The sequence below is a fragment of the Amblyomma americanum genome, chromosome 9 (genome assembly GCF_052857255.1).
Source record: "Amblyomma americanum isolate KBUSLIRL-KWMA chromosome 9, ASM5285725v1, whole genome shotgun sequence".
NCBI classification, from domain to species: Eukaryota; Metazoa; Arthropoda; class Arachnida; order Ixodida; family Ixodidae; genus Amblyomma; species Amblyomma americanum.
Window position 1 is genome coordinate 28,063,861 of NC_135505.1, and position 142,850 is coordinate 28,206,710.

At 48.5% G+C, this 142,850-nt stretch overlaps 6 protein-coding genes across 15 annotated transcripts; 3 read left to right on the top strand and 3 right to left on the bottom strand.

Moving 5' to 3' along the window:
* Positions 1-12,559: 12,559 nt before the first annotated feature.
* RIOK1 (RIO kinase 1) lies at positions 12,560-15,932 on the bottom strand. The gene has a single exon (XM_077638375.1). It carries the CDS (start codon positions 15,792-15,794, stop codon positions 14,229-14,231), a length of 1,566 nt encoding a protein of 521 aa, XP_077494501.1. The 5' UTR covers positions 15,795-15,932; the 3' UTR covers positions 12,560-14,228.
* Positions 15,933-24,741: 8,809 nt separating this feature from the next.
* LOC144105229 (uncharacterized) lies at positions 24,742-73,261 on the bottom strand. 2 transcript variants are annotated; one of them, XM_077638376.1, is made up of 12 exons: positions 72,996-73,261; positions 70,628-70,694; positions 69,280-69,425; positions 65,770-65,828; positions 62,538-62,643; positions 55,835-55,970; positions 47,423-47,577; positions 45,804-45,974; positions 38,771-38,837; positions 34,976-35,102; positions 29,416-29,576; positions 24,742-25,585 (listed from the first exon to the last, which is right to left on the bottom strand). In XM_077638376.1, the coding sequence occupies exons 1-12, from the start codon at positions 73,050-73,052 to the stop codon at positions 25,413-25,415; spliced, it is 1,425 nt and encodes a 474-aa protein (XP_077494502.1). In that variant the 5' UTR covers positions 73,053-73,261; the 3' UTR covers positions 24,742-25,412. The 2 variants fall into 2 exon arrangements, with proteins under 2 accessions (XP_077494502.1, XP_077494503.1); XM_077638377.1 differs by having other exon boundaries at positions 72,893-73,020.
* Positions 73,262-73,637: 376 nt separating this feature from the next.
* Positions 73,638-111,875, top strand: LOC144105337 (protein argonaute-2-like). 8 transcript variants are annotated; one of them, XM_077638475.1, is made up of 8 exons: positions 73,638-73,845; positions 75,627-75,826; positions 75,903-75,929; positions 76,879-76,941; positions 77,044-77,115; positions 108,219-108,446; positions 109,428-109,780; positions 111,625-111,819. In XM_077638475.1, exons 1-8 carry the CDS (start codon positions 73,760-73,762, stop codon positions 111,718-111,720), a joined length of 1,125 nt encoding a protein of 374 aa, XP_077494601.1. In that variant the 5' UTR covers positions 73,638-73,759; the 3' UTR covers positions 111,721-111,819. The 8 variants fall into 8 exon arrangements, with proteins under 8 accessions (XP_077494601.1, XP_077494602.1, XP_077494604.1 ...); XM_077638476.1 differs by lacking the exon at positions 111,625-111,819 and having other exon boundaries at positions 109,428-111,583; XM_077638478.1 differs by lacking the exon at positions 109,428-109,780 and having other exon boundaries at positions 73,640-73,845; positions 111,625-111,748.
* Positions 77,775-88,814, bottom strand: LOC144105336 (uncharacterized). 2 transcript variants are annotated; one of them, XM_077638473.1, is made up of 8 exons: positions 86,783-88,799; positions 84,800-84,999; positions 84,697-84,723; positions 83,685-83,747; positions 83,511-83,582; positions 83,242-83,316; positions 82,665-82,727; positions 77,775-82,155 (listed from the first exon to the last, which is right to left on the bottom strand). In XM_077638473.1, the coding sequence occupies exons 1-8, from the start codon at positions 87,013-87,015 to the stop codon at positions 80,807-80,809; spliced, it is 2,082 nt and encodes a 693-aa protein (XP_077494599.1). In that variant the 5' UTR covers positions 87,016-88,799; the 3' UTR covers positions 77,775-80,806. The 2 variants fall into 2 exon arrangements, with proteins under 2 accessions (XP_077494599.1, XP_077494600.1); XM_077638474.1 differs by having other exon boundaries at positions 82,070-82,155; positions 82,665-82,747; positions 86,783-88,814.
* Positions 94,573-102,256, top strand: LOC144105063 (protein argonaute-4-like). Its single transcript, XM_077638262.1, has 3 exons — positions 94,573-94,708; positions 94,751-95,250; positions 101,228-102,256. The coding sequence occupies exons 1-3, from the start codon at positions 94,573-94,575 to the stop codon at positions 102,254-102,256; spliced, it is 1,665 nt and encodes a 554-aa protein (XP_077494388.1).
* On the top strand, positions 102,611-103,114 carry LOC144105339 (protein argonaute-4-like). Its single transcript, XM_077638483.1, has one exon. It carries the CDS (start codon positions 102,611-102,613, stop codon positions 103,112-103,114), a length of 504 nt encoding a protein of 167 aa, XP_077494609.1.
* Positions 111,876-142,850: the final 30,975 nt, after the last annotated feature.

The window sequence follows — 142,850 nt, forward strand, 5'->3', positions numbered from 1 at the left end:
TGCCTCCCCCCCCCCCCCCCCCCCCTCGCAAGCAGTGGCAAAGGCGAAGGAGGAACTGGCTGATTGACCACTGTGACGGCCGAAGACACCTGGCTTTGTTAAGCGCGCCAAGAAAGCATGCGAGGCGCACACAACGAGCACGTGGCGCCGCTTGATCTTAGGCAGCATTCCCACTGCAGCAGAATGCGGACCACCTCGCATTCCGCGATAGGCCTTTTTTTTTTGGCATTCGCGATGGCACCGAAGCGTCGCGGTTCTCCGCCGTCTGACATTCCTGCGGCGAGCCAGTGGGTCAGTGGTCCCGCCAATTAGATGAAAAACAACTTTTCATCCTTCGAGAGGCGACATGCGGGTGCGGCAGGGAAGGGGAAAGCATCAAGCAATAAGGGCGAGAACTCCCCCCCGGGGAGAAGGTTTTTAGAATGTTTTCTGTATGTATTTCGTTTTTTTTTTTAGCCAAGCTCCGGACTCGAAGTTGGGTCCAACCTTCAGGGGCTGTGGCTACCTCCATTGGTTATCGAAGCTTAGGGCGGGCCTCGATATATGACCGCCCTATTTCTTTGTTTGCAAAAGATTTAAAATTGCATGTAAATTCATTGGAGGGCAGTCTTGTCTAGTCCTGTCTAGTTGAGCTAGAGGCTCCGTGCAGTGGCACGTAACCTCTCCCCACTAACCCGGGTGGAGGGGTGCTTGCCGGGAATGACGTATGAATGATGATGGGTTGATAGGTTATGTGAGACCTTGGGGAACGGCACTTCTTGTGCCACTCCCCCTTCCATCTGACAACGGCAATTGTACAGACCTAGACTCTAACCTCGGGTCGATGAGTAAGGTCTTGTTGAGTTTCTCTGTGTGAGATCTTTTGTTTTAAGTTACAGTTTGACTGTCTGTGTGACAACTTGTAACACAGTTTGCCCTTGTACATCCTGTAAATATATTTTCTCTTTGTCTTCATCATCTGGCTTCAATCATCGTCTGCTCCTTCAACACCGCCGAATTCACGTTTGGAGAGGTCTTCTGGCCCTCCGAAGAAACGCAAAGAACTATCTTTGAATTTACTTGCGGCAACTGCAAAAAGTCTCGACCTCAAAATTTTTACCTCACTGAATGACGACCTCAATCAACCTCAAACTCATGCGTGAGGTTGAGGTCTGATTTGCTGACCTCACTCACAAAATTTCGCACCGTCGCCGACCTCACCTCACGACACGAGGTTGACCTCATGAGGTTGCCCACCTCTGCGGCAGGCGCAATCGCATCCAAGTTTCCTGAACACCCATCTTATCTTTCTCAGCCAACAAAAAGCCGAAATTCTCCATTGCTTTGTGAACAACTAGACGAGTGCTTTATATCTCAATTTCTGAACACACTTGCTGTGTTGTTCCAAGCAGCCTGCAGCAGTGCATGCATTAATGTCTCGAAATCTAGATTATTCATTTAAATTATAGTCTACAACAGAATAAATACACGTGTCCCCAATAAAATTGTTCATGCGCAACTGTGAAGATAATTGAGTGTGTTTCGTTTTAATTATTGCTGCACTCCTTAAAACCTATAAGTAAAAAAACAAATTTTTTGCTAGGCAGAGCTTTTGTAGTACCACTTTTGTAGTTTTGCCACTAGGAGCTCATAGAGGAAACGTTCCAGAGTCAGTAAGCCAAATGACGTCGCTGAAGAAGGTCGGCACTAGTTTCGGCAGAGTTTATAGTGCTAACTATTTTGTGCAAGTGTCGTTTTCGCAGTGGCTAATTTCGAGAACAGCGTGCAGCCGCGACATTTGCTTTCTGCTTAGAAAAAGTTAACAGGAACTCTTGAAATGTTAGAAACGGCATACAAGGACGATGCTATGGGGAAAACTCAATAAAATCCTTAAAGCAACAATCAAGTCCGTAGAAACCTTCAGATTGCCTCGCGCAAACAGAGCTCGTCAGGTGGAATCAAACCTCAAAACAATGCTGATTAGTTTTTTCGATGTAAGAGAAGCCGTCCATTCAGGGTTTGTTCAACAGGGTCAAACAGTTAACCAGGCTTTCTACCTAGAAGTTTTGAAAAGATTGCGCAACAGTGTGTGGTGCAAATGGCCTGAGTTGTGGCAGTCGGGTGACTGGTTCTTCCATCAGGACAACCCCTGCTCACATAGCCCTGTCTGTACGACAATCCTTGACCAAAAATGGTATGACCCCTGTTTCTCATGCGCCATACTCACTCGACCTTGCCCTGTGTGATTTCTTATTTGTTTCCTAGAATGAAATGACACATGAAAGGAAAGCGCTTTGCTGATGTTGCTGAGGTAAAGAAAAAACGACGGAGATGCTGTCAGGGGTCACAAAACATGAATTTAAACAATGTTTTGAAAAATGTAATGAAAGATTAGATAAAGGTATTAGTGCAAGTAGAGAGTACTTTGAAGGGGATTGATGGTCTGTGCTTAAAATGTGAATAAATAAGTTCAAACAAAAGTAAGTTCGGTTTCGTTTGGGTAACGCCTCGTATGCACAATAACTTACAGTAACATCATTCTACATGTTTTCAGGCATCCCTACCCATTGGAAATCAAGTAGGTTAGGCTTGCACAGCAGCTATCTTCATGAGCTACCTTCAAGCCAATGTGGTGCCATCAACAGAAACTGAAATTTGTGTGCTATGGAAATTGTGCTGTGGCAGCAAGTTTTCCGACTTCCAATGAAACACTGTAGCAGCATTGTTGGCTGCAAAGCTGATTCACCCAAGCGAGGTAAATTCCTGCTTTCTTTGTCTGAACGTAGCAAACCGTTGCAATAAGGCATTGTGATGACCCCCATAATGCGCAGGTCCACACGGGACGGAGAGGCAAAGAGACACCGTATGGCTCAGTTTAAACAAACAGGTATATTCAATAATTACACATAATGAAGATTATACATCAGAGGCTGGGGCGTCCGAGCTTACGTGCCGACGACTTCATGGGGGCGATGGAGTGGCTCCGGAGTTGGGCTCGAGCGGTTGCTGGCAGAAGCTGCACGCCGACGGGCTTCGGCGCTGAAGGCCCTCTTGGCGAACGATGTCGTCCTGAGCGTGCTTGCAGTAGAATTTCAATAGTCGTCCGTTTCTTCGAGGATGGTTCACAAACCCTTCCTCCAGTGTCGCCCGGCCCGGAAGATGAACAGGAGGCGAGCTTGTAGATGATGACAGCAGAGCACAATTTTACACCATACATATACAGAGAGCCAAACTGGAAAAAGCAGAACTGAATCTACAAAAGAACAAACTTTGCACCACTTCACTCATCGACCGGGCAGGCCAGTGCCTAAGCAGCATCACATCACATGCCAAGCATGGAGCCCCAGCTCAGACTGAACTGCATCCGTTTACATGCGCTTTTAAGCACTTGATTAACAAAGGACTAAGGGCGGTCATTTCCAGTGGCCCGCCCAAAGCATCAATTCTCCAATCCAAAATAACATGCGAGATGGGGACCACCCCTTGGGCTGGGCTTAGCCTCGACCCCAGAGTCTGTTAACAATACAAACTAAATAAACAACAAAAACGCCACCACTCTCTCTCAAGTGAGAGTATACACAGGCTCTCTCTTCGGAGCTAATTCACTAGCGCCTGTCTTTCCACATTCTTGGCGAGTACTGCCTGTCCGCCATGACAGGTGTCCGTCGCGGCCCTTCTGGGAAGCTGTGGGTGCCTTCCCGGCGATAGCCCACGACAAAGGGGGGAGGGAAAGAATGTCGTCTTCGCGGTTTCGCATAGCGTCGGCTGTGGTACGGCGCGCTCTGGCCCGCTGACAGCTCCCCTGTCCTGGAATGCAACCGGAAATTGGGGAGGACAAAACCTGTTTCCCCGGGGCGGCGGCGGGACCGGTTTTTCCGGTCGTCACTCAAAGAGCATGGCTGGGCAATTGATGATGCCGCTGTCACGGTTCCCCGTCTACGCCGCGCCGTCGAACGTGGATCCTCGTATCACACACGGAATGTCACACTCGCTCACCCTCCAGAAGAATGTTCTCCGAACATTTGAGTCCACGCAGCTCCCCTTGTCTTTCTGAATCGCCTCGCACAGTGCGTCCGACAAAGCACTTTTCGCTGCACTCAACACCACTGCACAACACCATATGCCTCCGCTGTCAATACTGGCGTCTCCAGGGGCAGCACTGATCTTCTTTTACAGATAAACATGAAACTCAGCACCCAAGCCTCTCCTTTCTAGTCCAAACTGGACGAAAATAAATTTACCACAGTTACAAAGGAGCTCCCACTTCTAGCACGATCACGGCACAGACAAAAATATAGATAACGAAAGGAAGTAGGGCAGGTTCTGCATGCGCTCCGCATGCTCTCCTGTGCAGGTGTTACTTAATGACAGAAAGGTTTAACTACCAACTCCGATAACTTAACACATAAGCACATAGCAATGTTATGAGCTGCGGCATTACACAATTCTAACCAGTTCACAACTCCGCTCTGTTTACGCCATTAGTCCGACTTAGCTTTCCGATTTCGCAGCGGATATCGGCCTTCATGAGTCATACTAAATAAGTCTGTGCCCCTTTGTCTGCTTTGGGACTTGCGAGGGCTCGTGGCAGGAGCCTCTCCTGGCGTTATCTGCGCGGCAACCTCGCGCGCTTCTTCTTCTAGCAATGCATGAAGTAAATCCGGTGGCATTCCGGCCGTCACCTCGGGCGCCTGCCGAACAAATGCAGGAGAGGGCGTTTCTTGCGAACTATCTGCGCGCTCCGCTTCACTTCTGTCCCCATCAAAATCCGCGCTTTCCCTTTCCTCATTTCGTGAATACTGAACCGGTGCCGACTTGAGGCGATTTGCGTGTATCCTTATCAAACGCCGGTTCACGTCTCGGACTCTGAAGTTTACCGGAGAAAGCTTCTCGACAACCTCGCACGGTCCTCTCCACTTCGTCTGGAACTTACGAGCTAGCCCGATCTGCCTTTGGCAGTTTTCAATGTGCACGCTGTCCCCCACATCAAACGGCGCGTCTCTAGCACTGCGATCGTGCACCTCCTTCCTGCGCTTCGCCGCTTTCTTTAAGGACTCCTTTGCGATGTCCCTCGCCACTTGCAAGCGCGATTCTAGCTCAACCTTATAGTCGTCCAGTGAAGCGTATGGGACACGACGGGGGCCCTCTGGCACTTCACTAGGCTGGTCCGGGTCTCGGCCGTAGAGAAGAAAGAATGGCGATTCGCCCGTGCTCTCGTGTGCTGCGGAATTGTAGGCAAACATTGCATACGGGAGCCACAAGTCCCAGTCCCGCTGGTCGCGCGAAACAAAATGCGACAGGAACCCGGCCACGGTTTGGTTCAGTCGCTCCACCGCGCCGTTGCAAGCCGGATGGTACGGTGTTGTCTGCTTCTTAGCGATCTTAAGCAGCTCGCAAACTCTCCTCATTAGCTGCGACACGAAGTTCGTTCCCCGATCTGTCAAGAGTTGCCTCGGGGGTCCATGTCGGAGCACGATCTGTTCGACAAATGCTCTTGCAACCGTGTCTGCCTTCTGATCTGGGAGTGCTACCGCTTCCGCGTATTTTGAAAGGTGGTCGACAAATACTAAAATGTACTTGTTTCCGGAAGTGGTCGTGGGCAATGGGCCCATTATGTCCATACCTGTCCGCTCGAAGGGAGCCGAAACCTCAGGGAACGGCTGAATTGGAGCTGGTCTTCGTCCCTTGGGTGTTTTTCTTTCGAGACAGGAATGACACTTCGCACAGTAGTCTCTAACATCCTGTCGCATGCCACTCCAAAAGTACAAACGCTCCACACGCCTGCGTGTCTTCGCTACGCCAAAATGACCGGCGCATGGCGCATCGTGAAACGCGCGAAGAACCCTTTCTGTCCACGACCGAGGTATGACGACTCTCTCCCAAGCGGTTTTCTCTGGTCTCCCTTTCCTGGTTGGCCTCGTGCGCCGACACAGGGTGCCGTCTTTGTCAATGAAATAACCTAGCTGTTCGGGATGAGACGGTGCGCCCTCTAAGCTTTCGATTATTCGCTTCAGGTCAGGATCTTTGCACTGCTCTGTGCGTAATTCGGCGGGGTCGACTACGGGGACAAACTCTTCTATAGCTGCCACGGCAGCTGTGCGGCTGAGTGCATCAGCGTTCAGATGTGTCTTTCCTGACTTGTGCTCAACTTCAAAGCAGTATTCCTGCAGGTGTAGATTCCATCTAGCGAGTCGCGAGCTAGGGTCCCTGACACTCATCACCCATTTCAGAGGATGGCAGTCTGTGACTAGCTTGAATTTGCGGCCGTAAAGGTAGCATCTGAAGTGCTTTACTGCCCAGACAACGGCGAGGCACTCCCTTTCCGTAGCTCCGTACTTTTGCTCTGTGGGGCTCAACTGTCGGCTAGCAAAAGCAACGGGATGTTCTTTGCCCTCGATAACCTGAGATAGCACGGCACCAACTGCGAACTTTGACGCATCTGTGGCCATAACGAAGGGCAAACTAAAATCCGGGTGTCGTAACAGCGGTGCACTCATTAGCTTCCTTTTCAGGGCCCCAAAAGCATTCTCCGCGTTTTCGTCCCAGCGAAAGGCGACATTTTTGGCTGTTAAGGCGGTGAGCGGCTTAGCGAGCTTGGCGAACTCCTCTATGTGCCTTCGGTAGTAACCGATCAGGCCGAGAAACTGCCGGACCTGGCGGACGCTAGTCGGGGATGGAAAATCCGAGACACACCTTAGTTTCTCAGGGTCCGGTCGCACGCCGTCAGCTGAAACAACGTGCCCGAGGTATTTCACCTCGTTTTTGAGGAATTGGCACTTAGAGGGCTTCAGTTTGAGACCCGCTGCTCTTAGTCGCACCAAAACCTGCTCAATATCGCGCAAATGGTTATCAAAACTGCCACTGTATATGATAATGTCATCCATATACACGAAGCACAGCCTCCCCAGAAGACCTGCCAGGATAACATCAGCGGTTCTCTGCCAGACAGCTGGGCTGTTGGCCAGACCCATCGGCATTCTTTTCCATTCATAGTGCCCTGAGGGCGTGTTGAATGCCGTTTTCTCGGCATCTGCCGGATCCATTGCTATCTGCCAGAATCCCGCCGCCATGTCCACTACCGTGAAGTACCTGGCAGAGCCCAGCTGAGAAAGCGTCTCCTGTATATTGGGGATGGGGTATGGATCGATGCGAGTTACGGCATTTAGTTTGCGGTAGTCCACTACCAATCGATACGAGCCATCTGGCTTTTCCACCAATAGTGCTGGTGCTCCCCAGGGTGACTTTGAGTGTTCGACAATGCCGCGATCAATCAGGTCCTGCACCTGCCGCTCCATCTCCTCACGTTGGGAGTAAGGAATCCTGTACGCACGCTGGTAAACGGGCGATGAAGTGCCGGTTTCTATCCTGTGCTTTATAACGCCACAGCAGCCCAAATCCAGGTTGGACGCGGCGAATACCTCCGAGTAGTCGTTCAGCAAACCAGCCAGAGACTCCCTCTCCCTGGATTTTACGTGAGAAAGATCGAACGACACCTTTGGAGCAGCCGAAGGACTAGCATGCTCTACAGTTGCGAGTACCGTATCGGTGGGCTCACGTTGCTCTATCGCAGAGGTGAAGAAAGCCAATGTTTTGTTCTTGGGAAGGCTCAGTGGCTGCTGGCTACAGTTAACCACCCGTAGGGGCACTCTGTGGGCGTCATTAACTGTCACGAGGCACGCGGCTGCCTTCAGGCCATTGCTGAGAGAGTCGACCGGCTCAAGCACTCCCACGGCGCCGCTCTCTACATCTGAAGGCACAAACGCGTACAAAATGTGCTCCGACCAAGGAAGGACGACCGCCTCCTCGACCAGCCGGACGGCAACCCGCGAATATACCTTCTCCAATGATCCCACTGTTTGACGGGTGTCAATATCGGTAATGCGAATCTCAGCCCCTCTCCTGTTCAAAAACGGAACTTTTGAGCCGCCCGCATTAACCTCTTCCTCAGAGAATGAGACTACTACCTTCCCTTTTCTCAAAAAATCCTGCCCTAATATACCTGACACTCCGTTTGGCAGAGACACCGTGTCCGGGCATACGTAGCAGGGGTGCTCCAATGCAATTCCGCCGAGAGAGAAGTGTAACCGGTAGACCCCACTTCTGACACCAGTGTGATGACCCCCATAATGCGCAGGTCCACACGGGACGGAGAGGCAAAGAGACACCGTATGGCTCAGTTTAAACAAACAGGTATATTCAATAATTACACATGATGAAGATTATACATCAGAGGCTGGGGCGTCCGAGCTTACGTGCCGACGACTTCATGGGGGCGATGGAGTGGCTCCGGAGTTGGGCTCGAGCGGTTGCTGGCAGAAGCTGCACGCCGACGGGCTTCGGCGCTGAAGGCCCTCTTGGCGAACGATGTCGTCCTGAGCGTGCTTGCAGTAGAATTTCAATAGTCGTCCGTTTCTTCGAGGATGGTTCACAAACCCTTCCTCCAGTGTCGCCCGGCCCGGAAGATGAACAGGAGGCGAGCTTGTAGATGATGACAGCAGAGCACAATTTTACACCATACATATACAGAGAGCCAAACTGGAAAAAGCAGAACTGAATCTACAAAAGAACAAACTTTGCACCACTTCACTCATCGACCGGGCAGGCCAGTGCCTAAGCAGCATCACATCACATGCCAAGCATGGAGCCCCAGCTCAGACTGAACTGCATCCATTTACATGCGCTTTTAAGCACTTGATTAACAAAGGACTAAGGGCGGTCATTTCCAGTGGCCCGCCCAAAGCATCAATTCTCCAATCCAAAATAACATGCGAGATGGGGACCACCCCTTGGGCTGGGCTTAGCCTCGACCCCAGAGTCTGTTAACAATACAAACTAAATAAACAACAAAAACGCCACCACTCTCTCTCAAGTGAGAGTATACACAGGCTCTCTCTTCGGAGCTAATTCACTAGCGCCTGTCTTTCCACATTCTTGGCGAGTACTGCCTGTCCGCCATGACAGGTGTCCGTCGCGGCCCTTCTGGGAAGCTGTGGGTGCCTTCCCGGCGATAGCCCACGACAAAGGGGGGAGGGAAAGAATGTCGTCTTCGCGGTTTCGCATAGCGTCGGCTGTGGTACGGCGCGCTCTGGCCCGCTGACAGCTCCCCTGTCCTGGAATGCAACCGGAAATTGGGGAGGACAAAACCTGTTTCCCCGGGGCGGCGGCGGGACCGGTTTTTCCGGTCGTCACTCAAAGAGCATGGCTGGGCAATTGATGATGCCGCTGTCACGGTTCCCCGTCTACGCCGCGCCGTCGAACGTGGATCCTCGTATCACACACGGAATGTCACAGCATATACAGCCATGTCCGAAGGTCCATCTCTGCAATAATGCAGCAAACTCATGCTTCAGTACAGTGGCTTGCTGGTGGAGCGCGAATGACACTCCCATCAGAATCAAGTAGGTCTTTGCTCAGCATGCTTGCACAATGGCAGCCACTATGCCACTTTTTTTTTTTATTCGAGATGTTTGCCATTAGGCACGATGAGAAAGGGCCTTATCCTCACTTATCCTCATTTGACCAAACGTGATGGCACTCACACCATGGAGTCGCGTGGTGTTCTTCGGGTCCAGGGTTGCCGTTGGGAATTTTTCAAAAAGAGCCAGAACTGAGGCTAAAAGTAGCCAAAAGTAGCCACGCCACCTGGTCTTGGCGCCAAATTTGTAGCCAAGTAGAAAAGTACCATTATTATAAGCTACTTTTATTAATGAACAATAAATAATATCATTTTGAATCAACACAAGAACACAGAGTAAATAAAGAGCAAGGAAATTTGGTTCTCTTGCTTGGCCTTCAAGCATCAGGTACGTTGCAAATAAATAAAAGTTCAGTCCGCGTAGTTTATCTAGAGTAGATAGTGTTCATGCCGGAGTAATTTTGGCACATTCTATTCAACAACTCAGCAGGAACGTCAAACGATGATGCTGTTTTTTCTTGAAGTCGTAGCCCAAATTTGATTCGCAGAATCGCCATGAGCAAGTCCAGCTTCATTTTGTTACGGATCTCTGTTTTCGTCAAGTTCACGCAAGAGAACACGCGCTCTGCATCAGCGTTAGAAATTGGAAGGGTCAAAATTTTCAGTGCTCCTTGCGCCAGGTGTTGAAAAGGGCATTCGCCGCAAGGGTCCTTGTACGATGCCGCTGCGTGCCAGAAAGTCAAACATGATGCGCGATCAAGTGCACCGCTAACACTCTGCAGCTGGCGTATTTCAGACTCCAGTTCGATTGAGGAACATCCAAAAAAATGCAGCGGTAGCTTCATTATGCATTCACGGCTCTTAGCACTTTCTATGCCATCGGGATTTATGGCACACAGTCTTCGAAGTGCAGAGGAGGCATTTGGAAGTCGCTGCTGCAGTCCCATCGCCATTTGCCTCAAGAATTGGAAACAGCGCTCCCTCACGGCCCATTGGTCTTCAATAGGGACTAGTGAAATCTTCTCTCTGAAGATGTCACCTAGGTCCGCTACCTGTGGTTGCAGGAAAATCGACTTCATTTTTGCCAGGTCTAGCGACAGCAGACTTGCCGTTGTGTTGTGCCTCAAAACTGATGGATTCAAAATCCGCCTAAGAATTTCCAAATACAAATTTTCTAGCTCTTGGAAGACAACCAGTGGGTCAGTTGTGTTTGTTTGGAACATTTTGTTCACTCGCCTAACGTTACGGAGAACTGAGGCAAGAAACACGAGGTAAACATAATTTTTTCTGTCTCGATACATCTCTCGTAAAATGCGCACGTTGTAGCTGCGATCTTCTGCTTTCTCAAAAAACTCTTCGAGAGACTGGTACTGCGCCAAAATTCTTTCTATAGAGTCTGCAATAGCAAGCCATCTCGTCTGCGAAAGCGACAGAATCTTGGGCGGTGGATTTGCACTTTCATCTTCCACTGTCATACTGGCATACAGTCTCTTATAAGCATCTTGCCGGCAGCTGCTGTGTGCAAAGTAGTTGTAGGTTTCTCGCACTAAGTGCTCAACCGCAGAAGGAATCGCCTCCATCGACTTGGATGCCACAAGGTCCAGGCTGTGGCAAGAGCATTTGATCAGAATCAAGTCTTTGTTGTCCTCACTAAGACGACTGAACAGAGAATTGTGTTTGCCGCACATGGCATTTGCACCATCGGTGCAGAGTCCGAGACAGTTCTTGATCGATAGGCCGTGCTTGTCCAACGTCTTCAATACCGTGTCGTGAAGCGTTTCTGCCGTTCCATCAGACAGCTCTACGAGATCAAGAAGGGTGGTTGCAATCCTGTTTTCTTCTAAACTCAGAAACCGCACAACCATGCAAAGTTGCTTTGTCGTGGATACATCGGTTGATTCATCCACCATTAGAGAATAGCTGGAGCCGTTCAGTTGTTTGTCCATGTTTTCCGTGAAGTACGGGAAGAGAACATTCGTAATTATAGCCGTGCACTTCGTTCTGTGCAGATCAAAATCATTGAATTCGGAATGCAGAATCTCACCAAGTTCGTCGACAGCATTTATGGAAGTGTGCACTGCAGTGCACAAGGCGATCCTTAACTCTCGGCGAGCCTTTTCATAGTACGTTCGACTCGAAGACGCTAGAAGCTGCGGCAGTTTTTGTTGCGAACTTGGGATTACTGCGCACTCGCGGTGCTTTTTGGTTTCTGCGTGCTTCAACAGATCACTGTAGTGGGGTCGAATGTTGCAATTGCAGTACTTGCAGTGAGCAGTCGTTCCGCCGTCACATGACGAAATCCATCCTGTAACGCATGGTGATATGCATATTAGATACTAAGCGGCATGCGACTAAACGCCTAAAGAATAGTTTCCGTTTTGCTTACCGCTCAGTTTCTTGTCCTTTCTCCATTCTTCTCGAAACGTGCGCTTTGCTCTTGCGTCTTTTCCCATGGTAGACGCCGGTGTCGGCAAGCCGAAGGCACAAAAACAGAAGCTTTGTCGCCTTGGGGTACACAAGTGTTATTTCACCTGTACTGCTCGTTCCTCTCTGGTGTCATGCCGTGTACACGGCTGCACCTAAACGCATGGTTTCGGATGCATGACCCTAACGGAGAAAGTACTCTAGATTAGTGTTATTTTCTCCAGATGGAGCGCAGCGTCCTTGCGGCCTTTGCTTCGCCGTGCGCTAGAATTAGCGTTATTTTCTCCAGATGGCGCGCAACGTCCTCACGGGCTTTGCTTCGACGTGCGCCCATCACCCAGAGTCCGTGCGTCTGCGCACCCGCGTCTGCTAGTTGGTCTCTATGTGCGCACCGCCGGCGGAGAGAATATATGCGTACAGGACGCGCGCGCTATGGCGCGCGCGTGTCAAGGCGACCGGAACAGCCATGAGGAGAGCAAAGCTTTAAAAATAATTGTTCTTCTTTGTTCTTGCTTGCTATTGTATATGCAATTGCAAAAAAAAATGGCTAGTGAATGCGCCAAAATAGAAGTTCAAAGTAGCCAGAAAGTAGCCAAGGAGCCAACGTGAAATTTTCATCGCCAGACGGGGTCAAAAAGTAGCCAATTTGGCGCAAAGTAGCCACCAACGGCAACCCTGTTCGGGTCAAGCATCGGTCCATCCGTCAGGATGTACAAGTAGACGACGAAGGGCACTGAATGTGAGGGGATCAAGTTTAATCATGTACAGCCCTTCAAATGTGTGTGTACACGGGAAAATATTTCTCTAAGTGTTGCCTGCAAGCCTAAACCATCTAGACCATTATGAAAGAAACCACTTCAGAGGACCTTTGAAAAAATTACACCATTTCAGTTTGTTTCCCTGCAAGGATCCATTTTCGCATACAGTAACTCATGTTCCAGCATATGCTCAATATGTGTGGCTGACACTAATTATTCATTCAGAAATATGCGCAAAAATGAACTTCACACAACACTCTAAGATTTTATATACTTTTCTGTGCTAGAAAAAAAAATTGACATCTGGAGTGCCTGTGCCAAACATGGCACAGGCACATATGCACACAGTAATAACAGAATGATGCCCCTGCTGATGTTTTCAACGCCCTCACTGCAAAGCCAAGATGTTGCATTGTTACACAGCACAGCCGACTGCTGATGATTTGAGCTTGAAAATGTCTGAAAATTGGTTGAAGTTGTGCAGAGTATGAATTAGGAGGAGGTCAGTAATACACCTCAAATTAAAAGGACCAAAAATTAGGCTGAAAAAATTTGAAATTCAAATCAAGCGGGTTCAATTATTGAGTCCACTGCAATAAAGTAGTTCGTTCCATGCCAATTAAAACAAAACTAACTGAAATAAAAAGGTGACACAGTGCAGATGTTACATAGTGGGATGAACAAGCACACTTACAGGAAAAAAGTGTCCTAGTCTCCTAGCAAAACTATAATTGAAAAGACCAACATTTCAGAAATGCTCGGTTCTTCAGGGTTGACAGCGGGCAAATCAGTGTTAAGCTTTAAAGTGAAACTGAGGACCGATTGAATTTGGCCTACATAGACACCAAACCACGCTGTAATGACAGAGGCCACTTTCACTGAGACCGGCGCTTGTATATATGGGAAAAGGCTGAAAAATGAAATACAGGCATCGCCATCAACAGCTGAGTTTCCAAGTGCATGAACAGAGTTCTTTTATACACAGATTTCAGAGGTTAGGCTACTTTGCAATTCACTTCAAAACGGTGATTACAGAGTATTTTTCGGTGTAGACGTCACGAGTTAGAATCGTGTGGCGAGAAAATATTTAAACGCAATTTTCTCAACAATAAATGCGTCCCATGCTGCTGGCCAAACAGAAGTAAACAAACAAGGCGACAAAGAATCATTTTTAGCAAGAAAAATTGTATGAAACTGTTCTCAGTGTCCCGTTAAAATGTTGCTGCACCAGGTGCTAAGTCATAACATACATGCTCTTAACTTCAGGCATGATAAGAAACACTGTCCTTCAAAATATCACTGCTCAGTGGCATGAGCCAATGAAAATTACCTTCAATAACAAACAGCTGTGTGGTGCTCCTACCAATGTTTTCTCTTCTTGAGCTGCTGTCAATCACGGTTTGTCACTTAGGCATTTAAAACTACAGCACAATTCGACACACACTGCTCTTAAAAGGAGGCGCAAAACCACCTGCACAATAGTCACCGGCATCTGTAGCAAATTATTTCCGTTGTGGCCATACAAGAGCACATCTCACCAGAAGTCTCAAGTGCAAGTAAACAAAATCATTCATTAAGCACATTTTCCATAACGGCTCTACAAGATGCTCCACAAGCCTAGTGAGTGCACAAACAAGGTTTATATGAGGTTGTCACTTCTTGCGTGCTTTGCCCTGCTTTTCTTTTCGTTTCTTAACATGCTTGGGTATCTTGTCTTTCCGTTTCTCTTTTTTTGCCTCTCGAATTGCCTTTTTCCTCTCCTTCTTCTCCTCGAGTGATTCCCCCTTTGGCCTGGCTGCACTCACAAACCTTGACTCTTTTTCATCGCCGTCCTCCTCGTCCTCACTGTCACTTTCCGAACTCTCCGAGTCACCTGAACTAGCATCCAGAATTGCCGGCTTCTCAGCAGGACCCGAGAGGTCAGACTTCATGCCAGTGATAGTGTGATAAAGGATCTTCTTGTTCTGCTCCTGCACGCCAACGATATCTTTCTCAAAGTCGAGCACGTCGTCTAATCGATGCGGTATGTAGGCTTGCTTGAAAACTTCCTCTTCAACCTGTTTCGTGGCGTCTGCGTCACCTTGCTCTATGAGCATCTGCGCCCTCTCAAGGTAAGCATCCATGTTGTCTTCAGTGATGGTGGGGTCTGTGACGAAGTCGAACAACTGCCGGACACTCATCGTCTTCACGTCTCGCCTTCCGAAGAAATCTGTGATGTTGGTGCAATCTTTGCGGAGGAACTCGAGGGCATTCGGGTGGTCATGCTCCACCGACTGCGACACGTCGATGATGATGACCTTCCCTTCGTGGTAGAGCAAGTTGTACTCGCTCAAATCGGCGTGCACGAGGCGGCAGTCGCGGTACAGACGCCGCATCATGACGACGCAGTCCCTGTACAGCTCGCGCGCCTTGGATCCGCCCAGCGGGACGTCCTTGAGTTTGGGAGCCGGCCAGCCATCCTTGCCAACAAACTCCATGACAAGGACATGACTCCTCAGGACGATGGGCCTGGGACAGGGCAACCCCGCGGCGTGGATGCGGGAAAGGTTTCGCATCTCCTTCTCCGCCCAGGTCCGCACCATCTTGCGCGGGTTGCTGCTGCAGTAGCCACTGCGGAAGCGGAACTCGCCCGTCACATAACGGTCGCGGTCCTTGAACACAAGTATGGACGTCTTGTAGATCTTGATGGCCCGGTCGGGGGCGCCGCCGGCCGTGGCGTGGTACACGTTGGCCTCCTTGCCCGTGCTCACGCAACCGTTGATCTGCTCCACCAGGCCGCGGTTGAGGAGTTTGAAGAGAATGATGCGCGTCCTCGGATCGAGCACTTGCTCCGCCGTGGCCCTCTCCACTTTGTCGCGGACGCGCACGCGCTCGTTCTCCTGTCTGCGGTTCGCTTCGTTCAGCACGCTGAGCGCGCCTGGGGCCACAGCTGGGCCCGCGTAGGCGTCGAGGTTTATCCTGGAGCTGTACTTGCCGGAGAGAACTTTGCACTGCGACTGGAACGCGTTGGCGTTCGCCTGGACGTTGCCAGGGGCGCGAGACAGGTCGTCCCAATCGTAGCCGTCGTCACTCGGCTCGTCGTCGTCGTCGAATGAATCGTCACCGCTCGCGGGCTGCTCGGGGCTGCGGCGCGCGCGCGAGGAGACGCTGGGGCTCGGCGCTCGGTCGGTGTCTTCAACCGCATCGTCGAACTGTCCCTCCACCACGTCGGCAAACATACTTTTATAGCGATCCGTAACACAGTACTCAATTATGTATATAAAAAATCTGTCAGTTATTCGCTGGGCAGTAACCACATGGCTAGACACATGGCGCACACGATGCACTTACGTGCTTCACTTTTGGATTGGTCTAGATTGGTGTCGTCTACAAAACTTTCCTCCCAAGATACGCAAAAAGCAACGTAAGCATTATGCATTTCAAAATAATCAGCTGTTTCATTGCATATTTTTTAACGACGGTGTCATGAGCCCGATCAGGTTTTTTTTTGCAGTCATCAAGTCACGTCATGCTGACGCTAGGGGCAAACGCTATTTTATTTTTTTTTCTTTACGCGGTTACGCGGTGACATAGAGCTACTACCTGCTACTACTACGCGGTGACCACTGATCTCCACAGGTGGCTGGATGCCGCATTCTTGCTTTCCGAAGTGGACGCAAGTGAAGCCACCGGAAGTTTGGCGGCATGTCCCGGAAGTGCTGGGTCTGCTGTACATTTCAATGCAAAAAGTCGCGTCTTTCGCGCCTTCGTTCTCAGTTATTTGCGTTGTTCTCTTGTAATATCTGCTGTTATACAGTATTGTGCGTTTTTATCGCTGACACTTTCAAAAATTTCCTCGCCTCAACCGCTGGCTCGCTTGCGGTGAAACTGCACACAGAGCTTGCGTATTATGGTAACTTTTGTATCGTAGGAAGTTTGGCAACGGTACTTACGTAGTTGAGCCGTGCATGATGCGAAAACATAATCGTCTACGTAGAGATCAGCAACCAAAACCCGCAGACGACGCTTTTTCGCTGGATGGATGCATGGATGGATACGGCTGAACCCTTTACATCGGGCGGTGGCTCAAGCCACCTAGCCATGTCTTGTGAAATTTTACTCCTGTCTTGCTTTTAGCCACCAATCAGATAACCTTCGCTTGGTTACTTCTAACCTCTTAAAATCCACTTTCCCTTCACTATCCCTAAACCCCAATGCCTTGGGTAAGTCAGCCCCGCTGCCTTCCACTGTAGGGTGAAGCCCTTTACAGAAAAGTATCAAGTGTTCAGCTGTTTCCTCCTCCTCTCCGCACGCAATGCACAAAGTGTCTATCTCCTGGTACCTGACTCTATACGTCTTAGTCCGCAAAACTCCAGTCCTGGCCTCAAACAACAAAGAACTTCTCCTACAATTATCATAGATATTTTCTTTGACAATTTCCTGTTTAAAGGTCCGGTATGTTTCTAGTGCCGATTTCGTCAGCATTCCTGTTTTCCACAAAGCTCTCTCTGTTCCTTTAACCTTTTTCTTAACCGATAATTGCTGATTTGCCCCCTTACTGCTGTCCAGATATTTGCTTGTCAATTTTCTAGTTCGCTTTCTCCATTTCGTGTCAACATTCTTTATATACAGGTATCTGAAAACTTTCCTGGCCCACCGCTTTTCCTCCATCCTTCTCAATCGTTCCTCAAATGCTATCTTACTGCTAGCCTCTCTGCTCTCGAAAGACGTTCATCCCATATCACCCTGTACCCCCTGATTTAATTGGTGTATTGCCATGTGCTCCCAAAGCTAACCTCCCTACTCCCTGTTGCCTAATTTCCAGCCTTGCTTGAACATCTGGCCTCATACACAGGACCGCATTCCCGAAGGTCAGGCTAGGGACCATCACCCCTTTCCAGATCCCTCTTACCACCTCATTCCTATTGTAATTCCACAGTGCCCTATTTTTCATGACAGCTGCATTCCTACTAGCTTTATTCATTACATATTTTTCATGCTCTGTCAGATACTCAACACTGTTATTTATCCACACCCCAAGATACTTGTACTCATTCACTACATTTAGCACGAACTCCTGTATTCTATGCTCGCCGCCCTCTTCATTAAATATCATGACTGCAGATTTTTCCTTACTATACTTGAAGCCTAATCTATCTCCCTCTGTACTGCATATGTCTAACAACTTCTGCAGGTCTTCCTTGTTGTCAGCCATTATCACTATATCGTCCGCATATATTATTCCCGGTAATGTCAGTTTAATCAATTCCCCTTGCTTGAAAAAAGATAGGTTGAAGCCTAGTCCGCTCCCCTCTAGCTTGGCCTCCAAACCTTGCAGGTACAACATGAACAACAAAGGGGACAGAGGACATCCTTGTCTAAGCCCCCGCTGTATCTCTACAGGCCCTGATACATTTTTTTCCCCATTTTATGAGCACTCTGTTACCTCTATATATATCTTTTAAAAGATTAATTACTCGATTTTCCACATCCAATGTGCCCAATATGTCCCACAAATGCTCCTGAGTAACGTTGTCATAGGCTCCCCTAATATCCAGAAATGCTAGCAATAAGGGCCTATGTTCCTTTTCCGCAATTTCTATACACTGTGTCAATGAAAATAGATTGTCCTCCAACCTCCTTTGTTTCCGGAACCCATTCTGTAGTTCCCCTAACACCCCCTCGTTCTCCACCCAAGCCTGCAGTCTATCCTTTATAATTTGCATCACCACCCTGTAAACCACAGATGTCACTGTTATAGGGCGATAGTTACTTACGTCTGCTTTGTCCCCCTTTCCCTTATATATCATGTTCATTCTACTTAATCGCCATTCATCGGGGACTTTCTCATCCACTATCATTTTGTTCACTACCTGTATTAATGGCGGTAGTGGCGCCATCTGTTTGGGGTAGCGCAAAGCGTCACGACAAGGCAGTCGAGGAGAGCGTTGCAAGGAGCGCGGGCCGTTTGAATATGCCGTTCCTGTCGTTTCGTCTGCTTCTACTGAAGCGCTTACAACATTTTCGACTAATTAAGCGGAAAAATATCAGAACAAATGATTTAACGAGGCTTTACCTTTTAAAGAATATTATTTGCAATGCTCGCCTCGGCGGCCTTGTCGTGACGGTTTCCACTGCCCAAAACAGATGGGGCCACTGCCGCCCTTCAGCGAAAAAGAGTCGTCTGCGGGTTTTGGCTCGCCGATCTCTCGTAGACGCTTACGTTTTCGCATCATGTGCGCCTGAACTAAGTAAGTACCATTGTCAAACTTGCTACGAAACAAAAGTTACCATAATACGCAAGCTCTGTGTGCAGTTTCACCGCAAACGAGCCAGCGGTTGAGGCGGGGAAATTTTTGAAAGTGTCAGCGATAAAAATGCACAATACTGTATGAAGGAAACAAGCAACCTGAATGCGAGAAATGTGAGCATCGTTTGGGGAACCCTGTATTTTCAGAGAAACCGAAGAAAACAGGCATGCAGGTCTCACCATGCCGCGGCAAAGGGATACGTGCATTGAACACTATTTTCTGATCTGGTTCTTGTATTCCGAGCGTAATTAGGACAAGTAGTTGAATTACAATGAGTCTAGGTCATCTTTAAAAAAGGCAATGGCGCGGAAATCCTGACACCCGACTCGTTATACAGCTGCCGCTGTTTCAGTTTCGGTTTTCTGGCGGACGATGTCGCTTCTCATTAATTGCAGCTGAGGTTTATCGCTTTAGTGTGTCATTTACCTTCCAGAAGTGCTTTCAATCTAACTTTATAGCACAGCCACGTTTCATCTACACAGCACGAGAGAAACGGCTGACGAGAAAGACGAATGCAGCAGCGCATGTGACAAGCGCTGTAAGAAGTCAACTGCATTAAGCATCCCGAATAAAAGCCCATCCAGGCATAATTTGCTACAGTACGAAACAGTACTTGATACACTCCGTCGAAAAAGCAGTACCGATATACCTTTTGGACGCGCTAATGTGAACCACCAGAACACCGACGGCACCTCACCACATTGTGGCCTCGCCCCTGTTCGGTCCAAACATAATTCGGTAAAATTGCCACTGCAAAGTCGGCTGCCTAATGAAGGTTTCCATCTATTCTTTCTTAAATTTAATACTCACTGATGGTATAACTTGCACTTAGAGCGCGACGACGTTCATCACAACAAAGAACAGAGTTGACGACGCTAGGTCAACGGGACGACAGAGCTGAGCAGTCAAGGCTCCATACGTACTGTGTAGCGATGTTCTGTCGTCTGCTAGTGTCGTCCCATACTGATGCAATGGACCCTTATTTTTGGAACGTCTTTCCCGAGGACTTTGCTGTTCCCCTCATGCAGTTGACGTCGCAACAGGTAGGCATTGTCATGAAAAAAGACGAGAATGTCGAAAAGACAAGGTGCTAAGTGGAAAACGAAAACAAACAGAAAAACCGTGCTGAGGTCCGATTTCATGTACTGGCAAAGGCTGACTTTTGGGACATGCTGCCCAACTTCCGGTGGCTTCACATTCGGGTGCCCGATGCGGCATCCAGCCCCCTAGTGATCAGTGGCGGCGACTGCTGGCCATGGATGCTGCTGACACGCGCGTATAAGAAGCATTAGCTGAGCTGTGAGGGGCTAGCAAGGAGGGGTGCACACATGGAGATCCTTCCTCCATAGGTGCACGGGACGTGAGATTGCTTCCGACGCACAAAATACGCCTTAGCCACATGGCAGGTTTAAGAGGGCGTCAACCTTAGGCGTTTCTGGGGAAAGTGGTGCGTTCTTTGATTTTTGTGCTATTCCCATGATTGCAAAAAGGTGCCATTTTAGTCAGCCGTTCTGCTGGTGTGTGCTGCGACTGTTCTCGACTGCCACGTGTGAAGACGTGAACGGCCAAACCCATCCTTTTTTTAACAATCATAGCAATTCTTATTGCCTGTTATGTCGGTGAACTGATTGGTCTATTTGTACAAGAGTACAGGTTTTGCGGAGCATTGTCTTAGTACTTTTCCTTTTTGCTGTAAGGTTGTAAAATTTAGGTATTTAATCGGTGTGATTTGTAATCGTTGCAATAGCTTTTACAAGAGAGATATTATAGTTTTATTGCATTTGCGTTAATCGTAGCAAATTACACACATAGGCCAGCTTGCGTATTCGTTTTCTTTTTTAAAATGTAAAGCGAGCTTTCGGTGCAAATAGAAAAGTTAAGACACCTCATGGTCAAGAAGGTAAAACTGAAATCAGTAGTGGATACGCTAGTAGTGCCTCGAGGAGCCCAGGGGCCAAACAGCTCTAGCTGCGAGTACAATAGATGGCATGCCAACACACTTGTCTGTAAAGCCGAAGTTTGAGGGGCTTTACTTGTCTGCTCGTTTGTGAATGATGCATGCCTTTCACTTTAATGCCTAAAGACATACAGTAGAGCCCACTTATAAGAGCCGCAGTTATAACGAAAACTTGCTTATTAGAAACGAGTGTGAAGCAACCGTCAAAACATTTATTAGGGCTACGGCATTGCATCTCATACACAACGAACAACTATTAACGCATCACTCAGTTATAACGAACGAGTACGCGCCTTAAACTCGCCTCCGAAGATGAAAAACGTGCACTTCTTCCATACATTATTGACTGAAGATCCCTTCAAGAGTATACTGAAGAGACCTGTGATCCCTTCAAAAGTAGTGTCGGCCCCCAAAAAACAATAAAAACGGAAGCACTGACCTTGCACTAGTTCAATCAGTGCGGATGTGTTTGTCGGCGGGCCAAAGCATCATAAGTAAAAGCAGAAGCGTGGTTAGAGCGATAAAGGGGTTGCTTTGAAAGCGAAACTACTCTACGTGGCCGGTGATCAACAAATGATAGCAATTTGAAAAGTTTTAATAGTAGTCACGAAATGTGCCGTTGCCTGCCCTATTGTATCTTCGCCTTCTGCGCAGTGGCTGCATGCAGGCAGCGAAAAACGGCTCGAAACTAGAATCTGTCGTCCTTGTGAAGAGCGGCCTAGCAATGCACACCAAGCAATTGTAACCGAAATCAGACAGTATACACGATGGTTTTCGGCTAAAGTGCTAGTTCCGACCTGGCTTCTAGCGTCAAGCGTTTCTACTTCCATGCAAAGGTTGCTTCAAAAAGCGACCAGCTGCTGCAAGGCAATTTGAAGCCGAATGTTCTGCCCGAGCGGTTTACACAAGAGGGTGAAAACTGTATGTTCTGCACACATATGCACAGCAGTAGCTTCGTCACTGCATTCTTACAACTTTGTCAAGGATCTAAGGCAAGTATGCCGACCTATCACTACGTGCCTGAAAGCCTCAATCGCTACTCGTACTATCGCGCCCCCAAAAGCCACTCGCCCGCAGCAAGGATCTCAGCCAGGAGCGCATGACTGCGATGGACAGCTTAGAACTTCTTGACAGGGTCTGGTTTGAAGAAAAAGGCGTGCACAATGGACTTAATGCCATTTTTGGATGAGTAGGACAAGTCCACTTACTACGAACTTCGGATACAACAAACACAATTCCCTTGACCTTGAGGTTCATTATAAGTGGACTCGACTGTGTCTGGTCAAGCCGCAGCTGGCACTCCTTGCATTTACAATGTAACACGCAATTGCTCCCTGCAAGTCTTCGAAGCGTTCACAAGCTTATGCAGCCGATCATTAAGACAGCGCTGGGTCTGAATGATAATGTGCGGAAGAATTTTTACCATGTGGTGACGACCCTTCCTTTTCTCATGCTCCATTCCTCTCTTTCTTCCCCTGTATACATGTCACGTACACATACTCTCTCCAGTTGGGAATGCCAGCACATTTCTTCTAGGCACGGGGGGTTCACTATGCAGGAATAAGGAAGCAGTGGCCTAACATGTGGAATTTCCCATTCCACTCAAATGTGTAGAATGGCCGTTGCAAAACACAAGTTCCGGCTTCAATACCAAACAGTGTACAGGAACAGCCTGCAGAAGCTCTTCCTTTGTTACGCACACCCGGAATAATGAAGGCCGAGATCTGGCTTAAGCCTGGAACAAAGTGTGCAAGGAATGTTCCAGAATTGGCTTGTGGAATTACCAGATTCATCGATTCTAACATGCCCTCTATTGCAACCCACTCCAGTTTTTCATGGTCAGGAAAAAAAGTGCAATGCCTTCAACTGTGATGCGCACCAGATTTTCATGCTTCAATAATGAAATCAATCTTCTTGTTTGGAGCAACCAGCCTTTATTGCAACCGTTCTGATGTTACGATGAAGTAAACAGCTCCACCGCCCCTCTCTCCTTTCCTCGTCTGGCTGGAAAAATCACCTTCACTCATCTTTGGTCTCAACAGCCCAAAACATTGTATCCTTGGTGCTGTCCACAGCAGTAGAAATTCCGCACTTCTTGAATCCCTTGGTGACCATGGCAGAAGTGACTGTGTACAATGCACCCTTCACCGATCTTGTGAAGTCCTGCAGCAAGGCATGCTTCGTCCTGTTGCTTAGTGTGAATGTGAACACTATTCGTCGTCGCAACCAACACTTTCAGGTTGGCTCAAGTTCAGGTCGGAACCTTGCTGACGAGAAACTTCAGATGCTCGCGAGGCCTACGAGTGTCCACAACCATGGTAGACGATTTCGACGCACAAGAAGTACTAAGTTGCCATTTTGTGCTGCTGATGACAACAAAGTGCTGCTGACATTTTTGTGCTCGATTCTAATGCGCATGTCACTTTTGTATTAACTTTTCTGAAAAAAGGGGGTGCATGTTAGAGCTGAGTAAATATGGCAAGCAGGGTAGTCGATGAGGCTGGAATTTTGGCCGTTAGTCGTTGGCCAACACGAGTGATGCAGGCTGCAAATGCAGTGTTAGCAATGATGAAGGTTTCGCAAGCAGAGCAGCCCAACTCTCTGTACACAAAAACGCGCCTTACAATTTCAGCAGCGATATCCAAAACTTGCTCAGAGATAACTTATCACCACATGTGCCAGTGCTCGTCAAAGAAGGCTTCTGAACGAGGACAGATCTATACGGGCATAAAAGTTTACTTGGTTAGTGCGTAAAAGTGTGACAGTTATTATTCCGTGCCAAAAACCCCGCCTAGAAGCAGAGGTAACCCTGTCAATGGACTGTAAAGCAGTTCACCTTGCACTGGTACAGGCATTGTGAAGGGGAATGTACATGAGCCAGTCGCAGTGCAGGCCATCTGCAGTTGCTCTATTATTTGGGGACACGCCCTGCCACAAGCACAATAGGGTGTGCCAGCAGTGTTCATAACAACCATAAGCACATAACCAATCTGCATCTCCACCGGCTCACGTGTTCCCGTGCATGTTGCTTGTGCCTATAATTCACAGTTGTTGTTGACTTTGAAGGGAGCTTTGTAGTACAGCAAAATACCGGTGATATGATCACTATGGATACGAATTACAGGATTAGACTTGGCGAGATTCCCTGGCAGAGTGCATTGCATGATCCGAACAATCTCCTACGCTACTACAGTTGATACGAACGCACGAGCTGCGGCCACACCCTCCAGCACTATAGCGCTGCCCAAACGTTGCCCATGTCACGATCGCCAGTCACGTGGTACATACAGCAAGCAGCGGTGTGCGGCCGCACATGCCAACGTCACGAGTGAGTGGTGGTGCGCAACTGTAAATAGATCCCGTGACCGCATTTCCAGTGCTTTTGCATATGGATTTTGTTAGCTTCGTAGATACAATTTTTTTTTTGCGACCCCGCAAGGTTCAAGGTTGTATGGTACCCGCATAATAGAAAAGATATAGTACAACTTGAGCGTGTGCAAAGAAAAGCTGTGCAATTTATTTTTGGCAAATATAAAAGGCATGATTACCCATCTATGCTAACGAAGGAACACAACATACACACTTTAGAATCCCGAAGGAAGTTCAGTTGCCTCACCTTGTTTAATCAATGCCTACAAGGAAAAAACAAAAATGAAGTTGCCCATATGCGTCAAAACTCGTTGTACGAGGAGGACCAGACACACGCAGGAACACTCTTTGCACTCTTTGGCCCCGATTTCTGCCTGCACAAACACATTTAAAAATAGCTTCTTTCCCAGAACTGTGTCCGAATGGAATGCCTTACCCTCTCACATCTTTCTGTCTGGTTATTTTGCAATGGAGTTGGAGCGTCACCTCCTTATTTTACGAGTTTGTTCTTCAATTGTTATTTTGGTTTACTATGTTACGATGCCTGTCTATTTGCTCACACTTGATTGTTGTTTTTATTTGTTTATCTCTATCAATATTATCTGCACATGCTTGTCATTTCTTGTTTTGTAAAAATGTTCGAATCTGCCCCTCCTGCTAGGACCGTGCATGGTCTGCAGTATTTGAAATAAATAAATAAAAAATAACATAGAGATACTGTATTTGACAATAGAGATAGATTTAATGAAACGAAGGCAGAGAGGTCAGCCAGAAAGAATGATAATCTGGCCTGCTACTCTGCACTGGGGAAGGGGAGGACGAGAAGAAAGAGGGTTGTAATGGACGTGCACGCACATTTTATGGCATCACAACTGCGAGTCGAGGGCCATGCCACTCAAAAAACACAAAAATGCCCACTTTGCCCGGGCTGCTTGCCAACGCTGCGATGCCATAACTTCTGAACCAGACAGCAATGTATGTGTGCATGAAGATACTTCATATCCAGCAAAGTTCTTTTTGAGTATGATCTTTACTACCCGATGAATCCTTCATTGCCAGGTTTACCAGGGGAAGGCTTGACATAGCACTCCTCATCACAAGCATCAAGACATGCTAGTGGTTGCACATTCTTACAGATTCAGTCCTGCAACTTTTCTTGTGGAGAATCACTACAGGCGAGATGCCCAAAATTATTCCTTGCATGGATGTCGATGAGATAACTACAAAACAGGTGGATGTAAACATTTTAAACAACGGGCAGCCTGCAGAACCTCTTCAAGAAGGCTGTCTGGTCCAGGAACACGCAGCATTTGCTCCTGTGCGTCCCTGAAATTATCAAGCAGACCAACGTCACGTTCCAGGAGCTTGTTTTCCACCGCTGATATGAAGCCGCCTGCAGAGAAAATGCACAGAAATAAATGTTCTTACTGCAGCCATGAGTTATTTTCTAAACTAGAAGAAAAGATTAAAAACCACCATTCGATGCTGAACCCACATGATTTATTTTTCAAGCTATAAAAAAGGATTAAAAGCCACCAGTCGATGCTGAACCCACAACTTGCGCGTGTCGTATTAACTACTTCTACAAATGGACTAAGGTAGGTAGCATTTGTGGTGGTTACAAGACACCACAGCACTACCACCTTGGTCAGTCCTTCTTTTTTTCCCTCCAGTGACACCTGCAATAGCTTCCGAGTTTAGCATACACCATTTAAACCCGTGTAAGGGCCGCACTTTTTTCCAGAATTGAGGGCCTATTTTCGGGGTGCGGCCCATATACGCGATGCGCAAAAAAAAAATTAAGTAAAAACACACCCATCAGGGAATGAGCGGCATTTATTTCACGTTCAATCGTCACTCGCGGAGTCTTCCGACTGGGAGCTGGTGCTGTGCTCTAGTGCACGCTCATCCCACAAGAAGTCGCGCATCATGCCCACTGTCAACGCACAGCCATTGCTCCGCGCTTCCATCGCTCAGCAGAGCAGCTCTTCTTCCAGTTTGGGAAACTTGCACAGCTTGCCTCGGAAAGTGCGCTTTTTGCAGCCTGTGTTTCTCAATGCATCCTTTCGATTGCACCATCGTCGGACGCACTTCTTGGCTACGTCGAATTTCCAGCCCGCCGCACACTTGCCATGTCTGACAGCAAACTCCCAGCCATGTAGCTATTGAAGTGCTTGCCTATCGTGCTAAAGCTGCAACGCTCAGCAGCAGCACGCGAAAGCCATAGCTACGGTGAACGAACACGCTACCACAACTCCCGTGCCTTTGACAGCCACAAAAGGCTGGAGCTGATGACACTGATGCCGATATGAATAGTGGGAGCTTGCAGCATGAGAAAAAGTTGACAATGATGATGATGAGCCTTGGCCTCGGGCGCCATCTGTGGGCGGCGTCTGCAAGCTCCTGTGCGCATGCGTCATCTCCATGATCAGGCACATCGTTGGTTGCAGCCGGAGCTGATCGTGGAAACCACAGCCACGGCGCATGCATTTCGAAGGCTATTCCCGCATGGGTCATGGAAAGTTTGAATGCAGCCCTTACACGAATTTTTTTTTTTTTAATATTTCCTTCAGGAAAACAGGGTGCGGCCCATACACGGGTGCGGACCTTACACGCATTCATACGGTACTATCCAACCTAGTTATAAAGTAATACAATGCATCACTTTGTGATGAATATGGGATGATGCTGCTTTGAGTGTCCTAACCTCTGAGGTACTATTCAAGATAAGGCACCAATCTCCTCTGGTGCTCCCAGAAACCAGACCTTCTTTGCCCACCCTTGGAAAAGAATTGTTAATGCGTTTTAGACTTGTTCAAGCAATCGCTCATGATACCATTTGAGTGGAAAGAGTGGTTCTGCCTTCTAGCTACAGCAAATGATTTCACCATAACTTCAGGCTGAGTATAATAAAGCCGAAACCGGACATACTGAGCTTGGACATATCAAATTATTGTATATATCGAACTGTCCAAATATCACATTCAAAGGCATAGTGGTGTTGTTCGTTTTTATCGAACTTCCGTTCAGCCGACCATTCAATATATCAATCACACTGCCCACCATACCAGTGCGCAGTGCACAGGTTGCGAAGTGGTGAAGCCAGCCTGGTGACCGAAGGCTTGCGGCAGCTCTCACATGGCTTGCTTTGGTGCTGAAGGCAACGCAGAGATCAACTGTACCCTGCACTTACATTGTGCTGGTAACAAAGTTGGACCTCTCGTGATCAACAATGGCTTCTTTCAAAGCACTGTCTGCAGTGACTTTGATGTAATGTGGGCTAGGCTCAGTGACACCCAGCGAGCGGTGTGTTGCCAGCGTGACGGAGGGCAGCATGTCGTTGCAGGAAACATGCCACTAGCATGGGTGCACCGTATTCACGCTTCTGGGCTACAGATAAGCTTGTATGTTGCCATGTCTTATAGGTTGGACTATGAACAGATCGAATGCAATCCCCTGCTGAGTTCGATATATCTCGGATCGATTGTATTTACACAGCTCCGGAAGCAACAGTGCCATGACAGATTCTATTACACACCTGCAAGTAGATTGAAAGTTGTCAAACAAACGTGAACTTCAGGCCTTTTTTTTCCCATAGAAGGGTTCAAGGTTGATTACTAAGACTTAACACATAGGCGCCGACAGCTTGCTTCATGAACCAAAACTACTGCGGTCAAAAAACATTTCAGGCTAAAAAAAATGCGTAACTCGTGGCATCAGAGCTCTGACCACAAACATGACAACTGACACAATCAAAAGCAGAGTTGATGTACACGTGACAACCCTGAGAGAGTGCAAAACCGGGGTATTAGCAGACAGGCACAAACAATGAAAGAAGCAGCAAGGCACAAGTCATATAGGGGCCTAACTAGAGCTGGGGTGATTAATCTTTTCAGCCTTGGGGAACCCCAACAGATTTCAAATGTAGCCATGCAACCCCATGTGCCTCGGCTTCTGTCCTTTGCTGACGGACATGCAGGCAAAAAAACAGCACACAGACGCATTGCCCTTTAAGAAAAATCACCCAAATTCAACTGCAATAAAAGCTTGTTAATTCGAGCCCTGTTTGTTTGGAAATGCGGATAACTGGAACTGCCGGCTGGGTCCCGGCCAATGCTCGTGTAAGTCTATGGTGCTAAGCACTTGCTAATTCGGACGCTATGGGCCCTGCACCGGTTAATTCGAGCAGGCTCCCAAAAGGCGGCCATGTACACGTGTGACCGGCACAGCAAGAGATCGTAGTAATAGTCCTACTGAAAACCTGACTGCCATGCTGCAAAGTCACTTGCGCACCGCTGACGTGCGTGCAACGGCGGGCATGATGACCGAAGAACTGTCCGACCACTTAGTTTTGGTTTCACTTTTCTGAGCTTTGCGCCCACCCACAGTGACGGTGGCTCGACCAGCCAGCCTAACCCAGTTGAGCCATACGCTGATTGGTGCACCACTGGTGTTTCTACCCTTCCTTTCTTTTCTTTCTCGGCACTTTGATGCTGCTGAGGCATTTACTTCGCTTCTGTCTGCATGGCATTCTTCCAGCTCGCCGACGCTGCACGCTCATAAAGTGCCGTTAATTGTGCGGCCCTCACATGTGATGGTGCCGCTTATGATCGGTGTGACATGTCAGCTGAGGAGCTCCACCGTGCTGCACAGTGAAGGATGCTGGAGGCCCTTACGATTTTGGAGTGGTTCTGCTTCAATGCTTCCGACAGTATGACCGCATTAATTGGAAGGTGAAAAAATAGTCATTGCCACGGTGTTCTGATCTCAAAATCAGGCAACCATTGTCCAAGTCTTTGACCAAATAAGTTTATCGTGATGCAGGCATTTCTTGGCAGTTTTCTGGAGCCATTTGATAAATCGAGCATTTTTTCTGGTCCTCTGAAGTTGGAATTAATGAGCTTGTTATGTACTAATGACTGGCTGTCGAGCGAAACAGTCTGCTATGAACTGTTACAGCACGATTATTTCCAAGATATACAGTGGGGAAAAGAGAGGATTAGGGTTTAGTAATGTATGTTTGAGGGTGGCTGAGAAGACTAAACCCCCTCCCCCAGGAACTCAAAGTTACACGGAACCCACTTGGAAATCCCAGCAAGAGTGCACACTTTGTCTAGTCTTTACACTTTGTTCCAGTGATTCTGCATTCCCTTGTCAAGGCTTGCCACACAATTAGCTGCACACTGCTGCATTTGTGGCACGTCTTGGAAAACAAAGACGCACCAGCCTTGCCTGTCGTCTGGCCCAGTGCTTGTAAGAAGATGGCCTTGAGCAGCCAGGTTGCTGGGTCACCCTCCAGCCGCGGGGAGAAGTGGTACGGCAGCCAGTAGTCGCCACGTTCGTGCCACAGACGGCTCCCGCAAGTGGACACTGCCATGTCTCGGCTGCACAACCATCGAGGATTGGTTAAATGGACACTGAGGAAAAACTCGCGTTCGCCTGCATCAACTGACTGCTTCATTCTAATGACAAGGAGATTACCCTCAGCGAAAACGAAGCTTTTATAAGCTAAAAAAAGTTTGAAAAAGGAAATGAAAGGTGCCGCCAAAATTAATCCTTACATAACCCAAGCAGACTGCAGTGTGTGGAAGGCGATCCACATTTATTGAAGGAGGCCCAGTAGCCGCGGCTGGTGAGCCAGTGAAGCGGGCTGTTGACGCTGTTGACCAGGCCGGTTGCCAAATGTGTTCTGTTCTGCGTGAGCCAGGTCACGCTTCCAGCTTCATCTTCATCAGCGCCACTGGCAATGCCAGTGCCGCTACAGGCGCTCCCAACCCTGGTACAATGCGCGATAAAAGAAAAAATAAAAAAACTAGCTACAAGCTCCTTTATACTAGTGAAGCTCGGGTCAGGGTTCGTGAAGGTCATCGGGCGGGAGAAACGAGCTCGGGCAGTCGTATCTGGCTGCTTAACAAAGGGTGAGAGAGCCAAAAGACGAGGATGATGACGGAAGGAACAGCCGGGAAAAGTCATTGAGGAATTGGAGGCGAGCTAGGCGTGCTTCAGCCAGAAGGCCTACTGGTGGGGCCGGCAGTTGTGTTCAAGTTCACCGAGAAATGCCAATACAGAAAGTGTAGCGGCATGGGGATCTACGGGAGATGCGATGTGCGCTTGCCCAGTCGGTGCGGATGAAGGTACGGCGTGGGGAGCCACAACTATAGAAGTGAAGGCGATGCCTTGGCCACTGGCAACGATGAAACGACTGTGGACGACACTGGGCTTGAGGTCTGCTGCGTGGGGCATGGGCTGCCTTGTTAGGAAGAAGTCGAAGCAGGCGACGGGGGTACTGGCTATCCGTAAAAGCGAGCCCACTGTGGCGTTGGGACCGCTTGTTGGAAACGGAGGGCACAAGTCCGTGACGTAGTGGTCGTAAGTGGAAGGAAACAGAAGTGCTGAATCCATCAGCGGTGTTGGATGGGACACGCTCTAATGCGTAACAAGTATGCCACCACCTTCGGTGGTTGTCTCGTCTTCCGTGGAGGCACAGTCACTTGTGAATGCGCCATGTGGGCAGGCGGTTCGCGTGGCGCATGACATGCGACAAGGCTCTGGTGTGGCTTGCATGTGTGCCTCGGGACAGGAAAGACAGATGGGCTCACTGTGGTTGGGCATGCGGTAGTAGGCAAACATGGGATTAGAAGAGAGGTGGGGCCCGGGAAGAGAAAGTGCTCTTCTGGTGATGGTTCAAGGGCAGGCGCCACAGTTGGCAAGCACGGCTGGGCAGGAGGCGCTGTGGGACGGCAGCTCGCAGGTGGATGGCCATCCATAGGGGCCGGTGGAGCAAACTTGCGAGAGACCGGGGTGGGGAGCGGCTCCGGTGTAGTAGCTGGCAGAGGGAAAACCCAAGCAGCTATGAGGGGGGATTCGTCCAGTGGTCGTGAGCTGAGTGGCGGCGCAGCTTCTGAGCCCCGAACAGCAGCGCAGAGAGTGGGCGGGAGCTCCAAGCCAAAATGTGCCGTCAGGCCCTTTCGGTCGGTGCAAATGTCCGGTCCAGGAGGTGGCAACTGCAGCTTTGCCAGGAGACTGGGTGGGAGTTCGTGCCTGGCGTGCTGATAGCGCAGCAGCTGGCTGGACACGTGGTTGACGTGAAAGTGTGAGTGCAGCAGCACCAGCCACAAAACGGGGTCCCTGGCATAAAGCGCAGGCAGGCCAGGCAGCCGAGGAAGGAAGGAGCGCTCATAGGACTTGAGGAGCTCACCGGATGCGATGGTAGGCGCGTACATGGCGGCGAGAACAAGCTGCTGAAGACTGGGTGCGAACAACGGGCGTGCAGCAGCAACGCCACGTGGAGAGAGACAGGATAGGCAGGAGCGCAAAGCCGGTGGGGGCAGCGTTGCGTGTGTCGAACCTGTTGTCTGGAGTCGCCAGATGTGGAAGGTGATCCATATTTTGTAGTGAAAGCTACATTGGCCACAAGCTCGCAGTTTCGCCGTGCTCGCATTCCCACCATGGTCGCACTGCACCACATGACAATAACGAGACAAACCAAGCTATGCCTTAGCTTTCGCTACGTATATCCTGGCATAGCCGAGCTAAGCCACTGCCAATTTTTATTGAAGGAGGCCCGGTAGCCGCAGCTGGTGAGCCGGCGGAGCGGGCTGTCAATGCTGCTCGCCAGGCCGGTTGCCGAATGTGTTCTTTTATTTGCGCGAGCCAGGTCACGCTCCCAGCTTCATCTTCATCAGCACCGCTAGAAATGCGCCTAGTAGTGTTACCGCACTAAGAAAAAATGCTCCCGTACCACTCTCAGAGCTACTCCGCAGTGCAGTGCCAAGTTCGATCCTGTGCCATATTGGACAACACGCAATCCACTTCACTGCTGGTGCCACAGAAATGTTCAAGACATGTCTGGTATCTTCAGAGAGGCTCAGTAAGCAATGACTCTCCTAGGAAACGGTGAACACGAAAGTTACAGTTGGGCATCTGTAAACAGACCGGTTCAGCAGAGCAGTCGTCTCTGTCCGAATTAAAATCAAATGAATGGACGTCATCCTTGCACATAAAGATGTTGCTTACGTCTACAAAGTCCAGTGTCAATGTTGCGGAATCCTAAGAACACCACCGTGGCTGAGCAGGCTGGCGCAAAATGAGGGCACAGCCATAGATGCTCGCCCTGATTGCAGCACGGTGACATGTTTCGTGGAAAATTTAAAAATACTGCCTAATGCGGCTGATGAAAAATCCGAACCTCAAACTGCACTACAGTTCTTTTGCAACATACAGGATAGTGTTAGTGGATAGCATACCGTATAAACCGGAATATAAGTCGAGATTTTTTCTTAAAAACAGCGAGCGAAAGTCGCCCCTCGTCTTATAAAGCGGCCTTAGCAGAATGTGAGTCGCAGTCTGGCAACCCACGGAGCCTGTTCGCAAACAGATAGCCAAAGCCGTATCGACATCCAAACGCGAATGCTTTTTTTTTTTTTTTCATTCAGAGCCACTGGATTGTTGGTCTTCGCGTGCGCTGCTTTGTTTGACCTCGTGCGCAATTCCGCGTTAGCAATGAGTACCAGCGGCACGCGGAGGCAGTTCACAGCAGCTTTCAAGAAGAAAGTTATAGAGTTTGCTGAAGCGAACGGGAACATGGCCGCTGAGCGCATGTTCGGCGTTTCGGAGAAGAGCGTGCGGTATTGGCGCAGACAGAAAGATAAGTTGTTTGCGTGCAAGCCGAGCAAAATGTCCTTTTGCGGATGTCGTGCAGTGCATCCAGAACTTGAGGACGCACTTTGCGGACTTTGTGCGGCACCTTCGTGCGCGGTCACTACCCGTGACTGTGCATTCCATTCAATGCAAAGCTTTGGACCTTGCGCGGGAAGCTGGACTACGCCGAGAAGAGTTCAGCGCACCGAAGTCATGGGTGCGCCGTTTTATGAGGCGCAAGGGATTTTCTCTCCGTCGCCGCACATCCATATGCCAGAAGCTGCCAGAGGAGTTCACCGATAAGCTCGTCAGCTTCCAGTGGTATGTGATTCGGCTTCGAGAGGAGCACGAAAAAAATCCGTTTCGGCAATATTTGCTTCTTCTCAATTTTTTTTCTATTTTCTTCACTTCAAGGTAAGGGGGTCGACCTATATTCCCACTCGACCTATATACGGTTTATACGGTACTAAAGAAAGAGTTAATATTCTTATGTGCGTGAGATTTAATAAGGGGCTCAGCAGAAATGCACTGAAGCCGAGGTTAGCTGGATGCTGCTCTAGAAGGCTGGACAACAGACTTTTCCCCTTCCACCTTCCTTTCCTTTTCCTTTTCTTGGTGCACTAAACACTTTTCTTACACGAACTCACATCCCATAAACTGCTGTCGACAACTGTACAGCCAAACAGTATTATTTCAGACTCATTGGAACCGAGAAAAATCTACAAATGAAGCAGGCCTTTGAATTAACTGAGCACAGCAAAAGAAACAAGACCCAAGGAAAACATTTAGTCGTGGTAACATGCTACTCCAGGCTAGGGTCCCCACGCCTGCACCAGCCACTGGCTGTTCAACATACAGCGTAGGCAGCTGAGCTAGTTTGTGGCTTTGAACACTATGACTCATCTTTCCAGCACACGAAACACATGGACAGAAAGAGAGTAACATAAAAACCAGACTATAGGTCGACCCCCCAACTAAACAATTCTAAAAATGAAAAAAATCTTTTTCAATGGAAAAGGTACTGAAAGACACCCTTACCTTGAAACAAATGCGACTCAACAGGTTGCACAACGGTGACAGTATTTATTTTCATTTAAATGCTCCTCGCATGTACACCCGGCCAATTTTTTTAACAGTATCACGCGCCCATCTACCTACATGTTTGTTTCTGGCACACAGAAGTACGGCACCGTAGAGCAAAGCCCTTCCTCTTCATGAATCGCCCTTCATGAATCGCACCCTTGAGTTGCGCCCTCGTGAGTCTAGAGGCACGCGCGATCTCTACCGCATTAACGCGGATGCATTCGGCAGCCACAAGCAGCGATCTTGCACGCAGCGCAACCTTTCCTTCCAATTCTGGATACGCTGCGGTCCGCCCACGAAATGATGTTTTCTTCTGGTTGCTGCAAGTTGTAATACGCAGCTTCTGCCTCCTCCAGTACTGAATGCTCTTTTCGGATACTCCAAATTCGTGCTGTGCCGCCAGGTTGCCGTGAGCTTCCGCGTACGAAATCGCATTTTTCTTGAAGGCGACGGTGAATTGCCATTGGCTTCCGCTCATTTTGAAAGAAAATGTGAAAATGCAACTTTTTAACAAAAAAGCTTTGCAAGGACGGAAACGCAAAATGGCGGTACAACAACGTCGCCATGCCGCGCTGCTGCTAATGGTGGTGATGGAGGCTGTTGACTTCAGCCGCCCGTTGTTGCAAGACATCTGTAGTTTTTCCGCCAATGGTCGGTATATTAGACAGGAGTCGACTTTTCGTCATGGTTTTTTGAAAAAAAAGTTTGACCTATATTCCGGTTTTTTGGTAGGCTTTCACTCTGTTCGTGTTTTGTGTACTGGAAAGACGAGTCAGCGTTTTTCACAGTCTGTGCAAATGTTATGGCCCTCCCTCTTACAGCAGAAAAAAAAAAGCTTTAGCTCATTTCAAGGAACAGTGTATTTACTTTCTGATGGTTTGTGTTGTGTCCAGAAGGGTTGGCACAATATGTTGTCAATAAGAAGTGTCACACTCAGGCTTGTGAGAGATCAGGGGGCCTTCTGGGGTGTTGGGAGGTGGTGCAGTTATGGCCATCAGATTCTTTTTGTGCCGAGTTACTTTACTTGTGCTCGGCTTGCCCCATCAATGCTCCTTCCTACCTGTGACTGGCACCTAGTGTGATTCGGCAGAGCTGCCTCCAGGCTCCCACACTGTCCTTGTTGTCCGGGCAGTCCACAAAGTCCGCCAGGAGCCGCAGGCACTCCACCACACTGTCCTCCCCTTGCTCTGCGGATACCACACATTGGGAGCAAGGATGAGGAAACATGCTCACCCAGCTTGATTTCAAACATCCGGCTATATAAGCATCACATGCTACAACTCAGTGGGAGCCTCTGCGGTGCCTCAATGCCTTGACGCTGTTCAGAGGCATCCCAACATTGTCCTGCTGCAATATCAATCCAGAAGGTCGCCTTTTTTGTACTCTGCCCTGTGAAACTATCCAGCACTGCTGCCAGGAGTCAAATTGTTATTTCAGGTACAAATTGAAAAGCTCTGTGCCTGCAGCAGAGGTTACTGCAGTTTGTTATCAAAGATGGTGTCTCCCAATCGAGCAAGGAATACCACCACCCTAATATATCAATCGCATTAAGAACCAGCGCTAAAAACACACACAGAGGACGAGACGAGACACACGAAGGCGCTTCGTGTGTCTTGTCTCGTCCTCTGTGTGTGTTTTTAGCGCAGGTTCTTAATGCGATGGATCACAACCAACTCGCCCAATCCTCAGTTCTTCTAATATACCGAAACTCGAACTGAGACACCCTAACAACTTAAAAACTCAACAGGAGTAGATGTCTTTGACTACCACTTAGAACTTCTGTAAATCTCTATTTACGTTCATTGGTTCACTTCCTACTGTGGAATATGTGGAAGATAACTGCAAAATACCAGCTTCAAGAAATTTAAAAGTATACCTCAGATAGAGCGAAGCCCCAAGCATTTCTTATTCACTTTTAGTTAAACTTTTATGGCCGACAGTACCATCGAACTCAGGAAACCAATCGAAGGTCTGGTTTAAGGTTCATGGGGGTTTAATGTCCCACAGCGACTTAGGCTATGAGGGGCGTTGTAGTGAAGGGCTCCAGAAATTTCGACCACCTGGGGTTCTTTAACGCGCACTGACATCGCACAGCACACGGGCCTCTAGAATTTCGCCTCCATAAAAATTTAACCAGTGTGGCTGGGATTGAACCCATGTCTTTCGGGTCAGCAGCCGAATGCCATAATCACCGAGCCCCCGCAGTGGCTGAAATTGTAGGTGCGATACACTGAGACTTCAACGCAACAAACTAGAGAGACAATGCGCGTAGCAGACGACGCAATATCTCGGCTGAGCCAATGCGGTAAATGGGTTCTGGAGGCGCATTGTTACGATGCCTCCAAGCAGTTCTGCATACTGTGTTTTCGTTGTCTGTTCAATGCCTGCATATGTACATCCGTCTTCATAAGATTATGCAGCACAAATCTGGCAAAGAAATTGAAACTGTCATGCATCCAGGAGACGCAGCTTGAGATTTCACTTTTTTAACCTGTGCTTGCTCAGACTGGGGGCTCCATGTAAAGGCAGCAATGAGCTTACTGTATTTACAAGTATACAGCGTGTGAGGAGAGGGGGGGTTGACACCTTGCAGAGTATATATGCATTACAATTACAGCGCGATCTCAGTGTTCAAGCCAGCTAAAACCGAGGGTTCAGAAAAAGCGGAGACGACAAGCAAAACTACGGAAGCAACGCATACGCTGATTTTATCTAAAAAAAAAAAGGCAACAATTCAGAAATACATGCAATACAGTAGAACCTCGCTATAGTAAACTTAGTTACAGTAAAAACACGGATATGTAGTAAAGTGAAGCTGCGGTCCCATTTCGTCTTCCACAGATGACTGTACATTCTTTTTCGGTTATAGTATAATTTTTTTCAAAGAAACAGCTATAGTAAAGAGCGCCTGGACGTGGCGATGTACTTCCCGCGGATTGATGACACCGCGGCACGCGCGTAGCGTAGGATTGTAAGGAAGATAGATACCGAATGCTCCCATTAAGGTGGCTTCACCACCAAACTCAAGAGCCACGAGGAGAAGCCAACTGTTTGAAGACCTGGAGGCCGTGAGGCGAAGCGCGCGGCGCGCACGGAAAAAGTAAAGCTGGCTATGAGCGTAGAAAAAATGCGGCGCGGGTCGCCGAGAAAGGAAAGCGAGTAAAAGTGCAGTGAGGGGAAGAAAAGTGCGCGCGTTCGTAGCACGGCAGCGCGAAGCACAGCGAAGCAGCGGCAAGAAGCAGAGGCGCGGCGGAACTGCGTAGGCGGTTATGCTGCACTTGACTTTGTCCCACGCGTTTCTTAACTACTGCCTCTAAAATGACGCTGAGGCCACAGAACACAAAGCTCTGATCATTCAAAGCTTTGATTTCCACATGGAATCAAACTCACTTTATTTCTGTAGCCCCGTTGTATTCGTGTCAATGCGGTACTTCCACAAGAGATAAACGAAGTCGAAAGTGCGATAACATATGATAACTGAAAATAAATGATTATCACCTAAAAAGACGATAACACCAGGATGCAATGTATTTCCGAGTGTTTCTTTTATAAACCAACACTTCGTACTTAGTAACCAGCCAGAGAGCATAGTAAGAGCCAAGCCATCAACAACTAGTACTGATATAATAAAGACCCTGATATAGTAAATATTTTTGCTGGTCCGAGCTACTTTACTACAGGGAGGTTCTACTGTACATGGATCACCACATGATATTCTCTGATATTCTCATACAGCTGCTTAATAAATTATTACCAAATTTTTCTCTTATGATGTTTCAGTTTCCACAGCTCCGTAACGTCAAAGTTGCGTTTAGGTCAAGTGAAGCATGCAAAAGCTGCCCTATAATCGCTGCATCTTCATATGTTATCATTCCAGCTATTGAGGCAGGCTGAGGTTGTAGTTAATTAAAATAATAAAGCAGTGATTATATCGCAGTTTTTTCATGCCCCAAATGACCTATATGCAACTCTGATGCCATAGCCACCATATGGCTGTTGAAACCAAAACCGAAACAACATGAGAGGGAAATCTGATCATACATCACTTAGCTATCATAGGCGTATACTACATGGCAATCCATACATACTAAAGCATTATGCATCAGTACAAAGAAAACATGCACCCTAAACATAGGTGTCTATACTCCTTCAAGGCGCAGCAAAAGCAACATGCGTCCCGCCAAAACAAAAAGGGCGCTAAGCCACATATTCAGTATGCTTTGCGAACAAGCTCATTTCAAATCCTGCCAATCTATTTTACATTCATTGCTTCAGCTTTGTTCTAATTTTACAACCACAGTAGTGTTTGCTACTCCACAAAAACTGCATTTGCGCCTGCAACCAGTGACAGCGGGAGCTTGCTTGAGAAGCCTGTTTATCCAGGCATTGACAACAGTCTGCGTACCAAAAATACCTACTCCTCGACTGACTGTTCCCTCCATGACAAAAATGCTTCTCACTCCTAGACACGTCCTTCCCAAAATCAGAAATTTTGCTCATAAAGAACATAAATTCCTCCAGAGGCATTACCATGTGATGCGCCTGTTTGCATTATTAAGCTATGGTGACAAGTGCAGAATGATGACAGCACAGCAAAACGCTTCTCCTATGCTGACAATGAATTCTGCTACCTCAGCGTTTTTAAAAACATTACCACAGGCAGCAAAAGATGTTTTTTGCAGACCCTGTTCAATTAAACACTCGGGCCACTCTACTGTGACTGGGTGACAGCCTGCAAGGTGAACTGCAAGGGTATCTGTTCAGCAATACCGAATGCTTTCATCCTTTCCGAATGCACTCGTAGCTTTAGTTGAACACTCACTGCAGCAAAGAAAAGAAAGAAATCGACGCTCACCACTCCGTGCAATGAGCTGCACGTATTCCAGAACTTGAGGATTTGTCGGGTCGGCTTCGCATATTCTCTGGAAATCGAAATGGGGATATATACAAAAATCGCAAGAAAGGCAGCTTATGGTATAAATTACCATAACAGAAACCAGAAACATACCATAACATACCAGAAACAGACGGGAATGCGAAATTATCGAAGCTTTCGCTATGCACGTTGCTCCAGATAACCAATGCATCAGCTCCCCTTCGGTGATGCTAGGGAGAACCGAATTAAACTACCTCAGGAATAGCAATCTTCGGCTGTTGTAAAGGCACGTGTTGATACTTTATTATTATATATTTTTCCTTCATATCGCTCTTGTCAGCGTCGTGTGCTCTTCCCTCTTCTGTGTATGACTTGACGTTAATATGTGTATATAGGCATGCTCCTTCAGATAATAAACAGTTGTTAGAAAGCGCTTGTCTTGTGTGTTCGTCCCTTTCCGTATTTTGGTAGCGCTCACCAATACCTTCAAGAATACCAATACACCAACCGAGCCTCGAACTAAATCCACAACTGGAGTTGCTACATGGCCAAGTCAACTGTGATTCAGCTTGATCACGCTCGACTCCAAGCCGTAACTCCGGAACTGCAGCTGAGGCTTTCGATCCCAGTTGAGGGCTGTTGCCCTCATACTTAATTAGGGAACATTCAAATGCAAACTGAAACTGATTTGTACAGAAAGATATTCTATAAAAGCTACAAGAATTTCAATAAACTTTTTATTTTACTCCATGTGGCTTAATTTCCAGAACTGTGCTGACACGCCTGCTTTCAGAGAAGTGAATGAGCCTAGCACCCACATGCAAAGGTTGGTGGTATGGTGTTTCGCACGTGTTTGTGATGGAACCTGCCACAGCCATGTCGGAGACAGACAATTGTTAGTGCACTAGCACTCAAGCCCACATTCACGGAAAGAGCAGTTTTTCCTCCTGGTCCTCTGATGGGCAGGTGACCCAGTGTGTGTGTGTGGGCGTGTCTGGTCGCTGACGAGAATATAATCACTACGCTGTGGAAGAGTTGCATAGATTTAGCGTTTCAGACAGAATCTGTGATTCCCAATGTTTCAAGTGTGTCTAACTACTTTACTGATCACAAGACAGTCCTTGTAACCTTGTTGAGTGCAACTGACCGATATGCATGCATAGACTGACTGTAATAACCATTGTGTCATGTATCTACTATGTTTCATCCATGCCATGCAAATGCACACATCACACAGAATACACCTGATATGCCACTCGTATCACATAGCAATATCGTGCATCATCCTCATCAGCCTTACTACACCCGCTGCAGGGCAAAGGCCTCTCCCATGTCTCTCCAATTAACCCTCTCCTGTGCCAGCTGCAGCCAACCTATGCGTGCAAACTTTTTATTCTCATCCACCCACATTACGTACTGCCGCCCCCTGCTACACTTGCCTTCTCTTGGAATCCACTCCGTTATCCTTAAAGACCAGGGGTTATCTTGCCTTCAGATTACATGCCCTGCCCAAGCCCATTTCTTTCTCTTGATTTCGACCAGGATGTCATTAACCCGCGTTTGCTCTCTCACCCACTCTGCCCGCTTCCGGTCTCTTAAAGTTAAAACCAATGATTTTCCTTTCCATGGCTCGATGCGTTGTCCATAACAAAGCACAACTACCAGAAGCAATGCATAACCAAGATAAACAACACAATACAATGGGCACATTGTGCTACTGCACCTAATTCACATTTGTCCTTACTACAAAAATCGACCGTCATGCTTTTTTATCAGAAGTGTTTTTTGTTTACCTATACTCGCTCAATAACCAGTTTTGTTGCCATCATTTGTAGATTAAGAAGTTTACAAGCAAAGGGTGGACGCAGCTGGCAAAGGACAGGGTTAATTGGAGAGACATGGGAGAGGCCTTTGCCCTGCAGTGGGTGTAGTCAGGCTCACCAAATAAAATCTCTGCAGTGAAAAGATATGCATTTGCGGTAAATCTTGCTTAAAGGACAACAGACACCAAATTTTTGTTTGCTTCTTTTCTTTTAAATCATGCTTTAGACATTAAGTTTAGGCATATGTGAATAGTGGTTTTTTGGTTCGAAGTGAATAGTAATCTTCAAACAACTTTGAACTGAACTTTTTATATACTTCTGACACATAAGACAGGTTGAATCGCACAGTATGCATTTTTAAAATAATCTATTTGAACACATAAGGGCATTACATGAAAAAATGAGAGAGTGTATTGAAGATTTGCCATACTCATTGAAGCTGTGTCGACTTTCTGCAAAAATGCTCAGCGGAAATCGGGCGAACCAACGTACCGAATTTACACAATCGTAGGTCGACTCGAATGCAAGTTGACATCCCAACATCACATTACAGAAAAAACGAAAAGCTTGAAGGTCATTTAAGCTTGGCCTTTAATAAAAGAACACGATAGCACTATCCTGCGGCTTCGCTTATAGCCAGCCGCTATCAGCTTCCACGCATAGGTGTGCCCGTGGGCACATTCCAAAACGAAAATGTATTAGTCACTGGACAGCTTGTCCACACTTGCGCTGCCATTCTTATCGCTGCTGCAGTCCCACAACATGTTGTTCTAACGTCGTTGTTTAGCAAAATCCAGCAATTTGCGAACAGCCACATCACGACATTGCCTGGAACAGCCGAAAATTTTGCCTTGCTGCAGCTGCGGCACCTGTATCACCCGTTGCGAACAACAGAGCCGCGCAGCAAAAATGCAACCACGTTGTATCATGCCTGATATCTCATTTGTCTTGCCTTTATTTATGGTGCCATGCTTTGGTTTCGGTTGTAAGTTGACCCCCCCACTTTCGGATTTTTAAATTTTGAAAATAGGTCAACTTACAATCGTGCAAATACGGTACATGTGGTGCCGATGCATCTTTGGGATGTGTGAGAACTTTATGTGAGACCTCCAACTGCTGCTGCTCTGAATTGCAATTGCGCCATTGCGCAGCTGTTGCTTTTAAGTTTCAAGCGGTGACTCAATGACACTTGCCAGGCTTACGCATCATGCGCCCAGCACCACAACACTTCAGGTGTCAGAAAGCGGCACCTGTCTCCATGAAATTCGTGCTAGCTCCCCTTCATGCTTGCGCCGTCACAACTGTTTAGTGAATTCCAAGCAAGGAAGAGCTGCTTGGCTGCCGTGGCAGCTGCAGTCAGCTCAGACTCGTTCCATGGATGTGAAGGAAGCCACACGTCCTCCAATTGGAGAGATTTAGCATAGTGCGATCCACTTCACTGGGGAGCCAATGCACATGTGCAAGTCGCTGGCCAGCTGTTTGCATGCATGCCCCGTCATAACAGTGCGTACTGGCAGCACACGGAAGTGGATTGTGCTATTCCAAACCTCTGTATTGATGTGTGCTGCCGTGCCAGTTACAGCGTGTATGCACTGCGTGTAGCGCAGGCACAGACATGTGGCAGGTACTATCTGGGTGCTGCGCTTCCTCCTGCTCACGTCAGTTGCGCCGAGCACGCGCGGACCGGCTCTGGCATATGCACAGGCACGCATGCTGCAGTGCCAACCAGGAGGAGGTATGCTGGACCAAAACCACATGCAGATAGAGCTCCGAAACGTTTTTCACTCGAGAGAAATACTTCAAGACTTTGAAGAGCAAACATTCGGATTGAATCCAATATTGAACACTTTCCTGTTTGAGCGAATATTCGAAATTATTATATATTCGCACATGCTGAATTAATATACATGGATCACTGCGTGATGTTTGCCTATGACAGCTAAGCAATTTATAAATCAATTTCTTCTTGACGCTGTTTCGGTTTTGTCAACCGAAAGATGCTGTGGCATGCAGTTGACTTTTCGGTCACTTGAGGCAAGGAAAAAATGACAATACAACTGCTGATACGTCCTTTCTGTCATTCCACGTTTTGAAGCAGGCCGGTTAAAGTAGTATAGACACCTAATTTTGGCGGCATCCTTTCTTCGCTACAACGATGCAGAACGCACTACTACACATGAATCACCATGCCGTATTCACCTTCAACCACAAAATAATTTATAATCAAGTTTTTCTGTCATGCTCTTTTGGCTACCGTTTCAACAGCCGAACGATAATTGTGACATCAAAATGCACTTATATGTCACATGAGGCATGAGAAACTATAATATAATCACTGCATTTACACTCACTGTCATTCCAGCTCTTGAGGCAGGCTGATTTCAGCATTATAGTGAATTAAGATGATGAAACAGTGATTATATTGTAGCTTATTAATTTCTCGTGTGACCTATAACCACACTTTCACATCACAGTCATTGTATGGCCGTTGAAACGGAAACTAAAACAGCACGGGAAAGAAACTCAATTACAAATTATTTAGCAGCCGTAGGAGAATACCATGTGGTAACTCATGTACAGTTGAACCCCTCAATAACGAAAGCCCTCAAGAATGAAATTCTCGCGGCAACGAAAAATTCCGGCGCCCCGGCAAACTTCTATACAGTTCAATGCATTTGCCTCCTCTCAACAGGGAAGAGCTTTTAAAAAGCAGTCCCCCGCATTAATGAAAGTTTGAGGCAGTGATCTGCAGCACTTTTTTGGCACATCAGCCAGCTGGGAACCTAGAAGTGGCAAAACTGCAGCAGCACACTCATCCGACCAAGTCGGGGTCGTTCATTTCTGCCAACAAGCACCGGCACGGCCATCGCTGTTTACTTTCTGTCGGTTCGGTAATGATGACGATAGCAACCAGATTCTTTTTTGTTTCCTGAAAGCGGCTTTTTGCTAGCCCACCTGTTGGCAATTATGCACGCACGTGACGTTTCACGTGACGACACCGCCGGCCAACCGGGGAAGCATCTAGGCAGAACAACGAACCCTTCTTTTTCTTTTCGCTACCATGCCTCGTGCACGCCGAATTCGCCGTGACTTGCTTGTGTCCAGACCTTTTCTTGGCCTGTCGGAAATATGCTGCCTCCTGTTAAAAAGCGTAATTTTTTGACGCTGTAGGTAAAGTCTGCAATCATCGCTGAAGCTGAAAAACGCAGAAAGAAGTCTGACATTGTGAAGGAATTCAGTATCCCAAGCAGCTCACTTTCTACGATTCTGAGATCCAAGAACAGCAGGATGATGGCACTTCAGAACGGCGCACACGCGCAGAACAAGACTGTGGCAACACCGGTCTACGAAGATGTTGACAAAGACGTATTCCAGTGGTTCCTCGACAAGAGGACGAACAAGATGCCTTTGTCTGGAAGCGTTCTGTAGCAATAGGCGATGGACTTCACATGCATTCTGGGGCACAACAACCTTAAGGTGAGCGCCGGATGGGTAAGCCGATTTTCAAGCACGGCAGTGCATCGTCGCCAAGGTGTTGTCAGGGGAGTCTGGGAGCATCGACACTGAAGCAGCATCGTCCTGGATGCAGGAGAGTTACGAAAGCATAATGGACGAATATGAGCCCTCCGAAATTTATAATGCGGATGAAACTGGCTTTTTCTATGAAATGTTGCCATCGAAAACGCTCGACCTGAAGGGACAAAAATGCCATGGCGGCAAGACGAGCAAAATGCAGGTGACCATTCTTTTGTGCTCAAACATGGACGGATTTGACAAGCGTCCCCTCCTCGTGATTGGCCAGAGCAAGACGTCACGGTGCTTTAAAGGTAACCGAAGGCTTCCGGTCGAGTACACTGCCAACAAGAAAGCTTGGATGACGCGTGCAATATTCTCCAGCTAGCTGGAAGCCTTTGATGCAGACATGCGGAAGCAGGGCAGATCCGTCTGCCTTTTTTTGGATAACTGGAGTGCCCACCACATCAAAGACATTGTGCTGACGAGCGTCCGCTTGATTTTTTTCCTTCCGAACTGCACATCCGTTATTGAACCTCTTGATCAAGGGGTAATTAAGAGTGTCAAGTTTGCGTACTGGGGAAGACTCATCCGGCAGATGTTGTTAAACATCAAAATGAAGTGACCAATGGAAATTGATCTTTTCATGGCCCTACAGATGCCTGCCAGGGCAGAACCGGAAGCGAGTGTTCCTGCAAGCGGTGACGATCTGCAGCCACTAACCAAAGCATGGGACGTGCTTTGCAGTGTCGATGCAATGGTGCCAGACGCTGTTGAACTGGATGACTTTTTGTGTGTGTGGATGCCGACTTAATCGTACATGAGGAATTCAGTGACGATGCTATTATCGACAGTGTGCACAAAAGAAATGAGGAGAGTGACAACGAGGATGCTGAAAACCAAGCACAAGGAAAGCAAGTAAGCTCGCATAATGTGCTTGACACTTTTGATGTTATCCGGACTTTCCTCGGCGACCACGACGACAACAAAGCTATGCACAGCTTACCAAGCTGCGAAGCCCAAGTCGTGAAGCTCCTGCACAGCAATGTGAAGCAAAGCAAAATAAGCTACTTTTTTCATTAGGTTTTGGTTCTGGAAAGTAATGAGTGTGCTTATTTGTCCATTTCCGTGACAGCGAAATTCTCACGAGAACGAAGAAGTTTTCCTTCCCCGGCGGTTTCGTTATTACGGGGTTCGACTGTACAATAATGCCTTGCGCATTACTACAAAGAAGAAAACACGCATCCAAAAGCTAGATATGCTCCTTTAAGTGTTGTAGAGAGTTAAACTATGTAACAGTGGTTATACTGCTGGTCTTTTCGTGCCTCACATGACCTAAGGTCAACTACACATCACAGCCATCGCTCTGTTGATGAAACCGAAACAGCATGTGAGAAAAAATTTAATTATAAGTTATTTAGCAGTTGTAGGCGAACAGCACATGGTGATCCATGTATTCTAATGTCTAGTGCATCATTTTAAAGAAGAAAACAAGCAAATAAGATTAGGTGTTTATAGTCCTTTAACTGACGCCGCCCTTTTGATTCACAAGGGGCAGATGATAAACAGGACTTTCACCGACGCTGCCTGCAATAAATACTACCCTCGCAACAAGGGCACACATCGTCTGCAGCTAGTTCAAACAGCGTCCATAGAGCAAAGAAACAGCAGGGCACCTCGAGCAGCTCCAGCCTCCGAGAATCGGCCGATTCGTTTGGCGCATCCCTGCGCTCTTGTGACAAGGCCTGTGCGTAGAGGGCGGCGTGCAGGCAGTCATCCGACCGGCTGTCCAGGTAGCCCTCCACCATGTCCTCTGCTTCCTCCATGCGGTCGTACCGTAGCAGAAGCTGCACAAATTCCGACATGACTGCTTCTGAGCTGAAGAAATTTTTGTGGATTGAGTGACCATTTTGTTTAATGATTACTTGCCACAATCTTTAAGCTGTTTATATAAAAACCCACCCCTTGTGTAATGTCCCTGTGGTGGCAGCATTAGAACAAAAGATGGTGCGGTGACATGAATTAAATGCGACTGAAAGCAGACGTGGGTTGAACCACAAGTCACAACATAACTGCTGATGCCTAGAATGTGATGCCATCATCGCAGTATTTAAAAAATGACTGGAATAAACTGGGTGGCATTTTACCGATGCCAATTGGCTATCCAACTTTTCCTTGAGTTGCTACACGGACAGTGGCAGTGCACCACCACGACAAACGGCGGGGATAAAACAACAATGCACAGCAAGTTTTTGGTTCCAGTCTAAATGCACTTTGTGCTTGTGCTTTGCATCACTGGAAAGAGGCAAATGAAAACAAATCCTGCCCTGTATTAACAGCAGCCAAATGAAACACTGGCATAGGTGCCTCGTGCTCGCCATTTTGTTCAGTGTAGGAACGAGTGTCTGAACAAATACCTCCCGCATTTTCCTCCACTTGCCACCACACGTCTCATTTCACCTTGCTCAGAAGTCGAGAAAGCATTGCATACACAACAAACAACTTCTCTAGAGGACTTCCTTACCTGACTTCCCTCACTTACATGGGCCAATACGCATAAGATACTTGAGCATCCCTCAATATGCCAATACGCATACTTGAAGTTAAGTGGGTGGATGAGATCAAGAAGTTTGTGAAGATACGGGGACCGCAGCTGGCGAAGGACAGGGTTAATTGGAGAGATATGGGAGAGGCCTTTGGCCTGCAGTGAGTGTAGTCAGGCTGGTGATGGTGATGATGATGACTTGAGCATCCCTTGTAGGCATCCCGTTATAGCCCATCCTTAAAACAAAGTTTCAGAGAGAGAGATAAAGAGGAAAATGGAAGACAGAGATGCTAACCAGAAGGTTGTTCTTGTTGTCTACCGTGCACACGGGAAGAGGGATGAGGAGATTGCAAAGGGCAAGAGAGAAGGGTGCGAGGGACACCGTCACAACTGGTCCCTCAAGCCAGTCGCTCTCAGGAAGCTGAACACTGCCTTGTAAGCCTTGAGGGCAGTCGATTGCTGTGGCCACCAACCCCAGGATCTTATCCTCTGTTAAAAGGCGAGGATTGAGGTGTTCCAAGGCACAAAGCCACCGTGTGCGCCTTTCAGTTGAAAAGGCAGGGCACTCACACAGGAGATGTGCAATTGTCTCCTCGCAGCCACATCTATGGCTCGGTGTTGCATTTACAAACCGATACACGTTCCGGATTGGGATGACCGACAGCCACACTTGTGAAAACAAAGCTGCAACTTTCAGATTTGACTATAAGGGCGTGGCGTAGCCCAGCTCTCCACAGTGGAAGCTCTCACCTCGAGTGTCTTGGTGAGGAAGATGTCTGTCATCTCCTGGGAGGCACTCGTGGAAGACTCATTGTCCGGGGTGAACAGAGCCCGCCATTTGTCCAGGGCGCTGGCAACACTCGTCAGCTCCTGGTAGGACTCACCCGCCTCATGGGCATCCACATCTGGGAGGAAGAGTCATGTGGAGACATGCTCTTTGGTCACATGAATATCCTGAGCACCCACGCACAGTTGCCACTTCGGTTGCCACTAACGGTTGCAACTTCGCCAACGTCCTCATCACTCTGCACCAAGCTAAGTTGACTGCAGGACAAACACCTCTTCCATAAATTTTCAATTAGCCCTGTTAATGAGATTGGCAGATTAGCAGCAGTAACGATGACATTCAGCTGCAAATCCCACATAATCTCATCTCCCTGACTCTTTCCCTCCTCTTGGAATCCACCCTGCTAGCTTAAAAGACCATCGGTTATTGGTTTTTCACATAAGATGTTCTGGTCAAGTCCATTAAACATTCAAGGTTCAATCTCCCAATAGTAAACCATCTGGGTTCAGAAATTATTGCTGCTCTGCAGGCAAGATCACAGGCCTGAACACAGCACTGACGAACCAACATCAACATGCATCCCAGTGAAAATATATGCAACATGCAAACCATCTCAGTTTCATTTCAAACCACGGCCATCTAGTATCATGAGGTTTGGTGTCCCAAAATGTTGTGTTCAGTCTGCATGCAGTGAAAGCAGCTTGCAGCCAGGTGTGTTCCAACTGCAGATGTGCTCAGACAGCACGGATGATTGTCGCCACCAGGACACTCGTCAGAACTAAAGCATTATTTTCTCAGCACTTCTGAGATACACTTTGCACTGAACAGCAGTGCAAAATGCACCACCACAACAAAAGCACAATAAAGCATTATTGAAGACGCTGAAGGACACTATAGTGGTGGAGAACTGTCACAGTGGCTCAGTGGTTAGGGTGCTCAACTACTGAGTCGGAGTTACGTGGTTCCAACCAGCTGTGGCGGCGGCCCCCTTTGCATGGAGGCTTCCATTCCATGGAGGCGAGAACCGCAAAAGGCACCCATGTGCTGTGTGGGTGCTGTGTGATGTCAATGCAGGTTAAAGATCTGGTGGTCGAAATTATTCCTGATCCCTCAACTACAGAACCTCTTTCTTCCTTTCTTCTTTCAGTCCTTCCTTTATCCCTTCTCTTCCCTTACCACTTCTGTTCAGGTGCCCCCCCTCCCATTTGAGACAGATACTGCTCCATTTCCTTTCCCCAAAAACCAATTTTAACCTGCTTGATCCCAAGTTCCTGGGTTCCAACCCCACTGCACCTTTTGTTTGGATGGTGGGGAAACCAATGCTAAGGTGTCCATGTGCTGCTGTGCATTGCACATTAAAGATCCCCAGGTGGTCCAAATTATTCCAGAGCCCTCCCTCCCAGCTTCCTTCCTTCCCTTACAGCTGGTTGGTGTCCACTGAGATGTGACACAATTACTGCTCCATTTCCTTTCCTCAAAATCCATTTTTTTTCCACCCAAAGGAACAGACAAGTGCAATTTTAGAAGCCCACCACAAATACACTAGAAAAAAAAGCCCACAGGTCAGCCAAATGTGACTGACACTTTTAGACAATGACTCTCTTGATAAATTTCCCTGCTGGTAGCTCTGCTGCAAAGGATTTTTTCAATTCTGCACTGTCTAGCACATGCGCAGGTTTTTGTTTCCTTTTTGTATAAACTTCTTCCCCTTTTAATAAAGCTTTCAGTTGTTAGCCAGTGCTACATGCGTCACTTCACCTCTTTGCATTTCTTGAATTTGCCACTGCTTTCCAATCCAAAACGGATCAAATCCAACCAGACCAATTCTTCATGCTGCTAAACTTGTGGGACCACTGGGTAAGTTCAGCGTGCAACCGCCACAATCTACAGCGACTGTGCAAGAAACCATGAAATGAGACTGCAGACTATGGAACAATTGCCCACCGTGATTGTCATGGACATGCTGAATCAAGCGCACACAGTTTCACGTAATGCAGGTAACATGCACAAATATGACTTTGGATCTGCCTTCTGCATAAATTGCCAGAACACGCATGTCAGCAGTCAAACGTTTATGGAACGGCAACATAGGAGAGAAAAGCCTAATTTTGTTGCCATCTTTGCACATTCAACCTGGAATGGCCAGCCCGATTCTAAGTGTATGTATATTACAAAGTGCACCATTAAATCTCACGCACCGTGCCTTAAGGGTGAACAAATGAGATTTATTTGCCAAGGTTGTGCGATGGAAGGTGCACATTTCTGAAGTTACTACTCGAGCATATGGTGTACGGCACCAAGAAAGTGAACCATGTTTGCTTCATAGATGACGCCAACCTACAGTCAAAGTACCATGGCATCTGAAATGCAGAGCCTCCCATAAGGCTCTCGGTTCGAATCCCATCTCTACCAAAAGCCCAGGATGTTTCCTAATGGAAACAGATAGCCCGGCTCTCATTTTTTTCCCTAGCTGGCTGGACAAGTACAGTGGAGACAGAGCTGTGGAAACAGTATTGCACATGTGAAATCTGTCCAGTTGACAAGCATGATGATGATAATAATTTGAGTTGGCGAGCAAAGCCAGAAGTGAAGCACACAATGTAAAGAGAAGGTTTTTGGAGCAATCAGCAACAGCACTGGTACTCAAATGAAAGGAGTATTTTTTCTTCCCAGAGAAGAGGCTGTTTCTTGATCTTCATCACAAAAGCTGCAATCACTTGCAGACAGCCACCCTGCAAGGATGCAAACATTGCCTGTGTTTTGCTAGTGCATGTCAGTATTTAAAGCTTGCAATAAGTGCAAGGTCTAGTAAGTCACGGAGTTTTTCTCACGCAACGCGGCAGAGAGAAACACGTTTAGCCAGTTCAAAGTGTTAATACCAAAATTTTGGTTGCTCGTTGCCTCCTCTGGATCACCATGCATAACCATGAGCACCTAATAATAATTAATCACTGAATCTCTTCGTCCGTGCTGTTTCAGCTCTGGTTTCAACATCCAAAGATTGCTGTGACATCAACTTGGACTTCAGGTCGTGTGAGTCACACAAAAAATAACTGTGACGTATAACCTGTGGGGATTGAATGGGGAAGATAAGTAGGTTCTCCCCACTCAATCGCGGCTGACACGGTTCAAAGCCGCCCGGACCCCACCCCGTGATCGCGTACGCTACCGAGCGCTCGCCGACCACGGCGGGCCTTGCTCTGGGGATCAAAGGAACGACACATTGGCTGACACAAACAGGCATTTATTGCTACAGAAACAATAACGCCAGCTAGCAACAAGGTACGCTAATGAATCGAGGTCGTCCGCTTCACCAGCAAGGTTCCGAGCGAATGTTCGCCTGCGCTAGGGCAAGGGATATAAACTCCGAAGGCCGGACAGGACGAGTACGGGAGCCTGTCTCCCCGTTGCTTCTTCGCCCCGCCGGCGAAGAGCGGAGCCGCGAGCGACGCGTCCGCTCAGGCCGACGATCCCAGCCGAAGCCCCCCATGCCCCCTCTCCCGAGCGCGGGTTTTGGCAGTCTCGCGCGCAGCGATGCTGGCGCCCTCTCTTACCAGTTAAAGGGAATGCGCTCAGCCTCGAGGTGAGACTGCTGCTGCAAGGTGCCTCGCGGGAAAGCAAACTCAGGGGGCTGCAGGGCACGTCCCCACAAACCATTGCTTTACTGTTTCAATTCTCTCCAGCTTTTATATGTCAGCCTGCCCTGGAATGATTACAAAAGGACTAGCAGCAATTTCACTGCGGTTTTTCTTTTTCTGCTTTGCCTCATGTGACCTGCAGCCCAAGTTGACATCACAGCCTTTGTTTGGCTGTTCAAACTAGAACACCATAACAGAAGAAATACAATAATAAATTATTTACTATACCGTAACATTCCGTAACTCCAAACGACTCAAGTCTTTAAGCTCGACTGCAAACGGATACAGGAATGGGACAAGAATTTCGAGAAGTTGCTACAGGAAAGCAAAACTTCGAAGAAAGTTGAGTAAAGGCGCACCGGTGTTTATTGAATGCGTGGACGATGCGCTCTTCAAGTTCTTCGAGCCGGAAAGAACGGCAGGACGCTTTAAATCCATGTGCATTGCGCTTTATTTTTTTCTGGTGGGAAAATGTTGCTGCCATCTTGATGGCGCCGTTCCGGGGTACCACCCCCCACTTTGCCAGTAATTTCGATTTGAGGGGGGTGGGGGCGCTTGCTCGGAATTTTAACTTCGGTGCAGGCAAATTCCACGCAGGAATTTGTGTTCACTAATGTCACACAAATAATTACATAGAAAGAGCGCACAACCAAACTTTGCTGCCTGTACCCTTTTAAGCAGTACCAAACAATGAGCAGTCTAGCAAGGGCAAGCAACAGATTGAGAATAGTATAATAGCTCGATATCTGTGAAACAAAATTTCTGTAAAATTCATGCAATAAACTTAAGATTATCAAGATTGTGGCAACCCTTGAAGACTGCAGCCATGTCTACGAGGATTTCAGTTTACTATGCGGGTTAACGCCCCAAATGAAGTCAGGCTAAGAGGGACACTGTAGTGAAGGGCTCCGAAAATTTTGACCACCTGGGGTTCTTTAAGGGGTGACGAGAGTCTTGAAATGAGCAAAAAATGTGAAATTTTCGATTTTGCAATAATGGCATATTTGAGACCAATACACACTATAGTTTCTGCCTATAAAGTTCCAAGGTCTACATTCGACCTCCAATGACTAAAATATCTACATATTTAGCGACTACAAAGCCCGGAAATGGCGATTTTGAAGCAAAATGCGGCAGGACATCGCGCCCGCCGCTCCCCACAACTGTGTCCCTGATGGCTGCCATCTTGGTTTTGTTTGAAAGCCGGGCCCCTTACCCACTACCTGGTATTACCCTGTACAGTGAAATATTTTTGGAATGTACGCTTCCGCTATTTTTTGAAGCTGCTACAACGACCTACGAGCGGCTGGCACACGCACTTTAAATGCGATTTTCTCAGCTTCATGTTTTTTGGTTTGGTTTATGGAGCGTAACATCCCAAAGCGATTCAGGCTATGAGAGACACCGTAGTGAAGGGCTCCGAAAATTTCGACCACCTGGGGTTCTTTAACGTGCACTGACATCGCACAGTACACGTGCCTGTAGAATTTCGCCTCCATCGAAATTCGACTACCGCGGCCAGGATCGCACCTGGGTCTTTCAGGTCAGCAGCCGAGCGCCATGACGGCTTTTGTTGGTGCCGTGAGTGCAAGCTACCGTAAAAACCGGAATATAGGTCGAACTTTTTTTCAAAAAACCATGGTGAAAAGTCAACCCCCATCTTATATACCGGTCATTGGCGGAAAAAATACGGAAGTCTTGCAACAATGGGTGGCTGAAGTCAACAGCCTCCATCACCATCGCCATCAGCAGCAGTGCTGCCATTTTGCGTTTTAGTAGATGCAAAGCGGAAGCTAACGGCAATTTACCGTCGCCTTCAAGAAAAACACGTTTGAGTACGAGGAAGCTCACGTGAACCTGGCAGTACAGCGCGAATTTGGAGCATCCGAAAAGAGCATTCAGTACTGGCGGAGGCAGAAGCTGCGTATTACAACTTGCAGCAACCAGAAGAAAACATTTCGTGGCCAGACCGTAGTGTATCGAGAAAAGGAAGGAAACGTTGCGCTGCGAGCAAGATCGCTGCCTGTGACTGCCGAATGGATCCACGTGAAAGCGGCAGAGATCGCGCGTGCCTCTAGACTCACGAGGGCGCAATTCAAAGGCTCGCCATCCTGGTTGCAGCGATTCATGAAGAGGAGGGCTTTGCTCTACGGCGCCGTACTTGCCTGTGCCAGAAACAAACACGCGGGCCGATTGGTGCACGATATTGTTAAAAAATTTGCCGGGTGTACATACAAGCAGCATTTAAATGAAATTAAATACTGTCACCATTGTCCAACCTCTCGAGTCGCATTTGTTTCAAAGTAAGGATGTCTTTCGGTACTTTTCCCATTGAAAAAAGATCTTTTTCATTTTTAGAATTGCTTAGTTAGGGGGTCGACCTATATTCCGGTTCGACCTATAGTCCGGTTTTTACGGTATGTGGACAGCAGCGTGGTGACATTGGAGCCCTTGAGTGACGTCGATATAATTGAGGCTGCATGCTCCCAGCAGACGTTGCAGGGCTCACGTGCAGTCAGAACAGCCGACAGTGATGAGTCCGATGGCGGCAATGAGACTATGCCATCGCCAAGTGCAGATGAAGTAGCGTCGGCACTCGATGCTGCAGCACGCCACTTCTCTGTAAGTGAGAACTGTGACTTTGCGCAGGAGCTTTGAGCAAGCTGCAGATGTTGCTGATGGGATCTCAGCAGAAGAAACGCAAGCAAATGCACGCCGATACTTGATGGAAGGACCGCTGTTCCAATGACGGCAATGCCGCCACTTGGAATGGCAGTGCTTCCAAGGAATGTCGGTAGCCCATGGAAGCGCTGACGCCACTCATGCAGTTTCTCTTTGGCTCTGTTTGACACATTTGACTTGACTGCCAGCCACCTTTTACCTGTTTTTAATGTAGTGCTTCGTCAATTGGCATTTCTGCGCCAGAGCCGGTAAGAGTCGACACATGATCGTTCACGGCCACATTCAAGATGGCCGTCATTCTTTACGCTGAAGAAACGAACAACTGCGCTCTGGGCCACAAGTTCAATGTCTCAGAACGGGTGATGCACGTGTGGCGGCTGCAACGAGGCAAAATTTCTAGCTGTTCCACGCGGTGTGCTGTGGATGTTTCCGGAGTGGGGGATTTTGCCAGACAACGTTAGAATGAAGTGCTGTGGAACCACAGCTGCAATCACGATGGCAGCACTAACTTAGTTAAGATGATGGCGCGAGCTTGGATGAGTTGTTCAGTAACTAATACATTTCAGTTTTGAACTGCGCCCATGGGCATGACTTTTTTTCTTTCTTTTTTCCTGACACGCGATATGGGGGGATCAACTTACAATTGAGTTGACTTACAATCGTGTAAATATGGTAGCACATGTCAGCATAGTGAGCCAACAAGTAAAACACCACACTTGTAAGCACTACGCGCCACATCAGCTCAAGTTCTTTTTTTGTTTGTTTGTTGCATGTGTATGTTATCGCTAGCTGCCGCAAATTCCCGAACCATTGTGGCTTCTTGGTGCACCCAACAACAAGTGGCACAGGCCTGTCGGTGTTATCTACATTTACACAGAACAGAACAGTGACGCGCAGTTAGACGAGGGTGCCAGAGCAAAAGCAATGACCTTTCGGTGAAACTTTTCGTTCTGTTTGACTGCATCTGACACAGCAATCCCGTGTCGTCAGCATTAAACACAGCCACCAGATCATATTGCTAGAGAATTTCCCGCATTTCCATTTTGACCCAAGCATCTGATTCTCTTGCACTGGCTGACGTTGACTCCCCACTCCCGATTTTGCCACCACATATCTCTTTGGCTGCCTTGAGAGGCATTATTGCCAAGGCAGCCAAGCCTGCCCTGAACCTGCTCTTGTAATAATGAAAAGCCAGAACACAGCGCCATTTTTCACCCACAGATTGGACCGGCCGCCCTAAATACTCATCCTGTACAGCCACCAGCTGCTAGGATGGCAATCACAGCAAGCACAGGAAAGTCGTCTGTTTTGCTGCAGGGCCCCACTGGCCCTGCTAGATATTAACAACAAGAGCACGGCCTTGGGTGCATGCCTGTATGCAGCACCCTTTCACTATTTCCACTGGGCATTTGTTCCCCTCTTCGGGAAACCAAGAACAAAGCCCTTCAACATCAAAATTGTGGCAAGAGAGTGTTGTGGTGTACCAAACAAAGCAGCAATACCTTGCTCCTTTTCACCATTCGAGACAGTTCGCAATATACAGTCACCTTTTCTTTGAGCAAGAGGACCTTGCAATTCTCGCCACTAATCCGCCTGAGGTGCTAGCATGGCAATGCATACACCTTGGTGACTCAGTGGTGCGGGCAGACACAAAACGCCCGGCCAAGCCCACAATGCATTAATCCTAGTGGCTCTGCTTGACATCATGTTCAGCAGTTTCAGGATGGTGCGACAGGTGGTGCACTCGCCACAGTGATCATCATCATCACATTTCCGTGGACCCATGCGCTCTTTGCTGCCTACTCCACTCCACTACTCAAGTTTGTGGTACATTTCCAATCGAATCTTCAGGTCCACTTAGAGCCACTAACAAACTTTTGCTATCCACGCAGTGCAGAAAGTTTAGTTCATTTTGTTGAAGCTAAAACTACATGGGTTTCTACAAGCACGATGTCGGAGCAACTAAACAGTTGGTTGCGTCAAGGATTCTCTCACACTGAAGTATGCAACGTTGATGCTTAACTGCAGCTGTGTTAGCTTAGTCAAAGGCCATACCTATCACATTATCACAGCGGGACCGTGAGGCATGGGGTAGCCACTGGAGGTAGTCAAGCAGGCCCAAGTAGCCCCTGATGAAGGCATCTAGCTTGTCGTTGGGTCGAAGCATCTTTCGGTCAACTCTAAGGTGCTCCTGCATATTGGTGACACAAACAAGCAAACTGCCGCTAAGCAAGTAGCACTGTCACAACAAGGTGAACCTTCAAGTTGTTTAAAATCTGAAGCAATCCAAAATAATTACTGCCTTTTAAAATATATACAATCAAAGCACTGAACTTCTTGGTAGCGGAAGCTTTGCTTAACACTAATAGCTCTACATTGCTTTCTAACAGATCTACACTAAAAACTGAAGGGGAAACTTAAGCTCCGCCTTAAGGCTATGACGTGATAGCATTAATGCTAGGGGTGTACAAATGGCCAGCGACAATTGACCTTTTGCAAAAGCTCAGTATAGATTCAATGGGTGAAACAAAGCTCCAATGCACTCTTTCTATTTTTTTTTTTCATGCAGTAGCCTTGTGTGGAAAACTATTCGAAATATCCACTTCCCAATTACCATATTTATTCGAATCTAGGCCAATAGTTTTTTTTTTTCAAATACAGTGCCGCTTTCAAGCGAAAAGTTGTGATAGCCGCAGAGGCATCGTCGAACCATCAAGCCGGGTGGGACTTCGGCTTCGATGAGAAAAACGTCCATCGTTGGAGGGACAACGACAGCAGCTTTTTTTTTGCGTGCGGCGCAACGAGGATGGCATTTAGCGGAACACAGAAAGGCCATCACCACGAAGTGGAGACAGTTTTGGCCTACTTTTTTCGGACGCAGAGAGCAGCTGCCCTTCCAGTGACAACAGAAGTGCTCCAAGCGAAAGCTAGGGAAATTTTGAGGGAGCAAGGCCTAACGCCAAAGGATTTCAAAGCCAGCCGGTGCTGGCTTCAGAAATTCATGAAGCGCTGCAGCTTCAGCCTCTGACGTCGCACTTCAATCGCCCAGAAGCTGCCAAGCGATTTCGAAGAAAAGCTTATAGCTTTTGAGCGCTATGTGCTGCGAAAGAGAGAAACGGCAGGCTACAACCTCGGGCAAATCGGCAACGCCGACCAGACGACTGTGTATTTTGATATGCCAGTGGCGTACAATGTGAATGAAAAATGTGCCAAGGAGGTGAAGGTGCACTCTGCGGGCTACGAGAAGCAGCGCGCAACTGTGATGCTGTGCCGCACAGCTGATGGACATAAACACCCTCCTTATATGATACTTAAAAGGAAGACACTGCCTGCTTGAGAAACTTTCCCACGAAATGTCATTGTGCAGGCAAATGAGAACGGGTGGATGACGGGTGCGATGGTCGAAGAGTGGGTTAAGATTGTGAGGCGACGGCGTCCAGGAGCCCTTTTGACAAAGAACTCGCTCCTTGTCGTCGACTCTTACCGTGGCCACTTGACCGACAACATGAAGGCTGCGCTCGCCCAAGCGAACACATACCTCGCTGTCATACCGGGCAGTATGACGGGCCAGTTGCAGCCACTTGATGTCTGCATCAACAAACCTTTCAAGGATCGTCTGCAGAAATATTACACGGACTGGTTGAATGACGAAGACCGCATGCTAACGGCAACGGGCCGCATCAAACGTGCATCGCTATCGCAACTGGCGGGCTGGGTAGCTGCAGCGTGGGATGACATCCCAGGTACATTGATCATGCATGCCTTTAAAAAGTGCAGCGTATCTAATGCTCTTGACGGTACCGAAGATAGTGCGCTGTTTGAAGGTGGCAGTGACAAGGAACACAGCGACAAGTCTAGCAGCGACGACGACGTTGAATGAGCTCTGCACGTTCAGATTCAATAAATGCTGTTTGCATTTTGTGAACGCTGTCCTCGCTTTTTGTTTTTTGTTCGGCCTACATTCGAGGTAATATATTTTTTTTTGCGCTTAGAATCGGGGTCGGCCTAGATTCGAGTAAATACAGTATATTAAAGAAAAAATCACTATTCACTTCAAATTCACAGCTAACTAGGGGTGTGCAAATATTGAAATTTTCGAATACGAATATGAAGAGACAATGGCTTTGAATATCGAATCGAATATCTGTTCAGTACAAAAAAAAATTAAATTACAGCAAATTATAAACAAGCAAATGTTGTTGCCCTTATTTTTTCAAAATAGTGTATGGTCTTTGCAACTAAAATACACAAAACTAGACTGCCTCAGTAGCGTATAAAAAACATGATGTGTACAGAAATGTATACTACTTGAATAGACGGCATAACAGTATCCAAACTGTAATGAGGTCATGCAAAACAAAATCCGTAAAATGACAAGACTGGCAACAAAAAAAGAGCATGATGACTAGTAAAACCTCATTTATTCAGAGTTCAAGGGATCGGAAGAAATACCCAGTTCATCCGAAGGGCTCGACCATTGTCCCGCCTGCCGTAACGCCTCCTAAAGAGGTGAGCGGGTTACTACGCACCATGCAATAGGCAAAATTTTTACAGGATCACTTGCCCTATTGTGACATTTTGACACGCCCCTTCAGGAGGCTCCCGCGAAATTCCGAAAGTAGGCTTTTCCGCATAGCTTAGTTTACAAAAAGGGATGGCGGAGGCCACGCTCGGAAGGACGCATTCTTCGGATGTGGGCATTAAATATGTAACATATTACGGAAGGATTAAAAAAAGCGCGATTTAGCGTTGCGATTGTTCGAAGCTGGCTGTTGGTTATCTTGTTCGCAGCACGTGTGATATATGGGCAAGCCAACTTGCAGAATTTCGCACGAGTTCAAGAAAAAAAATTTCAACAAAACCACACTTTCTGGTGATGAAATGGGCCCTAGTTACAATACGAATCAACAGATGATGCCGTTCTATTACATACCGTATTTACACATACCGTATTTACACCCCCCCCCCCCCCCCAACATCACATTTCCGGAAAAAAAAACTTGGCGAAGTTGTTTAAGCTTGGCCTTTAATAATAGAAAGTGATAGCATTATCCTGTGGCCGGCGCTTATCGCCAGCCACTATCGGCTGCAGCGCGCGCAGGCATGCCCGTGGGCACATTCCAAAGCGAAAATGTATTAGTCACTCAACTACTTGTCCTCACTACAGCTGCCGTCGTGATCACTGCTGCGGTCACACAGCACGTCGTTCTAACGTTCTTCAGCCAAATCCTTCACTTCACAAACAGCCACATCACGACAGCGCATTGGAACAGCTGAAAATTTTGCCTCACTGCAGCTGTGGCACCTGTATCACCCGTTGCGAAAGTTGAACTTGTGGCTCGGCGTGCAGTTGTTCGTTTCTTCAGCGTAAAGAACGACAGCCGTCTTGAATGTAGCCGTGAGCAAGTGCCGGTCCCTTACTGGGCCCAGAGCACAAATGACGACTGAGGAAGCACTACTTTAAATACTTGTGAAACGCGGCTGGCAGTAGTCAAATGCGTCAGAGCCAAACAGAAACAACGCGCGAGAGGCGTCAGTTCTTTCGTCGGCTGTCGACACTCCTTGGCGCTGCTGCCGTTCCGAGTGGCAGTGCCACCGTGATTGGAACAGCGGCCTTTCCATCAACTATCGACGCTCCCTTGAGCGCTGAGTGCGCAGTTGAAGGTAAAAAAAAAGCTTGGAGGTCGCCTATTAAGATTAGAACGAGAATGCGTTATTGGGGTGCCGCTGCTTATCACCAGCCGCAATCTGCAGCCACAATCTGCAGCTGCAATCTGCAGCCATATTGGGGTAGCACCGGTTTGCTGCTTATTGACAGCGAAAGCCGTCATCGGCCGCTGAGCGCGGGAAGCGAATGCCGGTTCTGTGCATTAACCCATTCGCTTCCAAAGCCGGCGAACCGCCGGCCGTTTCGGGCAAGGCCAAACTGCAATAAGCCGGCGGTTCGCCGGCCGCTCCGAAAAAGAGCGTTTTTAAAAGGCCCAGATAGATGGCGCTTCTTTCTACACTGTTAGTACGTTGTTTCGTCTTTTTAACACCAGATGGACATAGTTGTCCAGTATTTCTGAGTTTTGGTTGTTTGAAAAAAAAAGAAGTTGGCGTCTCCTCTCTTTCTGTTGTCGTTTGCTGCGTGTCGAGCATGGCGTCGAGAAGGAAGAAAGCTCTCACGTGTGAGGAAATTCTCGAGCTGGTGTTCCAAAGTGATGATGAAAGTGACTGTGATGACGATCCAGAAGCTACCTCGGACCACAATAGTGGCGACGATGAGAGTGACGGTGAGAACAGCAGTGGTTGTGAAAGCGATGTGTGTGTACCTGAAGGCACTCCGCTCTCCTGCCCACCACCTTCCAAAAAGCCAAGAAATGAAGATTGGCAGTGGGAGGAAAAAGACCGTTCAGATAAGGTCTCCAAACTGCCTTTTACCGGTAGTCCTGGAGTCAAACGAGGGATCCAGCTCAAAGTAGGTGAGAGTCCTACTGCTTTGGGATTGTTCAACGCACTCCTTGGAGACGATTTTTGGGAGATGATTGCAAGGCACAGCAACGCTTATGCAAGGCAGAAACAGGCTTCTAAGCCGGACCCCACGTGGCATGAAACGACACCAGGAGAGATAAAAGTTTATTTCGCGCTGTGTGTGCTAATGAGCCAGGTACGAAAGAGCAGCATCCAGGCATATTGGTCACAAAGAAGTGTGATCTGCACACCATTTTTTGCGACAGTGATGCCCAGGCAACGTTTCTGGGCGCTCTCCCGATATTTACATCTCTGTGACAGCAACCTTGCAGCAACTGATGACAAGCTGGGGAAGCTACGACCAGTACTGGACTATATCATCAAGTCTATAGGAAGTGCCTACTCTCCAGAAGAAGGTCTCGCTGTGGACGAGAGTTTGATGAAATTTCGTGGTCGTCTCGCATACGTGCAATTCAACCCATCAAAACGAGCCCGTTTTGGTGTAAAGTTTTACAAGCTGTGCGAATCTGCTAGTGGCTACTGCCTGAACTTCTCTGTCTACACAGGAAAATGTGAGCAAACTACCGCTACCATTGGAATGTTGTGTAGCGAGGCCGTCGTCATCAACCTTGTCGGCGATCGTCTCACGGACGGTCACACAATCTATGTGGACAATTGGTATTCTTCACCACTCCTTTTCCTTCACATAAACCAAGCAGGATCAAACGCTGTGGGTACTGTTAGGGTGCACCGTAAGAACATGCCCAAGGAGCTAAAAAAGATGAAGCTAAAAAAAGGCGAGTGCAAGGCCTTCTTCTCGCACGGCATCATGGCTTTGACATGGCAGGACAAGAAGCCTGTCAATATGCTCTCTACGTGTCACAACACAGCCAGTGTGACTGACACCGGCAAGAAAAATCGCCAGAGTGGCCTGCCTGTTTTGAAGCCCCAGGTTGTGCAGGACTACAACCGTGGAATGGGAGGTGTGGATCGAGAAGATCAACAGCTCGCATCCTTTCCTATAATGCGAAGGTACGCAAAAGGATACAAAAAGATATTTTTTTACATCATGGATATCGCTGTTTACAACAGCTACATCCTATCGGCCAAGATCACAGGAAAGCGAGTGAGCTATACAGACTGGAAAGTCGACCTGGCGGAACAGCTCATCGAAGAGACTGTGCTACCGGGATACCGGCGACGAGGCAAATTGCCTGTTGGTGATTCACCGATGCGGTTAGAAGCTTGTGAGTGGGCTCACTTCCCTCGTCAAATCCCACCGAACGCAATCAAGCAAAATCCATCCAGGCAATGTCACGTCTGTAAAGCACACGGGAAGAAGAGCGAGAGCCGGTGGGAGTGCGAGAAATGTGGAGTGGCACTTCACATGCCCGTCTGCTTCAAGACCTTCCACACTCGCAAGGTACTCTGAGTGCAGTGCTTGCGGAAAACATTCCTGAACGAAATAAAACAAAAAATGTTCACGTGGGAGGCAATAGCCAGAGTTATGGAGGTTTCTTTACGATGCCATACACGGCAGTCTGTGGCGCCAAAATTTGCGCGGAACAGGTCGCGGGAACGGCCGTCGAAGCCGCGGAAGCGAATGGGTTAACATAGCAGCTGCTCAAGGCCAGCACGAAGAGGGATGCGACAGAGCTGTGCAGCAAAAATGCAACTACGCTGTAGCATGCCTGGTATGTCGTTTGTCTCGCCATTATTTACAGTGCCATGCTTTGGTTTCGGCTGTAAGTCAGCCCCCCAATTCGGATTTTCAAATCTTGAAAAATTTATTGACTTATAATTGTGTAAATACGGCAGCCATGAAGCCCCCACTTAACCCCTCTTGATGCTAATACTGGCCTCGCCATTCGAAAAGAGCTCAAACGATCCTTAGTGCTTCTGCCAGAATTACAATTCTGAAGTTGCTGTGCACGACAGCTTCATGCGGGCTGACTCGGTGGCATGCAGAATGGGGGCCACTTCGCTTTCCCACATCTCAACAGCACTCCCAGTACTGCTATCTCAATGACACTTGGCAAAGTTACGTTGTACGTGTAAATGATAGGCCAATCATGGCCGGCAATGTATTGCATGATGAAGCGGAGGTGCCTGAACTGTCTTAGGATTTCGCTACTCTTTCATTTTTACGCCATTTGTGCAGGCTTATCGAATCTCTGTCCTCGACAGAAATGACCGAATTGCAATCTTGGGACACCAATCTCCCTGTCAGGCTTGACTGAGGATTCGCCTTCAGTGTCCCTTTAATGAAGGGGCACCTGAACACCTGGCCAGCGGGTGGCCTCACCTGGAAGAAGGTGCGCAGGTGTGAGTGGCGCAGACGCTTGAGGCAGTAAACGATGTACTCCAGGGCCAGCTCCTTCTTGTCAGCCACCAGGAGGCACCGCGAGTGCCTGGGAGAGGAGAGGGGACTTAATGGAATGCCAAGGCTAAGTGGGCAAGCAGGTCATCGTAAAACTATTTTGGTATTTATGATACGATTCTTATTAAAATCACTCTGTGCGTGTTTTTTTATGTAGTGTCCAAATATGCACTTAGAGTTCGAACAGAACACGCAGAATGTGTGTTGGAAACAGTCTTGTGATTTTAACAGGGCTTTTCGTTACAGGCCATTAGCCAAAAAATGTTCAAAAATTCTTCGAAATATTGTATATACAGAATTGATCACCCGAGATACTCTTTGTGTGGTGATGCTGTTTGTACAGTTGCCTTGGTGACTGTACACTGGACAAAAAAATCTGTCAAGAGAAAGTACAGACCGGGTTGGCTAGTAATTTAGAAAAGCAGCTAATTAAATGTAAGTCAATGTAAAAGCCAGTAAGAACAGCAAACCCCCCCACCATGCAGTTCTACTCTTCCCGAATAAATTGATACCAAGCTCATTTCAATTGCTCAAGGTTAACCAGATAAAAAGCCCGTAAGGCAGAGACTAAAATCATGAAGAGAGATAAAGAGGATTTACAAGTCTGCGTGCACTAACTGAGTTGCGGGAAAGCACCTGTAGCTTTGGCTACATTGATGTGACGCTATCTTGAGACGTCTCAAACAAGCTTTCCAACAGTAGCAAAATGGTGACAATTAGACAGCGGTGTCGGAAATGCGATTGCGTGCTGTGGAACATCATTTCAAAGCTCATGATTCATTTTTGAGCTGCACGGCTTTTTAGGCATGAATTTTTTTCACGCTTTTAAATCGTTTTGAGCACGCGAAATTTAGCAGACATATAGTTTTAAGCATGTTTAGTATGGGAAAATTTTTACGAAAATTGACTTTTTCGCAACTCATTTTGTGATCTCAAGACTCACAAACTCCTTAAGGGGGGACGTGGCTTTGAACAAGTATTTTATTATTTCTTGTATTTTTATATGAAATTGCTTTAGCATATTAGAAATAACTTTATGATTACTCTCACAAAATTTCACTGTTAAAACTTGAGAAAATATTTTTCAATACATATTTTTCTTTTGAATCTTGTAAAAAAAGGCAGCAGAGTAAAAAAAAAAATGGGGCAGAAGGCTGGTTCAACATTCACTGCTTTCTTACTGGCGTGCTACAGGTCACGACATTTTAAGAATTTTCTTTCCAAAGCATAAATTTAGGTTCTGAATTTTCTAATGCAGTGTCCACTGACAGAACTAGTGAGAAGAAAATGTCATACAAGAAATTTAAAATTCATAGAGTTCAAAAACAAAGAATGTCTCAACCTGCCAAACGGTTTTAGGAGTACAAATCGGGTAAAAATAGATGAAACAGTCGCAAAAAATTCTGCTTTAAAAGGTGGGTATTTGGACACAAAACTGCCACAGAGAAAAATGCCCATTGTTCGAGAGTTCCTCCACAGTGCACAGCCGCTATGGTTCATGGAACAATTTTTTTTAGAGCATACTTTGAGCTTGATTTCAGGAATTAAACTTAGGAACAACCTAAATAGTGGGGCATAGAAGCGAATACAACCTAAAAAAAAAAAACGTTTTCTGGCCATTTTTTTAAATTTCAAAACTGTGTTCCCCCTTCACTGAGCAGTATACCAGCATAGCACTGCTCCTAAACTGACAATGAAGGCAAATTCAAGTGGCCTAAATAAATTTACTATTGTGCTCTAATGACAAAAAGACTAATTTCACTGAAAACAGAGCTTTTACAAGGTAGCAATAACAGGAAAATTAATATAAGCATAGCCAGCAGCACTCATTTTTGCAAGCGAACCGGAATGACACTCACCCAAACCATAGACCTGTGAGGCCTAGGCCACACACCCACCCACTTCTAGCCAGCAATCACAGACAATGGAGTATGCCATTGTCCAGGTCATGAGCTTAGATCGAGCGACAGGGAAATATCTTCCATTTTCCTCTCTAATACGTGAGCACTCATTTTTAACCGCCGTTATTATACATGCACATAATAAGTGGTACTTTCCATCCCTCACAGCACACTGCCTCAAAGGTGAGGGGGGGGGGTCTAGCTTAACCTACAAATACACAAGGTAGCTACAGGTGCTACATTACACGGCTGTGCATCAAACGCTGCGGCTCTAAGACTTCTGGGGATTAGGCTTCTTGAGCGATTGGCGTGGGCGCCCGCTGTTGCCGTTTGCTCGTTAGAGAGACCCCCGTGGGGTGTCCGCGAGCGGAATGCAGGCGGCCGCGGTGCTTGCCTCCTTTCCAAGGGTAGCCTTTTTGAAGAGCCACTGTAAATCACCCTCCCTTCCTTTCTTCCTGCTTCGGCCTCGCGTCCCCACTGGGTCACTCCCAGTGACAGCTGGGGGGCGGTGTTTCAGTGAGAGGCCATAAGCAGGAAATGAACAGGGAGATCGCCATCGACTCGGGCAGCAGAAAGGTGCGTAGATTTCGCTTCCCCAGTGACCCGGCCTTTGCCGGGGGACCAAGAGCGCAGGTGGTGTAACGTGCGGCCCTAGTATGTATGCTTGTCTCCAGGCCCAAACTTCTGGAGTCCTGTCGCCTGCCTGTGCGGTGCTGACGTGCTCCGGATTCTAGAGGGTCTGATTTGGCTCGTTCTCCATCACCGCCGGCCACTGCCGGTGACGACACGCGATGGGCCATCGACATGCGACCTGCGTCCTCAAGATGTGCTCTCCTCCCTCGTGTTGTGTCGCGCGCAATCTAACCCTCTGGTTGACTGTGCGGCATGCTATCGCCCTGGGATGTGCCGTCACGCACGTATGTAGTCTTTGCTTTGCGTGCGCGGCTCCGCGGGCCCGCTTTCGAGTGCTGCGGTTGGGCTATGGGTTGGACGGAGGCCTGGGGATCAGTGCAGTGTTGTGTAATGCAGCTTACCGTGTAATAAACATTTGTGCTCTCTAATAACTCCGCCTTCCTTTCTTCTGAGCAAGAGCGCAGGCGCGTCACGAACGCTGGCTGTGCCCTCAGCTTGCTCTGGCTCGAATCCACGATAAGTGGGCGAAGTGCCACCAGGTTATAAAATCCCACAGACTTTTGACCAAGGCTGCACATTAACTCCCATAACAGTGAATTACTGCACACTTGGCAGCAGACTACCTGATAAAGAAATTGGTCTTCTCAGGTGACGCCAGGTTTTCGTGCAACAGCATCCCCGCCTGCATGAAACACGCCACACTGAGAACTGTGCCCATCATTCACGAAACAGACGGACTCAATGAGGGGAAAAAAATTACCGAAGGCAGCCACAACTCAACCGGTTCACTCATGAGGGCGAAAGCCATATTACCTGCAGCACTGGTACAAGAACACACTTCCCTGCGACTGACATTTGCTGTTATTACTTTTTAGTGTGATAGTGTTAAAGCTCCTGCTGTGCAGAAAATCCAGCGGCAGCGGCGGCGGTGCCAGTGTCGTCAGCGTTGCAAGTGAAAAATCCCTGGAGAAGCAACCAGATGGGCCACCTAGGACACAGGACCCTGTGGCAACACCACAACCTGCCCACTGGATTGTGAGCAAACTGACCACAGTGGCAGGTGGCAGTTAAAGTAGTGATTGGTGACTCAGGAAGAGCAATCTGGGTCTGACAAGCCCAACCAGTGGCAGCACCTGCTATTGCAGGGCATCATAAACCATAAATAAAGGCGAGACAAATGAGATATCAGGCATGCTACCACGTGGTTTCATTTCTGCTGCATGGCTCCGTTGCATCGCTCTTGGTGCTGAGCACCTGCTATGTCAACGCGCAGAACCAGCAACCCCTCCTCATGCGCGACGGCCGATGGCGGCTGTTGAAAAAGAAGAAAACCAGCATCGCTCCCCCCCCCACACGTGGCTGCAGATTGCAGCTGCTGACAAGCGGCAGCGGCAGCTCGATAACGCATTCGCTTTCTGCTGCTCTTTCTTTTTACTTTCAACTGCGCACTCGGCGCTCAAGGGAGCGTCGATAGAAGACGGAAGGGCCGCTGTTCCAATCGCGGCGACACCACCATTCGGAAGGCAGCGTCATCGGGGGCTGTCGGTAGCTGACGGAAGAGCCGACACCGCTCACGCGTAATTTCTCTTTGGTTCTGATGCATTTGACTACTGCCGGCCTTGTTTCACAAATTTTTAAAGTAGTGCTTCGTCAGTCGACCTTTGTGCTCCGGGTCTGGTAAGCGACCGGCACTCGCTCACGGCTGCATTTAAGATGGCTGTCATTCTTTACACCAAAGAAACAAACAACTGCGCGCTGGTGCCCAAGTTCGACGTTCACAACAGGCGATACAGGTGTTGCAGCTGCAGCGAGGCAAAATTTTCAGCTATTCCATGCGATGTCGTGATGTGGCTGTTAGTGAAGTGCGGAATTTTGCTGCACGATGACGTTAGAACAACATGCTGTGGGACCGCAGCTGCGATCGCGACGGTAGCGCTAGTGAGGACAAGTCCAGTGAGTAATACATTTTCGTTTTGGAATGTGCCCACGGGCACGATCGCGCGCACTGCCGCTGATAGCGGCTGGCGATAAGCGGCGGCTGCAGGATAATGCTGTCGCGTTCTATTATTAAAGGCCAAGCTTAAACGACCGCCAAGTTGTTTTTTTTTTTCTGAGATGTGATATGAAGGGCCAACTTACAATCGAGTCGGCTTACAATCCTGTAAGTATGTTATGTAACATTATCCTGAGGCTCATTGCCAAAAATTACCGTGACAGCCAAGAAAACGACAAAACCAAGGTGGTTTGCAAGACGGTCTTGATATCGGGGAGTTTTCCAAGCTCACAACGTTCAATACCGCGCCAAAATTTGCTGCTCAATAGCAGAGTTACAAATTATTTTGAAACTGAAAGCTGACTGTGGAGAATTTTTAAGGCTGTAGCTATTTTAGTCGATAATTACGCCAACATTTCAAATGCTAGCCAGAAAGGACTTTGCAAGCTTTACTTTCAAGTTTCATACATTCAACCTCTTTAAACTCATCGATTTCAAAAACCTCTGCAACTGCCCTTTAAGACATCTAAAATAACGCCATTCTATTGCCTTCAAGATTCATTTGCGTCCGAATGTTGGCCTCGAGATCCTAGACTGCGCGGGTGCAGTGATGTCATCATTCCGCGGGAAGTACAGTCGCCCACTTACTTGTCGAGAGCATTTACACGGCACGTTCCGTTGTGCATGTACAACAATTACCGCTGCCTGGAGTGCCCGATAGAACTTTTAAAGACAGGAAGAGTTAAACACAATCAATGGGAATACACACGCACGTTAAGTTCAGGTTTCGAGCCCTGGGCCATTCATAAATGGTGTATTCCTCAGTACGCCGTTTCTTTATGGATGTTGTCGTTACTATAAATGGAAAAAAAAAAAAAAATTTGTCGTCTATGGAAGGCACAATAGGACCGCAGTTTCACTTTACTGCATCCGAGTTTACTGTAGCAAGGTTGTGCTGTGCTGAGTTCAAACCACGAAGAACCAAGCTTCACTGAAAGCCAAAAAAAGACTGAAAATAAGATACGGGTACCGCTGCCACGGGCCATTTTCACCTACAACATCAGGCCATTTTTAGTTGGTGGATCTGTGAGACTTAGTTTGTCTCACAAGTCGTTTGCAGCACTGTGAAAGGTAGAGCTGTCTCATTCGATCAGGGCCAAGAAGGACAACAAATAGTCTTTCAAATATTTCAGCAGTGTGGCGACTATTTTTGAAACCGTCAATTTAGTAATTGAAAAGCTAGTTTAGGATGGTGTTCTAAAAGTCCAGTGAGCATCTCATTCACTGGTTAAACTAGCAGAGGAAGTCCGCATGAACACAACACTGAGGAGGCCTGCTGTGTAGTGGTGCACCGCCATTTGTAAACATGCCGTCTGCCGAGTTGGCCGAGTCCCCTGCGCGCAGCAGCTGAACACTGGCGCTCTTTCCTTCCCAGTGATAAAGCCACCAGTTGCGGGGTGAAGGATGCGGGGGAGCAAGTTTTGCAGTGCATGCCATACTCATTGGTTCAGATTGCTGCAGTCTTCACAGCACTGCAAATGATTTGTGAGATGAAGTATATACTACACCACCACAAACGTCCAGTCAGAGATCGCAAAGCCTCAATGCACTCAATGTCCTCATCAATGCCGTGAGCTTCAGTGGCATGAAGAAATATTCCATTTTTAACTCCGGATTTCCCAGCTCTAAATACACCTTCCACTGTTGTCAAGAGAGTCACAAAAAGCCAAACAACCTAATTTTACTATTACACAATACAATTAATGCAAATAGCAGTTGCCTACCGGCCATGGCCTGAAGGCTGCTACAATACTCCACTCACACTTATAATCCATCCCGTTATCAGCTTTTTGTTTAGGTAACAAGGAAAGCTCCAACAGACTATTCCCTTGTCATGGAGAAACAATGTGTGGTGGTCACAAATTTTGGCGGAGCTTCACTGTGGACTTGAGTTGCAGCCGACTACAGCAACAAAAAATACAGGCAGTTGTCTTCAATCTATCTTCAAAAGAACAGAGCTTATAAGCGGTGTTCCTGTTCCCTAGTTTCCAAAAACGCCCAGTGCCAACTCAGAAACCCAGGATTCTATCAGCGGCTTTGCGACCGATAAGAGCAAAGAGGTTTGGTTCAACGAGCCCACCTTGTAGCAGAACTGGTCAGCTGGGTAGTGCCCTGCCAGGAGCACCTCGAGGGCTTCTGCAGCCGTCCGCCACCGGTACTGGCAGCAGAGGCGCTGCGTCAGCCGTGCCAGGAGGCATGCTCGCCGGTTGGTCATTCGCCGCTCCTCTGCATAGGACACATCGAAAAGGTCACCCTTAACTGCCTCACCACATGCTCCTGTCAACCAATTGCATGCACTTCCCTGGAACTTAAGCCTTGTAGGTGTTCAAACGTTTTTATTTGTGATAACTTGTTTCTTTCCCTTGGGTACTGATAGTACGCAAGATCACTACGGGATGTACCCATACAATCACAATGTAATCTACAATTGAGTTTGTTCTTTCATACTGTTTCAGTTTCGGTTTTATTAACTAAATGATGGCTATGACGTTAAGTGTCTAGGTCACATGAGGCACAGAAAGAATTGGAATATAATAGCTGATATGTCTGTTTAATTCACCGCGACACTGAAGCCAGCCTGCTTTAGGAGCGGGAATGATAAATGACATATCAGCAGTCATGGCCATTGTTCATTTGATGAAACTGAAACCGCATGAGAGAAGAAGCTTAGTTATAAATTATTTTGCAGTTGTAGGTGAATACCACATGGCAATCCACCTATTGTCTTGTGCATCTTTACAGAGAAGAAAACATACAGCTGAAATCGTGTGTCTATAGTTCTTTAATTAAACTCAAAGGAGGCCAATCTTTCCTTGAAACATGCAGAGTTAGAACTGAACGGAGCCTCTGTAATACACTTGATGTTGACGGGACCAAACCTTTTTCAGTTCTTGATCAATGAGACTCCACTGATGAATGAATCTGAACTGACAGAAGAAGCTGCACTACCCCACAAACCCTCCCCGCATTCATTTTTGTTGAACATGGCGGCATGGCACTGCAGGCGAAAAGTCAGCCACTATAGTACAGACTGGATCCATGACACTAGCGCAACCTCACCTGGCAAACATTGACCTTCTGAGGTCAAGTAGTAATTCTAACTTCTACCATCATGGCTACCCTTGCCCTCGTAAAGCTATAATGTGCAGACATCACCACCCTGCAGTGTTTAAAATCGTGGTGCTCAGAAGTAAGTAAATATCTTCAAACAGACTGCAGCACTTTCTGCAACAGTGGGTATTTAATTTCGAATCCCCTTCTGAGGAAACACGCTTTTAAAGAACGAATAGCTTGTTACACAGCTGTCAGCAAGCAGCTATAACAGCACCATGACAGCGCCATGGGGGCTAACACGACACACTTTGCCCTAACAGTAAAGCATGGACATAGTCATTGGAAAAATGCCTGTGCAGAAACACTCGACAAACCTTCTACTATGCCAGTGGAAGCCGACTGTTGCACAGATGGGGCTGTGAGACGCTCCAGGAGTTCCTTCTGCACAGGAACACAACAAATGGGCGGTGCAAACTTTCACAGAAGGCAGATTGGTGTGACTGGGCAAAGTAACAGCATGCTGCTCACGAAAAACAGTGAAACGCAAGATTAAACACACAAACTGCAAATGGAGACATCATATCCTTAAATCTATCCCCTTAGCCTTGCCGAACACTGTGAGAAACTTACCCATTGCTAAGAGACATGATTAGGGGTTGGACTTAATGGTTTAAAACGAAAAAGGTTAGTATTCCTGACCGGCATGTCACAACTAACTGGCTATTCAGAATATGACAACATTGAGAAAGTTCTGGAGCCAGGAACACAATGAGACAACAGTACCTTTGGAATTTAGTACTGTACAGCTATGAGTTTGGAGGCACTGATCTGCAAACTTAGACATGCTGTAGCAGATCGGGAGGCTTCACTCCTAGCCAAGCACTGTCGAATAGCACAGCATCACCTGCTAAGACTTACCGCCAGCTTAGTGCCATCGCTTGCTAAAGCAGGATTTTTCACTGCATCTAAGGGTACCAACAACTTCTGGATTGGTAACACGTCAATGCGAAGCCATGCATAATGCATCCACAAAGGTTAAGTGGCAGTTATGTGTTACGATGGTAAGACTTCCTTAAGCGTAAGATAATTGTGCGCTGATTACTGCTCTGTGAGCTGCTTGTGCTAATAACAAAAGGCCAAGATAAACCCACCACTTTCGGCTGCACAGGGAGATTGTTTACTTCACCGAAAAAAAAAACGAAAATTCATACACAGGAAATAATATTCATGAGAAAAAACTGCTGGTTGCTTTCTGAAAAAAAAAAAAACATTCAAAAAGTGTGCTGAATTTACAAAATAAAACTGAAAAGTCCAACCCCTAGACACATTTTATGGTTGCCATACACGTTTAAAATCTGGTTGGGAGTGGAATAGGTAAAAACAGTTTTAGCCCTGAAAGTTTCCCTGGTGCTTTACATTTATTTTTTACGTCAATGGGTGGCATATAACTTCAGCTACAACTATTACAGTAATCTCCTGACGCCCATTTCGTCGGTATGCTAGTAAGAAGAGCGTAATTCATTGCCAAGAAGTGACTATATATAAAAAATAAGCACTGAATTCAATCTCCCTAACTATGAAACAACTTTGCAGTAACTCCTATGCGATTCACTCTTGCCTCACCTATAGTGAAATCTCACAGCATTTTTCTTTTGCATTTTTGTTAACTTTTAGCTTTCATGTGCAGAGACATTGCCTCCTGTGTTACCTTGGCTTAAACTCACTTTTACACACGAAACTACTTGCCAAGCTTAGACTTCAGTGACGATAAGTTCATGCTAGCTTGAAAGATATGCTTCTGCAGTCGCTCCTGTCTACAGAAAGATGATTCTTTCATAACAGTTAACCGACATAAATAAATGTCCTTTCATACCACTGTTTAATAGGCTGCCTTGTAAACACACCTTTTTGAGCTTCTAGTTCTGAAGGCATGCTGTCCTAAAGTATTCAGTGCACCTATAACTCCCATTTTGCCCGCCAGACTTCAGAACACGCATATAAATGCTGCACAAATGAGGTCAAACCATGTTTCGTCGTTGCTTACCATACCATCTCAATGGCTAGCTATATGGTGACCACAGAAGTCCAATACGGAAAATAGTACAGCCCCTTATGAATCTTGGACTGTTTAGAAATTAACATGAGCAAATGTCAACAGCTGGTAAAAAAGTTTGCAGTAACTACAAACCACTAAGAATTCTGCTTCTTGCAACACACTGATTCTCTTGCTAACCGGTGTGAAAGTATATTAGATTTACAAAGAACAAAAATTAACTGGCCACTACTTTATAGCTAGAACAATTCAATGCGCAGCACATCCCTCAAAACACTGCAGCCTGGTTATTGTCAGATGTCGGTGCCCACACGGCACCTGCTCTTAACTGCAGATGGGATGCAACCTGTCGGATTTCCAAGCTTGTCTGGTGTTGGACGTAACAAACACGAGTGCATCAGAATGAGACGCTAGGTGTTAGTTTTGCTGGCTTCACTAAGTAAATACACTCTACCTATACGCTGCGTGCGATTACTAGTCACTGTCCAAAACTTAAACACCACAATCTTGTTTTTTTTTTTTTATTTCTAGTACTGCGCAACGACCGGTTTCGCACGTAGTACACATACATCGCAACATTACAAACGTGCGTAACCGTAGTGAAGTTCACTTCGTTAAAACTGGCCAAGAGGACGAATATCTGTGCTCACATGAGTTGCAATCAAAGGCAGGTTCGAGAATCAGCTTACCCACTGCTCAACGGAGTATTCACGATATGCCGCACTCTGCTTTGGTACCCGTGACATCTCTGTCAGTCGTACCGCGCCGCTTATACACAAACACTAAATCTCGGTTTCATCGGGCATTAGATGTTCAGGACCCGAAACAGCAAATATCGCCATTTTAATATAATTCACGAGAAGCGCTCTGACCCAAGCTAAAATCACGCTGCATTGTTGTCGTAGTAAGCACGCACACGCACATGAGTACAGACATGGCCCACGCACGTGTCTGTGGCTTTGGCTCTAATTGGTTTAGAGTGAGATTTGCAGCTATTTTTGTCAGTTTTTAATATATTCGAAGCTTCACTCTAATAATAATAAAAAATACAATATTACTTTGTGTAAACGTAATTTTTTTACATTGCATAACACTGCAACCAACCAGAACTATTACTACATCTACTCAGCGTTCAAATTCATCTCATTTCTATTTGCTCGCGCCGTACACAATTTAAGTCTTTGAAACAAGAAAAACAATTTTTATTGTTAATATTTTGTAGGAACTATTCGTCACCATTCTGCACTTGTAATGGTTTCGCTTTCGAAAGTAGGAATGGCACAAAATATGAGTGATGGTTACGATGGTTACGAAACCAACGAAACAGAGCGAGGGGATGACAGCACATGGATGGTTGGATGGATACGGCTACATACGGCTGAACCCTTTAAAGCCTAGACTCCATGTACTGATGCCGTAGCGCTGGGCCAGCGTGATTACCGTCCTCAGCGTCATGTCGCATATGTATTGTTGCGCGAAGTGGTGCAGCACATCCGGCAAGAGTGGAGAACATCTCTTCAGATTTCCTTCTGACCACAGGTATTTATGAATTCACTGACTATCGTATCCCTCTTTGCATAGCCGTTGGCGACCGTTGTGCCTTTGTTTTGACCGCCCTTGGTCGTTACCATTTGAAATTGCCGACGGAATAGAACTAGTTTTACCTGGCGCTGTTTACTGCAGTGGCTTTGGTTTTGCGAGATGAGTTTGATAAGTACGTTTAAGGACATTAAAGCAAAATTAAGGGAAGGTGCTGCAGTTTGAGATGGCCCAACAGCCGTTGCCTCTCATAAGCGTGGGACCGTTAGTTACCTTGCTTGCTTGTTCGCATGTGTGTGTGTGTGTGTCTGACTCACTGACTTTTCTCGCTGCCTTTAAAAGCTTATTCCCCGCAGATTCCGGTGCCCTCAGAGTGTATTTTAAATATGAATATTCTAACTTCTGTGCCTATAGCGTCGTCAGCGGAGTAATTGTAATGCTCAGTTTGGCTGTTTCTTTACGGAGTTCAGCGCGCTTGAATATTATTTCTTGCGTGTTCGTGCATGGTTTCTGCAGCAGTGATGCACGTCACATAAATTATCGAGCTGTTCAGACTAACACCACTAGTGTTGGACACCGCGCTGAAAGTCCATTGCACGCCGTGAGCCGCATATAGAAAGTCCGCCGGTCTTGTTTTTCTTACTTTTACCGGAGCTTTTCCTCGCGATATCCGCGCTCAACCACCCATGTACTCCGTGGAAGCGTTTCTCGAAACTATTGCCTACCGTAGTGCTGCCGCTCCAGCATTGTAAATTTCGCTCCACACTCCACCCCGGCTGTCCTCTACGCTGCTCGCTCGCGGGGCGCACGACTGACCTTGGAGGGCTCTGAACTCTCCGCATTATTCCCATCTCCTCACATATGTCTCTTATCTCGCGCCTTGTCCTTGACAGCTTTTGGGAAGCTCGCAAATAGTTTCGCCTAGTACGCCGGAAACGCTCGTTTCCGGCGGGTGGGTGAGGGGAAGGCGAAGGTCGCTTTCTTCTTGTCTGTGTCTTTTTTGGGACATTTCCCTTGCTTAAGCACTTTTTTCCCCTTCTTCTGGACCCATGCTATTTGCCTGCACCTTCAGTTTCTTGAAAGAGCAGTGTTTCCTGTTGATGTTCTGCTCACATCCCTTTCACACTTCCCATTTGATCACAGTGAAAGCAAAAGATGAAAAACTGTGCCTACTGGTTCATTTACCTGCTGTTCTTAATCCAGACTTCAAATTTGTGGGCAAGCAGCTGTCTGCCATAGCATAGCTACATTGGCACTTGTGTTTAATGGAGGAATTAGAAAAGAACGAATCATGGGTGGTGGTTAGTATGCAGTTACCTAGAGAAAAGTGTGAGTGGAATAATTGCTATGATCAGATAGAGCTTAAGTCTGCAGTGAAGCTCTGTCCCCATTTCTATCTGCTGCACAAAATTATGCCGCACCCAAAAAGCAGTTGGAACAAAGAACTAGTTATTGTTACCTAAACCAAAAGCAGATCACAAAAGAAAACATAAGCTCAAGAATTTTAAAGGTTCTGGCTTGTCGATCATAGCCAGACATTAAAAAGGTGATTTCATTCATCGTTTCGATTGGCCAGCATAGCAATAGACTAGCAGGCTGTGGCACATTGTTACAAACTGCTGTCTTATTTTGCTTGCATCCTGCCACAGTTGTTTTCACGCATATATGTTATATAATGTTCGTACCCCTTTGCTGTGTAAGGAGATGCTAATAAGCATTCCTGAAGTGAGGTATGCAAACCTTTAAAATGTATGAAATCATGTTATTTGGCTGTTTTTCAGATTCTCCATTTGGCTGAAATATGCCAATAGGCTTGAACTCCTGGAGACACCAAGGGAAAAGGTCTACAAAACATACAGGCTCTGCTCAAAGCACTTCACGAGGGATTGCTTCACTAGTGATGCCTGCACAAGGCTCACGCATGAAGCAGTCCCTTCCGTGAAGGTGCATGAGCCTCGTCTGAGAGCCTTGGTGCACCCGGGTAAGCAAAATTCCTCTCCCAGTAAATTCTTCCCAAGCTTGATCCCTCAGTATATCCTGTGGCTTTTTTGTTGCAGATTTCTATGAAGAAGGTGCGGCACAAGGTGAGGGCACTATTTTCAGAAAAACCCATCCTGTAAATGTAAGACCAAAGGGAACAATTGCATTCATAGAGGCTAACTGCAAACATCACTTCCCGGGCACAAAACTTTCCTGCTTCAATGTCATGTGGCCATTGTTTCAGTTGCATCAGACTGCAGTTGTGTACCATGTTGTAGCTTAAATTTCTCTTAACCATATTAACAATCAGATGCTGGATAGTGCACTCCAGCAGCAGTGAGGAAAATAATTTTTACAACTCAATGTTTAGTATTCTTGTCATTATTACTTACTGTTCGCTGCGGTGAATAGAGGGCAGACTGCGCGAATTCACTCCAAAATAGCACACAGGGTCAAGAAAGAACACACACACGCACAAACTGCCAGCAGCTTATTGTGACACACGAGGCGGTAATTATACATGAAGTGGCCGCATATTGTGCAAGCATGGAGGGTAAACATTTTACCGGTTTCTAAGGTAAAAATGGTTCTTTGAGGAGCAACCCGCCAGGATATTTAGCGATGCACATGTCACTTAGGCTATCTGATTTCTTCCTGAATGATTTCGGGAATAAGTTTGCAAGCATTAATAGTGGTGACATTGCACGCTTCATAGATAGGTTTGCAGTTTGATTTGTATTTCCTACAATGCACATCAAGTGAATTTATGGCCTCGTGGTTCACAGTAAAGTGTTCGTTTGTGTGTTTTCATTCTTCTTCCTGTGTGCTGCTGCGCTATTTTGTATGTCGCGGTATATTGATCGCACAAATTTTTCCTTTTTAATCGTAACTGCCTACAAACTCACAAAAACGATTTAAGCCCAATTTAAGATCACACTAACTCCCAGCAAGAGAAACCGTTCCAAATAGAACATCAAGGCCATACTGTGCACTGAGCAGAAGGTGCTGCTATGCAGAGCTTGATTGGCTATCTTTTTTTCCTTGTTCGCATAGGCATTGAATCCGCTTCACCACTACAGTCCACTGCTGCACCAGTGGAAGTCATGCTTGGTCACGGTAAGTCTTCCTGCAATCTTGCATAGGAAAACATTCCTAATGTCTCACTACACCAGTTGGTTTGTTTTCCTTGGGAGTAACTAAGTGGTACCTATATTTCAGACTACTTGCCGTTGCCATCAACACTTGGGCTAGGCACAATTGCTGGTGCAGATTCTGCTGTCCATGACACAGGTAGGTGCACTAAGTCAGGATCTGTTTTACATTACAGCTTGAAATGAAGAACTTTTCATTTGGTTCAGGCTAACCCTGTAATGCAGTATTACTTATGCTGAGGGCTCTGTCATAGCACAAAAAAATAAACATATGTAATTACTTTGCTGGCTGATTTCTTTAGATTGGGAGTGTCTAAGTGGTCGTTTAATTGCAGACGACCCACACTCTTCACGTGCCCCGCAGCTCACTGATGTGCAGACTACGCCAAGGGTGTGACATTCCCGTAGAGCCAATGGGGACGATTTTGAAATGCGACGGTGGCGGTGCCTGGGAGTTGGCGGTAAAGGCATAAATTGTTCAAAACTTTTTGAAACAAGCTCAGCCAAGCCAATCCAGAAAAATCCAATATGGCGGCGTTTGTTTACCCGGCTGGTTGCGGGCGGTTGCTCGCGCGTTCGTGGTGCTGGCGGCCGCTAGCTCGATGCAAGCTTCGTAAATACTGGTGACTTGCTGCTCCCGCGCTGCATTCCCGCTTGATTTCCTAAGTACTTACGACATCTGCTTACCCGCTTTTGCATTTCGATGTGTCTGTTGAGGCAGCATGGTGGCGAGCGGCGCGGCCAGCGCGGCTGATTAGCAGCTGCTTAGGGCGCTCGCTCGAGTACCAAAAACGTAAATAGTTTTCTCCAAAGAACAGTTTATTAAAGGAAACATCAGTAGTGACAATCGATGTACAAAAGTGATTTTAGGCATCTTGGGCATTGCAATATCAGTGACAATCGTTCTAAAAATCAAAATTAATAAATTCCATTATGGAAACCTAGAACACATGAGCGAGTGCACAGAGAATATATACAGGGTACAAAGAGGTAAGGTACTATCAAGGTAGGTCCGGTACATATAAGCATGTGCTACATTCATGTAGCATATGCTTTTGTGCAGGTTCAGATGAACAGCAGTGAAGTACAACATCCGAGATGTATTGAAATGTATCTGTCTGTGGCTATGCATACACACATACAGAGAAGGGCAGCGAAAAGTTTCAGCCTTTCATTCGTTGCATCAGACTAAGGACAACATAATATGCTGCAGTGCTATAACTTAGTAAACAGATGCCATGAAAAGAACTTAGGTAACCTTGGGCACGTTTAGCTCTTGGCAGATGAGTTACAGGCTTGCATGCTTTAGGACACAGCTCGTCTGCCATGCCCTATTTTGGTTTCTTTGTTTTGTAGATACCAAGGGGAGGAAGATGCAACCAGGGCAGGCCGAGAATTGTGTGGAGAAGCGACTTTATGAAAATTCTCTGAACAGTTGTGGCCGTGGCTGGTGACGAACAGTAATTGGAGGTCATTAATTCAGCTTGCGATGACACATTGGGGTGTAACAAAATATGCGTGCGTATAAATAACTCATCTGAGAAATGAAAATGCACAGGGTTCGTATTAGGCCAGTAATGTTTCTCTATGTGGCGTTATACTGCATCTACCACAATGTCCAGTTATTATATTACTGAATGGTAAATTGCAAGTGGTCCGTGTACTGTACAGTATCTGCAAACGCTTATGGACGCCACACAGTTCAGCGTAATGCGCCGGCCGCTGCTATTGTGCCCCTCATGACCCATGTGTTGCTCCAAAAGGTGAAACCCCAAACGCTACAACTTCCAGAAGGAAAAAAAAAAGCAACTACAAATAGCACCGCAGCATATTTCGAGCACGCTTGTATTGGACACCAGCAAACATGTCAAACATTTTTCATCTTATGCGTACACCCCTCTTAAATGTTACAGAGCCGAGCACCTGAGCCAGTCCGCGTTTGCTGCCTGTGGGTTCTGCTCTCTGTTTCATACATCAGGTGCAATGCTGTCAAAGCTAGCGCTCTTGTTTGCGCTGCCTGCATCCATGACCAAAAAGTAGTGCGTTCCTTGTGGTGAGCGAAACATGGTGGATGCTTTGCCTACAGGCTTACTACATGACGCATTTGTCATGAGCTTGATTAAATGCACTGTTATTGCTGACGACACGCTGTTGCTTTGTCAATCCTCAGACCACTCGGCCACAAAACAAGCACGGAATAACATACCTCCCTTCATTTTTCCTTGCTGATTACTTTCGTACATTTCACTGTGTTGTACCTTATGTATGAAATGAACTGTAGCTATCACCAATTTTCCCAGCAGCATAACAGAGGGCAAGCCATGACCAGAGGTTGCCAAGTTATATACCACAAGAACTCCTGGGTTCCGCAGAGCACTTTTTGGTTTTTGCGAGCACCTGAATCGATGTATGCTTCAACATTATGGTGTGCTTCACAAATTTACTTTTTGCACAAATGGCACTGTTACTGATCATAAGAACTATGGTTAGCATACAGCCAGTCATTAACTGAATTCTGGCATTCCTTGAAGGGCACTGAGCCTGTATACTTGTCACGCAGGAAGAAAGAGAAGCCAAAACAAAACGGTTTCCCTAGCACCTCTTGTAAGTTGTTAGCATTCAGCAATATTAATTTGAGAACCAATGGTCATAGCAATGCTCATACTAACAAGGCACACAAGGCTTCTAGAAGGCAAACTTGTACTTTGTAAAAGAAGTAACGCAGCAGGAGCAAAAGCAGTCAGTACAGTATATGTGCAATCGGAGCAGAATTACGGATAAACAGGTACATAAATACTTATATACATAAAAAATAAATAGTACAACAAAAAGTTAAAGAGAGAGCACATGTGTAGTAAGTAGGCAGCATTAAAAATCCAAATACAATAATATCCTAACACAGTGCCTCATGAATTTAGCCGGCTAATTTGCGCCTCTTTCTGGCGGGAGCACTCTGTTTTGTTTTTGACGTCATGCTCCTGTTTAAAAAGGAAAGGTGCCAATGCAGCCTTGTGCGGCAGAATAATTTAAGGAATTTAATTTTGCAGCCTAATGAACAGAAAACAGCTTGCTGGTTAGGCATCCTCTCAACAAGATTCCTGGACACATTGGACAAATGAGCACAGCAAGAGATTTCTTTTCTGAAGGCCGAATCCAATTTCTTTATATAATTTAGACATGCCTCAGAAGTTGCGGCAATTGACTGGAAAAGGTGCTCGGGAACACCATTCTCCTTGAGTAGTGCAAAGAATTGGTGTCGTCCATGGAGAGAGCCACCGTCTGCTGCAAGGAGTGTTCCCTCACATGTGCATTCTGTGGTTCTCTGGTCAAGAAAGCTCTTCACAAGAGTGCCAGCGACATGGTACACAACATTTTCGTATACTATGTCAGGGGCATCTTGTGAAGATGCCTGCAAGTCAGATGAACCTGAGCCTTGCTGCCTGCTGTGGCTTGTGCTTGGAGTGCTGCTTGGTGACAATACTGCAGAAACACTCTCCAAGTTCGTGAGGAACGCATGTGTTGTCACTTCGCAGTTTCCTTGCGAAAGTTTGAAAAGTTGGCCAATCCAAATATGTTTTACAGCAGCCACGAATTGGTACACATTAGGTGTCTCATTGCAGCCATGTTTTTGACGAACTATTGCAAAAAAATTTTCCAACGGATCCTGCTGCAACCGACGAGTGAAAAGATGAGTGTAATCGAAATCTGCCTTTAGATCTGTCCACAGCAGAAGTAAGGCTTTGATTGTAATCTGCCAACCTTTGATGGTGTGTGGTTGCTTGTCCAGAGGACCACCAAAATGCCATTGGGCGATCCAATCTATGCACGACTCAAGAAAGACATGATGTTCCGAGCCTTCTGTCATTGCGTACCGCAACTTGTCGTCCTTGTTTTTTCAGGGCCAAACTGTTCAGGCAGTCAAAAAGCTTATCCATCCTTTCCGTGAACTCTGCTGTAAATTTTGCATCAACAGGAAGCTCTTGAATGGCAATGAGAGTGAGGAGTGCCACAGATACGGATTCGCTGAACACTTGTGTGGCGTACTTCACTCTCATGTCAGCAAAGGGCATCCTGTAGATGTGTTGCTCTTTTAGTTTTTTTGCCAATCTGCTTTTGAGATGCTCAACTGGTGTTTTGGAGGCCCGATCAATGTGACGAGTTTTTTTGTAAAGGGTTTCGATGTGTGTCCAGTCAACAACCTCAGAGCCAATGGTGAGCTTATGTCGTCGCAAATTATTTCTTGTGCATTTGATTAGGTGTGGGGTGTCAAACATGAAGTATATTTTGCGGTTGTTGACAACAAAATATGGTTCATGGATAGAATGGATGAGCATTCTTGACAGACTCACATTGTTCGACCCTTGATCACAAATGACCGCTTTCACCAGAAGACCTTTGGTTTGAAGCTGCTGAATTAAATCTAATAGCAGCTTACGCATTGCAAGAACTGAAGTTGCATTGTGGGACGCTGCAAAGGCTACTGGCTGCATCCAACTTCTTGATATGCCAGACACCGCCATAACAAGGGCTATGTTTGCCACACGAGAAGTCCTAGTATTCCCATCATCTGTGAAGCCAATTACAATATCTTTTGATTGATCATACATCAAATTTTTTTTCAAGGATATTTCATCGAATAAAAGACAGCATGCTTTGTCTTGTAGTGGCCAATCTTTTGTAATTGATTCTATTGCATCCATGGCACCTGGAATGATACCAGGTGTCATTGGGATGTCTGCCAGCCAGCGCCTTAGCGTCCTCACATGTGGCAAATGGAGCATTTCTCTGAGGAAGCGATAAGCTTTTGGAGAGTGAAAGAACAAATTGAGAGCGAATTGTTTCATTTGTTTTGACCAGTGCTTTTTGGATTTCGGAAATGAGCAGAGCCTGATTTGAGCTTTAACCAATTCAAAAAGGTCTTGTGGCAAATGCGGTTCAAGCTTGTTGAGAGCCTCCTGCTGCGTTACTCGCCTTGTGTCGTGCCTTTTCCTAATCCGACTCAGTGCCTTTCGGTACCTGTCGCTTCGAGAATGCAACTTCTCGAAGCGCTTTTTGGTGCGAGGGGTGTACACAACTGCGCCCTTCCTCCGCCGACTCTTGGGCGTTCCTGATGCTGGTGTCATCACTGGCTGTCTGACACTCTCTTTGGCACCGCTGAGGCCACTAGGACCAGCTTCAGCTGCAAAAAACATATAAAAAAAGCATATTTATGTTTGCCTCAGAGCGAGACCTACATCTACATCCCTCACAAAATCAAGATTAGGGTGCAGTCACAGGGCTACAGGTTGCCAAACTTGCAGGGCAATGTTTTTGTGTGAAATGATGAATACAGTCGTGCCCCGTTAATATGATCCTCGCTGATAGGGACAGTTTTTTCTGGCGACCAACTTTACGCCTCGCTTAAATGGAAACTAGTTGCTCGTAATACAGACAGGGTAATAGTTAATGGATCTCATTGTTATCCATGTGTTTTGCCTGCTTAATATTCAGAGCAATTTTTCATGACAAGCTTGAGTTAAGCAAATGGAAAAAACCAGAAATATTTATGTGCAGTAAAGCGATACCTACACGCTGTTACGGGCCTGCCGATACCCATCATGAATATATCAAGGTTACCGATGCATACTTTTTCATTGAAGTGGAAGGTTGTAGTTTGCAATAAATTCTAATGTTTTCTTGAGTACTTACCATAATCAGGTGAGTCCCATGATGCTGATGCAATCACTCTGATGGGTGTGCTTTGGGCAGCACCTGTCAAATAAATAAACACACTGTGGGAGGCTTCAACCAAGTATTTTAATTCTCAGGTGCACATTTTTAGCCTGGCTACGCAGCGTGTATGTGAATGGTAAGCAACAGGCTAGTGAAGCAATTTCCACAACAAGTACCTGAGAAGGCTATCCAATGTTTTCATTGAGCTGAATGAAAAATTACCTGTAAATATAATTCTGTACAGATAACACAGGGGTCCACCACGTAAACAATGCATTCATACATATGCACACAGAAAAATATATGAAATACTAGTTGGTGAGCATAAAGTTAACACTTGTTTCTTCTCTTCTGAAACAAATGTCTGGCATCCGAAGTAGTGGTACAGTAAGATGTGCCGACGTGCACCTAATTATTGCACACCACGACATAATTGCACACTGCTGCTATTGCAGAGGGTTAATTTATTACGTGCAAATCTGCAGCAATAGTGCTGCAGTCCATTGTTGAATTTTCATAGATTATCACTGCACTATTAGTGCATTGCACCTACCTTCTTCGTCAGCTGGGGGAGGGGGCGTAGTCTGCACATCAGTGAGCTGCGGGGCACGTGAAGAGTGTGGGTCGTCTGCAATTAAACGACCACTTAGACACTCCCAATCTAAAGAAATCAGCCAGCAAAGTAATTACATGTTTATTTTTTTGTGCTATGACAGAGCCCTCAGCATAAGTAATACTGCATTACAGGGTTAGCCTGAACCAAATGAAAAGTTCTTCATTTCAAGCTGTAATGTAAAACAGATCCTGACTTAGTGCACCTACCTGTGTCATGGACAGCAGAATCTGCACCAGCAATTGTGCCTAGCCCAAGTGTTGATGGCAACGGCAAGTAGTCTGAAATATAGGTACCACTTAGTTACTCCCAAGGAAAACAAACTAACTGGTGTAGTGAGACATTAGGAATGTTTTCCTATGCAAGATTGCAGGAAGACTTACCGTGACCAAGCATGACTTCCACTGGTGCAGCAGTGGACTGTAGTGGTGAAGCGGATTCAATGCCTATGCGAACAAGGAAAAAAAGATAGCCAATCAAGCTCTGCATAGCAGCACCTTCTGCTCAGTGCACAGTATGGCCTTGATGTTCTATTTGGAACGGTTTCTCTTGCTGGGAGTTAGTGTGATCTTAAATTGGGCTTAAATCGTTTTTGTGAGTTTGTAGGCAGTTACGATTAAAAAGGAAAAATTTGTGCGATCAATATACCGCGACATACAAAATAGCGCAGCAGCACACAGGAAGAAGAATGAAAACACACAAACGAACACTTTACTGTGAACCACGAGGCCATAAATTCACTTGATGTGCATTGTAGGAAATACAAATCAAACTGCAAACCTATCTATGAAGCGTGCAATGTCACCACTATTAATGCTTGCAAACTTATTCCCGAAATCATTCAGGAAGAAATCAGATAGCCTAAGTGACATGTGCATCGCTAAATATCCTGGCGGGTTGCTCCTCAAAGAACCATTTTTACCTTAGAAACCGGTAAAATGTTTACCCTCCATGCTTGCACAATATGCGGCCACTTCATGTATAATTACCGCCTCGTGTGTCACAATAAGCTGCTGGCAGTTTGTGCGTGTGTGTGTTCTTTCTTGACCCTGTGTGCTATTTTGGAGTGAATTCGCGCAGTCTGCCCTCTATTCACCGCAGCGAACAGTAAGTAATAATGACAAGAATACTAAACATTGAGTTGTAAAAATTATTTTCCTCACTGCTGCTGGAGTGCACTATCCAGCATCTGATTGTTAATATGGTTAAGAGAAATTTAAGCTACAACATGGTACACAACTGCAGTCTGATGCAACTGAAACAATGGCCACATGACATTGAAGCAGGAAAGTTTTGTGCCCGGGAAGTGATGTTTGCAGTTAGCCTCTATGAATGCAATTGTTCCCTTTGGTCTTACATTTACAGGATGGGTTTTTCTGAAAATAGTGCCCTCACCTTGTGCCGCACCTTCTTCATAGAAATCTGCAACAAAAAAGCCACAGGATATACTGAGGGATCAAGCTTGGGAAGAATTTACTGGGAGAGGAATTTTGCTTACCCGGGTGCACCAAGGCTCTCAGACGAGGCTCATGCACCTTCACGGAAGGGACTGCTTCATGCGTGAGCCTTGTGCAGGCATCACTAGTGAAGCAATCCCTCGTGAAGTGCTTTGAGCAGAGCCTGTATGTTTTGTAGACCTTTTCCCTTGGTGTCTCCAGGAGTTCAAGCCTATTGGCATATTTCAGCCAAATGGAGAATCTGAAAAACAGCCAAATAACATGATTTCATACATTTTAAAGGTTTGCATACCTCACTTCAGGAATGCTTATTAGCATCTCCTTACACAGCAAAGGGGTACGAACATTATATAACATATATGCGTGAAAACAACTGTGGCAGGATGCAAGCAAAATAAGACAGCAGTTTGTAACAATGTGCCACAGCCTGCTAGTCTATTGCTATGCTGGCCAATCGAAACGATGAATGAAATCACCTTTTTAATGTCTGGCTATGATCGACAAGCCAGAACCTTTAAAATTCTTGAGCTTATGTTTTCTTTTGTGATCTGCTTTTGGTTTAGGTAACAATAACTAGTTCTTTGTTCCAACTGCTTTTTGGGTGCGGCATAATTTTGTGCAGCAGATAGAAATGGGGACAGAGCTTCACTGCAGACTTAAGCTCTATCTGATCATAGCAATTATTCCACTCACACTTTTCTCTAGGTAACTGCATACTAACCACCACCCATGATTCGTTCTTTTCTAATTCCTCCATTAAACACAAGTGCCAATGTAGCTATGCTATGGCAGACAGCTGCTTGCCCACAAATTTGAAGTCTGGATTAAGAACAGCAGGTAAATGAACCAGTAGGCACAGTTTTTCATCTTTTGCTTTCACTGTGATCAAATGGGAAGTGTGAAAGGGATGTGAGCAGAACATCAACAGGAAACACTGCTCTTTCAAGAAACTGAAGGTGCAGGCAAATAGCATGGGTCCAGAAGAAGGGGAAAAAAGTGCTTAAGCAAGGGAAATGTCCCAAAAAAGACACAGACAAGAAGAAAGCGACCTTCGCCTTCCCCTCACCCACCCGCCGGAAACGAGCGTTTCCGGCGTACTAGGCGAAACTATTTGCGAGCTTCCCAAAAGCTGTCAAGGACAAGGCGCGAGATAAGAGACATATGTGAGGAGATGGGAATAATGCGGAGAGTTCAGAGCCCTCCAAGGTCAGTCGTGCGCCCCGCGAGCGAGCAGCGTAGAGGACAGCCGGGGTGGAGTGTGGAGCGAAATTTACAATGCTGGAGCGGCAGCACTACGGTAGGCAATAGTTTCGAGAAACGCTTCCACGGAGTACATGGGTGGTTGAGCGCGGATATCGCGAGGAAAAGCTCCGGTAAAAGTAAGAAAAACAAGACCGGCGGACTTTCTATATGCGGCTCACGGCGTGCAATGGACTTTCAGCGCGGTGTCCAACACTAGTGGTGTTAGTCTGAACAGCTCGATAATTTATGTGACGTGCATCACTGCTGCAGAAACCATGCACGAACACGCAAGAAATAATATTCAAGCGCGCTGAACTCCGTAAAGAAACAGCCAAACTGAGCATTACAATTACTCCGCTGACGACGCTATAGGTACAGAAGTTAGAATATTCATATTTAAAATACACTCTGAGGGCACCGGAATCTGCGGGGAATAAGCTTTTAAAGGCAGCGAGAAAAGTCAGTGAGTCAGACACACACACACACACACATGCGAACAAGCAAGCAAGGTAACTAACGGTCCCACGCTTATGAGAGGCAACGGCTGTTGGGCCATCTCAAACTGCAGCACCTTCCCTTAATTTTGCTTTAATGTCCTTAAACGCACTTATCAAACTCATCTCGCAAAACCAAAGCCACTGCAGTAAACAGCGCCAGGTAAAACTAGTTCTATTCCGTCGGCAATTTCAAATGGTAACGACCAAGGGCGGTCAAAACAAAGGCACAACGGTCGCCAACGGCTATGCAAAGAGGGATACGATAGTCAGTGAATTCATAAATACCTGTGGTCAGAAGGAAATCTGAAGAGATGTTCTCCACTCCTGCCGGATGTGCTGCACCACTTCGCGCAACAATACATATGCGACATGACGCTGAGGACGGTAATCACGCTGGTCCAGTGCGCACGTCGCGTCGGCAGTCGCTCGCGTAGTTTCGGTATGCTTGCGCCGGTCGCTGTCGTCTGCTGCCACTGCGCTGCAGCGTTGCCCGCGGCGGCGCAGACGCGTTGTGTCATTTTCGCAATTTATTTCTTTGATATACTATTTTTAATGCTTACGACTGGTTATATTTTCATTCATAAGCATGTTTGTGTTGTCTACTATGGTCGAGAAATTTTACTTTTTATTAGGCTTGACTCCAGCCGCGTTTGCCGCCAGATACCAGGATCGCTGCAATCGTTCCGACCGTGGCGACACTTACGGCGCGGACGCGCAACTTGCAACTTGCAACATGCCACAGCACTGGCTGGGCTACGAAAAATTGGTTTTGAAGAAAGTAAACACGAAGTAATTGTCTCACTTCTCGGTGGAACAACCCGCTTTCAATCCAGCGTCCGTTCGAAAATAGAAGCGTTGGTACCGCCGTAGCGTTCTGCTACAATAAGGTGGTGGTTACAACCGTTACAACTTTATTGCCACAAAACGGAAGGGATTAGTTAGGGCTGGGGCCAAGGCGGATTTATAGTGGTGGCGAAGGCTGGGCCGAAAAGTGGTTTAGCGCGACTGCAGCACAACCAGAGGATGGGGGGGGGCAAAACACTCATATAAATAAATGATAAAACTACAAAATTGGAATGTAATCTGCCAATAGAAAAGAAAAAATATATTAGCACCTTGTTTTATGAAAGAGGTAAGTCATTTTATTAAAACCTGGCAAATTTTGTATTTTTGCAACACTCTTGACCTGCCCCCTATTCATGAGTGTGCGGTGCATTACAGCGCGTCTTTGCAGGCCTTGTTTCGATACCCGGCTAACCCGGCCACAGTAGCGGGAGCTCACGAAGCGATTTCTTATCGCCAGCTGTCTGCGATGGCGCGCCTGGTAAAGCGTATAAATTTAGCTCGCCGGTCTCAAAATGCTCCTTTTGCGAAGTTTTCGTCGTCCTTGCACGTCGCTTCTTTGTCACCGTTCGGTAAGATTTGCACCCCGCTGCACCGCTGCGGCAGTTTTCTCGGTTTTGTCGTTTCCTTCGGCGTGCGGCCAGTGCGAAGTCTTTTTCCGTCTTTGCACGCTTCGCGCTCTTCTTTTGAAGCGCTTAGCGCTTCATTTCAAGATGAGCTTGCGGCATGTGAAGAAACGATGCTCCGTGGTACACTGCGACAGCGTGGATAGTACCATTGGTGTCACGCTACACCGATTCCCGCTGGACTTTCACAGGTGTGTCGTCTGCTCTAGGTATGCGCGATAGCTTCGATATGGTTTCGCCGGGCTGTTCGCTCGTGTTTCATAGCTGTAACCCGTTCGTGCGTACTTGGCTTCATGTTTTCGGGGATATTTATGTACTACACTGCAGGGCACACACTTTCAGTGCTGAGGTGTGCGAACGTCCTTGCCCCGCGAATGTCCTTGCACTTCACTGTACGCTGTACTTCATGTGTACTTTTGTTGACGTAAAATTACTTCAAATTGATCCGGCTAACGACTAGAAGTACTCTGGAGATGGTACGATGGTACGCCGGCTCAATGTATGGTATTTGCACCTACGTTGAGCACGTTTGAGGGTGCTAAAGCTGGCTTTAACATTGCCTTGCAGATGTAAACGCACCTGCTATATTCTTTCAGCTGAAGAAATTAAATGTGAAGAATAATCCCAGTGTGCTCTATGGTCTGTGTTGATGCGCCTACTTATGTCATGTTATGTTTGCTTCAATTGAAGCTGTCGTAGCATTGTTTTCTATACTTTTCAATTTCCTACCTGACAACGTTCGTGGCACTTCAGGGCTTTTTCCTATCTGCACTGTGACTATTGAGATGATTAGCCAACTTAAACAATACTGCTTGTGCTGCCTGTGACATGTATTTTTTGTTTGTGTGCCAAGGGTGTGCTTTGTGACTGTATTTGTTTGGTTGCTGCAATAAACAATGAATATGAAACTATCAAAACCATACTTGCCGTACACTCTATTGCGAACTGTGCACTTGAGCCAGTGCTTTGTGCATCATACCTTGCATCATACCTTGCTGTACTCAAAAGCTCTCAAAAGTACTAGCACCAGTATTTGCACTACGAATCATGCATGCTTCGCCAGTGTCTGGAAGTGTTGCTGCCTTTCTATGCTGCCCCTCCTTTACCAGTCACTTTCATTGCGTTCCCAATTGCACATTAACAAGGCCATAACTAGCAGGAACTCGAGCACATTTGACTGGCAAAGGTTGGGGCGCGCTGAAAGGCAGCAACCTTCGAGAGATACGGGCTCGAAAACGCGGTTTCTACAGAAAGACCGCTTTATAATTCGCGCCAAAAGCATACGTATGCGTGACGTCATTCTACGTCACGTTTGCGTAGTTTGCCCCCCAAAATCCAGGGGGCGCTGGAGTGCTCATGAGTTACTCAGAAAAGCAATTGGAAGTAGCAGCCAAAAGAATCGAGAAAGTAATTTTTGAGGATAGTGAAACAGAATGGACTTATACCAAATTAACTCGATTACTGGAGCTGGAGCTAGCTAAGGTGCGAGTAAAGTTAAAAGGGAAAAGACGCAAACCCAAGAGTTGGTGGGATGAGGAGGTCAAGAGGGCAATAGAAAAGCGCAAGGAAGCATCCAGAGAACACAGATATTCCAAGAAGAGGGGGGAACCAAAACCCGAAGTAGACAGAAAATGGGATACCTTCATAAAGTGTAGAAGGGACGCATCCTATTTGATTAATGAAAAAATTAGAAGAAAGGGTGCCCAATGGATGTCAAAAGTAAATAAAAAGGATAGAAAAGCAGCCCAAAAATTCTGGAAACATCTAAATGCAATGAGTAATAAAACTAGGCTAGAACAAAGGTTTATTGTTACAGATGAGGGTATTCGACTAGAAAGGGATGAAGCAATAAAACACATAGGAACAAGGATGACGGAAAAATTTTCAGCAAAGCACGTGGTACATAGTTTATCGAAGGAGGATAGACCGGTTACAGCAATAGCTTCACTTGAGCAAGGAGAGTGGGAAAGGGCAGAGAAGAAGGTTCCTAGTGGCACATCAACAGGACCAGATGGGATCCCGATTATGTTGATAAAGAAGTTAGGACCAAAATCCAAGCAAACATTAATACAGGTAGTGAACAAAATGATAGTGGATGAGAAAGTCCCCGATGAATGGCGAATAAGTAGAATGAACATGATATATAAGGGAAAGGGGGACAAAGCAGACGTAAGTAACTATCGCCGCATAACAGTGACATCTGTGGTTTACAGGGTGGTGATGCAAATTATAAATGATAGACTGCAGGCTTGGGTGGAGAACGAGGGGGTGTTAGGGGAACTACAGAATGGGTTCCGGAAACAAAGGAGGTTGGAGGACAATCTATTTTCATTGACACAGTGTATAAAATTGCGGAAAAGGAACATAGGCCCTTATTGCTAGCATTTCTGGATATTAGGGGAGCCTATGACAACGTTACTCAGGAGCATTTGTGGGACATATTGGGCACATTGGATGTGGAAAATGGAGTAATTAATCTTTTAAAAGATATATATAGAGGTAACAGAGTGCTCATAAAATGGGGAAAAAATGTATCAGGGCCTGTAGAGATACAGCGGGGGCTTAGACAAGGATGTCCTCTGTCCCCTTTGTTGTTCATGTTGTACCTGCAAGGTTTGGAAGCCAAGCTAGAGGGGAGTGGACTAGGCTTCAACCTATCTTTTTTCAAGCAAGGGGAATTGATTAAACAGACATTACCGAGACTAATATACGCGGACGATATAGTGATAATGGCTGACAACAAGGAAGACCTGGAGAAGTTGTTAGACATATGCAGTACAGAGGGAGATAGATTAGGCTTCAAGTATAGTAAGGAAAAATCTGCAGTCATGATATTTAATGAAGAGGGCGGCGAGCATAGAATACAGGAGTTCGTGCTAAAAGTAGTGAATAAGTACAAGTATCTTGGGGTGTGGATAAATAACAGTGCTGAGTATCTGACAGAGCATGAAAAATATGTAATGAATAAAGCTAGTAGGAATGCAGCTGTCATGAAAAATAGGGCACTGTGGTGGTAAGAGGGATCTGGAAAGGGGTGATGGTCCCTAGCCTGACCTTCGGGAATGCGGTCCTGTGTATGAGGGCAGATGTTCAAGCAAGGCTGGAAATTAGGCAACGGGGAGTAGGGAGGTTAGCTTTGGGAGCACATGGCAATACACCAAATCAGGGGGTACAGGGGGATATGGGATGGGCGTCTTTCGAGAGCAGAGAGGCTAGCAGTAAGATAGCATTTGAGGAACGATTGAGAAGGATGGAGGAAAAGCGGTGGGCTAGGAAAGTTTTCAGATACCTGTATATAAAGAATGTTGACACGAAATGGAGAAAGCGAACTAGAAAATTGACAAGCAAATATCTGGACAGCAGTAAGGGGGCAAATCAGCAATTATCGGTTAAGAAAAAGGTTAAAGGATCAGAGAGAGCGTTGTGGAAAACAGGGATGCTGACGAAATCGGCACTGGAAACATACCGGACCTTTAAACAGGAAATTGTCAAAGAAAATATCTATGATAATTGTAGGGGAAGTTCTTTGCTGTTTGAGGCCAGGACTGGAGTTTTGCGGACTAAGACGTATAGAGTCAGGTACCAGGAGATAGACACTTTGTGCATTGCGTGCGGAGAGGAGGAGGAAACGGCTGAACACTTGATACTTTTCTGTAAAGGGCTTCACCCTACAGTGGAAGGCAGCGGGGCTGACTTACCCAAGGCATTGGGGTTTAGGGATAGTGAGGGGAAAGTGGATTTTAAGAGGTTAGAAGTAACCAAGCGAAGGTTATCTGATTGGTGGCTAAAAGCAAGACAGGAGTAAAATTTCACAAGACATGGCTAGGTGGCTTGAGCCACCGCCCGATGTAAAGGGTTCAGCCGTATCCATCCATCCATCCATCCAGCCGCCATTTTTTGGACCAATGGGCGTCTATGGAGCCTTCGCTACCAGTATACATCTACCTTGCTGGGGCGAGCCCAGGGTGGCCGCCAGCCGGGGGAGACCTCTTGAGCTCGCGTGATGAGGGCCAGCTGGGTTGTTTTTCTTGAACTAGCGAAGAGCCTGTCCCATTCATCCGTCGAGGGAGCTGGCAAGAGTGTCGTCGGAGCGGGTTTGCTAGCGCATTCCCGTAATATATGGTCTCGGCATGCGTCCCGTCACCACAGTGCGGCCATGCAGGGTCATTTTCACCGCTGGCGGTTAAAGATACCTCTTTCTCTCCCTCCTTTATCCCTTCCTTCACGGCGCGCTTCGGGTGTACACCGAGATATGTGAGACGGTTGCTGTGCAATTTCCTTTCCTCAAAAACCAAATAAAACAAGTAAGCCGACGGCGTCCATAGAGTTCATTGGCGTTGACAACTTTGCAAAGACCGTTCATTTTCACGAAAGGAGCCGCCGCGGTGGCTGAGTGGTTAAGGCGCTCGGCTGCTGTCCCGAAAGACGTGGGTTCGATCCCGGCAACGGCGGTCGAATTTCGATGGAGGCGAAATTCTAGAGGCCCGTGTGCTGTGCGATGTAAGTAAGTGCACGTTAAAGAACCCCAGGTGGTCTAAATCTCCGGAGCCCTTCACTACCACGTCTCTCATAGCCTGAGTCGCTTTGGGACGTTAAACCCCCATAAACCAAACCATTTTCACGAAAGGAAAAGCGCACAACGGGCTCCGTGGGTCAGTGGAGAGCTGAATCTCGCTTTCGCTTTGTATATCCTGGATTAGCTGGGCTAATCCAACCGGATGCGGTGGCTCAGTGGTTAGAGCGCTCGGCTACTAATCCGAAGTTCCCGGGTTCGAACCCAACCGCGGCGGTTGCGTTTTTATGGAGGCAAAACGCTAAGGCGCCCGTGTGCTGTGCGATGTCAGTGCACGTTAAAGATCCCCAGGTGGTCGAAATTATTCCGGAGCCCTCCACTACGGCACCTCTCTCTTCCTTTCTTCTTTCACTCCCTCCTTTATCCCTTCCCTTACGTCACGGTTCAGGTGTCCAACGATATATGAGACAGATACTGCGCCATTTCCTTCCCCCAAGAGCAATTAATATTGTTATTAATATTATTATTTTGCGAATACGAATGCGAATACGGTTTATTTTCATGTTTTTATTGGGGGAAGGAAATAATATTGGTTTTTTTGGGGGAAAGGAAATGGCGCAGTATCTGGCTCATATATCGTTGGACACCTGAACCGCGCCGTAAGGGAAGGGATGAAGGAGGGAGTGAAAGAAGAGAAATAGGTGCCGTAGCAGAGGGCTCCGGCATAATTTTGACCACCTGGGGATCTTTAACGTGCATTGACATCGCACAGCACACGGGCGCCTTAGCGTTTTACCTCCATAAAAACGCAGCCGCCGCGGTCGGGTTCGAACCAGTACCTGTTTTACATATCGGCGGACACCCGTACCGCGCCGTAAGGGAAGGGACAAAGGGGGTGGGGGGAGCGAAAGAAGAAAGGAAGAAGTGCCGTAGTGGAGGGCTCCGAAATAATTTCGACCACCTGGGGATGTTTACCGTGCACCGACATCGAACAGCACACGTGCGCTTTAGCGTTTCGCCTCCATCGAAACGCAGCCGCCGCGGTCGGGTTAGAACCTTGAAACACCGGGTCAGCAGCCGAGCGCCCTAACCACTGAGCCACCGCGGTGAGTGTATTGTCTTTTTATTCACGCGTTAAATGCTATTTTACTCCAAGCGAAATGGTGCACCGTCGAGCCCAAACATCCACTCTGGCAAACTGATGTTTCCTTGGGCTGTAGCGGTCGATTCTTCTAAGATCCCCAGGTGGTCGAAATTATTCCGGAGCCCTCCACTACGTCGCCTATTACTTCCTTTCCTCTTTCACTCCCTCCTTTATCCCTTTCCTTACGGCGCGGTTCAGGTGTCCAGGGGGGGCGCTGCGAGCATCCGAGGCGAGCGGACGTGTGTCACATGCGCTCCGCAGTTTTCGGGCCCTGGGACCCGGATAATTTGACTGGACTACCAACACTTTAGTTGGAATCGACGCAGCAAGTAACGAGAACCACGGGGACCCAAATTTTAAGCCGGTGGGCCCGATTTTTCGGATTTTATCGGACTTGGAATTTTCCGAGTGGCGGACCCTACGCTAAGCCTAACGAGGCCTAGCACGACTACGGGACCTCGCGGCCTCCTCGGTCTCGGCCCGAGGCGAGAAGACCCGGAATGATGTCCCGACCGAACATCCCCAACTACGACCGGCCCACGGTGGGAGGACCGACGAGATTTTCGGCAGAATCTCAGATGGAAGAAGACATCGCGACGACTCCCGTGCAGCAGCAGCGGCGATGGCGACGGGGAACCAAGCCCTCGAAAGCAGCACCCCAACGCAAATTTCACAAGTAAGAACCGACACCAACGCAGATTGGGAGATTGCCATGTCGAGACGGCAAAAAAGGCGCCAACAACGCGGCGAGCGGCAATTTTTGGCGGGAAATTCCGGAAATCCGGCGGGAAAACCCGGAAATCCCCCCGGGGAATCCCCGAAGCGAGAGGAAGCGCCACCTAGGCGGAGACTTCCGCCGCTGCCGAGAGAAGACCTCAAAATAGTCCTGCGACCGAGGGGACTCGCAGTCAAGGATCTGCAGACGCACCAAGTGGCGCGGGCGGTGGTCATGGCCACCGGGCACGGATGGAAGGTGGAAGACTTGATCCTCCGACTACGCAACGGCTCGAACATCATCATCGTGAGCACGAGTAACGAAGAAGCGGCCCAGAAGATCAGAAGCATAACGCAGTTGAACTTTGGAGGCAAGGACTAAGCCATTAGTGCCCACGTGGCGGCACCGGAAGGCACGCTGCGTGGCGTTATCTACGGCGTGGACCAAGGAACCTCGCCGGAAGAACTCAAGACCAACCTCAGAACCCGCACGCAAGGAGTAAAGATCCTGGCGGCCCGCATGCTGGGCAACTCTAGCACGGCCGTCATAACCTTCGACGGACCTACGCTCCCGAAGCAAGTATTGTATTACGGCGGGGAGATGTGGTGTTACCCGTACAGGCCCACGAGGCAAGTGTGCTACGCCTGCGGCCAACAGGGGCACCGAATGGACGTCTGCCCGTTCCTGGAATCCAGAACCTGCCGGCAATGCGGTTGCCGAAACCCGGAGGACATGCACCAGTGCACGCCAAAATGCCTGCTGTGTGGCGGAGACCACGCGGTGGGCACCAAGGACTGCAAACAACGCCTCAAGCCGGCGAGCGAGCTGAGATGGGGCCCCAAACAACAGCAGCGACGCGGACGCAGCCGCAGCCGCGGAAGACGGCCGCGATGGTTCCGGAACGAGAGCCAGGTCCGGAGCGAGTCGCGGAGCCGCAGCCGAAGCCGGAGCCGGGGACCACAAGGCCGGGACGAGTCCTTCCCGCCCCTCGGCAAGCCGGGCCAGAAGAAACAGCAAAAGAAGAGCGGCGGCACTAAGGTGAGCTGGAGAGACGGCCCTCCCAAATCGCTTTATGCTCCGCACTCAAACACAAACACACAAGACAACCAATTTAGGGAAGAGATTAAGAACCTTAAGCGCGAGCTCGAGCAGAGCCGTAGAGAGTCGAACGAGCTGAGAAGACAGCTCAATGAGCTCATTAGAGAGAAACAGGAGGTGAGAACAGGGCGCTCACCACGTAGAACACCAACCCCTCCCCCTATGGAGACGCACCAAAGCAACAATGAGGGAAACCTCGACAGCAAAATAGAAAATTTCATGGCTCAAATAATGGAGCAAATGAACCAAATGAAAAACGAAATTCAACAAACTCAACAAAAGTTTGCTCTACAGGAGCAAAGCTTTAGGAATTACGTAAAAAATCAAAACACCCAAAGAGTCAATGACGCTAGAGACAGAATATTTAACGAACGAAGGTTCGGCACAGAAACCCAGAGTACAACCAACTTTAACCAATCATGGCAGAACACAGACAACAGCAATTAGAAATTTGGCAGTGGAACTGCAGGGGGTACAAACGCAAGCAAGGCCTCCTCCAGCAATTTATCCACACCCAAGCAACCCCACCATATGTAATCATCCTGCAGGAAACTAACAACACCCCCGCACTAAGGGGCTATACATGTCAGGAAAACGGCCGTACGGCAACGCTCATAAGCAACAAAGCCAACAGCACCTTTATCGTAAACCTATACAGCCCGCCCAGCCAGACCAAAGGGGACTTTATCAGACTCTTTGCGGAGGCGAAAAAGAAGGCGGTACAAAACGCACTGGTAATTGCGGGCGATTTTAACGCTAAAAGCCCAAAATGGGGCTACCCCAAAGAGGACAAAAAGGGCGCGGCATATGCACGGCGGCAGAAAGCGTGGGCTGTGAACTTCTAACCGACGAAAATCAACCGACCAGACAGGGAAACAGCGTGAGTCCAGACACGTGTCCCGACCTAAGCTTCGTCAGGGGTGCCAAGAACGCAGAGTGGGAGAACCTGCTCGAGAACCTTGGCAGCGATCACTACATTCTAAGAATCAGCCTTACGGCGGCACAAGTCAGGAGGAAGATTGGCACGGCTCGCCTAACATATTGGGACGCCTTTAGAGCGCACTGCAAGCAGCTCGAAGGAGGAACCATCGAATCGGCGGAGAACTGGAGCCAACAACTAAGACAAATCCAGGACCTCTACACCAAAGAGGTATTTAGAACAGAACAGACACCCGAGGTGGACAAGCGGCTACTAAGGCTATGGGAGGCAAGACGCGGACTCACCAAGCGGTGGAAGAGACAAAAACTCAATAGAAAACTCAAAAAGAAAATTGCGGACATTACCAGGCAGGCGGAGGAGTACGCGAACCAGCTGGCAAGACAGGGATGGCAACAGTTTAGCAACTCGCTGAACGGCGCCCTCAGCACGGCTAGGACGTGGCAGATCCTCAAGGCCCTCTTGGATCCGAGCAAAAACAAATCGGAAAGCAGCAAAGCGATACAGCGGCTAACCCATCAATACCAAGGAACAGACGAGCAACTACTAGAGGAAGTCAAGGTCAAATGCTACGGCAAAGACCAAGTCGAAAGTTATAAAGAAGAATACCGCGGAGAAGACAGCCCCACGATGGACAGACCCATCACGAGAGAAGTGATGGAAGCGGTCGCGTCGGCAACAAAAAACACAGCGGCAGGAGCAGACAAGATCCGAAACTCCTTAATTCGCAACCTCAACGACGAGGCAATAGACCAACTGACCAAATATCTAAACACGCTATGGCAGGAAGGAAGAGTCCCGGCGGAATGGAAACACGCCGTCGTCGTGATGATCCCGAAACCAGGCAAGAAACTACAGATAGAGAACCTCAGGCCGATATCACTCACGTCGTGCCTGGGGAAGCTCTATGAGAAAATAATAACCAGAAGAATCCAAAATCATCTAGAAAAGGAGCACCTGTACCCGGACAGCATGTTTGGGTTCAGAGCCAACCTATCCATGCAAGACGTGCTATTCCAACTCAAGGAAGAAGTGCTCGAAACGATGCCGAAAGCGGGCGAAAACGTGGTCATGGCCATCGACATAAAGGGGGCCTTTGACAACGTGAGCCACGTGGCCATCATGGAGGGCCTGAACATCGCCAACTGCGGAAAGAGAACCCACGACTACGTCAGGGACTTTCTCAGCAACAGAACGGCAACGGTAGGGCTAGGCGAGCTAAGAAGCGACGTCTTCCACACCCCGTGTAAAGGCACACCTCAAGGCTCGGTCATCTCGCCCGTCCTCTTCAACGTGGCAATGATTGGACTAGCAAACAAACTAAAGAAGATCGAGGGAATTCAGCACGCGATGTACGCCGACGACATCATGGTCTGGACCACCCGGGGATCTTTAGGCGAAAAACAAGAAAGGCTGCAAGAAGCTGCCACCTGCGTGGAAAATTACACAAAGGAAAGAGGACTGCGGTGCTCGACAGAGAGATCGGAGCTCCTCAGAATCGGCAGACATCCCACCCAAGCAACCCTGGAAGTCACCCTCGAGGGTCAACTCATACCCGAAAAGAAAATAAGAATCTTGGGCATGTGGCTACAAGGCAGCCGCAAATGCAGTCACACCATTAGCCTGCTAAGCAAAGCGGCAGAGCAGGTGGGCCGCATGATCAACCGCGTCTCTCAAAAGAGATACGGCATGAGAGAGGAAGACACCCTCAAGCTAGTAAACAGCCTCATAGTCAGCCGAGTTACGTACTCCCTGCCGTACCACGCAACCACCAAGGCGGAAAGAGAACAAGCCGACACCATCCTGAGGAAGGCTTACAAGACGGCTCTCCACTTACCCAGAAACACGTCAACCGAGAAACTGCTAAAATTAGGCATCAGCAACACTTTCGACGAACTCGCGGAAGCGCTGCTGGGAGCACAAAAAGTCAGACTAACAGGCATTCCTGCGGGACAGGCGCTCCTGAAAAGGCTGGGTCGGGACACTCGCGGACTGACAGACAGATACGCGGAGATGCCGGACCACCTTAGAGAAACCTTTAACGTTAAGCCCATACCGAGAAATATGGACCCTAACCTTCACGCAAACCGACGCAAGGCTAGGGCGGAGTACGTAGAGAAAACGCTAGCCTCGGAAGAAAACACAGTATACACGGACGCTGCCGTCTACCCGTGCGGGTCAGAACACGCAGCCGCACTGGTAGTCGTAGACAGCAAAGGAAGAATGCTAACGAGAGCCGCAGCAAAAGTCGCGGGCGCAGCGGAGGCCGAGGAAATTGCCGTCGCGCTGGCGGCAGCAGAAGGCTACAGAACCGGTCGCCCACTCAACATACTAACAGATTCGAAAGAAACGTGCAAAAACTATACTTAGGGCAGAGTCAGCAAAACGGCTCTTAGGATACTCGGCGGGTTAGCCCCTGCAGGGTTGGAAAAACTCAGACATAATTTAATTTGGATCCCAGGCCACGCGGGAATAGAGGGGAACGAAAGGGCGGACAGCTTAGCTCGAGGGGAAGCAATCTGAGCCGGGCAGTCACACGCCCCGGGTCTTCACCTTCAAGCCTGCGAGGGGGGATACACAGAACTTTTAAACCTATGCAAAGGCGTCAGGATTAGATACCCGCCACCACACAAAGCTCTGACAAAGGAGGAGGCCACTGCTTGGCGTAGATTGCAAACGAACTCCTTCCCCAATTTATATATACTAAGCAAAATGTACCCATCGCAATACAGGGACACCTGTCCGTGGTGCGGAGCCATACCCACACTCTACCACATCATATGGGAATGCGAACGTAACGAGGCATTTCACAAACACAAACACCCGAGTGCGGAGCAATGGGAGAGCCGTCTCACCAGCAGCGAGCTCACGGCCCAGAGGGCCTTTATAGAGCACGCGACCGGTGCAGCACGACTCAGTGGAGCCTTGGAATAGGGGCCCACCCTTGCTGAAAGAAGACTCTAGTCGCCGGCGCAAGCACGAAGACGACGGAGCCTTCGATCCGCGAATCCCTTTGGAAATCAATAAATGTTTTCACTCACTCACTCAGTCAGGTGTCCAACGATATATGAGACAGATACTAAGCCATTTCCTTTCCCCTAAAAAAACCAATTATTATTAATTATTATTAAATAACGTGTCTGCACATTCTCATTTCACAGAAAGATTCCTGTATGTTGTTCATCTTTCGCTGTTAATGAGCGGCTGCGGCGTCTTTCCGACCTCCACGAATGCCGAAATTTCCACGGTAGTTCCTTGTGCCGAGCTTCGCCGCCGGGTGCCGGTTTGTTTCATTACAAATAATTAACTTTTTCCAATTTTGTCACCCCAATCGGGACGATTTCTATGGGCGACCTTGGACGTGTGATGTCACCAGCTAGCTGCATGCCCCTCGATATTTACTCGGAGTTTGGTCAAGAAGAAAAAATAAGACCTTTGTTTTTTGTCATTTCACATAAACAGTGATCTGTCGCTTACAGGCTCCACTTTAGTCAGTCAACGCGCCGAGATGTTGTGTGACAGTATGCATGACGACAAGCCTGTATTTTTACGTCATTCTTTGGGAGAAACCGAGTTATGGTTTGGGCGTTTTTTGTTTTTGCTGTTTTAAACGGCTTCTACTCAGGATTTTGAAAACCGGTTTTTGAGGCACAGAGAAGGGACTCTTAAGAAATGTTATGCGAAGGGGGACACAATACCATGTCTAAACACATTCAACATCGCCTACAGTTGCCCTTTGAGTGGTTCAGAAACCTTGCAGGAAAATGCTTTTACAGCTGTGGCGCCATCATGGCCTTGGTTCCCCGAATAAATAAATTAAGGCAGAGAAAGAACTAGTAATTATGCTGTCTCGCTTTTTATGAACACCCCGACCAGGCAGTGCGGTTCCTTGATTTTGCAGTCGTCCCGATCGTCCCTGTCATATGTGCTCAAGATAGCACAATGCTCTGAAATATATTCCGAGGAAAGTACAGGCTCGGTCAAGAGTTCCCAGGCCATAAGGTCTGCTTTTGAGCTGTAAAATCAGGCAGACATGACACCCCCAAAGACTCAAAATATCCGTAGAGGGCAGAAGAGGTTTTCGTTCTATGCGAACCTTGATAGTTTTATTCGCTTCTTAAATGCCACGATATACAGACGAAAGAAGAAAGCCCTGTGGCCCCGAAACTTTTTACCAACCGTGTAGATAACCTCGCTGAACCACTGCGTTCTCCCGTCATAAACATCTGAACCATATATTTCTACATTGAGCACAGAACCCACAATCCCGAGCGAAGGTTGGCGAGCTCTTTCCAGCGACATTTTCACGCCCGCGTATTTCTCCGTCTAGCGCTGCAGCGTATTTTTGTTCAGATGTGTCTGTCGGTTAGATTCAGAAGTAAGGCAGCTACTATGGCCGCTGCCAGTAATAACCGTCGCTTCGGCGGTTCAGGAAACCCCTCCCTCCCATCCCCCACCGGGGGAATTCCTGAACGCGTCGGCACCCGGCGGAAGGGCCGAGTGGGTAGGGCTGGCTGAAGAGCGCCGACCTGTGAGCCTGAAAAGAGTGATGAAAGGAGATGGAAGGGCTCGAAGACGCTGGAATTTAAATTTTGACCGCAGATAACTTCGCTTGCACAAAACATTTAAAACATTCTCGCTGGAGGATATTCATGTTCAAGCGCCGTCCTTTAATGGGCTCGCTACAACACACGGGGTGCAGGAGGCTTTTCCCGTTAAGACTCACCGGAACCGGTCCTGCACTGTAGTGTAGATCGAAGACCATTCGGCCAAACTTATGTGACGCTCAACACACGAAACAGTGCATGTATACTTCTTCAAGCCCCGCTCTAATTACCACCAATAACGGCGCAGGAGCTCGAGCGAACCCTGTCCTCTCACTTCCCGCGGCAGCCCGCCCACGGCCATCTGTGCCGGACCAGACAACTTCTTGCCAACCACTTCAGCATTCAGATACCGACCGGCAGCGTCTACCACTACGACGTCGACATCTTCTGGGAGACTGCCAAGGAGACAAAGGTTCCTGAGCAGAAAAAGTACCGATGCCTCAGCACCAAGATCAACAGGATAGTCATCGAGCTCCTAGTAAAGAAGTACCGGCAAGACCTGGCCGACTGCATCCCAGCTTTCGATGGCCGCAAGAACCTGTACACGCGCCGCCAGCTCAACTTCCGCGAGCGGACATTCACAGTCGACCTGGAGGAAGACCAGAGAACCCCGAAGTTTAACATCAAGATCCAGTACGTGGCCACCGTGAGCCTGGACGCCCGGCATGGCGTCTTCCAAAAGCGCTTACAAACTGTGCCCCAGGAAGTCCTCCAGGCCATCGACATCGTCTTTAGGCACAGCCCCTCAATCAAGGTGGCGTCGGTTGGACGCCTGTTCTTCAGACTGCCGGGACCCAACGAGCACAATGACCTCGCCGGAGGCCGGGAGGTGTGGTTTGGCTACAGCACGAGTGTTCGACCCGTCCAATGGAAGCCCGTGCTTAACGTTGACATGTCAGCAACAGCATTCTACGAGTCGCTTCCATTGATCGACTTCCTGTGCAGGTTCTTCAGCGACAGCCGGCGTGTGATGACGCCCGTGAACTTCCGGTCATTGCACGACAACCAGTACGCGCGGTTGAATAGGGAGCTCAAGGGACTCCGCGTCAAAGTGACGCACCTTCCGTACCCGCGCAAGTATAAAGTGGTCAGGATCACGAAGAATGCTGCGAAGGACTTCTATTTTGAATCAGAAGGTAGTCAGATCTCCGTCGCCGACTACTTCCAGAGCCGCTACAGTCGCCTGTCGTACCCGAACTTCCCTTGCGTGCAGAGTGGCAGCCCGACGCATCCAGTCTACATTCCTCTAGAGGTGTGCGAGCTGGCCGAAGGCTAGCACTGCCGGAAGAAACTCGACGAGAATCAGACCGCTGAGATGATCAAACGCACGGCCAAGCCTCCAGCCAAGCGCTTCCAGGAGATTCGTCAGTCTGTGCGCGACTTGGTCAGTAGCACGGACAAGTACCTGCAAGAGTTCGGCGTCAAGATCAACACCGAACCTACTGAGGTAAAGGGCAGAGTGCTCGACCAGCCGTCTCTGGTTTTTTAGAACAACACCATGTGCAAGACGCGCGACGGTACGTGGGAACTCCGAGGGCAGCGCTTCTGCAAGGCGATGTCCATGACCCAGTGGATTATTCTCAACGTGAGCCGCTTCGCGTAGAAGGACTGCCTGGACAACTTCATCAAGATGCTTATCCGCATCGGCCAGGAGCTGGGCATGCGCATTGCGCAGCCGCTAGCGGTCATCACGTTCGACACAAACCGCAAGGCCATGCGGACCGTTCTCACGGAGCAACGCAATCAGCACCCACAGTTGGACATGGTAGTGGCTGTGATCACGAAAGCCACGAACTACGCCGAGATCAAGCAGGTGGCAGAAACCGAGCTGTCCCTGCGCACACACTGCATCTTGGACAACAACGTGGTCCAAAAGTGCAACGCAGCGCTCATCCAAAACCTGTGCCAAAAGATCAACGCCAAGATGGGCGGCATCAACAATAGTCTTCTGATGAAGAAGAAGAAGAAGCTATTCCATAGGTCCGTGATCGTCATCGGAGCAGACGTGTTACACCCATCGCCTGGAGACAAGATCAGGTCATCCATCGCCGCGTACGTCGGAAGCTTAGACTCTGTACCGTCCAAGTTTCACGCCACCGTTCGGGTACAGATTGAAGACTCCGAGGCTAATTAAGGCGCGTGTGGAAATTATCAAAGACCTGAAGTACATGATCAAAGAATTTCTACTGGCTTTCTACCGCACCACCGGGCATAAGCCCGACCGGATCGTCTTCTACAGGGACGGAGTGAGCGAGGGGCAGTTCTTGGAAGTCCGTAACCGTGAGGTAAGCAACTGCGCCTACTACAATACTGTACCCACTAGACGCTCATCTTTTTAATACAGCTTTGCCAGCATTCAATGTCGCTAGTGTCATTGGATAACCTTTGTCTTTTGAGAAGCGGACTAGCTGTGCATATATGTAACGGCACTGAATAGATTCCACAGCGCTATAATACCGGGACATCCAGAACATTCATTTCTGGCGACATCTTCTCGGTGTTAGTTGACGCCAGCTTGATCGTTTCTCTTCAAAAGGTTGTAAGCATCCAAGACTGAGACTTGTGGTTGGGTTTTGTGCGTACCCGCTCCGCGTCTCGCCCTTTTTACGCACGGGCGATTTTAACGGCTGTGCAGTTGTCCGTCCGTTGAACTGAACGACAGTTCGAGGTGTTAAACCCGTGCGACACGGTCAAGTTTAATGTCATTAATTACTTAGTAAATCAAGTTTTAACGCCATTGGCGCGGTGCCACGCACTCGTATTTAATGGCATTAGACAGGATAACTGCTATTTGCGACCTACAGAGTTCGCCACAACTCATTCGCCGGAGCAGTGTATACTCTTGCCCCCATTCCGCATGCAGAAAAACGTGGAACTCTTTTTGTGAGAAGTTACTATCCAGTGGATAATGGATTCATAAAGAGCACCATTTTTACCAAGAATTCTGACGTACTGTTAGCCTGTGGGCTGGCACGCGAGTTCTACTTTTACGACTTGTCAAGCAAGAGCAGTTGCATTTTCTACAAATTAATTTTTTATAATGTATTTGAACGACATTGCTGTGATACTAATTCATTAACAGTGTTTATATTCAGGTGATTAATTTACTGCCTTGAAGGCGTTATCGGCACCGTGACTTATAAATTTATTTATTTAATTAATTACTTACTTATTTATTTATTTACATATACCTTACAGGCCTCCGGAGAGGAATTGTGTAAAGGGGGGATACAGAAATCGGTGCAAAGTAGCTTAGAAGTCAAAGAATCATAGTAAAAGTGCAGCAAAACACACACACACACAAAAAATGAGGTGTGTTCAGATAAGATATCGCAATTCATAAAAAGGGGTAAAAGTAAAAAAACAACAACTCTGCGTCATGGAACAAAAACAGGGGAAATGCACAGAGTTATACAAAAGCAAAAGAAAATATATCAGGCATAAATGAGCAAATCTGCGCATCGACAGAACCAAAGAGGCAATAGCCTCAAGCTGCTGAAAACGAAGTTATACGAATCATGACTATATGAATGACGTGCAAAGCATTATCAATGAAGTGTTTGAGTAGATGTTTGGGAAAGCTGTCATGATTACCCTGCAGGGCGATGCAGTCCGGAAGATCGTGCCAGAGACGGATGGCACGCGGGAGTGATGAGAAGTTAAAAGCATGTGTGTTGCCATAAATGCGGCATAGCGGTTGCTATTATGTAATGTATGTTATAAGTAGGAAAGAGAGAGACAGAGATAAAACCTTTATTGTAATTCGGGAAAGTTGCTCGAGCAACTTCGGTGGCACCCCTAGTCCAAGGCGCCACTGGCTTTCGCTGACTGACGGACTTGCTGAACCAACTTTAGTTGCTGATCCAGGGCCTCGCTGGTAAGGGCCACCTCCCATTGCTCATATGTCGGGTTGGACACAGTTAAGTGTTTTGGTTTCGCTGTGCATTCCCACGATATGTGGTAGAGCGTAGGGCAAGCTCCACACCAAGGGCATGTATTCTGATATTGAGTGGGGCTAATCTTGTGTAGGATGAACAGGTTAGGGAAACTGTTGGTTTGAATTTTCCTCCAGTCTATGGCTTCGGAGGAGTCGAGTTTTTTTGTGAGGGGGTGGGTATTTTCGGCGCTCCAGCCTAATATGTTCTAATCAGTCACCATAGGTGCTAGGCATGGGCGTGGGGTAGGGATGAGGATCCGCCCGGTTGGGTAAATCTCGGGCTAGATCGTTGGCTACCTCATTGCCAGCTAGTCCTTCGTGACCAGGTCTCCATGTTAGTTCGTGTGTTTGGCTTAGATCGCCAAGTAGCTCTGTTGCTCTTGAGGGATGCCTGCCATTGAGAAAGTCTCGGCAGGCTTGTTGGGAGTCCGGTACGACGTGGGAGGACTCTCCTTTTTGGTCTATAAGTAGGAGGGACGTTGTAGATGTGCTGGCGGTGAATCAGTGGCATGGACGTGTTTGTGAAAAATAGATAAAAGGTCAATCTCGCGACGAATTTGCAACGAATAGAGTGAAAGTTTGATCTTTAGTTGGGTTACACTGGACTGATAACTGTAATTTTGCGAAATGAAACAAGCTCCATTTTGGACAGCTTTTAACTTCTCTATTAGATATTTCTGATGAGGTGATCAGATCGATGAGGCGTACTCTAGGTGCGGTGTGACAAAAGTAATGTAGGCTTTTTTACGCACGTGAGGGGTAGTGCATTGCAGGTTACGGCGAAGGAAAACTAGTGACCGGGAAGCATTAGAGAAAGTGGTGGTTATGTGTTCAGCCCAAGAAAGATTGGGTGAAATATGGACGCCTAGATGCTTATACTGCGTAGTCCGAGCCAATGTACCGTTTTTGTTGGGGTATGGAAAATGCGAAGTGACTGATTTTTGGCTAAAAGTAATCATCTTACAATTAGAAATGTTTAAATTCATTAGACACATTTTACACCAGTCGTTAATGCGATCGAGGTCACTTTGAAGTGCAAGGCGGCCATTAGTAAATTTTATTGGTCAATAAATATGCAGTCGTCAGCAAATGTGCGTATCTGAGATGAGAATGTTGCTGACAGGTCATTAATGTAAGTTAGGAATAGTAATTGACCGAGGAGGCTTCCCTGCGCCGCGCCCGATGTAACGTCGGAGAAAGGAAATTAATAATTTTTAAGAACGGTGAACTGCTGGCGATTAGAAAGAAAATTACGGACCCATGACAGAGTTAAAGAGCTTAATTTGAGCGCACAAAGCTTAGATATTAGTCGGCAATGTGCTACGCGATCAAATGCTTTGGCAAAGTCCAAAAAGATGCAAGTCGGTAGTTCTCGTGCGAGTGTTTGTTGCCACTTTTGAAAACCGGTACAACCTTTCCTACTTTCCAAACGGTGGAAAGCTCACCTGTAGATTGACTGCTTAAAGATATGAAGTAAGAGGATGCTGGAGACAGAAATGGTGTTTTTTAGTATTTTGAATTATTTCATCAACACCATAGGAAGAGGATACTAGGTTATTTATCAGGTGTACTCAGCCATCAAGTGTAATGTCAACCGGTGCCATGTAGGGGTAACCAAAATCTTGTACATACGGGATGTTAGAATTATCTGTTGGCTGAAAATATATGCGAAAATCGAGTTAAATGCTTTGGGACAGTCAGCATCGGAGTAGGGGGCGCTGTGAACGTCATGTATTGATATATCATTGCTGACACTATTCTGTCGTATTGTTCTGAAGGACTTGCTTGGGTTATTCTTAAGTAGCGCAGGAAGGGCTTTTGAAAAATATTTATTTTTTCGTCACAAAGGGCGGTACAATGCAGTTGTAGGTAGGTTTTATATTTACCCCGTGCGCAGGGCGTACATTCGTGCTTTGCATTTTTGTACAATCGTTTTTTCTTATTTCTCATGCGTTGATGCTTTCTTGTAAATCAAGGGTTAGATTTATGATTTGATAGCGTGATAAGCGGGGCATGTTTGACAACAAGTTCGGCGAGCTTGTTTCTAAACTGAACCGGCGGTTATCTTCTACTGACCTGTCTTGAAAAGAGGGCTTCAGGATATTATCAGAAAACACTTGAAGTTCGCCATTTATTCGATTGTAATCTCCTCTTTTATAGTCGTGTATCTGTGATGTCAATAAATCTGTCAATAAATTTCATTAAATCTGGACGTGTAGCGCCAGCTCCGAAAATAATGGCATAGGTAAACTTAAGGCTACAAACATCTGCGGTTATTTCTAGTGCGCATGTGGTACGAGTAATAATAGGCAGCGCCACCTGCTGTTGAGATCTCAGCTCATTAGGGGGTCGCTGTTAGACCAGTCTACTGACCCGCTGCATCGGCCGAGTCGGCGGCATTTCCGGCTTCCACATCTTGCTATCCTGGCTAATATAAGTACAACTACAACTTCCATTATAGTCGGATACAACTCAAGAACCAAGTTGCTTTTCCCCCTGAAAGGACTCTCTTGCAGACAATGGCGTTGACCTATTCTCACGAGCCTGCTTAGGTAACCATGTAGGAAGCGGCAGACGAAAGGGGTTAGTCTCCCCCCTCACAGGGGAGACTATTGTCACTATTGTCATTGTCACGGCGCTCGCTGCATTGTCAACCTTGTGAGAATAAGACGACGCCATTGGCTGGAAGGGGGTCCTTTTACGAAGAGAAGCGGCTTCATTCTTGAGTTATATCCGACTATATTCGAAATAGTGTAGCCAGAAAAAAAAATCCCGCGAAGTGGCACCAGGAAAACAACGGCTGAGCGGTGAAGCCGGACGCTCCTCTACTGAATTTTTTTGGCTCTGTGTGGTTGTTCATTAGCGGCATACTCAAACGTCAAGCTTGCACAGAAGCTTTAGTTGAGTGAAGTCAAGTAGGGAATCAATGCTTAGAGTTATGTATAAACCGATCACGTGATCCAGAATATGAACCGCGTGAATTCAATTTAGCGGAGTGTGCCGTGTAACTGCAGCCGACTGCTATTCATTTCAGCGTAGGTTGGAAAAGCTGCACTTCCGCTGAACTGAACGGTAGCTGAAACTGCTCGTTTAACCAGAATATCACCCATAACAGCATTGCTAAAAAAGAAACGCTGCAATTCGCCATACAGTTTTCTCAAGCGACAATTGTATAAGATAAGCATAGTTCGTGAAGGTCCAAAGTGTTTTGTTTTACATTCTGAACCAAGTATATATCGTGATTCGTCGAATGACCTTTAAACCCTGAACACGTTTTTTTTTCCGCTCTCGAATCTCCCAGGTGAGCGCCATCCGGCTGGCGTGTGCGGAAATGTCTCCCACCGAGACCTACGAGCCACCGCTGACGTTCATCGTGGTCCAGAAACGACACCACGTGAGGTTCATGCCCGCCAACGACCGCGACGGCGTGGGCAAGTTCCGCAACGTTCCTCCCGGCACGACCGTAGACTCGGTGGTCACGCACCCGCTGGACTTCGACTTTTTCCTCTGGAGCCACTTCGGCATCCAGGTAGGCGACCTCTTCTCCGTTCTTGTTGATATTGTCAGCGGGAACAAATGATCTGCGGTGTTTTCGTTTATGAATTTGCGGTGGAAATAGTCCGAGCGCCGGCGTCACTACAGTCGCGTCGCGTCGTTAGTGCGCTACAAATACCAGGAGAGCCTGCGGTGGAGGCCTTCCACAGCTTGAGAAAATGGAAGCATGGCCTCTGAGATCACCTGAGCGCGAGGCCGTGATGGAAGCTTTCCACTTTACGTTGAGGCCACCAGGAGCGCTGTGAGTGACTCTGATGTTGTCGTTCGACTTTGAGGAAGCGGTATCGGAAGTTGCGCACGGGGGGCCTCTAGAGCCAGTGCGGAATGATGCTGTCATGCGGGCGTGGTCATTAGTTTTTCTTTTCGGGTTGGCGTCTACTGAGACAACGAATGCATAGGGTTGGGTGAAAAGAGAAGCGCTTGGTATTCGGCTGGGTCTGGTTGCTCGTACGCTAAAGCGGAACGCGGCTTTCAAGTCTCCAACAACAACCAAAAAATATATTTTTTTTGAAATAGTCGTGTCGGCTTGTATGTCCCTTTTTTATGCTGTCCCGAACTCGGGACAGTGATATAGATGATGATGACCGACCAATGCGCTGATTACAGCCAGCCAGGAAATAATAGTTATTCACGGTATTTATTGGCGCGAGGGCATCTAAGCCGAAATAAAGCCAGAAACATTTTGTGCATGCAGCATTAGGAGCAGGGCCGGCGCGTACTGTGCATGATCATAGGCACTGCCGGTTTTTGTATATTGCGTTTAAACACTCTCCTTCCCACGTAATGTGTGCTAACAAAATAAGCTTATTTAAACCGCACACACCACGTCACATCATATCGCACCACAACCAGGACCACACAGCACCAGCACACACCACGATACGGCGCTACACAACCCGACACGGGACTCGTAATCTGCGCATGTGAATAAATATACACCTCGGCGCACCCGCAGGGCACCAGCCGGCCGGCCCACTACTATACCGTGTGGGATGGCTCCCAGTTCAGCGCGGACGATCTGCAGGAGCTCAGCTTCTACCTGTGCCACACATACTCCCGGTGTGCAAGGAGCGTGAGCATCCCGGCCCCTGTGTACTACGCGCACCTGGCCGCCTTCCGCGCAAAACAGCACATCGCCAGCAAGCTGGACACGTCCGGCGTTGTCAGGGAGTCGTCTGGGGGCTGCGGGGACGCAGTGTTGACCACTGCCCAATACGTGGGGGCCGTCAAGGTGCTGCAGACACTGCAGGCCTCCATGTACTTCGTGTAATAGAGGAGGTTCTCCGCTGCCCCTGCATTCCGGTTACGGTGAGCCCGGAGGCGTACCACTGACGTCATACCCAACAGTTCTTTAGAAAAGCCCTTTTGAAAGGGCAAATGTTTAAAGGCCTTTGCAGGGAGGGTGTTACATAGGGTATAGGGACGTTATTATGAGCGCAGTTTTCTTCATATATTTTAAGATTCTACTACAGCGATCAATATATCCGCAACCTCCCGCCAGCAGGCTTGCATTTTTTTTGCTATTAATGTTTTTGCTGCCGTCCAAAGCGTTCCTCATTGGTTTTCTATGACAGACTTAACTGCTCGATGCGAGCGATGGAAACACTATAAAACGAAAGTTTTTCCACATATCGGAAGAATGGACCGTGAATATTTCTATACCGGTATCGTACAGTTTCCCAATTTTCAAAATATTTGTCCAACAATGTTGGACATGTGCGCAAAACGTAGAGGACCATATATACGTGACACGCAGTGGACATCTTCTCTCGTCCATCTTGCCGTCGCACTGTCGTGTGTTCAAAGCGCAGGTGAAGCGGCATGCATGGGATCGATGTTAAAGGGCGCCGCTTCACGAATGCCCTACAGGAACATTTATTTAATGCGTTTGGTTGTAGTGAGAGACGACTTAACTGCTAAGCGCTGCTCCGCCCACATTCAGGGCCGCTGCTTCGAATTTCTCCACGACGAAAAAAAGTAGTCGGTTGTAAATTATTTTTTTGTTACCTAAACAAGAAGTTTACCACCAGAAGAAATTAAATACGCGAGAATTTTGATCCAAATTCTATGATCAAAATTTAAGGTTGTTCAATTTGGTTCATTGTAAGCTACACATGTATGACACCGGCGCTACAAAACAGGGACATGAACACACAGCGCCTGCCCTGTGTTGTGTGGCTTTCAGGTGCTTGTTTAATTGCGCTCAGTTCACCTGTGCATCTTCTATGAGCGCATAACCTAAATTTTGCGTCGAATGTACATGCGCCTAATACGTTTTTTTGTACTCTTAACAAAATGCTATTGACCAGTGTTTGGCGATATTTTCTTCTTTTTTTCGCTGCCTGTGCCTCTGCTTGCTATACTCATATATGCTGTATATAGGGCAGGCAGAGAAGAACCTGAACTAAATTTAACTGGATTTGTGCAGCTTGAGAGCATTTCGCAGCTGCACAAAAATGCTATTCAACTTTAGAAAACCGCAGCCTTCGTGACGTTCAACTGCACAGCCGTCAGATAGTTGTCATGCCCCGCGGGTATCTCTTTGCGATAGAGAGAGGGAGAAGCTCTTGAATTTAAACCAGAAATTTTAGCGCAAGGCATAAATGGGCAGTTAATTTGAGCTGAAGTGCATAGACCAGCAACGCTACAAGATATTAAATGGTGAAGCGCAATATGTCCTACAAAGGGGCTGACAGTGCTCACTGCATGAATAGTGCATAATGGTGAGAGTTCAATTCATAGCGGTGAGTTGTTTTCTATTTGCCTGTTTAGACCATATAGGCCTTTGGATATTGGAGAGCATGGATCTCGGAGTCCGTTCTGTGAGATCACTGTATGTGCCACTTGTCACTGTTTTTCAGCATTCTCTATAGATACCAACGTGATGAACATAGAGATCAAAAACCGTTCTTTTCGATCGATAACAATCGCAAACAATCGGAAACAATGAAATAAGGGGTTTATTTTCTTGGAAGAAATGCATGATCAGTATATTTCAGTTGTAGCTCTGCGAGCCTGGTATGAGCAATTATTAATCGGCTGTGTTCGTTGTTAGAGGCTCGGGCTGCCTTTGATTCAAATTCGACGGAGCAATTTCGAGGTTAGCGTGTCAGTCAAGCCGCGACTAATTCCACCTTCTCTTTTTTTTGCAGGCTCGCAAGGTGGATGATTTCCTTGCTTTTGTAGTTTCATCGGCGATCCTAATAGTGCGGGCGCCAAATTTGTTGTTTGCTGTTTGTGTGCCTTGAAATTTATTATGTTGAAATTAAAAAAAATTGGCCAAAATAGTTGGCCGTTACATGAGGTTTCCTTGTGTTGCAGTCACTGGCGCTTGCATTGGCCATGCGTTGGCCGAAGCCAGTCTGTTATACAACAACACATGCTAAAAAAGTGACAGGGTTTTAAAACGTAGTTAAACCAAATAGACGGGCGAAAGCATATGTTTAGCTTGGTTGGCTAATGTTTTTGCTTTCCTAAATGGGTTTTGCTTTGCTGGGATATTGTATTCAGGTTAAGCTGTGATCGAGGTTAAGCTGATCTGATCTGTTCGCGCCGCAGATGGATAGACGACAATGTGCAATGCACAGCACGAGAGTGTGTGGCTTTTTGACGTCTGATCTGTTCGCGCCGCAGATGGATAGACGACAATGTGCAATGCACAGCACGAGAGTGTGTGGCTTTTTGACACGAGGTGTAATCGGCTGCGGAGATAACATAGCACTCTCGTGCAGTGGCGAGCGACGCTCATCTGTTCGCCCGCCGCGGGTTCAACGCACAGTCGCGGCAATACTTGTATTTTATTTTTTCATGCTCCGAGATTACCCTCAAAGCCAAGCTCCGCGAACACTCGCTCAGCCGATTAGGCTTCGTAAACTAGTGCCTTCCCAAGCAGCGCAGGCAGTCGGGCCAATTTTGGGAATGACTGGCTTCACTCTGGTGCCAATCATTTGCCAATATATTTCCAATATTGGGCTCATTAGTTGTGCTGCTGAGGTTTGCACTAAAACGCTGCTGGTTGCTACAAGCGGGAACTTTCAAGAAGCAAATCCTGACTGCCGTTGCATTATCCGGCTTGGTGGTTATTCGAACTGAAATGGTTGGATATGAAAGTTATCTAATGTGGTAAATTTTGATATGTTGGCGCTATGCAGCTAATACGATCATGCGCCAGACAAAGTGTAAAAAAAACGCCGTTTTCGCTAAAATGTCAACGTTTCAATACTTATCCGGCTGTGTGGGTCGGCCGAGCTGACCGCAAGCGGCTGTTGGATGCGCATGCCCAGCTCCTGGACGGTGCGGATCAGCATCTTGATGTAGTTGACGTAGTTGTCGTTCTGTGCAAATCGGCACAGGTTGAGAACCCTCCAGCGGGTCGTGGTAGCTGCCTTGTAGAAACGCCGGCCCTGGAGTTTATCACGTCCGACGTGCGGCTTCCTGACGACGTTACCAAACACTGGAGATGGAGGGTTGAACACTGTGCCCGTGAGCTGCGTCGGATTGGTGTTCATCCTGACGCCGAAGTCTCGCAGCTACTCGCAGGCTGAACGACTGTTTCAGCTAGTTGATGCGGCACTTTGAGCAAGCACACGTACTGGAGAGCCCTAGATAAATTTCCACCACCTGGGGTTCTTTAACACGCACTCATCCAGATGCATATACGTCAGATGCATATACAGAAAATACATCGAGTGCATGCATAAGTATACATTGCGCATAGCGGCCGCCGCGGTGGTTAAGTGGCTGTGGCGCCCGACTGCTGGCTTGAAAGACGCGGGCTCGATGCCGGTTGCGGCGGTCGATTTTTCGATGGAGGCAAAATTCTAGAGGCCCGTGTGCTGTGCGATGTCAGTGCACGTTAAAGATCCCCAGGTGGTCGAAATTGTTCCGGAGCCCTCCACTACGGCACCTCTCACTTCCTTTCTTCTTTCACTCCCTCCTTTATCCCTTCCCTTACGGCGCGGTTCAGGTGTCCAACGATATTGAAACAGATATTGCGCCATTTCCTTTTCCCATATACCAATTATTATTATTATTCATAAGAAAAAGCCATTTGTATCAATCATGCCTACAGACAATAACAGTTACTCTTAGAGATGCATGACGGCTTTGTATAAGGCATATATAATCGCCAGACAATTTTTTTTGCGTAAATCATTGTTAGCAAGAGGGAACTGAGGGGGAAAAGGCTACTGTCCTGAAGGCAATATTCTATTCCGCAATTGTTCTGCATGAAATATTTTGATGTGCCATGTATGTCTTGTTGGGATTATGTACGTTAGAGCTTGTGCGCAATAAATGAATGTAATAATTTGTAATTTGCTTTTATCATTATTTGAACAGTCTAGGATACGGCGTTCACAAAATGATATGTTAGTAATAAAACATTATTGATAAAAATGCCATAAGTGTAGTTGACACACGTTTCCAAACGTTGATAAAATGATAGGTAGGAATTCTAAACACCCTCTTCGTACTTGAGTCTTTAGGATAATGGTGGCCAATTGTCGAAAAGCTGTTGGTAGGGCGTTTGTAGACATTGTTGGTATGTAATTAATAGGAAGCATATAGAAACTTGACAAAGGGATGATGGGAAGCTTAGTTTTCCTAAATACTTGAGTATTTTGGTTAACGGTGACCAATTTTTTTTAGACCGCTTATAGGCTGTTCGTAGAAGTTTTTGGTAAGTGTTTGATAAGGACATATAAAGACTGTCTATGTATTCGAGTCTTTTGCATAACGGTGGCCAATTGGAAGAAAACCGTTGATACGGTGTCGTTAGACATTATTGGTAAGTGGTTAATATGAAGTATATATATTAACTGTTGATAAGGGGATCACAAGAAGTATAAATACTTTTTATGCACATGAATCTGGGATAACGATGGCCAACTGTTGGAAGATGGTTGATAGGGTGTTACTACAAAGTGTAACAACATTTAGTCTTTTTGTTCGATGTCGATAGGTTGTATTAGCATTTGTCTAAACACTTTCTAAACAATGTTAATAAATTCCTCTTCATATCCTTTTTAAGCCTCTCCTGTCTTAATAATAAAACAGTTGAAAGTTTAGAGCTCGTTCAATTCGTCGTCTCTCAGTTCGGTCCCAAGCCTTTTCGTCAAAGCAAGCGCTGCCCACCGCAAAAAATTAGCTGCGGTTCAACAACTGCTGAACCTTTTTAGATAGCGAAAGCTGTGGTGTATGAGGCAAAAAGACGCGGCTTAGCCTCTAAGTAGGAGTTCTTTCTGCACACTGGATAGGCAACCCTTCCAGGTGGTGGTTGAATTAATGGTTGATGGCGAGAGGTTGGTCACGCTATGAACGCTGCAGCTGATTGATGGAGTTGTTGTTGTTGTTGTTGCCTGAAAAGATGTTGGCACATACCCACGGTGGGGGATTGGCCAGGGTTTGGTGCAGGTCCAAACAGAGAATGTCTAATCCAAGTGAATCTCAACCGACTTATCAATTAAGATATGGAGGGAAAAGGAAATCCTTAATTTGATTGAGCATGAGGAAATCGAGTTGTAAATCAAGGAAACAAAGCTGTGCGAGTAGAATTACTAATGTGAGGAATGATAAGAAAGCAAATAATTTTGAGAGAATGAAAGTTTAATAAAATAAATAAATAAATAAATAAATCTAGAAATTAACGCAAAAATCTCCAAGTTGCACTGATATACTTGTGGAGTAGTTGGCACACTTGCCAAGTGGCATGCCCTTTGACGATTGCACCAAATGAGAGGAAGACGGGAAGAGTAAACGGCAGTCCTAATTCAGCGAGCGGATTTACCAAAAACTGAATTCTCTGCCGTGCAAACCGCCGACAGTAGAGGATGAAATGATCTATGGATTCAACGTCCCCGCATGACGCACACAGATTCGTCGGCGTGAACCCCGAATGGCATAAGTATAGATTAAGGCGAGGTATCCTACAACGCAGCAGTGTCATAGAAACCTCACATTGTCTTGATGTACAGTAACGTATATTCCATGGGAATTTCAAATGTTCGAAATCCGCTGTACCAAGGATGGGCTCATGGCTCAGGTAATGGTGAATTTGGAAGCATTCATACCGGGACGTGGTCAGAAGTAGGAGGTTTGGAACGCACTGGGCAATAGAGCCATTGATGGCAGATTTCGCTAGGAAATCGGCCATAGAATTGGAAGAAATGCCACAATGTCCTGGTATCCACTGACAACGCACCTCTATGACATGACGTGGCATGAAGTACAATAGGGATCGGTAAAAGAGAGTATTTTGCGAGCTTTCCAGTGCAGCCAAGACTGAGCGGCAGTCCGAGAGAATGATGTTTTGATCAATATTGCTGGGAACGCTTTGAAGGGCCAAACCGATAGCGAGGAATTCATCAGTGTAAATTGGAGTATAATCAGGGATCCGGAGAGAGTAACGCCAATCTAGTGTTTGTGAATAAACACCTACTGCTGCCTTTTCGGCTTGTTGAGAGGCATCCGTAAAAATTGCAGCATGGCTCGGATACTGCAATAGATAATCCTCCAGGAGACAATTGAGCATGTTGGCAGGTAATTGCTTTGCCTAAAGCGGCAACACATGGTCAAAGCAAACAGTTGGTGCAGCCTGCATATCGGTGACGCATTGCAGGGACCTAAGCGTGACTGCAATTTTGGACAAAAAGTGCTCTGTGAACACAAATTGAGGAAGATTGTAGATCGGCCAATGTTTAACTAGAAAGAATGCCGGGGTTGTCAAAAAAATTGGAGGGGCCACTCCAGGCATTGACTCAAGTCCCCGTAGGAAGGTGCGCACTGTGAGAAGTTGGAAGCGGGAGTTCAAGTCTTATATGCGAGCTTCCAGAAAGAGGACACAATTGGCCAATGATTTTGGTAGACCCAGGCATAGCCGTAGAGCACGTCTCTCCAAAAGAATCAGCGGTTGAATTTTATATCTAGGGCAACCGGAGAACAGAACTCAACCGAACTCCAAAATTGGTCTAACGTAAGTTTTGTAGAGAAATAAGAGAGTGTCTCTGCGCATACCAAATTTCCTATTGCTGATTCGCATAAGGCTCGCTCACCATTTAAGACTATACTTTTGATATGAGGTCGCCAGTCGAGGTGAGGGTCGTAAATGACCCCTAGATACTTTAGGACTGCACTTGCGGGATTTGGGCGCCACAATACTGTAGACTGATATAAAGAGGGGACGCTGGAGGAAAAAAGAGATCTGAAGATTTGTTCACGTTTAGAGTTAAGTGTAACTTGCCCAGCCATACTTCCAGTGCATTGAGGTAGGTCTGCAAAAGCTGGTAAAGTGAGTGTATGTCTCTAGAAGAAGCGAAAAAGGCGATGTCGTCTGCATATACATACACCTTGACGTCACCCTGAATAGGTATATCTCGCACCAGTATGTTAAAAAGTAACGGAGACAGTACGGAGCCCTGCGGCACGCCTCTAGTCTGTGAAAAAGTCTCGGACGTAAAGAACCGTCCGAACAGAAGAATCGCCTTTCTTTTAGGAATTCCTGAACCCATGCAAGAATATAAAAAGGCGGCCGAATTCCTTCCAGCTTGTTCAATAAAATCGAATGTTCTACACTGTCATACGCTTTAGCAATATCCAAGGTGACTAAAGCCGCGACCTCTTTCTTCCCCATTGCCATCCTAATTCTACTTTCCAAATCCAAGTGTGCGGTCCAAATCGAGCACCCCCGACGAAACCCTATCTGAGAAGCACTGAAGGCTTGTACCGCTAGAACATGATCTGTTAGACGGGTGTGCATAATTCGTTCAATAACTTAACTAAATTAGACAAGAGGGAAATGGGTCGAATGTTGTCAATTTCTAACCCCTTTTTGGGATCCTTAAGAAGTAAGATTATTTTCGCAATTTTCCATTCAGGAGGGAGCCAAGATTTCCCCAGAGAGACATTAACCATATGCAAAACATCCGAGTTAAATTCTTGCGCAAGAGATTTCAACATACCAATAGAGATCCCATCGCATCCAGGAGCTGCAGGTTTGAGGCCAGAAACAATGGAAAATAATTCAGAGGATGTAACCACAGTGAAGTATTCGCGCGGAGGGGGTAATACGAATGGAACCGCCAACCGCGCCTGAAAGCGCAGAGCAAGGCCTTGTTCTATCTTGTCAAGTTGATCTTTTGCATCCTCTGGTGATAAGACCACGGACTGTGTGATCTGAGAGGTCGGAGTTGTATGGGTGCGTTCCATGAATCGGCACAAAGCTTTGCGGTTATTAGGGCTGGATAGATAACTGTTCAAATTCTCATTGTACTCCTCCTTCGCTTGACCAATGGTACTCTTAAATGAAGCCGCTAGAAATTGGCAATTTATCCAATTCCGCGGGCAGTGGTTATGAGAGAGGGTTTTCCAAGCAGCTTTTCTAAGGCGACATGCTCTCTCACAGTCATCATTCCACCATAGGGAGGGCTGTTTGTTCTTAACCGTAGACTTCACCGTGAACACGGAACGCTCGGAGGCCCCTAACACAGAGCCGAGAATTCGGTTAGCGCGATCCAAGTTATCCGATGATGCAATGGAGGAGAAAGAGGACTGTACAAGTTTTTTGAAAATTGTGTGGTTTACGAATTTTCGGGGAGACTCAGCCGTCCTTGGGGGAGAAGCTGCTATTGCGAAAGAGATCGGAAAGTGGTCACTGGAAGTACCACAGTCCACTGTAGACCACGAAGAAACCTGTGCCCTGTTCACAGCCAGTGTAAGGTCAATGACAGACTGAGAGTCCGAACGCAAGGAAGTTACCCCTGGACTGTTACAGCAACGCACGTTCCTTGCCGACATCCATGACCATAGAAGCTGGCCACATGCGTCAGTCCGAAAACCCCAAATTATGTGGTGGGAATTGAAAACTCCAGCAATCACCACTCTATTGTTGGACCGCAAAAGAACATTTAAATGATCAGTGTTGTGTACACCCGAAGGAAAGTAAACATTAGCAACGGTAAGGGTAGCACACTGGAATTGCGATTTCGACAGCCAACAATTCGCAGTCTGGTGTTTGAATATGGTGCGTTATCTGCGCCCGATGAACAAATTTAGCAGAAATTAATGTTGACAAGCCTCCACCCCTACCGTAATTACGATCGGCTCGGAATACCCGGAAATGTTTGAGAGAGAATGACCTAATAGAAGTAAGCCAAGTTTCCTGAAGTAAAATTATGTCGGGGTCTAATTGTGAGACAAGGTGATGTAAATCGTGAAAAGAAGATATCACTGAACGGCAATTCCACTGTAGTACTTTTAACCCCGCCATTGTTATTGCAAAAGCAGAGAGGCCGTGACAGCCTCCTGTAACAAATCAGCTTTATGTGGAATTTTGTGGGAACCTTTCTTGCTCGGGAGGGCGGACTTCGAAGGAGAAGCAGCATCACGACGCTTCTGTGAAGGGTTCCCCAACTCTACGTCCATAGAGCAAGCAATGGAAGTGCTGGTATCCCAGGTACCACGTACGGGCACAGACGAGGATTCAGCAGGTATAGGAGCAATGGGAGAGACACCAGAGAGGCTATGAGAACTGGTTGATGGAACCGGAATGGCAACAGTTGGATGCGCAACCTGATTCGCAATAACCTGGGACAGAGCTTCAGTGAATGTGGTCAGCATACGGTCCACAACCCCTGCAAGTGCCTTCTCGACCACTGACACCACAGACTTCGTCAGCAACGCTTCTGCCTCAGAACCAGCTGATCGTGCCATGCCCGCATAAGAGTGCTTCTTACGGTCTATTTGTGAATAAGCATCTGCCCTAGAACACCTTTTCTGCTGAATAATGTCCAGAACATTCTGTTCTTCTGAACGCTTGGGACAGCCAGCATCATCAGCCGGATGATTGCCGCCACATAGAGAACAAATGGGCACTTCAGATGCACAGTGGTCTGCGGAATGGTTTTCCCCGCATAGTGGGCAACGCGTCGCAGATTTGCAAGCTTTACTGCTGTGGCCAAATCGCCAGCAATTCCTGCATTGCAATGGGCGAGGAGGTAACGGGTCGACGCGGTACACAATGGGCCAAACCTTCATCTCAGAAGGGCACGAAGCTCCTGCAAATGTAGCAATCACCGACTCTGTCAGTACACGTGAGCCATTAGCATCCCTGCTGCAGCGGTAAACTGATATCACACCAACACCGGCAGCCTGAAGGTCATCAAGTAGTTCCTGCGGAGAGGTCCACGCCGTGGATGATTCCCTTCGAACATGCAAGTTGTTCTGGTATGAAGGGTTTTACTGGTAATGACGCGAAGGATGTGCTTTGTAGCAACTCTGACATGCACTGCACGTCCGAGGATCGGCACAATATGCCTCTACGGCCGAAAGGGCGCACTTCGGATATTTCTAAATGGCGGCTGGTGACATCCTGCAGCTGTTCCTGAATCAACTGAGAATTTTTCAGTTTAATTGCCCGTCTCCAACTGGTACAATCGCCACTGGGAAGTCCGTGACACCATTCCTACTGAAAGCATCTAAGGGCAAGCTTTGCGCCGGCAGACTGGCGAACCAGTGAGCCGGACCCCCACCCGTGGAAGCTAACGACATGCCGTTAGGCCTAAGGGGACATTGCCCCTAACAATCAAAACAGCACCAAAACAGAAAAAACCTGGCCAAAATCCCCACACGTGGAACGGCCTCCCCGACGAAAGAAGACGGCAGTCCGCAGCGGTCGGCCCTCGGAAAACTGCTGAAGATAAGAGTGAAGGTCCTTGACGTCCACCGAGCAAGCGTCCGAGCAATCCACGTCAAGTGGCGCGTGTCCGCCACAACGTTGTCAGAGCTAATGCATGCAGCACACATCTCTCTACCTTCACCGCCACACACCTCAAAGCTCGATAGAAGCGTCCAATGCTGCAAGGAGCTAGTTATACGGCTTCCTTTCCTCAAAATCATCGGAGTATAGAGCGTTGTCATCGCTAACGCCTATGAACACAAAGAACACGGACGGTTTATAGCTTCAATGCAGTGTTCCTCCTACAACTCTGTGAATGCTAAAGTTATATCCGTGAACACCCGAACCAGTTTTAAGGAAATAAAATGGCGTAGTAACTGTCTCACATATATCGGTGGACACTCGAACCGCGCCGTAAGGGTTTTCCCGTCTGCCTCACTTGAAGGCCAAAACCGCAAGCACCGCTAAATCGTTTCAAGGTAGCGTAGTGAGTCTTTTGCTTCACAAATGATATACTGAATATCCCCAGTCATCGGTTTATGCGTGAAACAGTTACACCCTCATTTTTCCTTGCTTGAGGCTAGAACACTTTAGGCTAAAAAGAAGGCATTTCTCATCGCCACACATACTGCCCTCCTCGGATGCCATTCACTGGAGGACAATACAAACTAACACATATCCAAGTCTTCATACTTTCTTCATGTCCTTGGTGCGGAGCAAGCCCCAAGCTCTACTATGCATCTTGGGAATGCCAGGACGAACCGGACAAAAATTGCGCCATACCCGACACACGAGCGCTGGAAGGAAGATCTGACCAGCGAAAACCTGGACCAGCAAGCCTGTATCATCTAGGTAGTCGGCAAGTCAGCTGCCACAAGGGCAGCCCTAGACTGAGGGCCCCTACCAGCCGGCTCCTGCGAATTAATCTGTTCTAAATAAAATATTTCTCTCTCTCTCTCCATTTCCTGAAAAAATTGTTTTCACTTAACAGAAAGAAGACCCAGAAAATAAAAAAAAACTCGTTTTGAGGAAAGAAACTGGCGCAGTAATAGTCTCACGTGCCTCGGTGGACACCCGAACAGCGCTTTAAGGAAAAGATAGAGGAGGGAGTGAAAGAAGAAAAGAAGAGGTGCCGTGGAGGAGACCACCTGGAGATCATAACCTGCACTGACATCGCACAACACATGGGCGCCTCTGCGTTTCGCCTGCACCGAAACGTGGCCGCCGCGGCGGGGTTCGAACCGGATCCTTCAGCCTAGTAGACGAGCACACTAAAACACTGAATAATTTCCGAATAATTTCGGCCACCTGCAGATTTTTAACCCGCCGTGACATCGCACAGCTCACGGGCGCCTTTTGTGTGCGCTGTGATTGAAGGAAGAGTGGAAAGGGCTGGCCCACTGGCTTGATGTGAACCACAATCGTTGCCACGTGCAGACAGAGAGTTGAAAGAGTCGTGAAAGGAAAAATTAAGACAGGAGAAACGCGCCGAAAAACCGCATCCACCGAACCCCAACCTTCCTTTCTTCTTTCACTCCCTCCTTTATTTTTTTTTTACGACTCGCTTCAGGTGTCCGCCGATATGTGAGACATACTGCGCTATTTCCTTTCGCCAAAATCCGATTTTCAGAAGCAACGATGGACCCGCCGTGGTAGCTCAGTGGTTAGGCCGCTCGACTACTGATCCGGAGTTCCCGGGTTCGAACCCGACCGCAGCGGCTGCGTTTTTATGGAGGAAAAACGCTAAGGCGCCCGTGTGCTGTGCGATGTCAGTGCACGTTAAAGATCCCCAGGTGGTCGAAATTATTCCGGAGCCCTCCACTACGGCACCTCTCTCTTCCTTTCTTCTTTCACTCCCTCCTTTACCCTTCCCTTACGGCGCGGTTCAGGTGTCCAACGATATATGAGACAGATGCTGCACCATTTCCTTCCCCCCCCCCCCAAAAAAAAAACCCAACCCCAACCCAGGTGGTCGAAATTATTCCGGAGCCCTCCACTATGACACCTCATCTTCCTTTCTTCTTTCACTCCCTCCTTTATTTTTTTTACGACTCGCTTCAGGTGTCCGCCGATATGTGAGACATACTGCGCTATTTCCTTTCGCCAAAAACCGATTTTCAGAAGCAACGACGGACCCGCCGCGGTGGCTCAGTGGTTAGGGCGCTCGACTACTGATCCGGAGTTCCCGGGTTCGAACCCGACCGTGGTGGTGGTAGTGGTTTTATTAAAAATAATAGTAAAAAGGAAGGAAAAGATTTTTGCTAGCCCCGGCATCTGCCATCGATACTGAAGCACCTGAGCTGGGGCAGCGGAAATAAAGGACAGCAGGCAGAATGGAGAAATGAAATGAAAGAGGTGAGGGGACAGGAATAGAGGACAGGGGGAGAAGTAATATGTACAAACTATTTACACAATAAGTAATGTGTCCAGGTTGTGCGCGTGATTAGTTCATTTAAGAGGAATTAAATCACACATGCGCACAGCACTGTGTAGGTTACAACTGGAGTGGGGCGTCCAGTTATTAATCGTTCAAGGTAGAACTCGCGGAGCGTTCAGTCACTGCGTGTAACTACCTGATGGAGAACAGACGGGACGTCAAGCCCGTGTGTTCGAGGAATGCACAGAGGCTCACCAAAGTTCGCTCACGAGTGCGCGCACTGCCCTACGGCCACAATAGCGTCTAGATGGAGTCTGGTAGTATGCCCTGCGCCCTATAGGCCGCGAGCATATCGCGGCGAGCATCGGCGAACGCGGAGCAGCGAAGGAGCAGATGTTCTAGTGTTTCCACTGCACCGCATCCGTCACACACATCACTCGTCGCGATTCCGTGACGCACCCGTCGTTCCCCGGGCCACACGCAGCCAATGCGCGCGCGGAGGATCATTGCACGTTGCGACCGTGTAAGTGCGCGACAGCCGGTGACACTGTCGATGCGCTCACCTCCCGCGATGCGTGGGTCGGGGTGCTGCTTTCGGAGATGGTCGTGAATGGCCGCACGCACGTCCTCCAGCGCAAGGGGCAGATCGCTGGCAGGTAGTTGGTGTGCAGCGGTCGCGAGGTCGTCAGCTTCTTCGTTGCCGGCGATGCCGCAGTGACCGGGCACCCACTGTGCACGCACGGCACAACCTCTCTGCGCGAGGCGCTCGATGCGCGAGCGAATTTCCCGCACTAGTGGGGTACCGCGGCCGTTAGATTGCAGGCGGCTGAGGGCGGCGCGGGAGTCGCACAGCAGAGCACTCCTGGGCGGCGGAGGGCCGAGGGTGAGCAGCAGGTCCAGCCCGAGCCGGATCCCCATCAACTCCGCCGTGGTGGAGGAGCCCAGGAAGGTTGCGTGTTGCTGGCTGTGCAGTCGCAGGGCGGGGATGGTGGCCGCCGCAGCAAGGGATCAGCTGTCGCGGGCCACTGAGCCGTCGGTGTACACGAGGAGATGGTCCTGGAGCTCCTCGTGTATGACGGCTCTGGCCAGCTGCTGCACAGCGCAGAGGGGTGTGCTCCGCTTTCCCGCGATGCCGACGATCTCTCGCTGTACCTCCGAGGCAGCAGGCCAGGGCGCGCAGGAGCCGTAGGGGGTGGGCCTTGGGTCAATTGCTCATACTCGAGCAGCGCCGCGCCCATTCGTGAGCGCGGGTGCGAGCGCATACGCTGCAGCAGCGAGCCGCCGTCCGGTGCGCGGTGAAGCCGGTCGATGTGATTCAGTGCCCTGCGCGCTGCTTGAAGCTCAAGGGGCCACGCTCCTGCCTCGGCCAACGTTGCGGCGCACTGCGAGTTTTTGGGCAGGCCTAGGCACACGCGCAGGGACTTGCGGTGCTGAAGCTCGAGCTTCTTCCAGCACGGCCTGCGCACCGTGACGAGCGGCGGCGCATAGAGCACCGCCCCCAAAGCTGCGGCATTGTATAGACGCAGCGCGGCTTGCTGGGAGATGCCCTGGCCTCGAGCGGTGAGCTTGTGCACGGCGGCGGTGATCCTATTCATCTGCAGACAGGCCTTGGTCGCCGCGGGCCGGAAGGAAAGGCGCCAGTCGATGTCCAGGCCAAGGTACCGCACCAATTTACGCCAAGGAATCGGAGTCCCGTCCAGTGACAGTGGCGCAAGGTGCGCGCGCGAGCGCGAAACGCAGGCCATGGCCACCGGTTTGTCCGCGCTCAGCGACAGACCAAGGCCGCGCAAGCTGGCATCGATTGCGGTCAGGGCTCCCTGAAGGCACCCCCGCACGCGGAGCGCCTCGCCCGGTGGTCCCCGGCACCACACAGCTATGTCGTCTGCATATATGGACATGTACACATGGTGTCGCCCGCTCGTGGGGAGGGAGGCCGGCACCACCGACATGGCCACATTAAACAGAAATGGTGATAGGACAGAGCCCTGCGGCCCGCCCATGTCGACCGGGCGAGGCTTGGAGAGCTTACCCCCTACTCGTACGCGCATGGTGCGCCCGCTCAGGAAGCCATGAACGTATCGCAAAAGGCGCCCGCTCACACCGGCCCCCTCAAGCACCGCGAGAATTGGTGCGCGGTGAACGTTGCCAAAGCGCCCGAGACGTCCAGTAGCAGCAGCAGCGCAACCTGGCCTGCTGCCCTGGCATGCTCCAGCGCTGTAACAACGTCCGATATAGAATCAGCCGTGCACCGCATCCCACGGAAACCCGTCTGCCGCTCGTCAAACAAATCAGCCTCCGCAGCCCGCTCGTTCAGACGCTGCAACGCCATATGCTCCATGAGCTTACCTGCCGCCGATGTTAATGCCACTGGCCGGTATCCGCTCAGCTCCGTAGGTGGGCGCCCTGCCTTTCGGATGGGACAAACGACCGCGGTTCGCCAATCCTCCGGTAGCTCCCCGCGTTCCCACACCAGGTTGATCTGCTGCAGGAGGATCTGTCGTTGCTGCGCATCCAGGTTTCGCAGCATTTGGTATGTCACCCCGTCCGGTCCGGGCGCCGAGCGGCGGCGGCAGCGCTGCAGCGCATTGTTCAATTCCGCCGCGGTGAACGGCGCATCACATGGACCTTCCGAGGCGACGGGCGAGGGACTGGCGTCGCTTCTGGGGCTCTCAGGAGCAGCTATGTTAGCGGCGTTTGCGGGGCTGGGCGGCGCGAACCGATCGGCAAACCGCTCTGCCAATTCTACAAAGCTGAGCCCGCTGGAGATTGCGAGGGCGGCCAGCGGTTGACGGTTTGCCTGTGGTTCGGTGATGCGCGGCAGGGTGTCAAACAGCCTCCGCGAGCTGACATCTTTCTCCATCCTTTGGCATAGTGAAGCCCACTGCCGGCGGTATAGCTTGTTGGCGTGGCGGCGCGCTGCTGCGTCCAAGCGGTTGTAGACAGTCCAGTCGGCGGCTCTGTCAGTCCGTCGCGCCCGTCGCTCTGCGCGATCTCTCTTCTCGCGCAGATTGAGTAGCTTCATATCAGGTGTGGGCTGCCCTGCCCTTACCTCTGCTCGTTGGGTGGCTGCGAGAGCGCTTCGGACTAGACTTGAAAAGAAATCTGCGCCAGTGGCCGCCGCCTCGTCGACCGCGCGCCTGAACGCACTCCAGTTGGTAATGGAGTAGGCACGTTTGGGGCGCGCCTCCATCGCAGTGGGTTCAATTAGGATGGAGTAATGATCCGAGCCCCAGAGAGATGGTGATCGGCGCCATTTCGCCTCGATGCCTCTGGATGCGAAGGCAACGTCGATGCAGGAGCCGGTTGTTCCGCGTCGTCGAAAGGTGGGCTCGCCGGTGTTCAAGGGGGTGAGTCCCAGCTGCGTTGCTGCGTCGTGCAGGTCGTCTCCCCGCGCGGAGTGGCGCGCACTGCCCCACGCACTATGGTGGGCGTTAAAATCACCACAGATGATTTGGCGCGGGGCACAGCACGAAGACAGAGCACGAAAACACAGCGCGTTCCACGCGACAGCTGGACGCACATAAACACTGGCCACCGACGTGTCAACACCACCGACGCGCACTGTCACCACCACGCACTCCTGGGCGTCAGATGTTGCCGCCGCCGAGCCGACGAGGGTGTGCTGGACGTCCTGCCGCACGTATATCGCGCACCTTGATTTCCCGGGGCGATGAGATGTGACACAACAGGGAACTGCAGCACAGGTGGGTTCCTCGCACGTGGTGGCTGAGTGGTAGCCAATGTAGCCTGGTAGCCGCATCTGGGGCTCCCCGTCATGTGAACGTACGTACGTCTCCTGCAGTGCGATAACTTCCGGCGAATCCTGCGCGATGCGAACTCGCATTTCGGCGTACCGCGCCGCAAGTGAGCGCACGTTCCACTGCAGGATGGATGGTATGCGGGAGGGAGCCCGGCGGCTAGCCATCATGCTGGCTTATCTGTGCGGGAGCACCCGCTGCTTCTAAGCAAGCCCGGTGTCCATCGGTGCCCTCCGGGAAAAGTGCGCTGAGGGCGCGCAACGCCAGCTTTAGGCGCGCGATCTCCGCGTCCCGTGCGTCAGGGGGCTGGCCGTGAGAAGCGGCCGCAGGCTCGGGCCGCGCTGTACGGGACGCCGGGCAACCGGATCGCTGCTGCCGCTGCCGGCGCTGCCGTTGCTTCTGTGTCTGCTGCTGCTGCTGCTGCTGGGGTGTTCCCCTGACGACCTGCGCATAAGAAAGAGCGCGCGGCGTCTGCTGATGTTGCTGGGCTGGGGCCGCTGTCTCAGCCTGGACGACGGCTCGGACAACCCGCGTGGACATCGGGGCCATGGATGTGGCCATTAAAGTGGCCACGTGACGCTCTCGCTGCCAGTGCGGGCACGCTGGGTCAATGGCTGCGTGCCGCCCCCCGCAGTTAATGCAGCGGGGCTTGCTCGCGCAGGTACCAGGCTCGTGCGGCCCGCCGCAGCGCGTGCATCGGGCAGGAGCACGACACACCTCAGTGGCATGCCCCAGGCTGGCGCACTTGGCACACTGGAGCGGCCGGGGACGGCAGGGGCGGACCGCGAGCCTGCGCTTGAATATGGTGATGAACGGCGGGGGTGTCGGCGCCGCAAAACGGAGAGCGAGTGTGCTGCCCGACAGAGACGCCGACACCATCGGTACCGTTGACTCCGCCGCCGCTAGCAGCTCCTCCGCCGTCCTGCGCCCGTCCACACCGAAGACCAGGCCGGAGCTTTGATTCCGAGGAGGAGGCTCCTTGGCGCAGACCGGCACGCCGCGGATGACGGCCGTGACTAGCAGGGCCTGGAGAGCATCGCTGCTCCCCGCGTCCACTGCCACCACATTCCGCCGCATGTTTACCCGGAGGGCGAGGACGCCCGGGCGGGATCCGATTTCCTCGGCCAACTCCCAGCCCTGTTCCCTGGTGAAGGCGGTGCCCCGGTTCGCCGGCTGAAACAGCACCGTCCCCACCAGGCTGGACGGGACCTCCACGGCAACCGCGGCTCGCTCCAGGGCAGCTCTCCGACGCCGCTGCGCCTTGGTAGTTGTGGTATTGTATTCTGTAGTTATGGCGACGAGTGGTGAAGTAACCGAACGCGGAAGCAATGAGCCTGCATCAACCGCCCGAGTTCCTGCCGACACCCGGGAAGCCCGCCATTCCTTGGACGCAGTGGCACCGCCTTTTCAAGAACTATCTCCTGGCGTCCGGGAGCGACGCTCACCCACCTGCGCGCCGTAAAGCTTTGCTGCTACACTGTTTGGGTGTGGAAGGCCAACGCTTGTACTACGCGTTGCCGGAGGAGAAATCGTCGACGCCGCCTACAGAAGGAAAGGAAGGAAGCGGTACGAGCGACGAGTACGATGCAGCGGTGGCTACGTTGGACGCTTACTTCACTTCTAAAACAAACGTCGTCGTGGAGCGGCATCGGTTCGGACAACGCACCCAACTGCCCGGGGAGACTGCAACAGCGTTCGTCACGGCGTTGCGTGAGCTGGCATTAAGTTGCGACTTCGGTAAGCAGGCTGACGATTTTATTCGTGACCAACTTGTAGCGAAAACGTGCAACCTTGTTCTTCGGGAACGCTTACTGCTTGAAGGCACTTCGCTCACTCTTGAACGCGCACTGGCTATTGCAAACAGTATCGAAGAAGCCACCAAATACTCACTTGAGCTGCAGTCATCGGCTGCGAGCGTTCAAAAGGTCGAAAAACATCGGATGCCATGCCGCTCAGAAACGCAGTTACCGCGTTCGCAGCAGCCGAAGTCCTGTTTCCGTTGCGGGTCTTCAGGGCATCTTGCAGATTCCAAGACATGCAAGGCGCGGGGTAAAACTTGCAGCAAATGTGGCAAACGAGGACATTTTCAGCGTGTCTGTAGAAGCGGCATGCCTGACGAAAGGGCCCTTGCTGTCCGAGAAGTCGACACCTGCAGTGCATCCGGCGATCTCAACGTGTTGCTTCTCGACCGGCAGTGCAAAGGAGGGATACACACAGAAGTCTTCGTACAAGATGTTCCTATACGTTTCCTCGTAGACACGGGTTCTGCTGTCTCCATTCTGTCGAACGCCACGTATTCAAGGTTGAAACGCTTCCCTTTGCAGCCAACATCAGCGTCACTCTACGATTTCTCTCGCCGCAGAATAACCATCGAGGGGTGTTTCACGGCGCCAGTCATCTTCCAGGATCGGCAGACCGACATTCTCTTCTACGTCGTCAAGGACGGTACTGACATTCTCGGCATCGACGCTGTCGAAACGCTGCGTCTGCAAATCAACGGTACGTCATTGCAATGCACCCATATTACGCAAGCGCCAGAAGGCCTTGACCGTGAACTGTTTTGCCAGTTTCCGCACTTGTTTGATGGCAAGTTAGGGCTTGCAACAAATTTTGTCCATAAGGTCAAGATAAGAGAAGGAATCACGCCTGTTGTTGCTAAGTTGCGGCGTTTGCCATTTTCAATGCGAGACCGAGTACGCGAAGAGCTGCAGCGCCTTGAGCAAGAAGATGTCATAGAAAAGATTGACACGTCTGAATGGGTCTCTCCAATCGTAGTAGTAGCAAAGAAAAACGGCAAGATAAGAATTTGTGTCGATCTGCGCGAACCAAACAAAGCGATTGTCGTTGACAAATTTCCACTGCCGCACACGGAAGAAATATTGCACAAACTTCATGGCGCAAATTACTTTTCAAAGATTGATTTAACAGCTGCATATCACCAAGTTCTGCTAAGCCCTGAAAGCAGGGAACTGACTACCTTCATAACCGATAGTGGACTGTACAGATTCAAGCGCGTCTGTTTCGGTCTTGCATCAGCACCGTCTGCGTTTCAGAAAATGATGGCCACTATTTTGCAGAACTGCAAAAACACTTTGTGCTACATAGATGATGTCATTGTGTACGGAAGCACACGTGAAGAGCACTTCAAGAATTTGAAACAAGTTTTGCACTTGATTGCAAAGGCTGGATTGAAGTTGAATGACAAATGCATTTTTAATGTGCAAGAAGTCGACTTCCTTGGTCACAGGATCAGTCACAAGGGAATACGCCCTTTACAAAGTAACATTGACGCCATCAAGGCTGTGCCAGCCCCAACAAATGTCGGTACTCTGCGCTCATTCTTGGGCATGGTAGGCTACTACGCCAAATTTATACCTGACTATGCGGTGGTTGTCGAGCCTCTTCGAGAGTTGCTACGTAAGAATGCCACATTCACATGGAACCCTGCAAGACAAGCTTGTTTCGAGCAACTGAAATGTTCCCTGGCCACAAGATGTTTACAGCTATTTGATCCTGCGGGTGACATTATTGTCACTACGGATGCCTCATCCATTGGCTTGGGAGCAGTGTTGCAACAGACAAGGAATGATGAACTGGTGACGATTGCTTTTGCTTCTCGCAGGCTTACTTCACAGGAACAGAAGTATTCTGTAGGGGAATTGGAAGCCCTTGCTTGCTTGTGGGCATGCGAATATTGGAGAGTGTACCTTTGGGGTCGTTCATTCATATTACGCACCGATCACCAGGCTCTGGTCACACTCCTTAGTACAAAGGGAGTAGGTCGCCGACCGTTCCGGATTGCGAGGTGGCACGCCAGGCTGTTGGCATACAACTTCACGATTGAATTTCACAAGGGTGACAAGAATACTGTTGCTGATGCTCTTTCAAGGATGCCCCTTCCAGGTCGTGTGGAGGAAGAGGAAGAAGAGACTGTTTGTGTTGTCTCAACATGCATTACTCATGAAGAGTTTGTCATTGAAACGATGCAGGACCCGTTGCTGCAGCAGGTTATAAAGTGGGTGACATCGGCATGGCCCGCAGTGAAGATGTTGCCTGCCGAAGCAGTTCCGTTCTACCGGGTGCAAACTGAGCTCTCAGTCGTTGGAGACCTCCTGCTTCGTGGTGACAAATTTGTAGTACCTTCGTCCCTCGTAGCACGGCTTCTTGACGTAGCCCACGAGTCTCATCCGGGAATAACGAGGACAAAGCAGCGACTACGTGAGCAATACTGGTGGCCTGCTATGTGCAAGCAAGTAGAACAATTCATTGCATCCTGCGCGGTATGCCAATCTGTTGACAAGTCTGCAAAACCCGTGACACCACCTCTGCAGCCAGTTGCATTCCCATCTGCACCATGGCAGAAGCGAGGCATCGATATTGTGGGCCCTTTTTCCGAAGTGCCGGCAGATTGCCGTTTTGCCATTACAGCCATCGATTACTACAGCAAGTGGCCTGAGGTTTGTTTCTCAGCAAGGGTGACAACTGCAACAGTCATCTCCTTTCTGCGAAGCATCTTCAGCAGGGAAGGATATCCAGACGAGATTGTGAGTGATCATGGTGCTCAGTTTACAGCCTTGGAGTTTGACAGTTTCCTCAAAGAACGTGGCATCGCTCATACGTATTCAGCAGTCTATCATCCGCAAGCTAACGGGCAGGTAGAGAGGTTTAATCGAGTACTCAAAGAGTACGTTCAAGTCTGCGCACAAGAACATCGGCCTTTGAAGGAAGCTATCACCGAATACCTGGGAGTCTACCGTTTCACACCGCATGCGACCACAGGAGTGAAGCCTGCCGTCCTTCTTCACGGCCGTCATCCCAGAACAAAACTTGATCTTGTAGGAGCGCCAGGTAAAGAGTTTTTTCAAGATCCGCAGGCAGCGATGAAGTCCATCCGCAGCAGAGTAGCACAAAGGCAACAAGCAAGTAAGACTTACACTGACCGTCGACGAGCTGCAAAGTACTCTCCATTAACAACAGGTCAACCGGTGAGAGTCAAGTTGCCTGGTCACGTGCCTAAGGGCGCTCTGAGCTACTCGAGTCCATTCACCATTGTGGACCAATGTGGTCAAGATACCTACAAGCTCAATGATGGCCGCACATGGAATCGGAGTCGGCTGGTACCTTGCCCCCAACCAGTTCCACCACCTACAGTTCCGAAAAGTTGTTCGCCTGAATCAGCAAAACCACTTGGCGAACCACAGCAGGAGAACCACGACCCACCCCAGCAGCCATCTGTTCAGACGCCAGTTGAAAGGGACGTTCCAGGACTGAGGCATTCGACGAGACAAAGAAGACCACCAGTGTGGTTTAAAGACTATGAAAGACATTGAGTGGTTTATTGTGTTTTTCCAGTGTTAGTTGCTAACTCTTTTGAGGGGGAATAATGTGGTATTGTATTCTGTAGTTATGTTTGTATAAACTAGGTGGCGCTAGGCATGCGCCCTATCTGGTCAGCTGACTCGCACATCTGTATATATATTCATCATTGAACTGGAATAAAGGGGGGGAGTTGGTCGAAGTATGTACGTGGCGGGTGCTTGACGTGGTGGTGCTCCGGCTGCTCCGGGCAGTCGACCGGGCAGTTCCCCAACGGTACGGGATACAACAGTAGTGATTATGCGCCACGGGACCAGGCTGGCCCCTGCATCAGCATCGCCGCTGCCTGCGGGGCATTGCTGCGGCGCGCCGCGGAGTTGGGCGCACTCGCTGCCAGCAGACGAAGCCCCAGCTGCAGCCTGGTCTCGTGCGGCGGGATTTGGTGAGGTCGCACCCGTTTTTCTTCCGGACGCCGTCGCCCCACCAGCAACAGCAGCAGCATCAGCAGCAGGCTGGAGGTGGTCTCCATGGGGCTCCTGCTGGGAAGGCCCTGCTCCTTCGAGTGTGAAGGGAGAGGGAACAGTGACGGTGGGGGGCCTTCGAGCTTCCCGCTTGGCCACCGCGATGTCCCTTTTGGTTTCCGAGTCCCTCTCCTCCTCGGAACCCGTTGAGCGTCGCCGTTTCCGGAGAGCAGACTCGTCCATTGGGGTGCACATGCTCTCCTCGGCTGCAGGTGTCCGCGGTGAGCCCGCAGCAGCAGCATCAGGGGGAGAGGGCATCACAGCCGGTTCCCCAGGAGCAGCAATGGCGGCAGGAAGCGCAGGGGTGGCCAGAAATGGCGGGGAGGGAGCCGCCATGAAGTTCTGCGTCTGGTGAGCGAGCGCCATGGCGTCCCTCAAGGCTAGAACGCGTGGGTCCGCCAGCGACACGTCCAAGGTCCCGATGACGGACTCAAGGTTCTCCGAGGTGGTGACGAGCGCCGCCGTCAGGCACCTCACCGTGTCCCGCAGATCAGCGATCTCGGCCTGCATTCGCCGAATGGTGCTGGGCGACCTTGCTCTGGATGGCGTTCGTCTCCTTGATCGTGAGCGTGAGCGGCCTGCCCTGCGTTGCTGATTGTCACCGCCGAACACAGGCCTTCGCTCGTTCACGGTGTCTGTGGCCTCCATGGGGAGACCCCGCAACGCCGCGAAGCCTTAGGCCCAGCGTCCGAAGGAGCAGAGAACTAAAAAACACGTCCGCTCGCTTCGAACGCCCACCGAAGACAACCCGACCGCGGCGGTTGCGTTTTTATGGAGGAAAAACGCTAAGGCGCCCGTGTGCTGAGCGATGTCAGTGCACATTAAAGATCCCCAGGTGGTCGAAATTATTCCGGAGCCCTCCACTACGGCACCTCTTCTTCTTTCTTCTTTCACTCCCTCCTTTATTCCTTCCCTTACGGCGCGGTTCAGGTGTCCAACGATATATGAGACATATACTGCACCATTTCCTTTCCCCAAAAAACCAATTATTATTATTAATTTTAAGCAACGACGGCGGTCCTTAATAGTTATTTTTTAATTATTAAGAACAATTAACCGTCGTTAATTATGCGTCTCTCACATTCTTATGGACACCTCAACCGCTCAGTGAGGACTGCGCAGAAAGTGGCAGTAAAAGAATAACAAGAGGTGTCGAAGGGTTATAAAATTGTCTGCACTGATGGGTTTTCGGGGGTAGGAGAGGGTGGCTTCCTGGCCTTACGGGGCTGGAATCTAGGGGCTCTCGCATATGTGGCGAGGGCTCCTTGCCACCGGGGGTATTTGTTGCTAAACCGTCGTCGTTGCTTATGATGACGCGGTTGTTGCGACGCGCCTCTTTTCTTTCAATCTGTCCTCTCCTATCTTTCAACTCTCCTACTGTTTGCACGAGGCAGCGATTGTGGCTCACCTTGAGCCAGTGGGCAAGCCCGTGCCTTTTCCTTTCAATTCTTCCTGCAGTCGAAAACAACAACTAGCGGAGATCGGTGCCTTCCTGGCCTTACGGAGCTGGGACCTGGGAGCTCTCACACATGAGGCGAGAGCTCCTTGTCTTCATGGTATCCGTTGCTAAACTATAGTCGTTGCTTCAGACGACGTGGTTGTTACGACGCGCGTCCTGTCTTTCATTCTTTGACAACTATTTTTTAACTCTCCTACGCCTGCACGTGGCATCGACTGTGGCTCAGCTCGAGCCAGGGCGCTGGCCCGCTCCTTTTGAAGCGAAAGCTTCACTACGCTAGGTTTTCAAGCGGGCAGCGTCAGTGCAGTCACGTGACAGGTGTGACGTGGCAGGTCTTGTGACTTACTGATGTCATCACAGTATGCCCACCGTGGCAGGTGGCAACTGCCCTATCGGGCATTGGGCATTTCATCGCCGCTTTACAGACAATCCATTCGGCAGTGTGTGTGGCGTTTGTGAACGTAGCCATGCAAAAAAAGCTTTCGCTTCCCACCAGGGTTAACCAAAGTGTAAATCACAGCCAATTTTTCCTTTTAGTTCTTCCTGCAGTCACAGCAACAAATTTTTTTTTTCGGCGGGGGGTTTGTGTCTTCTTGGCCGTACTGGGCTGGGATGGAGGAACATTCACCACCTACGCACCGCGGCAACTCAGTGGTTAGGACGCTGGGCAACTGTTCCGGAGCACCCGGATTCCAACCCGACCGCAGCGGCAGCAACAGTTCTTATGGAAGCGAAACGCAAAGGCGCCCGTGTGGTGTGGGTTGTCAATGCATATTAAAGTTCCCCAGGTGTTCGAATTTTCTGGGGCCCTCCATTACGGCACCGCTTTCTTCCTTTCTTCTCTCAGCCTGTCACGAGGGATGCGTAAAACACTTTACCGGAAAGGCACGCTACTTGGCACGTGGCGCTGGAACGAAACATAGGAAGGAAGGAAGAAGAATGCTGTGGTGTTTTTGGAAGAGATGGAGAAGACGAAGACGACACCGATAACGAAGCGGAAGAAACTGAAGTGGACGCATTAAAGAAGTGGTGCTATCGAACATTTTTTTAATGGAATCAAGCCGGCTACCTTGGTCACGTTTTTCAATATTTTTATTCTTACAATTACCATTATCATTTATCCACTTGGCTATAAACCTCATGGTGTCTTCGACTGGTCGCTCCCACGATCCGGTTAGTATCTGGCAGAGTGGGAGCCGGACCGCTATGCCAAACTGCGGGAAATTCACATCCAAGGGAAACCGCACGAAGTCAACGCGTACGAAACGGCACCCGATGATAGAACCAAGGGTGTGATTCGTGGCATCCCTATTGAGGACGGACCCCGAGCACTGGACGAGAACATCGTAAACCCGAGAAACCCACTGGCACTGGCGGCCAAACGCATAGGCACTAGGACCACGGTTGTAATTGCCTTCGACGGAATGAAAGTGCCCAACCTCGTCAGGTACGGCGCAACACTCGTTCGTTGCACGTTGTATCGCAAGCAAATTGACATCTGTTACAAGTGCGGATGCCTCGGCCACCGCATGGACGTTTGCCCAAATCCTGCCAACCGCATTTGCAGGGGTTGCGGAGGCCGCAACCCAGACCAGGGGCACCAATGCTCGCCCAAGTGTAACCTTTGCGGCGGCGCTCACATGACGGCCGACAAGGCCTGCAAAGCAAGGTACAAGACTCCGTATGTGATTCGCAGGCGACGATGGGAGCGCCGAAACGCACATGCCCAAATGACACAGCAAGACTACCCGCCCATCCAGCCGCACAGACCCAGATCCACGTCGCGATCGCGTGGCCGGTCCGGTCCCGCAGTCGTCAAAGGCACAACCGCGCTCCAACAAGATCGAGATCCAGGCCGCCAACTCCCGGAGACAAGGTGAGCTGGGCGGACACTGTCCGGGGCATCGCGCGGGAGTGGGTCGTAACAGCACCTGCAGTCCCAGAGCAGAATCAAAAAGCCGATAATGACATTTTAGAGGCGCTAAGGAAAGAGAACGCAGAAATGCGAAAATAGAACGCGGTGACGCGCGAACAATTGTTCGCGCGTCACCGCGTTCTCTTTTCGCATTTCTGCGTTCTGGTCTAAAACCTAATGCAAGAGATGCGAGAACTCAGACGCGAGCGCGCGGTGATGGAACAAAACAAACAGAACGCACAACAACAGGTACAGGCGAGCGTTCCTGACGCGGACGCGCCCGCCCCGAAGAAACGGGCGATACAACACCACGAGGGCGGTTTCGAGAGCCAGGTGCGAGTGCAAATTACAGACATCAAGAAAATGCTATGCACCATGCAAAGTACCATTGAAAAACTACACGCAACATTCCTCGGCCTCACAAACAGGATCACTAACCTTAAAGGAAACATGCAGATAATACTGAATCACTCGGTATTCACGCAACACGGACACGCACCGGCGAGCAGTGATGCGGGACCGAGCCACCATCAAGGGCAGCCGGGTAACTTGCATCAGCATCAACACGGCCAACGATAACCAAGGGATAGTAATATGGCAGTGAAACTGCGGCGGCTTCGCGGGCAAAAAGGACGTTCTACAGCAACACATCAGGCACGGAACACGTAAACCGGATGTAATATTTCTCCAAGAAACGCTCACCAACGCGGCTACCTTAACAGGCTACAAAACGCAAGGCAGCAAAATCGAGGGGAGAGGTGTATGCACGCTCGTTAGGAAGCGTCTCACATTCGTTGACCACGAACTAAGCGGCGTCCAGATGGAACACGATCTCATCGAACTGATACCCACCAAGCAGAGGAAACAAAGTATATCTATACTGAACGTGTACAGCAGCCCATCGAAACGCCGCCAATGCTTCCGAGCGCTGTTTCAGAAGACGCTCAAGATTGCCGGGTCCCGGACGCTGATTGCAGGGGGAGATTTCAACGCGGCAGACGCGGAATGGGGTTACGGCTACAGCACGACCAAGGGAAGGCAACTCGGGCAAGATGCACAGGAACTCGACTTCACGTTACTTACGGATCCGGCGCACCCGACGAGAATCGGTACCTCAACTACCAGAGACACGACCCCGGACCTGACGTTCGTCCGAAATGACGGACGACGGCTATCACGTGGAAAAACACGTCGACCGACCTGGGGAGTGACCACATGATCGTCGAAATACACGTACAGACTCCGGATAAGGCGCACGGTAGTAAGCGAAATTTCAAATGGACCGATTGGGAAGATTTCAGAAATAAACGAGACGAACAAGAGTCTTCAGGAGATACGATCACGGACATCGAAGCCTGGACCCGCTCGCTGGTTGCAGACGCCAAAGCGTCAACCAAGACCGCCGAAACAGAGGTTGAAACTGACAAAATGGACAGCCGCCTGGCGCATCTCATCGAGGCGAAGAACTCTGTTCTGGCCAGGTGGAAGGGACAGAGACTCAATGGGAGACTCAGAAAGGAAATAGCGGGGATCAACCGCAACATCGAGGAGCACTGCCGAACACTCAACCGCCAGCAATGAGATGAGTTATGCAATGCAGTCGACGGCCAACTACACAACGGTAAATCGTGGAACCTGCTCAGGCATCTGTTGGACGAAACGAAGACCAAGTCCCACCAGAGGAACTGCCTCAAACATCTATTACACAAGGAGCTCGAGTAGCACGGTGAAGATGCAGTGACCGTCCGGTTACGAGCGAAGTACTTGCCGCACACTTCGACCGCACAACACAACTCATATGAGGGGGATCCGAACGCAGCATTGTATAAGGACTTTAACGTAGAAGAGATCAGGACGGCGCTGCAAAACCTCCACAGCAGATCGGCGCCGGGCCCCGACGGGGTGTCGAATCGCGCCCTAAAGAATCTCGACGACCAATCCGTGGAACAGTTAACGGCATTCATCAATGAGTGCTGGCAGCGCGGCAGCCTCCCGCAACAGTGAAAAACTGCGAGAATGATACTAAACCCAAAAACCGGAAAACCGCCGAGCCTCGACAACCTTCGCCCCATATCCCTAACGTCGTGCGTCGGCAAGACCATGGAGCACGTACTGCTTAAGCGCTGGCAAGCCCACTTAGAGCAGAAAGGGGTATACCCACCATCCATAATAGGATTCCGCCCCCAATTATCCACGCAAGACGCAATGTTACAACTCAAGCACCAGGTGCTTGACGGCAAGACGAGAGGCACCAGAGCAATTCTCGGCCTCGACCTTGAAAGCGCGTTCGATAGAATCGCGCACTCGGCGATCTTACACCAGATATCGCGGCAAAACCTAGGTGTACGCTCGTACAACTATGTTAAAGATTTTTTGACAGAGAGGTGAGCTTTCTTAGTGGCAAGGGATATCCAGCTAGAAGAGCAAATGCTGGGAAGCACCGGCACCCCGCAGGGCTCCGTCATCTCGCCCATGCTCTTCAACCTCGTCACGATCGGGCTAGCAGAAAAGCTACAAGAACTCGAAGACGTCCGGCACACCATATACGCCGACGAAATAACACTCTGAGTGCACGAAGGCAGCGACGATCACATCGAAACGGCACTGCAACTAGCAATCGAAACAATAGAGGAATACCTTGTGGGTACGGGATTACGATGTTGGCCTACAAAGTCGGAACTCCTACTCTACCGCCCTACGCAGAGGGGCAGACCACCCGGGTGTGGTCGGAATGCGGCAACGACCAGACGAGAATACGAAGAGATCAGACTACGCACGAGCAACGGAGCAACCATCCCGATAGTGCACAGAATTAGGGTCCTTGGCATGATAACCGAAGCCAATGACGTCAACGCCGAAACGATCACTAAATTACAGCTCAAGACGGCTAACGCCATGCGAATCCTCAAGAGGGTCACCAGCAGAAGAAACGGAATGAGGGAGGCGAGACTCACACGACTCATGCAATCTTTCGTCATGAGCCATATTGCGTACGTCGCGGCATTCCACAACTGGTACAAGGGAGAAGAAGCCAAGATCAACGTCCTCTTCCACAGGGTGTACAAGATAGCACTGGGTCTACCCGAGTCCACCAGCACGCAACGCTTGCTCCAGCTAGGGCTTCACAACACGCTTACCGAAATCGCCGAGGCGCAGCGCACTTCACAACTAGAAAGATTAGCGGGCACGAGAGTATGACGCCAGATCATGGAAAGTGTCGGCATCCGGTACCATGCACAACAAGGCCAGAAAGTCGCTGTTCCGGACGCGATCACAACCGGGGAAGAAGAGTGGCCAGGGCCAGAGCTCTCCTACACAACCACGGAGACGAAACGGGGACAAGGTACAATGACGCCGCGGAATGCGCAGAACGCTCGCGATTCGCGGTTGCGGTCGTCGATTCGATTGGCGAAACGCGCGTAACGGCAAGTGTAGCGTGCGAGCGCGCAGAAGTGGAGGAAGCGGCGGTGGCCCTCGCCCTCTCGGATCCGACGTGCACCACAGTTCTCTGCTACTCGCGACAAACGGTCAAAACCTTCGCCAAAGGATGGATCTCACAGACAGCGGCCCGAATCCTGAGAAATCGAAAAGTCTTTTCAAACCAGAATCCAGTGGTTCCCGGCGCACCTGGGAGAAGTATCGGACACATATCGCAACCGAAACGAGGCGGCACACGTCAAGGCGCGCGAGCTCGCGAACCGCGCCGGCGACCGTCGTCCACGAGACAGCACCAAAGAATGTTTGACCACCTACCACGAAATTACCAAGGCCCTCTGCCTGGCCCGCCGAACCTTCCCTCCGCCCAACGACAAGCTGGACAGGGCGCACGCGGTGGCCTTCAGACAACTGCAGACGCTCACGTACCCGAACCCGGCACAATACCACAGACTCGAGACCGGAATATACCCGACTAATATATGCAAGGTCTGCCACACTGATATAGCAACTTTACCCCACCTGCTCTGGGACTGTAGCAAAAACCCTGACGGTGCTAACTCCGGAACCCCCCCCCCCCCCCCCCCCCCCCCGCCGCGGTGGACCGCTGCCTTGCGCAGCCCCAGTCTCGGTGACCAACTCGGGGCCGTCCAGCAGGCCCGCGAGGCGACGGCGAGGCAACACCTCGACGTCCCCACGTTGGAGACATAAGGCCGCGTCGGCGAAAGCTCTGCAGGACTTTTGAATAAAGTTGTTACCAACCAATCAAGTGGGAGCCGCTCTCGCTCTGAGCGCATAGCGAGACTAGTCAAGCCGAACGATCAGCGAGTTTTTAGAGCGGAAGCGCAGGAGGCAGAAGGGGGACTTAACTTCTGAAACCACTTCGCGGCACCGCTGCTGATGTCAACAGCAGCCGCACGTAAGGTCCCTTGATTACATTTAGCCACACGTGCCCGCACACAGTTCGCATCGCGGTCGCCGCTTAGAATGTATCCATCGCTACCCCGGCTTTCCGTCCCACGGGACGCTCATTTTTCGAACAACGCCTTGTGGATAGCACTGTCGTGCTCGTCTGAGCTGCTCCTGGAATCGCTGTTGTCTTGCGACAGGAACACAGACCGCGTTCCTAGCGTAGCTTCCGGCGTCTCGCACATTTTGCCTCTCACAGCAGGCACCCGCAAAACACAACACAGCAAGATAAGAAGAAGTTAGCGCAAAACTTAGACGAAGACAGAGAAGAAACACACAAGACGACAGACGAGCGCTCGTCTGTCGTCTTGTGTGTTTCTTCTCTGTCTTCGTCTAAGTTTTGCGCTAACTTCTTATCATGCAAAGCCAACTTGCCCGACAACACGCACAACACAGCAAGGACGCTACTACTGCGTCAAAAGCCTAGACTTGCTTCTGCATACGCGCAGGGGACGCCGAGGACTCGTACCGCTTTCGCGAAATGGCGGAAGTGGCTCTGTCACGTGGAGTCATCTCGAAGCCGCTCCGACTTTTTTCTCGGAGCGCCTCAGAGCACTCGGAGCTGGAGACGAGCGTTCAGAAAGAACCAGCCGAATGTATTCAGAGCGGCCGGTTTCGACCAGCCGAATGTGCGGTCGTCATTCAGAGCGCTCTAGAGCGATCTAAAGCGACCAGTCGAAGACACCATCAGTGTCGATCTCCAGGGTGCGTTATGCATCTCCCATTGTTGCTGTTGTTGCCTCAAATACAATGGATCATACCTACGGCGGGGATAGGCCAAGGTTTCGTGCGGATCCAAAGAGGAAAAAACTCATCCAGGTTTGTCTCAAGTGGCTCAAAAATACAGAGGATACTGAGAGAAAAAGAAAATCACGAATTTTCAAAGATTTTGAAGAGATCGGAATGAAAAGCGAGAAAACAAAGCGGTGTGGGTGCAATCACTAAAATCTAAAGAATTTATCAGAAAGAAATTAATTTTGAGAGTAAAGTAAAGGCATCGAGAATTTAACACAAAAATCTGCCCGTTCTAATATTATACTTGTGAAAAAGCTGACACACTTGCCTAATGGCATGCCCTTTGGCGGTTGCACCGAAGGAGAGGAGGACGAGCAGAGTAAACGGCAGCCCTAATTGAGCGAGAGGATTTTGCGAAAACTGAATTCTCTGCCGTGCAAACCTCCGGAAGTAGAGGATGAAATAATCTATCGTTTCAACATCATAGCACGGCGAACAAAGATTCGACGGCGTGAACTCAGAACGGCATAAATAAAGATTAAGGCGAGGAATCCTGCAGGGCAACATCGTCATGGAAACCTCCATTGTCTTTATGCGCAAGAACGTATGTTCCATGGGAATTTCAAATGTTCGAAATCCGCTGTACCAAGCATGGGCTCATGGATCGGGTAACGGTTTATTTGGTAACGTTCATAACGGGGCGTCGTCAGCAGGATGAGGCTCAGAACGACATAGGCAACAGGCCATATGATGGCTGATTTTGCTGCGAAAAAGGCCATCGAATTGGCAGTAGAGAGAGAGGGTTTATTGATAAGAAAGGCAGAGAGGTTGGCCTGAAAAATAAATATCTGGCCTACTACTCTGCTCTGGGGGACGGGAACAGAGTAATGCCACAGTGCCCTGGGATCGATTGAGAACACTCCTCTTCAAAATGACGTGTGAAGAAGTACATTAGGGATCGGTACAAGAGACCAGTTGCCGAAATTTCTAGTGCTGCCAAGACTGAGAGGCAGTCCGAGAGAATGATAACTTGAGAAATATTACGGGAACTTTATGAAGGGCCAAACAAATAGCGAGTAATTCAGCAGCGAAAATTGGTGTAAAATCCGAGACCCAAATATAAAAACTCCATTCTAGTGTGTGTGAATGAACACCTACTGCTGGCTTTTCGCCTTGCTGAGAGACATCTGTGAAAATTGCAGCATGGCTCTAATACTGGAACAGATATTCATCCCGTTTCATTTCCCGTTTCATTTCGCTGCTCCTTGTCGTTTACTTCTTCCTCACCATTCATTTTATTTTCGTCTAGGAAATATTTATCTGAAAAACTCTGTGCCTCCCAATTCTTGGCCAATCCCCCTATGTGGGCATGTGCTATGTGCAACAACAACAACAACAACAACAACAACAACAACGACGACGACGACGACGACGACGACGACGACAACAACAACAACAACAACAACAACAACAACAACAACAACAACAACAACAACAACAACAACAACAACAACAACAACAACAACAACAACAACAACAACAACAACAACAACAACAACAACAACAACAACAGCAGCAACAACAACAACAACAACAACAACAACAACAACAACAACAACAACAACAACAACAACAACAACAAGGGGTGGCGACGTGGACAGGAGTAAGTAAGTTCTAGGTGCGCAAGTTGGCACGTGGCCGTGAGCTGCGGCAGGAGGTGTTCGATTGTCGGGCCCACTCACCAGGCGTGGTCGCCACCGGCTGCTGCCCCGATCTCGTTGACACTATGACCCCGTCTTCGGAACGCGGGGCTTATGTCAACTCCTCAGAAACGAAGACTCAACCTGCGGCTGTTGCTACCTTCCCAGACCTCGTGACCGGTACGAGGATGCTAAAACGCTGACATCCAGCTAAGGCGACGTAGCATAACCGACTCTCTTTGCCTGATCGTCCTCGACATTTATCTCCTGGAACAGCGGCGTCTCTTGGAACAAGGCCCCACTAGGGTTTTTGTCAGTACTCCGCCTTCTAGTTAGTGTGCGAACCATCCGCGTTTGGTAGGAAGACTGAGTGTGACTGTGGTTTACGCGTGAGGACCATCTGTGTGGTACGACAGCGGTGTTTTCTGTAGCGTTATCTAGGTGTATGTGTAGTGAGCTGTCTTGCTTCTGGTTCAGTCAAGTATAAAGTGTGGCGTCTTGAGTTTCCTCTTCGAAGCCTTC

Bases quoted from the DNA above. Each gene is read 5' to 3' on its own strand.
- LOC144105339 (XM_077638483.1), top strand. From the start codon at position 102,611: ATGCTTATCCGCATCGGCCAGGAGCTGGGCATGCGCATTGCGCAGCCG.
- LOC144105337 (XM_077638475.1), top strand. From the start codon at position 73,760: ATGTCGCATATGTATTGTTGCGCGAAGTGGTGCAGCACATCCGGCAAG. The intron at 73,846-75,626 runs GTATTTATGAAT...GCTGTTTTTCAG, and splicing joins AGATTTCCTTCTGACCACAG to ATTCTCCATTTGGCTGAAAT. The intron at 76,942-77,043 runs GTAAGTCTTCCT...CCTATATTTCAG, and splicing joins GGAAGTCATGCTTGGTCACG to ACTACTTGCCGTTGCCATCA.
- LOC144105063 (XM_077638262.1), top strand. From the start codon at position 94,573: ATGGCCACCGGGCACGGATGGAAGGTGGAAGACTTGATCCTCCGACTA. The intron at 94,709-94,750 runs GCAAGGACTAAG...CGGCACCGGAAG, and splicing joins AACGCAGTTGAACTTTGGAG to GCACGCTGCGTGGCGTTATC. The intron at 95,251-101,227 runs GTCCGGAGCGAG...ATAACGGCGCAG, and splicing joins GGTTCCGGAACGAGAGCCAG to GAGCTCGAGCGAACCCTGTC.
- RIOK1 (XM_077638375.1), bottom strand. From the start codon at position 15,794: ATGTTTGCCGACGTGGTGGAGGGACAGTTCGACGATGCGGTTGAAGAC.
- LOC144105229 (XM_077638376.1), bottom strand. From the start codon at position 73,052: ATGTCACGGGTACCAAAGCAGAGTGCGGCATATCGTGAATACTCCGTT. The intron at 38,838-45,803 runs GTGCCCTGCTGT...TTCGATTTCCAG, and splicing joins GGAGGCTGGAGCTGCTCGAG to AGAATATGCGAAGCCGACCC. The intron at 25,586-29,415 runs GTGCGTCTTTGT...TTTTCTCTGCAG, and splicing joins CCAGACGACAGGCAAGGCTG to GCGGCTTCATATCAGCGGTG.
- LOC144105336 (XM_077638473.1), bottom strand. From the start codon at position 87,015: ATGACACAACGCGTCTGCGCCGCCGCGGGCAACGCTGCAGCGCAGTGG. The intron at 84,724-84,799 runs GTAAGCAAAATT...TTTTTGTTGCAG, and splicing joins GAGAGCCTTGGTGCACCCGG to ATTTCTATGAAGAAGGTGCG. The intron at 83,748-84,696 runs GTGAGGGCACTA...TTGTTCGCATAG, and splicing joins TGAAGAAGGTGCGGCACAAG to GCATTGAATCCGCTTCACCA.